At 35.2% G+C, this 139,534-nt stretch overlaps 14 protein-coding genes across 19 annotated transcripts in view; 7 read left to right on the top strand and 7 right to left on the bottom strand.

The window, feature by feature from the left end:
• Nucleotides 1-4,021: 4,021 nt before the first annotated feature.
• Nucleotides 4,022-14,835, top strand: yata (N-terminal kinase-like protein yata). Its single transcript, XM_065358146.1, has 16 exons — nt 4,022-4,329; nt 4,444-4,584; nt 4,663-4,785; nt 4,875-5,098; nt 5,257-5,347; nt 5,434-5,748; nt 5,862-5,985; nt 6,128-6,225; nt 9,381-9,473; nt 9,603-9,738; nt 9,876-10,067; nt 10,256-10,420; nt 10,539-10,687; nt 10,793-10,945; nt 14,032-14,107; nt 14,240-14,835. The coding sequence occupies exons 1-16, from the start codon at nt 4,216-4,218 to the stop codon at nt 14,383-14,385; spliced, it is 2,340 nt and encodes a 779-aa protein (XP_065214218.1). The 5' UTR covers nt 4,022-4,215; the 3' UTR covers nt 14,386-14,835.
• Nucleotides 14,836-15,227: 392 nt separating this feature from the next.
• Nucleotides 15,228-16,590, bottom strand: LOC135841272 (succinate dehydrogenase [ubiquinone] cytochrome b small subunit, mitochondrial-like). Its single transcript, XM_065358155.1, has 5 exons — nt 16,477-16,590; nt 16,255-16,396; nt 16,009-16,145; nt 15,647-15,852; nt 15,228-15,561 (listed from the first exon to the last, which is right to left on the bottom strand). Exons 2-5 carry the CDS (start codon nt 16,301-16,303, stop codon nt 15,348-15,350), a joined length of 606 nt encoding a protein of 201 aa, XP_065214227.1. The 5' UTR covers nt 16,304-16,396; nt 16,477-16,590; the 3' UTR covers nt 15,228-15,347.
• A 4,646-nt stretch (nt 16,591-21,236) lies between these two features.
• Nucleotides 21,237-43,936, top strand: LOC135840896 (probable serine/threonine-protein kinase nek3). Of its 3 annotated transcripts, XM_065357642.1 has the most exons (21): nt 21,237-21,471; nt 21,555-21,686; nt 21,887-22,299; nt 22,617-22,828; nt 22,908-22,986; nt 23,066-23,186; nt 26,819-26,970; nt 27,214-27,279; nt 27,363-27,615; nt 27,684-27,904; nt 27,983-28,112; nt 28,186-28,391; nt 28,461-28,883; nt 28,980-29,077; nt 29,149-29,256; nt 29,352-29,504; nt 30,762-30,914; nt 31,006-31,198; nt 31,597-31,703; nt 35,093-35,178; nt 40,986-43,936. In XM_065357642.1, exons 4-21 carry the CDS (start codon nt 22,713-22,715, stop codon nt 42,743-42,745), a joined length of 4,425 nt encoding a protein of 1,474 aa, XP_065213714.1. In that variant the 5' UTR covers nt 21,237-21,471; nt 21,555-21,686; nt 21,887-22,299; nt 22,617-22,712; the 3' UTR covers nt 42,746-43,936. The 3 variants fall into 3 exon arrangements, with proteins under 3 accessions (XP_065213714.1, XP_065213716.1, XP_065213715.1); XM_065357644.1 differs by lacking the exon at nt 21,887-22,299; XM_065357643.1 differs by lacking the exons at nt 21,555-21,686; nt 21,887-22,299.
• A 3,920-nt stretch (nt 43,937-47,856) lies between these two features.
• LOC135840897 (poly(rC)-binding protein 3-like) lies at nt 47,857-55,442 on the top strand. Of its 2 annotated transcripts, none has more exons than XM_065357646.1 (10): nt 47,857-48,049; nt 48,343-48,465; nt 48,551-48,607; nt 48,676-48,792; nt 48,861-49,118; nt 49,193-49,297; nt 49,374-49,485; nt 49,561-49,699; nt 49,782-49,916; nt 53,667-55,442. In XM_065357646.1, exons 2-10 carry the CDS (start codon nt 48,352-48,354, stop codon nt 53,983-53,985), a joined length of 1,356 nt encoding a protein of 451 aa, XP_065213718.1. In that variant the 5' UTR covers nt 47,857-48,049; nt 48,343-48,351; the 3' UTR covers nt 53,986-55,442. The 2 variants fall into 2 exon arrangements, with proteins under 2 accessions (XP_065213718.1, XP_065213717.1); XM_065357645.1 differs by having other exon boundaries at nt 47,858-48,049; nt 49,555-49,699.
• A 10,268-nt stretch (nt 55,443-65,710) lies between these two features.
• Nucleotides 65,711-72,861, bottom strand: LOC135840514 (uncharacterized). The gene is made up of 4 exons (XM_065357110.1): nt 72,555-72,861; nt 72,215-72,381; nt 71,878-72,103; nt 65,711-67,097 (listed from the first exon to the last, which is right to left on the bottom strand). The coding sequence occupies exons 1-4, from the start codon at nt 72,601-72,603 to the stop codon at nt 65,797-65,799; spliced, it is 1,743 nt and encodes a 580-aa protein (XP_065213182.1). The 5' UTR covers nt 72,604-72,861; the 3' UTR covers nt 65,711-65,796.
• Nucleotides 72,862-74,318: 1,457 nt separating this feature from the next.
• On the bottom strand, nt 74,319-78,721 carry LOC135841042 (uncharacterized). The gene is made up of 3 exons (XM_065357827.1): nt 78,327-78,721; nt 76,836-77,061; nt 74,319-75,749 (listed from the first exon to the last, which is right to left on the bottom strand). The coding sequence occupies exons 1-3, from the start codon at nt 78,525-78,527 to the stop codon at nt 74,422-74,424; spliced, it is 1,755 nt and encodes a 584-aa protein (XP_065213899.1). The 5' UTR covers nt 78,528-78,721; the 3' UTR covers nt 74,319-74,421.
• A 3,550-nt stretch (nt 78,722-82,271) lies between these two features.
• Nucleotides 82,272-94,512, bottom strand: LOC135840000 (poly(A) RNA polymerase, mitochondrial-like). The gene is made up of 5 exons (XM_065356311.1): nt 94,218-94,512; nt 92,789-92,980; nt 85,171-92,325; nt 84,265-84,490; nt 82,272-83,700 (listed from the first exon to the last, which is right to left on the bottom strand). The coding sequence occupies exons 3-5, from the start codon at nt 85,357-85,359 to the stop codon at nt 82,382-82,384; spliced, it is 1,734 nt and encodes a 577-aa protein (XP_065212383.1). The 5' UTR covers nt 85,360-92,325; nt 92,789-92,980; nt 94,218-94,512; the 3' UTR covers nt 82,272-82,381.
• Nucleotides 94,513-97,951: 3,439 nt separating this feature from the next.
• hyd (E3 ubiquitin-protein ligase hyd) lies at nt 97,952-124,046 on the bottom strand. Of its 2 annotated transcripts, none has more exons than XM_065356077.1 (46): nt 123,650-124,046; nt 123,000-123,206; nt 122,620-122,932; nt 122,319-122,530; nt 122,018-122,241; nt 121,749-121,942; nt 121,335-121,606; nt 121,113-121,264; nt 120,306-120,593; nt 120,083-120,223; nt 119,849-120,009; nt 119,648-119,762; nt 119,408-119,562; nt 119,035-119,317; nt 118,843-118,953; nt 118,407-118,746; nt 117,612-118,327; nt 117,358-117,530; nt 117,045-117,283; nt 116,734-116,969; nt 116,505-116,644; nt 116,265-116,428; nt 116,020-116,194; nt 115,749-115,947; nt 115,529-115,654; nt 115,308-115,460; nt 115,112-115,226; nt 114,281-114,381; nt 113,892-114,175; nt 113,662-113,809; nt 113,100-113,246; nt 112,625-112,857; nt 108,958-109,285; nt 108,705-108,869; nt 108,247-108,611; nt 108,040-108,167; nt 105,155-105,374; nt 104,889-105,074; nt 104,687-104,812; nt 104,443-104,604; nt 104,179-104,353; nt 103,909-104,095; nt 103,615-103,821; nt 99,647-99,794; nt 99,312-99,545; nt 97,952-99,228 (listed from the first exon to the last, which is right to left on the bottom strand). In XM_065356077.1, the coding sequence occupies exons 1-46, from the start codon at nt 123,709-123,711 to the stop codon at nt 99,016-99,018; spliced, it is 9,423 nt and encodes a 3,140-aa protein (XP_065212149.1). In that variant the 5' UTR covers nt 123,712-124,046; the 3' UTR covers nt 97,952-99,015. The 2 variants fall into 2 exon arrangements, with proteins under 2 accessions (XP_065212149.1, XP_065212148.1); XM_065356076.1 differs by having other exon boundaries at nt 120,083-120,226.
• Nucleotides 124,047-124,218: 172 nt separating this feature from the next.
• Nucleotides 124,219-126,342, top strand: LOC135839852 (uncharacterized). Its single transcript, XM_065356081.1, has 8 exons — nt 124,219-124,368; nt 124,443-124,572; nt 124,702-124,778; nt 124,862-125,286; nt 125,495-125,639; nt 125,714-125,840; nt 125,915-126,120; nt 126,202-126,342. Exons 1-8 carry the CDS (start codon nt 124,333-124,335, stop codon nt 126,340-126,342), a joined length of 1,287 nt encoding a protein of 428 aa, XP_065212153.1. The 5' UTR covers nt 124,219-124,332.
• Nucleotides 126,343-126,368: 26 nt separating this feature from the next.
• Nucleotides 126,369-129,894, bottom strand: LOC135839854 (acyl-coenzyme A diphosphatase FITM2-like). The gene is made up of 2 exons (XM_065356083.1): nt 129,428-129,894; nt 126,369-128,087 (listed from the first exon to the last, which is right to left on the bottom strand). The coding sequence occupies exon 2, from the start codon at nt 128,029-128,031 to the stop codon at nt 127,063-127,065; it is 969 nt and encodes a 322-aa protein (XP_065212155.1). The 5' UTR covers nt 128,032-128,087; nt 129,428-129,894; the 3' UTR covers nt 126,369-127,062.
• On the bottom strand, nt 128,255-129,430 carry LOC135839853 (acyl-coenzyme A diphosphatase FITM2-like). The gene has a single exon (XM_065356082.1). It carries the CDS (start codon nt 129,400-129,402, stop codon nt 128,425-128,427), a length of 978 nt encoding a protein of 325 aa, XP_065212154.1. The 5' UTR covers nt 129,403-129,430; the 3' UTR covers nt 128,255-128,424.
• Nucleotides 129,895-130,037: 143 nt separating the features above from the next.
• Nucleotides 130,038-130,927, top strand: LOC135839855 (small ribosomal subunit protein eS26-like). Its single transcript, XM_065356085.1, has 4 exons — nt 130,038-130,187; nt 130,368-130,545; nt 130,621-130,754; nt 130,832-130,927. The coding sequence occupies exons 1-4, from the start codon at nt 130,185-130,187 to the stop codon at nt 130,868-130,870; spliced, it is 354 nt and encodes a 117-aa protein (XP_065212157.1). The 5' UTR covers nt 130,038-130,184; the 3' UTR covers nt 130,871-130,927.
• Nucleotides 130,928-131,505: 578 nt separating this feature from the next.
• The window catches only part of fab1 (fab1 kinase), an 18,917-nt gene continuing 10,888 nt past the window's right edge, over nt 131,506-139,534 (top strand). The window contains exons 1-9 of one of the 2 annotated variants that reach the window (XM_065356078.1): nt 131,506-131,710; nt 134,376-134,560; nt 135,388-135,497; nt 137,951-138,085; nt 138,170-138,359; nt 138,456-138,705; nt 138,781-138,987; nt 139,067-139,218; nt 139,295-139,426. In XM_065356078.1, the coding sequence (XP_065212150.1) occupies nt 134,449-134,560; nt 135,388-135,497; nt 137,951-138,085; nt 138,170-138,359; nt 138,456-138,705; nt 138,781-138,987; nt 139,067-139,218; nt 139,295-139,426 (1,288 nt within the window). In that variant the 5' untranslated portion in view covers nt 131,506-131,710; nt 134,376-134,448. The remainder of the gene's footprint in view (nt 131,711-134,375; nt 134,561-135,387; nt 135,498-137,950; nt 138,086-138,169; nt 138,360-138,455; nt 138,706-138,780; nt 138,988-139,066; nt 139,219-139,294; nt 139,427-139,534) is intronic. The other variant, XM_065356079.1, reaches the window with a different exon arrangement.
• On the top strand, nt 131,710-133,720 carry Ssadh (succinic semialdehyde dehydrogenase). The gene has a single exon (XM_065356080.1). It carries the CDS (start codon nt 131,918-131,920, stop codon nt 133,451-133,453), a length of 1,536 nt encoding a protein of 511 aa, XP_065212152.1. The 5' UTR covers nt 131,710-131,917; the 3' UTR covers nt 133,454-133,720.

The following is a 139,534-nucleotide window of genomic DNA, read 5'->3' on the forward strand; positions in this document are numbered from 1 at the left end:
TCATAAAGTCATGTTTGCAAAAGTGGACAACTTACTTGGTGACTTCTGGTGACTTCTGGTGAATCTGTCACCAGAAGACACCAGGATTCACCAGAACATAGAAAAGTCATACTTTATATACTTATACTGGTGACTTTTTGGTGACACATCCACCAAGCAGTGACCATATTTGAGCAATTTTGCACTTCTGGTGAATCTTGGTGAGTGATTCACCAAAAATCACTAGGAATCACCAAATTCTCAAATATATTTTCAATGGCTCTGATGAGATTTTCATGATTTTTTCATCATAAAGATACGTTTGCAAAAGTGGAAAACTTACTTGGTGACTTCTGGTGAATTCTGGTGAATCTATCACCACCAGAAATTGCCAAGATTCACCAAGGACACACCAGACCCTCGCAAAAATTTTCAATGGCTCGGAGGAGATTCTCATGATTTTTTCATCATTAAGTCACCACTAAAAAAGTCGAAAACTCACTTTGTGAATTCTGGTGAATCTTTCACCACTTCACCAGAAGTCACCAGGATTCACCAGAACATAGAAAAGTCATATTTTATATACTGGTGACTTTTTGGTGACACCTCCACCAAGCAGTGACCATATTTGAGCAATTCTGTTCATCTGGTGACTTCTGGTGAATCAGTCACCAGGAATCACCAGACTCTCAGAAATACTTTCAATGGCTCGGAGGGGATTCTCATGATTTTTTCATCATAAAGTCACGTTTGCAAAAGTGGGCAACTTACTTGGTGACTTCTGGTGAAGTGAATCTGGTACCAGAAGTCACCAGGATTCATCAGAACATAGAAAAGTCATACTTTATATACTGGTGACTTTTTGGTGACACGTCCACCAAGCAGTGGCCATATTTGAGCAATTTTGCACATCTGGTGACTTGTGGTGAATCTTGGTGAGTGATTCACTAAAAATCACTAGGAATCACCAAAGTCTCAAAAATATTTTCATTATTTTCAATGGCTCTGACGAGATTTTCATGATTTTTTCATCATAAAGTTACGTTTGCAAAAGTGGAGAACGTACTTGGTGACTTGGTGACTTCTGGTGAATCTGTCACCAGGATTCACCAGACCATAGAAAAGCAGGGTGTCTAACGGTCCTTCCGGTCCTTCTAGGTCAGTAAAAGTTTGTCTTTTTGCCTATGGGTCCTTCTTTTCGAAAAAGTCAGTATAAAAAGTCCTTCTTTTTTTCAAATTTTCAAATAATTCTGTCATTTAATCAAAATCAGGAATGGCGTTGTTTTACATCTCATTTTGTCAATTTTCCACAGCTTTTTTTTTTTCTCGAACCGAAGTTAAAGGGTAGAAAAATTGATTCCTCAAATCAAAAATAATGCTGATTTACCCCTCAGGAATTGTGAATTTTCAAAATTTTTGCCCTCGCTTCGCTCGGGCGCTTATGTTATTTCTAAAGCCTTTGAAGATTTGAAAGTTTTGAAGCTATGAAAATCAACTTTTCGCATAAAAAATGATGTTTTACGTTTTGAATTATCAATTTTTCACAGTTTTTTCACCCTTGAATCGCTCGATCAGGTTTGAATTCTACTACTTACATCAATTTTCAAACATTTCCTAGAATGGGAAAATCAACTCGAGAAATCCAAAAACATAATCCAATCGATAAAAAAATTCAAAAAAATTTTATTCGACATTTTTGTTTCCAACTTCCCTTTTTTAAGAAATGGTTTGAACCAAATCTGGCCAATTAGTTGGAAAAATCTTGGTGTGAAGGGGGGAGTGTGGAGTAAATAATTGGAAAATTCTAGCGAGAAAAGTTGAGAGAATTTCTCAATATCACCCCCCCCCCCCCCCAATGCGTCTCCCACTACACATCGATTCATCACGCTCCTGAAAATAAAATGTAATGTTTTGTATGGAAAGTTTTATGCTCGTCTCTGTTTTTTACACTAAACATTTTTTAAATCACTTTTTTGATTACTTTTTGGTTACTAAAGTTACTTTTTTCAGAAAAATTTGAGTACAATCCCTGATATTATGAATTTTCATTAAAATAGTTTCCCAATAATTACTCAATTTTTATGTCTGAAAAGAACTTAAAAATATGGCGTGTGAAAAAAATATGAAAAAAATTCGAAAAAGGTACGAAATTTTGTTTTTTGAATTTGGTGGACACCAGACGCTCTGAAAAAGAAACCGATCATGTCTATTTAAATATTATTAATTTTTTCGTTTCTTTTAAAAATTATAAATTTTTGAAGTTTTTTTTTTTGGAAATTTTGTAAAAATGAATGGGGGGGATATCAGTTGGTATTGAAAATGTTCTTCCAAAAGGCCCTTCCAAGGTCCTTCTAAAGTCCTTCTTTTTAGTCTTCAGATTTTGTTAGACACCCTGAAAAGTCATATTTTATACCCTGGTGACTTTTTGGTGACAGATCCACCAAGCAGTGACCATATTCGAGCAATTCTGTTCATCTGGTGACTTTTGGTGAATCAGTCACCAAGATTCACCAGAAGTCACCAGACTCTCAAAAATATTTTCAATGGCTCTGAAGAGATTATCATGATTTTTTTCATCATAAGGTCATGTTTGCAAAAGTGGAAAACTTACTCGGTGACTTCCGGGTAATTCTGGTGAATCTGTCACGACTGTCACCAGAAGTCACCAGATGCTCAAAAAATTTTTCAAAAGCTGATTAGGACATTCTCTTGACTTTTTCATCATGAAGTCACCACTAAAAAAGTTGAAAACTCACTTTGTGACTTCTGGTCAGGGATGGAAACCGTAACCGAAATTTTTAACCAAAATGAATTTTAACCGCTAAAATGAGGCAAAAACTGTAACCGTAACCGTAACCATAACCAATATTATTGATTTGAAATTTTTTAACCATAACCTTAACCAATTCATTTTTTTGTTTTGGTTAAACACATAACGGTTATTTTTTTGAGTAAAAATCTCATTTTTTTTGTGTAAAATATAACATTTATTATGATTTTTGAGAAAAAAAGGGCTCAATTTTTCTAAAATTTTCTTCAAACTCAAAAAACGACTGTAAAATTGCATTTTTTCTCGTTTTTTTGGCCGCAGGCGCACTTTTTTGACATTAAAAGTGCAATTAATTTTTGATAAATGAAAAAAACCGTAACCTTTATTTTTAACCGTAACCTGTATTTTTTTGGGTCATAACCGTAACCCTTAACCGTAACCATAATAAATAATTTTGAAAAAAATAACCGCTAAAAAAATAACCGATATTTTTTTTCATTTCGGTTTCCATCCCTGCTTCTGGTGAATTCTGGTTAATTTCGTAATTTGTCACCAGAAGTCGCCAGGATTCACCAGAAGTACCAGCTAGAACATAGAAAAGTCATATTTTATACCCTGGTGACTTTTTGGTGACAGATCCACCAAGCAGTGACCATATTTGAGCAATTTTGCACATATGGTGATTTTTGGTAGTTCTGGTGAATCTTGGTGAAATGGTGACTGATTCACCAGAATCAGAAAGAAATCACCAAGATTCACCGGAACATAGAAAAGTCATATTTTAATTTTATACAATGGGGTGACATTTTGGTGACAGATCCACCAAGCGGTGACCATATTTGAGCAATTCTGTTCATCTGGTCACTGGTGACTTCTGGTGAATCTTTGGTGACATGGTGACTGATTCACCAGCCAGAAGTCACCAGGACCAGGGACCAGGATTCACCAGAACATAGACAAGTCGTATTTTATACACTGGTGAAGTGGTGACTTTTTGGTGACACATCTACCAGCCAAGCAGTGACCGACGTGACCATGACTTACAAGTCTCAAGATTTTACATTTTTTTAAATTAGTTTATTAATTATTACTGAACTTGGTGAAGTGAACAGGTTGCGACTAGTTGCGACGAATCGGGCTGAATCAGGCGAACGACTGAACGAGTCTCGATTAAAAGAATTGAAATGCACGGTTATTTTAAACGAAGTGTCACATCCCACGTGCTATTTGCGATGTCAAAACACACAGGGAGAACCGGTGAAGGGGGTAAATTGATAAGCTGACGAGTGATAAAAATATGGGTTCGAAGGTTCGATATTTCATATCTCGAAAAAATTCAAATTCTTGCATCTCTAGTGTTTTAAAAATGAAAATTGTCAAGTTGATGTGAAACGTTTGAATGTAATTTGTGCGACGAAAACAAAAATTGGCTACCATCGATCGGCCCGTTGTAAGTACTTGCAAAAATGTGGTCATTTTTCTCGAGAGATGCGTCGAAAGATTTCGCTTACGAAATCGGAGAATCTCTTTTCTCAAATTCCGAAGACAGTGTTTGGAACTTACATAAAGGCAAGAAAAAGGTATATAAAAACTCGTTCGTATTCGTCATCGTCACACAATCGTCGATCATACTCCTATTTACTCTACGTGCTATTCTACGTGGTCATTTAATTCTTCGATATTGCGTGTTTCAGAATGGTGGCGACGATGTTTCCATTTTCCTGTTCAATTGTCACGGTAGTACAGAAAACCAGCTCAGTATGGCCAAGAATTCTGTCAAACGATTGAAGACGCTTCGACATCCGAGTATTTTGCAGTATATTGATAGTCACGAAGTACGTTACTCGTTCAGAGTTACGAGTTTTGCCAGCGAAATGACTGAAATTGATACACGTTGTGGTTTTGTTATGTAGACAGATAAAGCTTTATTGCTGGTAACAGAATTTGTGGAACCACTGAACGCGTATCTAACCAATTCCTGGCGAAGTATTCAAGAGAAGGATATGTACTTGTCGTGGGGTATTTTTCAGATAACAGTTGAGTACTCGATGCAGTTTTCTGTTCTCTTTCACTCTTCGTGAGATGGTAAATTATTATTACCTAATAATCAAACTTTATTTCGCAGAGAGCTTTGAGTTTTCTCAACAACGATGGAAACTTGAAACACAACAACGTTTGCATGGCTTCGATATTCGTGAATTTGGCCGGCGAGTGGAAATTGGGTTGCGTCGAGCATATGACCGGTGCTAGTGACGGCGACGGTGTTCCTATTAAAATATTACCAAGTTTGGAAAAGTACAGTCCGCCTGAGAAAACCGATTCTTTTAATCAGCGACACAGTACCAAGTGGTAAGTTGCTAGACTCAGTTGCAAGAGCGAAATTATGCATTAGCTCGCTTGTAAATGAACATACGATGTACATAGAAGATGATGGCTGAATGTGAAAAAGATTGATGTCGGTGGTTACAGTACGAGTTCTTTAATTTATTTAAATCATTGGCTTTCAGCTCGACCGATATGTGGGGACTTGGTTGTCTAATTTGGGAAGTGTACAACGGATGTTTACCGCACCAATCGGCGCTTCGTAGTTCGCAAAAGGTACCGGTGCATTTTATTTTACATACGACATCGATTTACGAATTTAAGATAATTTTATTTTTTAATTATCATTTGCGAACGAACAGATACCCAAGTCATTTATCGCCGTTTACAACGAATTAATAACCGCGAAAGCCGCTAGCCGACCAAATCCAGCAGATGTGATCACGAGGTGTCGCAAGAACGACGGATTTTTCAAAAACGAGCTTATCGATACGCTGTTATTTCTGGAAGAAATTCATATCAAAGATAAAAACGAGAAAGGCAAATTTTTCGCTTCGTTGACATCTTTATTAGATCACTTTCCGGACCGCGTGTGTCGGTTCAAGATACTGCCGCATCTAATAAACGCCTTCGAGTACGGCGAAGCTGGCGCAGCTGTTCTTACGCCATTACTCAAGGTACGTATACTTACGTATGATCTCCTAAAATTGCCAACGTCGCAGAGTCGTACTCTGTGCAAGTACCTATGCATAAATGCAATTATGCATTTTTTTATTTGTGCGCATTGCAGTTGGGAAATTTATTAGAAGACATCGAGTACCAGAAAAAAATAGTGCCTTGCGTTGTGAAGCTTTTCAATTGCAACGACAGAGCAACTCGTAGTAAATTACTTCAGCAAATGGAAAGCTATATTGGTGAGTAAATGTACAAAGGCTTTCCGATGCCCGTCGTCGGTTGTCCAAATGTCCTTGATACGAGTAATCGCTTTCCGCAATAAGCTGCGAGTACCTATGCGTTCGTGTACGAGTACATTTATATTACATTTTTATTCCGCAGGTCATTTGCAGGCGTCAACTATAAACGATCAGATATTTCCGCAAATTGTTAATGGCTTTCTGGATACGAATCCGATGATTCGAGAACAAACCATCAAAGTGAGTGATATGTAGAAATTTAATAACACCATTACACTCAAGGTGAGTTACTACAAACAGGGTTGGGGAAGAATGAAACAAATTGTTATCGGTACCCGGTATTGGTCTTTAACATGAAGTGGCTAAAACAGTATAAGTATTTCGGTATTTTTCAATTCGCATCTCAAAATTTCGGTTTCCAGTATTTGGTAATCAATATTTTTTCAAAAAACATACTCATTACTGAACACTGTGGCTAAAAATTCAAAAATTGAAAGAGTGAAAAACAATGTACGAGTAAAAATTAGAAAGCACCATCCTAACAAAGTTATTGAAGTATTCAACATTAAATTATAAAATAATATATAATATACACATATTGTTTAAGGTTATATAGCAATAGCATCCGGTTCTGTTTACCATCCACCGACACCACCAAAAGTTTCTAAAAAGACCAATTTCATTTCAAAAATGGCCGTGTTTTTTTTTCAAAATTAAAAAAATTTGCTTCTTCGAAAATTATCTAAAAAAATTCCTGTTTTTACAAAAATTGTCAAAAATTCACCTTTTTTGTCAAGTTGCCCAAAAAATAAATAAATCCTGTTTTTTTGTTAAAAATTGAAATTTTGCTCCTTTTTTTGGGAAAAATTCACCTTTTTTTGCCAAATTTGCCAAAATTTTGGCATTTTGGTAAAAGTAAAAAAATTAAACTAGATACATAATTCCACCCTTTTTTTTTGCCAAAGTTACTGAAAATCTTATTTTGTTTCCAAAATTTTCTCAAAATTCCATTTTTTGCCGAAATTGTAAAGAAATGAGAAACTTTTTGGGTTTTTTGTCAAAATCATGTGAATTTTTTTTGTCGAAACTGTACCATAAATCTTTTTTTTTTGACAGAGTTGCTAAGAAATGAAAATATTCTGTTTTTCTGCTGCAATTGCTAATATTGCAAAATTTTCAAAACATTCTGTTTTTTTATAAACATGGTCAAAAATCCTGGTTTGCTGCTGCCAAAGTTGCAAAAATTGCCAAAAATCCAGCTATGAGGTCTTCGGTAAATGAAAAAATTTCCGCTATTTATTTGAGTTGCCATTGCCAAAAAATTCTACTTTTTTCGCCAAAATTGTCAAAAATCCAGTTTTTTTGGCAAAGGTGCCAAAAAATGAAAAAAAATTTTGAAACATTATTTTTTTTCTTAATCACTTACTTGTAATGGTCGAGGAGCCCGCTTAAGGATCTATTGCACCCCCCGCCCTCGATCCTCCGAGACAACTTGTTTCTTGAAGCGGGAGTCCTAAGGAACATTTCTAGCCCTTGTACTCTAGAAAAAAAGTGGCCATACTTACAAAATGGCGGCCATATTGATTGACAGGTCAGCTGAAATCGCAGATTTTGCGTTCCAACATAGGACTTGCACAAAATTTTTCAAACCGTACAAAGGTAGATCGAAAGATCAGGCAAAAATTCATCACCCGTTGAAATTTCAAGTGCTAAAGTGCCTTTTTCGATTTTTGGTGAATTTTTGAAAGTCAAATTTAGGACAAAAATGAGGGAAAAAATCAAAATTTTTCCAAATTGATCAAGAAAGCTGAAATTTGGGATATACCCTATTTTCGACCTGCCAAATCGATTGGAAACGGTTTCAAACCGTTTTGAGCAGTACTGGAGCCTCCAGCAGATTTTTGAAACTGGAAATGCTCGCAAAATTTCATCAAATAATTGAGTTGGATAGTCAAAATATACTCTGCAAACTAATTTCAATACGCTACAACGTCAACTGTAGGAGGATTTCTAATCATTTTGGAGCCTCCAGCGATTTTTTGAAAATTACTGGAGCCTCCAGCAGTTTTTTGAAACTCGAAATTTCCCCAAAATTTCATCAAACGGAGATGGAAAGTCGAAATTCATTCTGCAAACTAATTTCAATTCCCGACGAAGCCGACATCTGGTGGGTTCAAGTAATTTCAGTGACTTTTTGAAAGGTTTTATGGCGTTTTTTGGAAAATTGAAATTTCCAAAAAGTAGCTGGAAGCTTCCAAACCATTTGAAACCACGACGTAGTCGACTTCATATATCGTATTGAAATTAGTTTGCGTAGTAACTTTCAGCTTGCCAGCTCCATTTGGTAAAATGTTGCGGCTGGAAGCTCCAGTAATTTTCAAAAAGTCGCTGGAGGCTCCAAAATAACTTGAACTAACCTGAAGTTGTCTCCAGAGGGTGTTAAAATTGGAGTGTAGAGTAAATTTCAGCTTTCCATCTCCATTTGATGAAATTTTGTGAAGATTTAAAGTATCAAAAATCTGCTGGCGGCTTCAGGAATTTTCAAAAAGTCGCTAGAGGCTCTAAAACGACTTGAAATTCACCTGCAGTACTTCGTAGCGCATTGAAATTAGTTTGCAAGAATAAATTTCAGCTTTCCAACTCCATTTTGATGAAATTTTGTGGAAATTTCCAGTTTCAATAATCTGCTGGAGGCTCCAGTAATTTTCAAAAAATCGCTGGAGGCTCCAAAACGACTTGAAATTTAACTGCAGTCGACTTCGCAGCGTATTGAAATTAGTTTGCAGAATTAATTTCGGCTTTTCAACTCCATTTGATGAAATTTTGTGAGAATTTCGAATTTCAAAAGTCTGCTGGAGGCTCCAGAACTGCTCAAAACGGTTTGAAACAGTTTCCAATCGACTTGCTAGGTCGAAAATAGGGTATATCCCAAATTTCAGCTGTCTAGGTCAATTTGGTAAAATTTTGATTTTTTTCTCACATTTTGGCCAAAATTTGATTTTTGAAAATTCACCACAAATCGAAAAACGCACTTTAGCACTTGAAATTTTAACAGGTAATTAATTTTTGCCTACTCTTTCGATCTACCTGTGTACGGTTTAAAAAATGTCATGCCAGTCCTATTTTGGAACGCAAAATCTGCGATTTCGGCTGACCTGTCAGTCAAAATGGCCGCCATTTTGTCAGTGAGGCCACTTTTTTTTTGAGGGCAAGGGCTAGAAATGTTCCTCAGGACTCCCCCTTTAAGAAAAAGTTGTCTCGGAAGATCTATCAGGGGGGGGGGTGCAATAGATCATTAAGCGGGCTCCCCAACTATAATGCAATTACGTGTACGTGATATCTAGTTACTTGTTGTTGTTTTATTTTTAAATCTCATTTTTCGTTTTGTTTTACAGTGCATGATTCATCTGAGTCCGAAATTGAATTATAATAATTTGAACGTCGAGATATTGAGACATTTCGCTCGACTGCAATCCAAAGACGATCAAGTGAGTGCTATATGTAATTTTGTACCTACTTACAATTAGCTATAGGTACTTTCTGGTTTCAAGTAGCGCTGGTGCCGAATTAATTAATTTTCACGTATGTTTATTTGTCTGTTTGTGTATGTTTTGTAGGGCGGAATCCGCACCAATACTACCGTTTGTTTAGGCAAAATCTCCGTTCATCTGCATCCTCAAATTCGTCAAAAAGTTCTCATATCGGCTTTTATACGAGCCATGCGGGATCCGTTTCCACCAGCACGAACAGCCGGTAGGTTGTTTTACGTTATTTTACGATTTTACGAATCCGAATTAACGATAACGTTAACGCAGAGTCAGAGAAGAGAAAAACGTATTGTTGGTATTGTTTAATAATCTCATGCTGTAATGCGGAAAATAATGTTGCAGGTGTGTTGGCGTTGGCGGCAACTCAGCAGTATTTTTTAATATCGGAAATATCGTCCAGAATACTTCCAGCATTGTGTCAATTGACCATTGATCCGGATAAGTCGGTTAGAGATCACGTATTTCGTACCGTTAAAGGATTCTTGGGAAAATTAGAAAAATTATCGGAGGATCCCACGTTACGAGAATCAATGGGTACGTTTTACTTTACTCGTATGTTAGATGTTGCTTACGTGTCGATTGGCCTTCATATTCGTCATTTGTGGAAGGGGAAGGGGGAGGCGGTGGGGTGATTCACTTTTATTTCGCAACAATTCGCATGTGTATTCGGTTTCAAGTTGGACTTGCAATTCTTACGGCTTACGAGTATTTTCATTATTTAGAGGCGGATGTACACGCGTCCACGCCGAGTTTATCTAACGCAGCGGCTACCTGGGCTGGTTGGGCAGTAACTGCTGTCACCGCCAAATTCTATCGCAGCCAGTCCGAATCAGCTCGACCGTCCACGCCACGCATTAGCCGAAGTATTCGCAAACCATGCTCTCTCGGTAAGTGTAGTCAGTAGTCCTAGTCTTGTCTCGGAGTATAAATTATCTACGACTTACGTGTATCCCTGGAAAGTGGAATGCTGCCTTCTCTATTTTATCGCATTTTTTCTTTTTTCAGAGCAACCGCCGTCTAGTAGCAGTATATCAACGACAACTACGTCCAGCGAAGTAACTTCGTTAGGTTCTTTCGAACAGGAAGACAGAGCCTTGGATTCGGTTTCGGATTACGAAGAGAACTGGGAATGCGAAAATTGGGGCGAAATACAGGTAAGTGAGCGAATAACCTAGTTTTTCGCATACTCTGGCCGAACCTGTGAATTTACATCGTGGTACACGATTATACCTTGTATACTTATCTTATGTTGATATCAGATGAGCGATGATAATTCACGAATATCTTCGACCATTCTCGATGCCGAATATAACGACGACAGCAGTCAAAAGACTACAGAAACAAATACGCAAGCCGACGGTTGGGATGATGGCGGCGATTGGGATTCTATCCAAGACATGACTCAAAAATTGGTAATTCAACTAATTTTTCTCGTCTACATTGTACCACTAACCTGCTCGAAATGCATGAAAAATGTCGAAACCCTTTCAAGAATAATGCAAAAACACTCGAAAATGCATTAGAATGACTGAAAATAACCAATAAGTAATGAAATGTTGCCAAGAAGAATCTGTTTGTTGTCAGAATTATCAAAATAGCTGATTTTTTCTCATCTAAATCGCCAAAAAAAAACACTTTCCTTTTGGTCAAATTTACAGAAAATCTTGGTTTTTTTTCGTCGCAAAAAAACAGTTTTTCTTTTTGCCAAAATTGCAAACAGCTTTCTTTTCTTTTTTTATTTAGCCACGTGTGTACAGCCTTTTGGCCAGAGACGTGGAGACAGTCCTACTTTTTGTTTTTTGTGAAAACTGTAAACAGTGCCAAACATTTGTCAAAATTGTGAAAAAAGCCAGTTGTTCTTGTTTTTGCTATTTTTTTTTCAGTCAAAATTGCATAAAAAAACATTAATCTGAATTACCAAAAAAATTTCACTTTTTTTGTCAAACTCAATATTGCAAAAAATACTTACCTATTTTTATGAAAGTTTTCAACTTGTTTTTTTTTTAATTGCCAAAAAAAATTTGTTTTTGACCGAAATTTCACAGACAGCCTTTTGTCAAAATTGCAAAAAAAACCTGTGTTCATCAAAGCTACCAAAAAATCGTACCTAATTTTTTGTCGTCAAAAAATATGTCAAAATATTGCAAAAAAAATCAGTGTTTTTTCTGAATTACCAAAAAATTTTACTTTATTGTCAAATTCAAAATTGCAAAAAATACTTATTTTTATGAAAGTTTAGTTTTCAACATGTTTTTTTTTAATTGAAAAAAAAATTTGTTTTTTGTCAGAATTTTACAGACAGCTTTTTGTCAACATTGCAAAAAAAAAACTGTGTTTACCAAAACTACCAAAAAATCTTACCTTATTTTTTGTCGTCAAAAAATATGTCAAGATTGCAAAAAGAATCCGTGTTTTTTTAACTGAATTACAAAAAAATTTTACTTTTTTTGTCTAACTCAAAATTGCAAAAAATACCCAAGTATTTTTTATGAAAATTTTCAACACTTTTTTTTAAATTTCTGAAAAATTTATTTTTGGTCAAAATTTTACAGACAGCTTTTTGTCAAAATTGCAACAAAAAAAATCAGTGTTTGCCAAAACTACCAAAAAATCTTACTTTTTTGTTCGTCGAAAATCGTCAAAAAAAATCAAAATGGCTATTAGTCGGGGGCTCGTATAAGGATCACTTGCACCCCCTGCCGATCCTCCGGGACAACTTTTTCCTTAAAGGGGAATCCTAAGGAACATTTCTAGCCCTTGTCCTCAAAAAAAATGTGGCCCTACTTACAAAATGGCGGCGATTTTGATCAACAGGTCAGCCTTCCAACATAGGACTAATAGCATACAATTTTTTGAACCGTACAAAGGTAGATCGAAAGAGCAGGCAAAAATTCATCACCTGTCAAAATTTCAAGTGCTAAGGTGCCTTTTTCGATTTTTGGTGAATTTTCAAAAATCAAATTTTGGCCAAAATGTGAGAAAAAAATTAAAATTTTACTAAATTGACCTAGAAAGCTAAAATTTGGGATATACCCTATTTTCGACCTGTCAAATCGATTGGAAACTGTTTCAAACCGTTTTGAGTAGTTCTGGAGCCTCCAGCAGATTTTTGAAACTCAAAATTCTTACAAAATTTCATCAAATGGAGTTGGAAAACCGAAATTAGCAAACTAATTTCAACACGCTATGAAGTCGACTGCAGGTAAATTTCAAGTCGTTTTGGAGCCTCCAGCAATTTTTTGAATATTACTGGAGCCTCCAGTAGATTTTTGAAACTTGAAATTCCAACAAAATTTCATCAAATGGAGTTTGGAAAGCCGAAATTAATTCTGCAAACTAATTTCAATGGCTAGAAATGTTCCTTAGGACTCCCCCTTCAAGAAAAAAGTTGTCCCGGAGGATCGGCAGGGGGTGCAAGTGTTCCTTATGCGGGCCCTCCGACTCAAAATTGCTCAGCTCCTTCTTTTTAGTCAAAAATGTTGAAATTTCCAGGAAGTCTTATTTCTTCGTTACAAAAAATTTCTATTCCTCAATAATATAAATTGCCAACAAAAATCAAGTTTAATTAGAATGCCAGCAGCCTACATAAATCTTGTTCAAATTAGAAACCCTACTTTTTTGTAAATTTTCTAAGAAAGATCAGTTTTTGTTAAAATTGCAGTAAACTCCGTATTTTTGGTCAAAATTTCTGCAAAGTTTTGCATTTTTGTTGCAAAAAGTCTGCCTGTATCATTCAAACTGCGAAATAAAATCAGTTTTTTCCCCTCATCAAATTTTCTATGAAATCTCTTTTTTTTGCCTGAATCGTGTGTGAAAAGGACGCACTTTTTGTCAAAATTACTTTAACCTAGATAAAATTGCTAGAAAGTCACGTTTTTTTGCCAAAGTTACGGTGAAAACATTTTTTAGTCTAAATATTTATAAAAAATCTTGTGTGTTTCTCTGTCAAAGATCAGTTTATTTTTTTTAATTTGAAAAAAAAAATAGTTTTAGGTTTATCAAGTTTACCAAAAAATCTATACCTGTTTGGCAAAATTGCAAAAAATCTTACTTTTTTTGTACATACTGAAAAAAGAACTCAATTTTGGTGAAAAGTTGCTTTAAAAAACGTTTTTCCATTCATAAAAAGAGTTAGATACGATTTTTTGTCAAAACTGCTGAAACCGCACTTTTCTTAGTCGAAATTGCAAACAGAATTCTGATTTTATTAAAATATGTATGTAGGTACCAAACTACCAATAAATTTTACTTTTTTCCAAATTTTCAAAAAATCGTTCCTACTTGTTTGTATTTTTGTAAAAATTACAAAGAAAGACCCATTTTTTGTCTAAATTGCCAAAAAAAAAATTGGTTTCGGCCAGATTTATTACGGATTCGATTTTTTTTGGCCAAAAATCTCAATTTACGTGTTGCATACTACATTCTCAAGTTTTCATTTCCACACATAAGTACCTTCCTAATATTTTACCGTTCGCAATTTTTCATTTATTTTTTTTAGCAAGTACGCGATCAGCGTGAGATTTGTTCCGACGCCGACGAATTAACCGACTGGAGCAATGAGATCGAGTGCGTTGGTAAGTCATTTCTACTCTCTTTTTTTTTAATTTTTGACCGAGACTCAAATATCGTAATCATTTTTGTCTCATCGAATATTACTTTACTTATGCATTTACCTGTTATTACGAATGTGTTTAATGTGTTTGTAGCTGAAAGCAGACGAGTTAACGTAAACCCATCGACGACACGTGACGAGCGTAGAATTCGAAACCGAACCAAGGATACTCCCATTTCGGATTCTTTGAAAAAACCTAAACGCGGAGGCATTACCAAGTTGGGAGCTAAGAAATTATAATAGCACTTGGACGACGATAATGGAATGTGCAATTTGATTTTATTACTACATACTCCTGTTACCGTGTATCGATCAACTTTCAGTCTACGCTCTACTCTATTCTAATCTGCCTACCGGATTCTGTTCGTGATTGTGCAACTCGAGTCGAATCGCTGCCCAATTTTCGCGTCTCGATCCTCGAATTACCTGCGTGAAGATTTTGTGACGGTCGACGACTCGCATAAACAGCTTTAATTCGTCCATTTGTACCATTATTGATGGTGAAAAAATTCTAGCTCCGTCGAGTCGAAATGCTGAACGTTCGAATTTGAACCGAATAGTACCAAACGTGATAATCTTACGTTCGGTGTTCAGCTCAGTGTAAGTGTAAGAACGAGAAATGATCGTGTTGAAAAAAATGAAAGATATCGAATGAAAAATAACCTATAAATATATTTTTACCGGATTCTAGTTTACTGATTTCTGTTACGAAATCTCGAAATGGTCGAATCGTCGTATGCGGTGTATGCTCGAGAAAAGTCGTGAAAAACAAGTTTAGGCGTTCGCGAGTCTGAAAAGTAGAATGAGTGGTAAGTGATTCCGTTTCAGTTATTAAAGCTAATAAATGATGGATCGAAATTTTCGTGATCAACAGTCGTCGTCATTCGGCGGAATTATCATTTTGAAAGAATCGATCGTACAATTTAAAAAAAAAAAATGAACTCGTTACTTCTTAGTCCCTTCCTCATTTTCATTTACAAATGCAGAATACTGCCAATACAACTCGCGTACCTACACAAACATTGCTAAATACCGATAAATTCGAACAAAATATCAAACCGATGGAAAATATAAGTCCAAGATTCAAACCACAAGAACGTATATTGATACAATGAGAGTACTTAATAAAAAATAAACAGGAAACAAAAAAGTAATCGACTACGATTTACGCCGCTGAACCGCCGACACCGAATCGAAATTCGCTACTGACCTGCTTCGATTTTCAGTTGCTCGTTGGTTTTCAAATACCAGAACTGTTTAAGTACGTGAGTAATTCCACGTTCGGCCAGAATCGATTCAACGATACCGTAAAGGATGAAAACGAGCGGAGCCAAAACCAAGACAGGGATACATCTTGGTATAAAATTGCCCACTACAGATGGTCTCAAGTAATCTACACAAATCGCTTCCAGGCCCCTGTGTGAATTTATAAGAATTAAAGGATAAAACTAGGATAGTAAAACGTACCGAAGTATAAAGCAGTAATAAACGATCAACTTACCAATGTAAGTGCACAGTTAGAAGAATAGCGGCTACATATTCGATCGCCCTATCCATCGATTTATCGGCTACAAATGGAATAACTCCGAGCAATCCTACAGCCACGAAACGTTCCCACAACCATACGTTACCGTGATCTTTGTTTTTATAAGATGGCACCCGAGAAACCGAATTGTTCGATGCCAGTCGTTTACCGTTAGCTGCAATCTAAACAAACAATACCGAATATATTAATCGCAACGATTGAAGTTTCGAACCGCTGCGAAATGAAAGCTTCTATTTTAACACGTGATTACTGTTGATAGGAACTGTAAGTACTAAGTATTCAAATTAAATTACAACCAGTGCAGCGAATCGCTATACCTGATTCAAGGTGAAACTCTTCAAGTATCCAGGGCGGCATTTGCTGACGTTGTTGGTCAATTGGCTATAACAGGCGTACGGTTTCGATGCAAAAATATAGACGCTTCGGTTGAGGCTGATTCTACCACAGTTGATGGCTACAAATCAAGACAGTCGACAATTTAGGTAGCTTTAGCTCGAAATACTCGTATTAGTAGGTACATGCGAATAATTGTACGCGATATTCGATTGGCATACTTTACTTACCAGCGATCGAAGGCTTGACGGCGCGTGAACATATCGTCAAACAATTCATAATGAAATTGTTCTTTCGCAGAGTTTCTTTTCGAAGATGATAATACAACTATGTAGGGTACTAAAACTAGATCGGCGGTGGCGGTCGCATTCACTGAAACAGAAATTATTCTATAATGTGAGAGTAATTGCAACTTTATAAATTCAACTTCTCAATTTTTAATCAAAAGTTACTTCTAAAAAATGTTATCTGTTCTGCTGTTGTTTTATTTTATCAGTACGCCTCGCGCGATTTTTTTTTTGGACGCGGGATTCGTTCATACCCGATTCATACCGTTCACTAAGCCCGAACACGAAAGGAAATATATTGTTGATTTTCAAATTTTCTTACGATTTTCATTTATTTTCATCGCAAAATTCATCGAACATCAATCATTCATCTTATGAACGATCTTTTTCATGAAAATTTATCAGAAATTTTTAACTTTATAAGCGATAAAAAAAATAGTTCTACTTCTATCTAGGTCTAGGTATCCTTACAACTTTGAACTTACAAGTTACAATTTTCTGACTTCTGAGTTTTCCGCATAGATAACTAAGTATCTATATTACCTATCCGTAATATCAACTGTTTTATAAAGCACATATTTATTTTCATTTGAGGATTTTTCACGGTCAACTTTGAATTATGCTCAAAATTTTCAGTGAGTACCTAGTTAGGTATATGGGTGCTTTAAAATAGCAAACTAAACTGTACGGAATCAGAATTTTATTCTCATTAATTTTTTTTTTCTGAGAGCTGTAGCTTTGATTTGTCAAAAATTTATTTACGAAGTTTTTGATTTTTGAAGTTGAAGAAAGCGTGCAAAATAAAAACTGAAAAGTATGGTTGCCTGTCTTACGTTAGAAGATTATGCTTTATTTCGCGGATCGCCCATTTTTATGGAGGTTTTAGAAAAAAATTCATAAATAATCATCGGCTCATTCAAAATTGATGATTTTATACTTTTTGAAAAACTGAAAGATCAAAGAATTCAAAAATTGAGGTACGGTACATTGAAGAAAAACTGAAGCTATCAACCCTTTTTGGGGTATTGAAAGGGGGGTTGGAAAAAATGGAAATTCTGGTCGAAACTTTCGGGGTGAATAGCAGGTTTTTGAGAACATACGTATTTTTGTTTTTTTACAGATTCCGAATCTCCACTCTCTCCCCTCCCCTGTCTAACAATGCCTCACACTTTATGTCCCGGGGCGTTTGAAGCTCCAAAATATCAATTTTGGAAGATTCAATAGGTAGGTAGCATGCCTATATAATTTCAAAATATTTCCCTTTGGTACTTATTTATGGTAATCTTCACCGCTATGAAACTTGGCTCAAAACTAATTTCACAGTTTGAAAGGGCAACCAAAGCTGATTCAAAAACGTTCATAAAATTTTTCAAAAGTCCAATGTTGAACTTTCATTGAAAGTTCAAATTTCAAAATGGCGCCGTAAGTGCGAGCTATGATTCAAAATTACGCAAAAAATCACCACTGATGTAACTTTTCATGTTGTTTTGGAATATATTATTGTTTTCAAAATGGTCACTTTCACCGGGGGGGGGGGGGGGGGGGGGGGGAATTGCACCCCTGAAATTTGGGTCCAAAATTCTAAAAAAAAAAATGTATGGGCGTGTACTTTATCAACTGTTATGTTTTCGGAGGTGCTAAACACGAATATGACCTCGGTTTTTCGATTGCGCTTCATCTGAAGCCCCCCGCAACCCCTCCCCCTGAAAGGGTCAAATTCCAAAAAAATGGTTTGTGTAATGCGATACATGAAATAGCACGTTTTTGGAGGTGCTGAACACGAATATGATCTTGGTTTTTCGATTGCGCTTCATCTGAAGCCCACAGCACCCCCTCCCCTCGAAAGGGTCAAATTCCAAAAAAAAAAATGGTTTGGGTAACGCGATATATATAATGGCACGTTTTTAGAGGTGCTGAACACGAATATCAGATTTGTTTTTAGATTGGACGTCATCTAATGCCCCCAGTGTCCCATTTTATTTTTATTCAAAATTTGACTCAAGGGGTGGGGAGCATGGGATCTCAAATGAGTCCCAATCAAAAAACGAAGGTCATATTCGTGTTCAGCACTTCCAAAAACGTGCCATTTCATGTGCGTAACACAGCCCATTTTTTTGGAATTTGACCCTTACGAGGGGAGGGGGTACTGGGGGCTTCAAATGAAGCTCAATCGAAAAACCAAGGTCATATTCGTGTTCAACACCTCTGAAAACATGACAGTTGAATTATACTACACGATCATACTTGCTTTGAATTTGGGACCCAAATTTGAGGGGGACAATCCCCCCCCAGTTGAAAGTGCCCATTTTGAAAACAATATATTCCGAAACAACATAAAAAGTTACATCTATGGTGATTTTTTGAGTAACTTTGAATCATAGCTCGCACTTACGGCGCCATTTTGAAATTTGAACTTTTACATGAACGTTTTTGAATCAAATTTGGATGCCATTTTGAACTGTGAAATTATTTTCGAATCAATAAGTTTTCTAGCGGAAAAGTTATGAGCCCTCGAAGTGGAATACTTCAGGAAATTGCTAAAGCAAAATAAAACCTCCTCACTGGGCCCTCGAGAGGGCAGAGGGCTGGTGGGATTATTGGCATTTTTTTTCAAGTAGTTGGGTGGGTAAGTTATGCGAAAAAAATTTGAACAAAATCGAAAGACATGGGGTCAAAATGTGGGTCAAATTGAAATGGAATGACCCCTGGACGAGTATACTCGTCATTGGTACAAAGGGCCATGTACTAGTTGGACGAGTATACTTGTCCGCGGTACCGAATGGGTTAATTTTTATTGAATATTCATGATGATGTTTCAAAAATTTCCGAAAATATAAGTAAAAAATTTTCACCGCAAGCTTCACTCGAACCCATACTTTTTGTGTATAATCACCTAGAAGAGCAGGCAAAAATTCATCACCTGTCAAAATTTCAAGTGGTAAAGTGCCTTTTTTCGATTTTCGGTTAATTTTCAAAAATCAGATTTTGGCCAAAGTGTGATAAAAAAATCAAAATTTTACCAAATTGACCTAGAAAGCTGAAATTTGAGATATACCCTATTTTCGACCTGCTAAATCGATTGGAAACGGTTTCAAACCTTTTTGAGCAGTTCTGGAGCCTCCAGCACGTTTTTAATTTTTGAAACTCGAAATTTCCACAAAACTTCATCAAATGGAGTTGGAAAACCGAAATTAATGCTGCAAACTAATTTCAATAAGCTATGAAGTCGACTGCAGGTGAATTTCAAGTGGTTTTGGAGCCTCCGGCGATTTTTTGAAAATTACTGGAGCCTCCTGTAGATTTTTGAAACACGAAATTCCCACAAAATTTCATCAAATGGAGTTGGAAAGCCGAAATTAATTGTGAAACCTATAATTTCAAGTCGTTTCGGAGCCTCCGGCGATTTTTTTGAAATTGCTGGAGCCTCCATAGTAGATTTTTGAAACTTGAAATTTCCCCAAAATTTTATCAAGTGGGGTTAGCAAGCCGAAATTTACTCTGCAAACTAATTTCAATACAATAATATGAAGTCGACTGCATGATGGTTTCAAGTGGTTTTGAAGCTTCCAGCTACTTCTTGGAAATTTCTATTCTCCTGAAAACGCCATGAAACCTTTCAAGAAGTCATATTGGAGGCTCCAAAATTACCTGAACCCACCTGAAGTCGTCTTCAGAGGGTGTTAAAATTGGAGTGTATAGTTCATTTCAGCTTTCCAACTCCATTTGATGAAATTTTGTGAGAATTTCGAGTTTCAAAAATCTGCTGGAGGCTCCAGAACTACTCAAAACGGTTTGAAACAGTTTCCAATCGATTTGGCAGATCGAAAATAGGGTTTATCTCGAATTTCAGCTTTCTAGGTTAATTTGGTAAAATTTTAATTTTTTCAAGTAGAGTCACTTTTTTTTTTAGGACAATGGCTAGACATGTTCCTTAGGACTCCCCTTTTAAGAAAAAAGTTGTCCAGGAGGATCGGCAGGGGGAGTGCAAGTGATCCTTATGCGGGCCCCCCGACCATTAGGGCCGTAGTCAATTTCATAGGCGTTACGGACGTTCGGACGTAACCACTTAGCTAAGTGATGAATTTTGAAGCAATTTTTCCAGGTGTAATTGAATTTTTTATAAATAAATTGAGAGATTGGACTCCGAAGTATCGATTCATAATTTTCCAGATAGGTATGAAATTTTTATTCGTTTACTAGAAAAGTTGAATCAAAATAGAAAATACCAAAAATCACGAAATTTTAATTTTGATTTTTGACGTTGAAAATGATTAAATGAAAAGTGAAACTTCTGAGTTCTTGTATTATAAATGCTTTTTTTGCACTTCACAAAAAAAATTGTAAATTTTTAATTTTTAAAACTGATGGGGCCGAGGGGGGAATGCGGAAGAAATTGTCTTGGGAAGTCCTCTCGCCTCTCGGTATCTAAATTATGGACTTTTTTAATCATAAATGGAAAGAAATGGTACTTCAAAATAGAAAATACAGTTGGATACTTTGACAGAAAACTGGAAATTTAATTTTATCATCATCATTATCACCTTTAATTAATTAATTTTTAGCATTTTAGGTATATTTTATTCATTCCAAAATTTTACGTAACTTAATAAATCCACATCCACTTCTGATTTTTGACCCTGTTGGCTGTTTTAGTGTTTTTGTTTTTGAAATGAAATTTGATAATTTGAATTTTGAATTTGAATTTTTTGAATACATAATTTTGATAATTTTGATTTTGAATAATTTGATTTTATTTTATTTTTTTAATTTTTTTTAAAAAATCGAAGACCGAAAAGAATCATAATGATTTGTTACGCATCCCGCATTCAAAAAAAAAATCGCCCACAACGCGCGCATTAGCATCGCAATTCGAAACATCGCAACGTTGATAAATTTTTGATAAAAATTTTTTATGAAGTCGAAGATAAAAATAACAAATGATCTAATAAGTGTCGGAGTGAAGGGATTAATTAGTAATCATGTGTTACTAGATTTTTCTAATCTTTCTCGCTAATTTGTAAAGTTATTTCGTACATATTCGCGAGTTGTTGGTTGTTTCTGCACAATAATCATGTAACTTTTTTCATTTTTATATTGATTTTTCTCACCCAGTTGCTCAGACATTGCGCGGAATGTTTCCAAATTGATAATTTTCATGTCGTAAGTTCTCTTTATGTGTTTGAAATAATGAAATATGTGTGTGTTTAGCGGCAACTAACACTCATCTGATTGATCTCGTATAGTGTTTTCTGTAGATAAAACACTGCTTGAAATAATAATCCTATTTGATGCAATTATGGATAGATTTACGTTTGTGGTGGTTCTCTTCGCCGTATCTCATAACCCAAGCTGTATTTAAAATATTTCACCAACAAGTAAGATCATGTTTACTTTCATGTTTTCGACCTGTAAATATATTCTTACGCCGATATAGAGCAGAGATGATTTCATCGATTGAATGAATTATTACACGATGAACGTGCCATTACTGCATTCAATATACAGTTTTTGATTATATACCTGTACCTCTATATAATATCATTGATATATGTACACATTCCTTCTTTACTAATAGTTCGCATCAAGCTTCCAATAACTGTATGAAAATCAATCAGTATCTCCGGAGTTTTCATTCAATTCGCTACTAACAAACTGCAACGTGCAAAATATTCTTGAAAATTTGACAATGAGATAGCGACGACGACGACGAACGAAAGAGATGAATATCTGAATAGAGTGTAAAGTGTGAAGGAAGAAGAGCTCGGTGTGCGTCATTTATAAATAGCTCCCACATATGATTTGCATGTTTATATGCTAATGTATATTTCGTGGAGCGGACGCGTACGAGTACGATGATGTGTGGGTTATTAAGTCACAATGTGTGCTACGTTCGTTGAATTCTTGGTGGATTTTCATTCGATTGTATCGGTTAAAAATGGTGGTGAATTCGAAATCCTTCAAATACAAACTAGTATCGAAAGTATTTCAGTAAGTTGGTGACATATTCGACTAGTACTAATTGTTATTAACACGTTTCGATGTCGATTAATTACGCCGTTATTTTTAGAGAACTTGATACATTCTTTGGCCCTTGACCAAATAATCGCCCGATCTTCATTTTTTTTATGTGTTACATTATCTGTTAAACAGCTGCTAATAATTTTTTTAACCCCTTATACTAATATCGAATAAATAATAACAAAGTGTTCGTACGAGGTTTTTTTTCCAATCCTATATAATCGAATGATGCCAGTTTGCGTAAATTTTCGATCAAGTATAAATTTGTTTACAATCGTGTGTTTCAGGGGTACGAAAACTACGTCTCTTACGTATGACATCGCGCTCATCAAGTTGATACTCTGAGTCTCTGAAGTCTGATACGCCCGTAAATTCCTACATAGATGAAAAATCAACCATCCAAAATGGTTGTTCCGGATGCTATTCATAATATTATGGGTGGTATAGAAAACACCGGCGATGTTAGACTACACAATCATCGTAGAAAATTGAAACAAAGGTAAGGTATTCGAAAGATTCGAATATACGAAACGATGATTGGTTGAAACTGTATGCTAATCTAGTCGATTTTATTGCAGGTTTGATATTGTCAAGAAATTGGGACAAGGTACTTATGGAAAAGTGCAGCTTGGAATAAATAAAGAAACTGGACAAGAGGTGAATGGATATAAATTTGTATGAAAATAAAATGAATTTCGTGTTGCTAATAGAGTATGTATTTCATGTATCGTTCTAGGTTGCGATTAAAACGATTAGAAAATGTAAAATAGAAACAGAGGCAGATTTAATAAGAATCCGAAGAGAAATTCAAATCATGTCTTCGGTCAGGCATCCGAATATCATTCATATTTACGAAGGTGAGTTTTCAATTCATGAATTACTCGACTCTTTCGTTGTTAATTCAACAAGAGAACAAGAGGTTTATCTCTCAAAATCGAAGACTAATTAAGGCGAATGCCTCCAGTACTGCTCATATCAAATTTGAAGTTGAATAATATGCACTAATCGATAGTGCATCGCACAATGCATTTTGTTAAACTTTTATTTTTATTCCAAGATTTGATTACCTTGACCGGAAAATTTTCAATGTAATGCTGGTAACATTTTTTTTTCAAGTTTCGCTCTCGCATAATTTTATTTCCATTTTCTTGTAAAAATTGTTCAGTTTTAGAAAGTTTTTTTTTTTTTTTTTTTAATTTGTCAGGAAATTGCATTTTTTTTTATTAGTGATCATTTTTTCAAGTCAATGGTAAAGGTCAAGGTTACACTTTTTGGTGGTGATTTTTTCCATTTGAAGTTAAAATGTTGATTAATGGTTAAGATTGTAGATGAAAAATTGAAAATTTCTAAAACTTTTCTCTAAGTTTGAAGTTTTACAATTTTTTATCATTCTAAATTGATACCAAATACATAAGTTCAACATACACTCGGAGTTTAAAAATTGAAACACTAGTAAAATTCAAATTCAAAATTTAACAATCTTTTCAAGAAACAATTCTTTATCACCTCTTATATCACTAAAATATTAAATATCATTTAAGATCGAGCATCGAGCTTTAATAGTTTAATGATAATGAGTAGTATCAATAATGCAACCAGTTCCAAATTTTTTAAACTTTCTATTCAATTTTTTTATTTCATCTTTTAATCATTTTTTTTTAAATTAAAATTTCATTTTCATGTCACTACAAATCACATTGAAAAAACCCGCAGATTAAAGAAATGAAACAACAGCACTTTTCAATTTTTTTTGATTTTCAATCGTTTTTTTGTAAAATTTTTCAGTTATGGTTACGGTTAAATATTTCCAAAAAAAAATTTTGGTCAAGGTGAATTTTTTTTGGTAAATTTACTGGTTAATGGTTGAAAATCGGTTAACAAGCCTGGCATCATTGATTGGTGTTGATTGTGTTTTCCTTATCAAAATTAACCACTTAGCCAAGTGATACTTGAGTAACGTTTATGAATACTGCCCTAAAAGAGAAGGTACCTAAGAATAAAAAATCAAAAAAATCATGCTTTGCATAATTTGAAGAGAAAAAAAAAATCATTAAAATTTGAATCAGTGTTGCCACCAGATTTCCAAAAATCCCTACTTATCTGGAAAAAATAGCTTTTACTAAAAATCCCTAATTTTTTTCACGAGTTGTAAAGCCTTAGAATGGTCTTAGGATCGTATTACCCCATAACGCTGAATTTTGAATCTGAGGTTGGCAACACTGGTTGGAATTTTGGAAACCAAAATCTTGAAATTTTCTTGAAAAAAAGTACTTAAAGCCTTAGAATGGCCTTAGGATCGTATTAGGGGTCACTTTTGGCCATAATGCTGAATTTTGAATCTGAGGTTGGCAACACTGGTTGGAATTTTAGAAACCAAAATCTTGAAATTTTCTTGAAAAAAAAGTAAAGCCTTAGAATGGCCTAGAATCGTATTAGGGGTCACTTTTGGCCATAATGCTGAATTTTGAATCTGAGGTTGGCAACACTGTTTTGAATTTTGAAAACCAAAATCTTGAAATTTTCTTGAAAAAAAAGTAAAGCCTGAGAATGGCATTAGGATCGTATTAGGGGTCACTTTTGGCCATAATGCTGAATTTTGAATCTGAGGTTGGCAACACTGGTTGGAATTTTGGAAACCAAAATCTTGAAAGTTTCTTGAAAAAAAAAGTAAAGCCTTAGAATTGTCTTGGGATCGTATTAGGGGTCACTTTTGGCCATAATGCTAAATTTTGAATCTGATGTTGGCAACACTGATTGGAATTTTGGAAACCAAAATCTTGAAATTTTCTTGAAAAAAGTAAAGCCTTAGAATGGCCTTAGGATCGTATTAGGGATCACTACTTTTAGCCATAATGCTGAATTTTGAATCTGAGGTTGGCAACACTGGTTGGAATTTTAGAAACCAAAATCTTGAAATTTTCTCGAAAAAAAAGTAAAGCCTTAGAATGGCCTTAGGATCGTATTAGGGATCACTACTTTTAGCCATAATGCTGAATTTTGAATCTGAGGTTGGCAACACTGGTTGGAATTTTGGAAACCAAAATCTTGAAATTTTCTTGAAAAAAAAAATTGACCGAAAACCTTTACTAATTTTGCAATTTTTACCAAAACCGTGACCAAAATCATCAACATAAAAAAAAAGTGTAACCTTTAACCGCAACCGAAATTTTTTTCATTATGGTTAAGATCCCTCTTTCTAATACCTATTTCTCCAACTTGAGAGAGAAATAGAAAGTAGGTAAGTAATTGATACTTGACTCTTGAGACCACTGCAAATTCCATCAGTACCTGATATCTACTTGGCATGCTGAATATCTTCTGTGATTGCAGATTTTTTGTATATGCAAGTAGCTTGATTTAAAAAGTAGCAATAAAAATTTTGAAAAAAATCAAAATCCATCAATTTGGGATGAAATATCACGAGATAATTAAAATGCTATACGTTTTCCCCCTAATTTAATTGTCCTCGAGACAGTTTTTTTTTGTTTTTTTTTTTCAAAAAAAATTCTCAAAAATCCAAAAATGAACTCTTTGACACCTAAAGTTTTAGATGGAGGGGGGGGATGTCTTGGGATATTGATATCCTAATTCTAACACTTCGTAACCCACAAACACCAAATTTTTCAAGAAACAAAAAAAAACTGATTGAAATAAATTTTTTTTTGCTTGTATAACGATTCTAAATCGTACAAAAACAAATGTGACGGTAACAGAAAAATTTTGACATAAAAATGTTGAAGATTCTCAACTTTATATTTGATAAGGGGAGTGCTGGTGGCATTCACCAGAATAATTACCTACCCTGGGGATTTTCGTAAATCAGGATGTCTAGCAGGTCCCGAAAGTCTCGAAAAAGTCGCGATTTTTTTGAAAATAGGTCGCGAAAGTCGTGAAAAAGGTCGCGATTTTCACCATAAATCATCAAAAAGTCGCTAAAAATCGTCCTATATCCGACTTTAAATTATTCAGTAATTCAATTTTTTTTATTGAAGTACTTTTTATGTCTAACATTTATTTTATGGAACTACAAATGAAGTTTTCAAATTTCTTTAGTACTAGAGTATATTGTATTTTATACATTTTGTTTGTCACATGGGAACAATTGAAAGTTGACCAAAAACTCCCCCCAAAAAAAGTGTAAACTTTATTGAAAACCGTTTTTTTTTTTTTTTTTTTTTCGTTAAAAAATGAGGAGGTACCTACTGAAAAAAGATCGCGAAAATTCGCGATTTTCGAATATCAAATTTTAGTAGACATCTTGTAAATATTTCACCTTTTTTTAAACAAGGACCAATTTTCACCGTCAAGAAATCAATGCTTATGATTTCCTTCAATTTTTCATCCACGTTTGTCTTGTGAGTGATCGTTGTAAACAGTCTGAATAACATTTACATTGGTTCTTATTATTATCGTGTTACTTATTTTATGAAATATTGAAAACTGTAAACATGATTTATAATAAATTAACGTTGTACAATATTATTTTCAGTATTTGAAAATCGAGAGAAAATGGTACTAGTTATGGAATACGCTGCTGGCGGTGAATTGTACGATTATTTAAGCGAGAGGAAAGTACTCGTCGAAGAAGAAGCTCGTCGAATATTTAGACAAATCGCAACAGCAGTTTATTACTGTCATAAAGTACGTAAAGTGATTTTAATTTCGATGAATGAAATTTATCAACTAGAAAGAATAGGTTACGAGGGTCGTACGAAAGAGAGAATAAAGTAGCGATTATTTTTATTGAAATGTTCGGGGACAGACGAACATGAACATAAAAAATGGCAATCTTTCGATAATATAAATCTCATCGTATTCTACATAGATTTTATAGCGCTAATTTGCGTAAGAGATGTATTAACGACGAGATTTTTATCGTTCTAGCATAATATTTGCCACCGAGATCTCAAGTTAGAAAATATATTACTAGATGAAGAAGGAAACGCGAAGGTAAAATATGGAGTAATCAACCAATTATTACGTAAATAGTACGAATCAATACGCAAATAATAAATTCTCGTGTGTTTTGACAGATCGCAGATTTTGGATTATCGAACGTATTCTCGTACTCTTCTTTATTATCTACGTTTTGTGGAAGTCCCCTGTACGCCTCTCCGGAGATTGTTAAAGGAACGCCGTATCATGGACCGGAAGTGGATTGTTGGTCGTTGGGTGTACTTTTGTACACTTTAGTGTATGGAGCTATGCCTTTCGATGGATCTAATTTCAAACGACTGGTTAAACAAATCTCTCAAGGAGATTATTTTGAACCAAAGACTCCATCTCGTAAGGATTCGACGTTTTAAAAAAATTATCGAGTACTGCTCTAGTTTTAATCTCGAATTACGTTTTAGCTGCTTCGCCTTTAATTTCCGAAATGTTGAACGTGAACCCGGCCCGACGAGCTGATATTTCAGTGATTTGTAGTCATTGGTGGATTAACGAAACGTATTCGGAAGTATGTTTGGACGTAGCGGAAGAGCTGGCTAGCTTGACTCCGGTCCGTTTAGATTTGCTGTTGTCTTTGAATGCTCCTCCAGTGAGCAGTGATAAACTCGTAGTTGATAACGATCAGGTGTGTATAGTAGATATTTTCATAATTACACGTGATAATAATTTGGTGTTAATACGAGTGGTTTTTTGAATATTTCAGGCTTCGGCTAACGCTGAATTGAATGGCGCCTTAGATCGTCCTGTCAGATCGCATAGTATGGGTAGTATTCCACCACAAGCTGCCGTTTCAAACATGGCTCCTCTCGTATTACCCGAATCGAAAGAAACAAGTAAGCGTCTTGGTAAATTTTACGATTCGTTTGATGTGGAACTTATAAGTACATGTGTGGAATTCATTTTCAGAACCAGAACGAAAATCCAAGTCGGCTAAAAAAGATCGTACTCAAAGAAGAAAAGAGAGATCTCGAAGCAGATCCAGGAAATCAGATAGCTTCGAAGATGCCGAGAAGCCTAGAAGTAAAGATGAAAAAGAAAGAACGCCCGCTCCTTTGGTTAATTCTGAAACCCAAGTCATCACTAAAACTCCTACCGAAGTCGCTCCTCCAATTGTACGTAATTTAAATTGGAATATCTTGCTCTGCTCCACCGATTCCTTATTAATTAATCTTGTTTTTTAGGAATCTCCCAAGGAATCTGCTGAGCCAGAAAAAGAATCTGCCAAACCCGAAGAACCTAAACCAGTATTAACGGAAAGGAGAAGATCGAAAGTATTCGACGTTGCTGAAAAATTCAACGCCGATAGCAACAAGAACTCGTTTGTTAAATCACCTTCGAAGAAAATCGTTTTACCAGGTATTAACGTGGACGGAGCTAGAAAAGAATTCGAAAGAAGATCGTCTCTGGTTGGCGCTTCTCCGCCCAAAAAACCATCCAGCGCTAGTCCCAGTCCTCCAGATGATGCTTTCCCTCTTGCCTCCACCGTTGCTTTGAATAAACTAGTCGAATCTGCGTTCAAAGATGAACCACCGTTTGAAAATATCGCCTCGTCTGAACCCGAACTGGCCAGAGAAGAACAAAATGATAAAATTAGACCTGTCAAGGTACGACCTTTGTAAAATCATACGGTGAAAAATATGTATTTTCGAAAACTCTTCGAAATGTTTTCGTAATCGAAACCGGTGTGTGTATTTTTCTAGATGGCATCCAATGTGGCCACTGCTGAAACGAATAACAAAGCAGCTACGTTACCAAGACGTAAAACGTCCAGAGCTGAAATTCAATTAATGCCACCTCAGTAAGTTGGTCTTTAATTAATTAGATATTATTGATTCGGTTCAAATATTAATTTTCTCCATTTTGTTGTAGATTTCCACCGGAAAATTTCAAAACTGAAGTTGAACATTTCGTTAATAAACCCGCTGTTAATCATAAAACTGAGGTTGTAATACCAGTTTCTGCTCCATTGCCACCCAAGTGAGTACTTCTTCGCTATAGCAGTTGTAAAAAGACTGAATTTAGAAGCACCGGTGATGGCAAATTTACGAGTAAATGTTTTTATATCGTTGTAGACCTCTCACCAAACAAGACAATCAATCCAAAGAACACGTAATCCCAATTCAAATCGAAGCCGATGTGCCTAGGAAGATATCAAGTCCACAACCTTCTCTGCCTACTTGGTCTTCGAAATCGAGTATTGCTAGAACGATCAGTAGTTCTTCCAGGTAGGAAAATGGAATACTCGAAAACGTTTTTATTCGCCATTCAAGTATATCTTCTCCTCCCCCAAAGTCAAAAAATGAAATGATTTGTGCCATTTTTTTTTTTTTTTTTTTTTTTTTTTTTTTTCGTTCCATTATAATTTCTTGGTAAAGAGCGATGAATTTTGATTTTATAATTTGATTCCCAAAGATTGAAATATTTGAAAAAAATTTTAGGCTCTCCCTTCTGAAAAATTTTGAGGTACCTATTTTTGGGTTTTCATCTTTTGCATCAAATTTTTTTTCAATTATCCAGTTATTATTCTTCACTTATTTTGATTTTTGAAAATTTCAATTTCTAAAAATTTTCTTTCAAATTATGATAAATTTGAGTCAAATGATTTAAACATCATTGAAAAAAAACAGAGAATTTTTAAACACACTTTTGGGCAGTTTTAACAAAAATTAAGATTTTTTGACATTTATTTTGGCAAGATTTTTTGATAGTTTCGATGAAAAGCAAGATCTTTTTGGTGGTTTTGATTAAAAAAAAACTTGTTCACAATTTTAGCAAAAAGAAAAACAGTAGAATTTTCTATCAATTTTTAGAAATTTGTTTTTTTTTAGAATTTTATAAAAAAAAACATGAAAGGAAATTTTTTTAAAAAAAAATAGAAAACTTGCAGCAATTTTTGGAAAAATGCAAGATTTTTGGCAGTTTTGTAAAATGTAAAATTGGTACGTAATTCTGAAAAAACGAAAGACTTTTTGACAATTTTTAAAAATTTCAATCAAAATAACAGACCTTTTTCACAATTTTAACAACTAAAAAAAATTACAACTTTTTCACAATTTTTAGCAATTTCTGCAAAAAATCAATTTTTTTTGAAAGCAAAACTTTTTCGAATTCGACTTGAAAAAGGAGTTTTTTCAAAAAATAAAGGACTTCCTATTTGCAAAATTTATATGTTTATTTTTAAAATTTTTTTAATTACAAAATGAGTTATTTTTCTGGAAATTTTTTGGCGGAAAATCGTTTATTTTTCTGGGCAATAATTTTTTTGCGATCAAAATTTCATTTGAACGTGGATTACATTTCTTTTGTCTTTATATGAAATCGTTCATTTTCTGAAATTTTCCCCTCGAGTAATGATGAATTTTTTTTTTTGGGGGGGGGGATCTGAACATCTGAATTTTTTCAATTGAAAAAAAAAAAGCAAAATATTTTCTCAATCCAAATACATCGAATAATGAGAATTTCGTTAACTCTGTCAATTTTAGTCTTTCACGTCAAAGTACAGTGGATTCGGACAGCGGTAGCACCATCAGCACCGGCGAACCTATTAGAAAATCTCCCAGAGAAGTGATTATTCCGATCGCGGTCGAAGGAGGTGGTTTTGTAACGCCCAGCGAAGACACGTTAACTAGAATGAGGTACCTACCGGATCGGTCGATCGAAAACCATACATATCCCAGACTCCTGCGACTATTTTTAAATAACTGTCGATTATTGTTCTATTCGCAGCTCGGTGAACGTAGACGAAGACGTTAACCGAAGCGGCAGCAGGTGTTTCACATTACGTAGTACAAAACGTCGCCAACCAGAACAAAGCAGCCAAGGATCGCAGCTAGACACAGCCGATAGCTTGAGCTCGGACGAAGACGATAATTTCCAATTATTGACAGCGGAAAATCTCTTTTCCACGTTACTCTCCAGGGTGAGTTGAGTTTGAGGTTTCGAAATAGGTATAGCTAATTGGCGCAGTGAGCGGCGCTACAATCGGCGTTTTTTAATGGCACCGTGTACCGGTGACATTTATCGAGTTGGCGCTGATAATTAAAAATACGTTCGGGTGCCAATTCTTCTTCTTGTGTTACTCTTCTCAATGGCAGCGTATTCGACTAGTAGAAATGATGTAAGCTAATTACAAACGACGTTACTTTTCGTTTCAACTTCCTTTTTGTACGAGGAAAAAAAAGTAAATTATGGCAGACAGACTCCGGAAGAAATTTGCTAACGGTTAATTTTTGAAAAATTATCGTCGTTGGCCAAGCGTAAATATTATGCCGAGATGTAGCGAAGCTTGTTTGCAAATTGGTGTTTTTTTTTGTCTAGGTTCGTAGCTTGACTCAAAGACTAAATAAAGACGAAATGAGAAGATCGTCGGCGTTTCCTCGTTCATTGTTCACGCAGCACAGTTCACTGTTCGATAATCTTCCCAGGTACGTGGTGATGTTGTTCTCTGTCAGCAGGAGATTGACTTTTACAGGGTGTCTGACAAAATCTGAAAACTAAAAAGAAGGATCTTGGAACTTTGGGAAAGGACAATTTCAAAATTGAAAATGCACTGACCACCCCCCCCCCCCCCCATTAAGTTTTACAAAATTGTCAACAAAAGCTTCAAAAATTTATAATTTTTTAAAAGAAACAGAAAAATAAACAAAAAAATGCATTACAATGGAAATATCCAAGCCAAATTTTTGTAAAAAAAATGACGGTCATTGTAGTAGGCCTGTCACACATAGAGGGGTTCCATAAAAAAGGGACCTTAGTCATTTTTTTTAAAATTTTCATAATTCTGAATGTATTAAAAAAAAATGTTCTTCCATGGAAAAAAAAACGAATTGGAAAATATTTCCTTGTAGAAAAAAATTTCAAGTCTATTTGAACATGTAAAAATTGGTTTAAAAAAAATGACTAAGGCCCCTTTTTCATGTAACCCCTGATATATTTACAACATTTTATGACTTGGAACCTGTTCTAATTGATCAAATATAGTCAAACTTGCGGAATAGGGTTTTCTCAAAAATCATATTTGACCCCTGAAGTAGGGAGGGTCAAAGTTGAAAATTATAGAAAGATCATTTTTTTGAAGGGCCATATTTTAGCTTCTAACGGTTGAAAAAGGTCCAAAATCTTGCAATTGGTCACTACCGCCCCTGCGATCAACATATCAAAATTTCAGCTTCCTAGGTCATCCCCACTCCATTTAAGGTGGAATTAAGGTTGATAAAAATCGTATTTTACCCCTATTATTACCCCCCTTCCCCTAAAATTCACCTGGAGGGCCCAAATTTCCATCATATGATGAGAGGGTGCCACTTGAGTGCTTCTTGCAGGTTTAAACCTTCCAACCTCATTTGATCGGTTTCCAGGGTCAACAATGTTGATTTTTGGATTATTTTACATGTTTTTTGATGTTCAGAAAAGCCTGCAACCTTTTCAAATTGACCCAGAGGGTCCAAATGTTTACAGTATAATGGGAGGATATGCCTGAAGTGCCTTTCGCTGGTTTCTGCCTTCCAACCCCATTTGACTCCTTTTCAGAGCCAAATAAGTGGATTTTTGGACTATTTCACGTGTTTTTCAATGTTTAGGAAACCCAACAGCCTCTCAAAATTGACCTAGAGGGTCCAAATTTTTACAGTACAATGAGGGGATGTGCCTGAAATCTCTCTTGCCAGTTTCGACCTTCCAACCTCATTTGATCCCTTTCCAGGGTTAAAAGAATGAATTTTTGGGCTATTTTACGTGTTTTTTGATGTCGAGGAAAGCCTGCAGCCTCTCCAAATTGACCTAGAGGGTCCAAATTTTTACAGTACAATGAGGGGATGTGCCTGAAATCCCTTTTGCCGGTTTCGACCTTCCAACCTCATTTGACCCTTTTCCAGGGTCAAAAGAATGGATTTTTGGGCTATTTTACGTGTTTTTTGATGTCGAGGAAAGTCTGCAGCCTCTCCAAATTGACCTAGAGGGTCCAAATTTTTACAGTACAATGAGGGGATGTGCCTGAAATCTCTCTTGCCGGTTTCGACCTTCCAGCCTCATTTGACCCCATTCCAGGGTTAAAAGAATGAATTTTTGGGCTATTTTACGTGTTTTTTGATGTCGAGGAAAGTCTGCAGCCTCTCCAAATTGACCTAGAGGGTCCAAATTTTTACAGTACAATGAGGAGATGTGCCTGAAATCTCTCTTGCCGGTTTCGACCTTCCAGCCTCATTTGACCCCATTCCAGGGTTAAAAGAATGAATTTTTGGGCTATTTTACGTGTTTTTTGATGTCGAGGAAAGTCTGCAGCCTCTCCAAATTGACCTAGAGGGTCCAAATTTTTACAGTACAATGAGAGGATGTGTCTCAAGTGCCTTTTGCTGGTTTCAACCTTCCAACCCCATTTGACCACAGTCCAGGGTCAAAGAAGTGGATTTTTGTACTGTTTATTATAGCCTGCAATCCCTCCAAATTGACGTAGAGGGTCCAAAATTTTTACAATACAATGAAAGGAGGTACCTGTAGTGCCTTTTGTAGGTTTCAAGCGTGTGATCTTATTTGACCTCTCACCAGGGTCGATAGAAGTGCATTTTCAGGTACAATTTTACCAATTTTATGTGTTACACGACCTTTAGGACATCCTGTAGCTCCTCCAAACTGACCTGGGCCGTCCAAGTTTTCACAGTACATGCAACGGGAGGGTGTCGCTGAAGTGCCTTTTGAAGGTTTCAATCTTCCTAATATAATTTTAATTTTTTAATTAATAAGTTGAACACCGCCATCGTTTTTAAAAAGTCCACAACGTTTTCCGTTGAAAAAAATGAAAAATACTGAAAACCTGACTTTTCATTTTTCGCTTGATTTTGATTAAATGGCAGAATTATTTGAAAAATCGTAAAAAAGGACCTTTGAGCAAAAAGAAGCACTTTTTTCTGACTTTTTTGAAAAGAAGGACCCATTCATTTGCAAAAAAAAACAAAACTTTTCTCGACCTTCTGGATCTGAAAGACTGTTAGACGCCCTGTTTTATGTCGATTTTGATGGATGAGTTTGTTCGCAAGTAAAGGTGAATATTTTTTATTCTATAAAAATACAAAGATGAGATGAATTAGAGAAACTGTAAAACATAATATTTTTTGTATTCTGAAAAAAATTCTACCAATGAGGACAAATTAAAGCCAAGCCACGATTATCGTTCTGAATAACGCTTTTGAAATAGTTCCAAGAACGAGAAATTGAATTTTTATGCATAAAAAATTATTATACGAATCAACTTTTCTCAGAAATCGAGCTATCATTAAAGTACACGCGATTTGACATTACGCTAGCAGTGAGCTAGCACTCTATATAAAAATACAAAAAATTGAACGAAAAATGACCGTCTGTTTTGGCGGCTTGGTTAATCAAAATGCTAAATGTGGGCAACAATTTAATGATTTATTTTCAATGTGCGCGTTGTCTGCTGACGCAGATGGTTGGCTAAAAATATAGGTAGTCGAATTTATTTTTAGGTTTTTTTTTCTTCTCTTGTACTACCGATACTCGTGGCTACGTACACACGAATACGTCACGAAAAAATTCGTATTCATTGTCGATGCACATTGCACGCGTATATTACTATACTAAAGAGTTGGAATCCGAATGTGGGAATCTCCTCCGATTAAATATGATTCACATGTTGACAAAGATGCGCGGAGAGGAGAGAGGAGAATGAGAGATACATTTCAAAAATACGCCAAATTCCGAAAGGATTTGTCGTCTAATTAAAATAGCTACCTACCTAATTCGCCATTAACTAAGTAAGCCAGATAAGGGTATAATTTATCGGTTATTTCTGTTTCAGTCGTCGATTAACGGAGACGAGATCGTTTAGTCGGCCGGAGAGCGCACCTTGGAGGCATGGATATTCAAACGATCAACCTCGAAGAGGTAATCGGTGTTTTGTGTAACCCGAAGCTTACTTTATTCACTTTGTAGTATTAACAAAATTCATTTATAATTTTTCTTTTCGTAATTACTCCGTTACCGAGTGCTTTATGTTTTTACAACATTCACGTTTTGGTTGCACATTTCTTTCTTTTTTTTCCCCCTACCTACATAAATATCGACACTGTACTCGATTCTGATTGCACGAATTCGCCGCAAAATCCAAATTCGGGATACGAAATTGAAGAGAAAAAAATCTATTTACGAATTGCATGTCGATTTTTTTTTTTTTTTTTTTTGTCATACGTAACAGAGTGAAACGTGTTTGCATTGTTGCAGAAAACATTGTGACGGTGCATGTTCCTACAGTATTAGAAGACAGACAAGTAGAATAAATGCATAGTTTGTACATAATTACCTCCTTCCTTAACTGCTGCCATAGGTAATTGTAAACGAATACGGTTACAAATTGACGTACTATTTTACGTAATTTTTTTTTCTCTAATATGTATTTTGTCGTATTGGAGAAATCGTGCCGTTCAAGTATAGATGGCATAACACTGCAATGATAAGATTTGGTCTTCTTCTCGTTCTCAAACGATAGGACTTACTTACCAACGTCTAGGATGTAGATATGCGACCGCGTTGCCAGACGTGTTTATTATAATCATTATTGTTATGCATATTTATCGAAATTAAAAATGAAAAAAATGCGTCGAGCGGAGGCGTCGTCCCATGACCCAGTTCATTGATAACGTATAAAATAGTACATAAGTAGTCGTCTAACAGTCGCGTGTAGGTTTCATCAATCAATTAAGTTTTCGTGTTTTTCTGTTTCCCTTGACTTATAAAACAGAGATGATAAAAAAATGTTATAATCTCGCTGATCATGGACGCGAATGAAGATTTACGTCAGTAGTGCTGTGCGCCGCGCCACCGTCTAAATGCAGTCGCTGAGAATAATTTTTTTCAAGAAAAGGGTATTCCTTGATAAAATTGTTGAAATGCCCTTGTCCTCGGATTTTGGAAATTTTGTCTTTTGATGAAACATTGTTGAGTACATTTAAAAAAAATATTGGAGCCAAAAAACTTCCCCTCCCTCCCCTTTGCCCACAATGGCGAAAAAACGATTTTGGGGGGGGGGAATTCATACTTCTACGAGTTTTGAATGAAAACGTTTGAATTCACCCAAAATATATGGAGGAGTCATAAGTAAAGCAACGTAAAGTTTATCCAGATTTTTGGACCCCCCCCCCCCCCCCCGGGTGGAGAGGAGGAGATATTGACAGAAGAAAATTTGAAACCGTCGTATCTCCGAGCCCAACTCGAGCACACGAATTTTTTTTATTTCAAAAATATATCTGCATGAGTACTATAATTAGTATTTTCAAATTTTTCCTCCAGGTGAGCCATCTTCAAAAACTCAAAAATCACTCAAAATTGTGTTTTTCTGTCACGACTTCGCCAAAAAAAAAGCGATACCGCCGGTGATATAACTGCAATTTTGCATTCGGGTCTCCAAAATCAATATAGACCCAATCAACTTCTTGAAACCAGAATTTTGGGGTCATAGGCACCCCCTCCCCCCAATTTTGGGGCGAAATAAGATTGGCAATATGGGTATCGTTTTCATATGATTCGAACTCGCTGAACACGAATATGAAGTTATATTTACAGCTGAACCCTTCTGAAAGCCTCATTCGAGGCGTTAGGTTCCCCAAAAATTGATTTTTGAGCACCCTCTCCCCCAATTCGACCCTTGAAGGGCCCAACTGCAAATCTAACTTCATATTCATGTTCAGCGAGTTCGATTCATATGATAACGATACCCATATTGTCGATCTTCTTTCGTCCCAAAATTGGGGGAGGGGGTGCCTATGGCCCCAAAATTGGAGTTTCAAGAAGTTGGTTGGATTTCTATTGTTTTTGGAGGCCGAATGCAAAATAGCAGAAGATAAATTTCATATGCTTGAATAAAGTTTGGAAAACGGTGGTTTCAAATTTTTTTGTCAATATCTCCCCCGCCGTTCTGGGGGGGGGGGGTGGCGGCAAAAAATCTGGAAAAAAATTCACTTTGCTAGATTCATGTCTCCTCCACATATTTTGGGAAAATTCAGAATTTTTTATTCAAAATTCGTTGAAGTATGATTTTTCCCCCGAAAAAAAGTTTTTTTCGCAATTGTTGGCAGGAGGAGGGGGGGTGGAAATGGGGAAAATTTTGTTGGTTCCATTATTTTCCTTAAAGGTATCCAACAATGTTTCATCAATTCATCATATTTTCAAGAATCCGAGGACAGGGGCATTTCACCTATTTTACTCGGGAATACCCTATCAAAAGCTTCCGCCCTCTTTCGTGCCTGTTCTTTTTTCTTTTTCAAAGCCAATGGTATAAAAAAGTCTTTCAAATTCTAAAATTTTAAAAGTCAAAAAATGCACTTCTTGAAAATTTTTTTTTTTTTCAAAATCAACTTTCTAAAAAAAAAAAATTTTTAAGCCTCCTCTTGAAATTAAATTTTAACTTTTGCTCGCTTCAAGAGCATTTTTGATGGCGCACAGCACTATTTACGTGTAATTATAACACCGTTTATATTGGCTTTGTTTTTATTACATACTGATACTGACCGATGAGGAGCCGAGGGAGATCTTTCAGCCAGAATAGCTTAGCTTTGTGTTTTAAATACGTATTGATGAAAAAAATGTCGCTGTAAATAAACAACGCTCGTTTTCAAATATCTAGCCTATTGTTTAGCTTCAAAATTCATTTAATAGGACGCTTTTACTAATTACTGTTACAGTACTGAAGATTTTTTTTTTTTGTAAAATAATTTTTCGCAGTGTTATGCCAACTAAGATCTTACTATAAAAGAAAATTATTCGAGTTGGAAAAAAAAATAATATTAAAATATCCCGAAAATTTCAATTGAAAATATTCTTCTTGTCAGTACTATACTCGTACTACAATGCATAATAGGCTCATCTCTGCACTAACGACGTTCCAAGATGTGATTTAAATTAACTAAAATGATTTTTGTTATTTTTTTTGTCTTTGTTTTAATTAACGATGTGATTTACATGTATAGGTATAAATCATTTCACGACATTCGCCGAGTGATACGTACGATTTTGGTCTAACGAAGGGATTAGAACTGTTTCCCAATGCCTTATTTGTAAGTAAATACCTAGTAAATAAAGAGAAAAAACGATGCTAACAAATTTGGATTCAAGTATTCAACATTTTCCCCCTCTCTCTCATCCCATAGTATTTTCAATTATAACTTGAGGGTTTCCATGATGAAGTTGAATATTTTTTTCTCTTTGGTGTTTTGTTTCCAAAAATTTCAAAATATTAAATTGAATAAAAAGTGAGTCACCTTTTTTATTTGAGAGTTAACATTCGTCCAATTCAAATATTTTGATCGAGTCGATTTTGAGGAGAAAAGAAAACCTTTTTTTGAATATTGATATCCAAAGTTCCTTTCCAGACGTGGACTGGGTCGGCCGGAGGTCCTTGGAGGATGTATCGAATGGGCCCCTCAAAATCACCTTCTCCCCTCACCCATTTTTTCTCAGGTTCGAATACTTGAATACGAGTTGCACATTTTTAAAAAAATTTTTGCTCATTTTTGCGAAAATACCCAAGTCAATCTGACAAAAGAAAAAGAAACTGGATTTTTTGGGTGTGGGAGTGAAGTGGGAGGGGGTGTTGTCTGAAAATTTGCTGACTGGTACGAGACACAAAATACCAATTTTGTCGAATAAAATGACGAGTTTTTATCAAAAATGACAATTTTGCCAATTGATGTAAGATGGGTTCATCAAAAAAATTGTTATTTTCATTTTTGAATTTATGGAAGTTTCAAACTGGAATTTTTTTTATTGTACCGAGCGAAGCAAGGGCAAAAACTTTCAAAAATTCGGGTTTCGAGAAGTAAAAACAATGTTTGAAAAAATTTGTTCATTTCTTTTGATCCAAAACTTTAGAATTTAAATGATGAGTTTTTAAAGATTTTAATTTTGAAAATGGAAAGTAACGAGGGCAGAGGTAGTACTCAATTTTCCACTCAAAAAAGTAATTTTGTAACTGGAAAATCTCGAAAAAGTGACCAAAAAGTGGTCGAAAAGTACCTAAAAAAGTGACCAAATGCATACAAAGCATTTGAATACAGAAAAGAAATTGAATTTATAAAAAACAATATTATACAAATTGAAATGTTGAATGTATTTTCATTTTGAAAAGTTGAACTACAAACTTTTTGTCAATCTTTTGGCAGCAAAGTGAGGATTTTGGCAATTTTTGAAAAAATAAAACAAAATTAACAATTTTAACAAAAGAAAATGGTTTTCTGACAGTTTTTTGGCAAAAAAGCGAGACATTTGGTCAATTTTTTTAAAAAATGTAAAAATTTGAAATTTTTTAATAAAACTACTATTTTTAGAAGAATTTTTATGAAAAGCGATGATTTTTTCACAATTTTTGGCAAACAGCTGGGTTTTGACAACTTTTGAAAAAATAAGAAATTTGTGAAAATTATTGGCAAAAAGAGATACTTTGACAATTTCTGGCAATTATGTACCTAAGCTGAGATTTTTGATAATTTCGAACGAAAAAAAAGTTTTAAAAAAGCAAAAATTTGATAACTTTGCAATTTATGGAAATTTTCTGTAAAAAATTGGTTACTTGAAAAGTGACCCAAGTAACGAACCCTGAGCGAGGGCAAAAGCTTCTTTCGAGAAGTAAAGTTTTTTCAGGTGAAAAGTACGTTTTTTGGCTCAACATTTCTTTAAAAATTTGAAGAAAAATTCAATTTGAAAAAAAAACAGGCGTCAAAACGAAGCGAGGGTAAAAGCTTTCAAAAATTCGTATTTTGAGAGATGAAAAATAATGGTTTTTTTTATAACGAGCCTGAGTCTACCTATTTTTTGACTCCGTAATTTTAAAATTTGAATATTGGGTAATTAAAAATTTTAATTATGAAATTAAAAAAAAGCAAACAGGCCTGGGCGAAGTCAGGACAAAAGTTTGCAAAAAGTCATGTTTAGAGAGAGTGAAAATAGTATATTTTTGGTTTCAACATGGGCTCCTTGATGTTTTTTGAGGCCTCTGGTGATCATCGGTCAACATCATAGGCCAGTCCGTCACTGTTCCTTTCTCATCTTGTGAAAAGATTTCATTTGTAGAAGAAATTTTTCCAGCATATTAATCTCGGTGAATTGGCGTGAAATGAGCCTTATACAATATGAAGTTGGCAAAAATGCTTTGCACTGACAAAATACATTAGCGCTGTTGAAAATATGTAATTATTGTGTTGTCATGTGTAAGTTCGTTTGTGGTTTCTAGTTTGAATGCTAGATAATTGTGCTGTAAACGGTGAAAATTAATGCAATCCTGCGTTGTTTTTTTTTTTTATTGTTGGAAATATGCAAAATCTTGTTATCGAACATTTAATGTAGGAGCAGTTCCAATTCTTTAAAGAAAGGTTCTAATAAGAAAATTACAACATGTATTGCTTTCTAATTTTCAATAATTTTGTAATTTTTAGAAAAAAAGGGAAAAAGATAACCCAACTGTTAAAATGTGTTGGCGTATTTCTTTCTGAGAGAATACTCGATTTTCAAAATATGTAATAGGCTGTCTTCAGCGAGAAACTATTATAAAATTACGTTTTCGATTTCTACAAGCAGTGTTAATACGACTAGTACTCGTCGATTCGAAGCCAATCATACTTGGACGGCATTTTGATACTCTTTACTCGTAATTTTTACCTTCTAATTAAATAGATTTTTAATCCCACGTATTTGACGAATTTCAGAAAACTCGATAAAGAAACGATACTCGAGTATCGGCGAAGAAATCCAACCTCGAGAAATGAATTCGCAAACAACCTCGGATAAAAATCCCACCACTCGTTCGGAATCCACATCGACGACGACGACGACGACGACTAAATCAAACTTTGAAACCCCCATCGTCAACAACAATGCAACATCGAGTACTAACGAATCTAGTAAATCAAACGACGACGACGACAACACCAAAGTAGAACGAAAATACAGACGAGATTTTTCCAAACCAGTCGATCTTCCCAGGCCTGCTGCGGAAACATCTACGAGAAAACTAAGCATCGAGGAAGAATTCGATAAATTTTTCTCCAAATACCGAAGACCAACGACGTTAGACCGGTATAAAAGTCCTTCGGCGGAAAAAACCCGAAGCAGTATCGATTTGAAATCATATTCTAGCGAATTAAATGGCAGCGGCGGCGGCGTGGGCGTTACGAAGAAAGCCGACGATAGCGATGTGAGCGAAAAAGACGATTCGTTGAGGGGTAAACCTCCTCGAAGATCGAGATTTTTAAGACCGGATTTCTACGATACTCCGCCAGAAGAAAGTAAATACGTTATAAAAAACGAGAAAGTTCGAGCTTTCAGAGAGCGTAGTTTATCTCGTCAGAGAGAATTGTCGCGTAACATGTCGACCGAATCGTTCGCTTTGAGAACGTCACCTTTACACGATTACGTTCGTAGTAAAACGTGCTCTTTGTCTGATAAATTAGAAAACGCCAAGAAATTGGATTCTTATCGACGTACGATTAGCGAAGATAACAGTAATAGTAAATTCCAACTGAGCCGATCTAGCAGTAGAAGCGATATGGAGACCGAGTTCAAAATGTATCCTAGTTCGTCTTCCAAAAGGAAGAGTTTAATATTACAAAACGAGCTGGAAAACGAGATGAGAAAAACCAAGAACATGAACTCGAAACTGAGCGGATTAATGATCGCGTTAAACGATAACGAGAATCACTACGAAAAGAAACTAGAAAGACTGTACGGACTGAAATCGAAATCAGATTTGGCTGAAAACGTTACCGATCAATCAACCGTAGAAGAAGTTGCCACCATCAAGGCAGACCATAGCGAAAGTAACGGTGTATCGGAAACCCAAACCAATGGTGATAAAAATTCTTCTCTAATCGATAATAAAAAACATAATTTCGAAAACAAATACACTTCGAAGCCAGATCGATTGCGAGAATTTAGTAATATATCGAATTCTACCCTAGACAAAGTCAATTTAGCCGAATCCAGCGGTAGTAAAATCCAAACAGGAAACGTCACCAAACCGAACAACGTCGATAACCTGGCTGAAAAACTTTCCCTACTGGAGAAAAAAGTCGCTTATTTTAAGAAATTACAAAGTTATTCTACCGAAGAAAAAGAAAAGACTGAGAAAGATGCTGTTATTACTCGAGGTACGAATTCCGATTTGAAAGCGTCTACTTCCGGCACATCGACTGCTAGTTTTGATAACGATACTACGTCTTCTTTGAATACACCTCCTGATGACGGAGATAGCGACGGATGTTCGGTATTTTCCGACGGTGGTAACGATTTGCAGTATTTAGAAAGCATGAACGATCGAATTCGAAGGAGAAGCTTTTACTCTAGATTTAATATATATAAACAGAAATCAACACCGAATACGCAGAAAACCAAACCGGTCGCGTATTCTCGATCATTATCCGCTGATTACAGACAAAAACCAGCCAGTTCTTCCAAGCCTGCTCAGTAATGAAGATCGATTGTTTCAATATACAATATACTCAAATCAGTATTAGGATTACGTAGATTGTTTTTTTTCCTATTATTTTTTTTTTTAGTCTCGATGATGATTTTTTTTTGAATGAAGTTTTGTTTCGCTGTGATGCTTCGTCAAATAAGTATAACTGAAATTTTATCGAATGTATTTTTGTATTGGCTGTCGACATTTTCGATACCTCGTTTGTTACCGTTGAATTCATCGTTGTTGAAAAAAAGTACAAAAATAATAATTTACAAACCTAATAATACTCATATTATCAAAATGGCCCCGTTTCATGTTGGTAAGGACGTATACTTCCTGTTTGTTCGGATTGAAAAGTTACCTTTATATTAAATTATTTTCTATATTTTGTTACTATCTATATGCGTACGATTGCTGCAATAATATTCATTTTTTACACATCACAAATCACCAAAAATAATTCAATCATTTAACGGTAAATCATTCGTATTTATATGTTCTGATCATTTGACCAATCCCAAACATAATATTATTAGGTACCTACCTACATCGAGTTACCATTAAACATCAGTTTACTAATAAATCTACTTCATCTTCGCTCGATTTTTGATTGTGATGGACAATATGTGCATTATTTTGTTACATTTTTACCTACCATCCGGCAATAATACAAACATGCAATATATTTAGAGAAATTAAGGTTGATGATTTTTTTATTTATTAGAAACGTACAAACGTACCCACCGGTGTAATTATTTATTTCGAATTATTTTGTAATTTTCGTATTGAAAATGTTTTATATAACTTTATTACGTAGATGGCAGTTAATTCACTTTATGTACCTAAACGCGTATACCTACCTTATTTATTTTTATTTCTTCTCTCTTTCTTTCATTGGTCTTGTTTTGTTTTGCACGTTATGCGTACATATACGTTTTATTTTGTTTCGTGAGTATGTGTGTTGTATACGATTACGATATTTATATACAATAAGTACATTATATTATAGTTGATAGTTATTATGGAAAAAACATACACGTATTTTCCTCGATATAGTTAAACATCTGTTACTAACTTTTAATTCAGAGCTAAATCATGTAAAATTAGCATTAACCATGTGATTTTATTATTCTAGTCTTTAATGACATTTTTTTTATTAATTAATTTTCGTTACAATAAACCTTTTGTTTATGCTGTGGAGTGTGGTGGATTTTATTCAAATTTCGATGATATATTTTTTTTTTTTTTCGTAATTGGCGTAAGTTTCCTATTTTGAAAATTGAAGAGGCAAAATACGTTTTCAGGATCCAAGAACCGAAATCCAATTTTGACCAATGTCAAAATCCAAAAGTCCAAAATCTGAAATAGAAAATCTGAATTTGGAAAACATGAAATCTCAAATTCTGAAATCTTATTTAAAACCTAATCCAAAATCTCAAAATGTGAAATCTCAAATCTTCTCTCAAATCTCAAAATCTCAAATCGGAAATCACATCATAGGAAATGGCCAAATCCAAAAGTTCAAAATCTGAAATCTGATTATCCAAGATCTCAAAATTTAAAAGCTCAAAATACGAAATATGAAAATATGAAATCTCAAAATCCAAAAGTTCAAAATCTTAAATCTCAAAGACTGAAATGTCAAAATCCAAATGTTCAAAATCTGAAATCTCAAATTCTGAAACCTCAATATCTGAAATTTCAAAATCTAAAATCTCATGACCCTAAATCTCAAAATCTGAAATCTCATTATCCGAAATGTCAAAATCCAAAGGTTGAAAATCTGAAATCTGAAGATTTCAAAAACCGAAATCTCAAAATCTGAAACTTCAATATCTGAAATTTCAAAATCCAAAAGCTCAAAATCTAAAACCAGTAAAACCTCAAAATATGAAATCTTAAAATCTGAAATCTCATCATTATCCGAAATTTCAAAATCGATATGTTCCAATTCAAAATCTGAAATCTAAAAATCTGAATTTGGAAAATCTGAAATCTGAAATTCAATTAATTCATGGGTACCTACTTACTTATAATCCAAAATTTCAAAATCTGAATCTGAAATCACAAAAACCAAATCTCAAAATCTGAAATCTGAATAACTCATAATTTAAAATCTCTATATCTCAAATTTCAAAATCTCAAATCTTATAAGGTCCAAAATGTCAAAATCCAAAAATTCAAAATCTGAAATCTGAAGACCTCACATCTCATAATTTAAAATTTCAATATCTCAAATCTTCTCTCAAATCTCAAAATCTCAAATCTGAAATCTTATAAGGTACAAAATGTCAAAATCCAAAAGTTCAAAATCTGAAATCTGAAGATCTCAAATCTCATAAATCTGAAATCTCAAAATCTGAAATGTCAAAATCCAAAAGTTCAAAATCTGAACTCGGAAAATCTGAAATCTGAAATTCTGAAACCTTATTTGATAATTCAAAATCTCAAAATATTAAATCTCATAATCTGAAATCTCAATACCTATCTCAAATCTTCTCTCAAAGCTCAAAATCTAAAATCTCATAATAGAAAATGTCAAAATCCAAAAGTTCAAAATCTGAAATATGATAATCCGAAATCTCAAAATCTCAACTCTCATGATCTCAAATCTCAGAATCCAAAAGTTCAAAATCCGAAATCTCAAAGTCTGAAATCTCAAAATCTGAAACCTCAATATCTGAAATCTCAAAATCTAAAAGCTCAAAATATGAACTTTCTAAATCTCAAATATCATAATCTCAAATTTCAAAATCCAAAAGTTCAAAATCTGAAATCTCACAGTCTGAAATCTCAAAATCTGAAATGTCAAAATCCAAAAGTTCAAAATCTGAATTCGGAAAATCTGAAATTCTGAATTCTAAAACCTTATTTGATAATTCAAAATCTCAAAATGTTAAATCTCATAATCTGGAATCTCAATACCTATCTCAAATCTTCTCTCAAATCTCAAAAGCTGAAATCTCATATTAGGAAATGTCAAAATCCAAAAATTCAAAATCTGAAATCTGATGATCCGAAATCTAAAAATCTAAAAGCTCAAAATATGAAATCTGAAAATCTCGAATCTCAAATTTTGAAATCATAATTATCATGTAAGTAAATAGTAATCCGAAATCTCAAAATCTCAAAATTGGAAATCTCGTAATGCGAAAGGGCTCGGTAATAGGTACCTACTTTGAAAAATGAACAAAATGACCTATTATGAGGATGACTTTTTACCTATATAACTTGCTAATTGAAGGGGCTACAAATGATTTTCAATTCCAAAAGCGTGATGAAAAAAGAGATGAGAGGAAATTTTCAATGGAAACGTTCTTGAAATTTTTCTGGAAATTTTCCGGAAACTTTCAAATTTTTAAATTTTCATTTTCATGGAAATTTATGAAATTTATAAATTTTCACCAAAACACTCACCAGAGTTCAGCATTTTCATTCATAATAAAGAAATGCTTGTAAACAGTGAACAAACAACTAGATTATGACATTTAAAATAGGTTTTTCTTGGTTTTTTAAACATTTTTTTGAATAAAATTTTCGAAATGTCCTTATACATGTAAGCCTACACAACTTGGTATGGTATCATTTTTTCAACAGGTGTACCTAACAATAACGAGCCTGCGGATGAACCATTGAGACAATTTCTTGAAACTTAAAAAAATACTGCACATTTTTTCAAAAATAAATAAAATTATTAGTTGTCTCCTTCCACGGAGTTCAAGGACTCTTCAGAACCATCCAGACGAAGTTCATAATGTGAAAAATGAGAAATCCATCAATACTTTTGTTTTTTCCGCATGCATAGGTATTTATGCAATATGCATTGTCAATGATTCAAGAATCAATTTTTTAAAATACCCATAATTAAGCAAATTTATTCAAAGGTTACAAGTACAGTACCTATACAGTTCATGTTTAGAGAAATAAAAATTTTAAATTTTGGTTCCAATTCCAATTTTTTTCAATTTCAGTAATGAGTAAAGGCTAATAGCCTAATTGGGCAAAAAATTAAAAATCATTACTCTGAAAATTTTCTGGTTGATTCCAGTTACAGTTGAAAATTTTGGTTCGCATCCCCGCATTTTTCTCCCTTCATATTCAGAAAGAATTTTTTCTGGTGCAGTTTTTTTTCTTTGTGAATCAATCGTTGAATTCTTGAACTTGGTCACATTTTTTAATTCATAAAACACCACACAAATGACTACATTTTATTTTATTGCAGAAATGAGAATAAATGAAAAAGTGAAAAAGACGGAATTATTGGAAATAAAATATTCATCAGTTTGTAGTTGATCAATAGCATTTTAAATTAAAACTGGTATTTGACGTATTTGTTAACTTAAAAACAGGTACCTATGGGGTACCTCATTCATTGAAGAAAAATAAATTTCCGGAAAGTTTCCAAAAGTTTCTGAAAGTTTCCATTTCCAAAAAATAAATTTCCTGAAATTTAATTTAAATTTTAAATGAGGAGCTCATGCTCATTGCAAAAGTAGCCCTTGTCACATGAACCTATGCAATCTCCAAAGCTCTCCCTTGAGCGTACCCACTTACCCAGTATCATGAATGTAAACTCTATAAAGCAATTCCTCTGAGGGCTACTCAGGGTAGATCAATTATCAACTGATCAACTTGACGGTCATTTCATCATTACAACATGATCTCCGCAGTTGGCAACAGGTGCAATCGAGTGAAAAGGGTCTAAAAGTTCATGTGACAACTTGACAAGGGCTACTTTTACTTTTGCAATATTAATATTGCAAAAGTAAAAGTAGGCTCCTCAAATTTATCATCTGTCATCTCTAAATAAATTGATGTTGATGATGACATTGAATATTGATAACTCTTGAATCTTGATTAATAATGGTCAAACTCAAAACTTCAAAAGCGCCTCTTAGCTTTAAAAAAATAAAATAAAATTAATAAATTAAATAATAAATTAATGAATTTCAAAATTTAATTTTCAAAATATTCAAAAATCAAAAATGATTATTTAATTTACCTAAAAATTACCGTAAAATACGCGAAATCTTGCACCTGCATTTTGAAATCACGGAGGCACTTCACCTTCAACTTTTTCTGTGAAATGCGGAAAGTTTTGTTTTTACTTCGCAAAAAAAAAATACCGTATTCCATTTCCATTTCAATTTCTTGTTGTTGAGTGTTTCAATTTTAAAAATTTTCCGAAGAAAAATTATCGTTAATGTACTTATTTGAACAAATTATTGTAAATTTACTCTTTTTTTCACCGATTGACAGCTTCTAGAATTGACTGGATCAATATCTTCATAACATTTAACGTATAACAAGAACGTAAGTCGTTTAGCCGCTTGTTTTTATTCATCTACTACTCAGCACGCGATTACCCCGAAATCGTGTTTATTCAATTATTTTATATTTGGTTCAGATTTCATACGCTTTGATAATCTCCGATAATCGTTTAGTAATCTTATTCGAGTCTATTTTCCGTTGAATTATTCTTTCGTCATTGTTTGCCGATGCTTAGAAACGTTCCCACGTGAAGAGCAGCACATTGTTTACAAGTTGATTATTATTGTTTGGTTGAAAAATGTGGTTTTGATTTCATTTTTTATTTTCATTTTTAGTGATTAACAATGAGTACAATGTCAAATGGTAGCGAACGATACGATCGTGACAGCCGCAGTAGTCGCGAAAGAGACGACAATAATGATCTCATACTGACTGTTCGAGTGTTGATGCATGGAAAAGTGAGTTGAAGTTTTAATCGTTGATATTATATCATACTCATACTGTAACTATTGAATCTTAACGGTGAACTGTTTCTATTCGTAGGAAGTAGGAAGTATAATTGGCAAAAAAGGCGAACTCGTCAGACAACTCAGGGAACAAGTAAGAATTGATATCTTCAAAAACACCTCTATGGAGGTAGATATTTTAATGTGTTTTTCTTTTCGTAGTCTGGATCAAGAATACACATTTCAGACGGCTCTTCAGCTGACCGAATCGTCACAGTGACTGGAAACCTTAATTCTATTTATAAAGCATTTACACTCATCACAGCTAAAGTTCAAGAGGTAAAACACATGTGCTATTTGTTACGTATATTTGTCCAGATGTGTTTCTAAACATGTATTTTTTTCAGTTCTTCGAACGTCAGAATGGTAGTTGGGGTGGTATGGTGGCGCCTTTAGTATTTAAATTAATCGTACCAGCTACGCAATGCGGATCTATAATCGGTAAAGGCGGTTCTAAGATAAAAGAAATCAGAGAATCGAGCGGCGCTTCGATACAAGTAGCTTCAGATATGTTACCCAATTCAACCGAACGTACGGTTACCATTACCGGTAATCCTGAAACAATTACCCAGTGTATTTACCAAGTGTGTTTGATCTTAATGGAGGTAAGATATAGATTTCTTTTTTTTTCTACGATGAATCCTTTGGCTGTGTCTAATGAGCTGTTTTTGTTCTACAGTCTCCTCCTCGTGGCACAGTTGTACCTTATCGTCCGAAGTCAGCTAATAATCAAGGATTTTTAGCCGGTGGTTTACAAGGTGGCCTGGGGCTATCCGGATTAGATGTGAGCCATTTCAATGCATGTTTTTCTCGTATTACTCAAAATTCTTACTAACATCGAGAGTGTTTTTTTTTGTTAGCAACTGAGTAAATTAGGAGCTGCGAATCCTCTTGCATCTTTAGCCAGTCTAAGTAGTTTAGCAGGTCTCGGAGGCTTATCAGGACTAGCTGGAGGCGGATTAAATGCTGCTGGTAAAATACTTCATATTACGAGTGAAATGTGACCGTCTTCATTTTTAATTTGATATTATAATCTCGTAGCTTTAGCTGCCATTGCAAGTAGTCAGTTACGTGGTTCTGGTAACAAGAAAGTTCAAAGTACTCCTCAAACACAAGAAATCACAGTTCCTAACGAATATATTGGTTGCATTATTGGTAAAGGTGGAAGTAAAATCGCAGAAATCAGGTACATACTTTGAATGTTCGTAACGTAACGTTTTACGTCTCAATGCACCGGTTTACTAATGTGGTATTTTCTCATCGTTTAGACAAATCAGCGGAGCTGTAATTAGAATTTCTAGTAATGAAGAAACCAGAGAAGGACCTGATGGTATTGAACGACCAATTACAATTCAAGGAACCCCCGATGCCATAACCGTTGCGAAATATTTAATTAATATGAGGTCAGTTGCGTGTTAAGTTGAACTTAACGATTTTTTAAATTTGCTTTACAGCGGTTCGAGTTACGTTCGAAAAAATATTAGACAATTCGTAGCGAAATTCGAATTTTATATTTTGCAGCACTTCGGTGATAGTTTAGTCGGTGCTTGGGTTAATTCGTCCAATCTTTCGACGTTGGTAATTAGATTTCAACTTGTCGAATTCACGAAATTCTCAATCCAGTGGTAACACTTTGAGAACCTCAAATTGGCTATGTGCGTTTGAAAAAAAATCAACTTCGGTCTTGAACCCTTTTCGAATCGATTCTGGACCCGAAACGAAAGTGCTGCAGAATATTGACTAATATTAAACGAGTGGTGGTGCGCAGCTTGTGTACTCGATCGGTGACGCTTTATTTAATAACGGAGGCGCGATGGTGGCGAAATGGATGGAAAGCTTGGCTTTTGATTGATAGCTTAATAATATTCGGGTACCTGGTTCTTATGATTTATAAGGTTTCGAATAGTTTTTTTTTCATCGTCGTTTGTCGGTAATTGTTAAGATCATACTTTATTTTTCAAGATGTTAGAATTTGTTTCCTTTTTTCTTCTGGTGAAAAAAGCCGAAGTGCCAGCTTGTGTATGCGTTTTAACGATTGCGAAAGTACTGCATGTTAGAAATGAGAGGAAGCAATGAATTGGTCTCTAATGAAGGCATCGTTATGAAGTTATTTTTTTTTTTTTTTTTCAACTGGAACCTTCTTAGGTCATTCTATATCAACTCGATCAGGAAAATGTTTAAAGTCTTGTATGTCTTTAAATTTCGTTCAATTTTGTTTTCGATATGGTTTTTGAATTTTTTGAAATTTTTTTAAAAAATCAAGATAGCTGGATTTTTTAATTTTTATTGAAAATTGCAATTTTTCAGAGCCAAGTTAACCAATGAGGATAATTCCTTCTATCAAATTTCACACATAAACGAAACAACCGCAAGTTTTGAGCCATTCTGGAGCCTCCAGCGATTTTTAAATTTTCTCCAGAAATTTCAAATCGTGCTAGAAGGGTCAGAAATGAACTTGAGCACTTCCTGGAATTTCTCAATCGGGTGCCCAATGAGCATCGACCATAATTATATATGCTCGAGTTTATTTTTAGCTCTTCCAGAGCGATTTGAAATTTTTGGAGATGGTTTTAAAATTGCTGGAGGCTCCAGCATGGCCCAAAATTAATAATTGCCAATGAGTGAAAGTTGAATTGAAGGAATTATTCGCATTGGTTTACTTTTCAAAAAATTTATTTTTACTTCGTGGCCCATGGCCCTCTCCTCTTTTTGAAAAAAATTGCTCAAGTCATCTCTGATTTTTTTTAAAAATTGTTCTACTAAATTGTCTTATAAAAAAATCATTTTTCAAGATTAACTTGACTTCGTGAACATTAGCCCTATTGGAGCCCGCATAAGGATCACTTGCACCCCCTGCCGATCCTCCGGGACAACAACTTTTTTCTTGAAGGGGGAGGCCTAAGGAACATTTCTAGCCCTTGTACTCAGAAAAAAAGGGATCCTACTTACAAAATGGCAGACATTTTGAATGACAGATCAGCCAAAATCGCAGATTTTGCGTTCCAACGTAGGACTACCATAAAAAATTTTGATTTTCGACCTGCCAAATCGATTGGAAACTGTTTCAAATCGTTTTGAGCAGTTCTGGAGCCTCCAGCAGATTTTTGAAACTCAAAATTCCCACAAAATTTTATCAAATGAAGTTGGAATGCCGAAATTAATTCTGAAAACTATTTTCAATACTCTATGAAGTCGACTGCAGGTGAATTTCAAGTCGTTTTGGAGCCTCCAGTAGATTTTTGAAGCTCGAAATTCCCACAAAATTTCATTAAATGGAGTTGGAAAGCCGAAATTAATTCTGAAAAATAATTTCAGTACGCGATGAAGTCAACTCGTAAATTTAAAGTCGTTTTGGAGCCCTCAGCGATTTTTTGAAAATTTCTGGAAGCTCCAGTAGATTTTTGAAACTCGAAGTCCCCACTGAATATCATCAAATGAAGTAGGAAAGCCAAAATTAATTCTGCAAACTTATTTCAATACGCTATGAAGTCGACTGCAGGCGAATTTAAAGTCGTTTTGGAGCCTTCAGCCATTTTTGGAAAATTACTGGAGCCTCCAGTAGATTTTTGAAACTCGAAATTCTCATAAAATTTCATCAAATGGAGTTGGAAAGCCGAAATTAATTCTGAAAACTAATTTCAATACGCTATGAAGTCGACTGCAAGTGAATTTCAAGTCGTTCTGGAGCCTCCAGCAGATTTTTGAAACTCGAAATTCTCATAAAATTTCATCAAATGGAGTTGGAAAGCCGAAATTAATTCTGAAAACTAATTTCAATGAAATCGACTTCATGGTGGTTTCAAGTGGTTTTGAAGCTTCTGCTACTTTTTCGAAATTTCGACTTTCCTAAAAACGTCATGAAACCTCTATGAAAGTCACTGGAGGTTACAAAATTACTCGAACCCACCAGAAGTCGTCTTCAGAGGGTGTTTCCATCTTCATTTCAATGAAATTTTAGGGAATCTTCTGGTTTCAAAAATTTACTGGAGGCTCCAGTAATTTTCAAAAAATTGCCGGAGGCTCCAAAACGACTTGAAATTTACCTGTAGTCGACTTCACAGCGTATTGAAATTAGTTTTCAGAATTAATTTCGGCTTTCCAACTCCATTTGATGAAATTTTATGTGAATTTCGAGTTTCAAAAATCTGCTGGAGGCTCCAGAACTGCTCAAAACGGGTTGAAACAGTTTCCAATTGATTTGGCAGGTCGAAAATAGGGTATATCCCAAATTTCAGCTTTGTGGGTCAAGTTGGTAAAATTTTGATTTTTCCCCTCATTTTTGGCCAAAATTTGATTTTCAAAAATTCACCAAAAATCGAAAAACGCTTTTTAGCGCTTGAAATTTTGACAGGTGATGAATTTTTGCTTGATCTTTCGATCTGCCTTTGTACAGTTTAAAAATTTTTGTGCAAGTTGACGTGTCAATCAAAATGTCCGCCATTTTGTAAGTAGGGTCAATTTTTTTGTTGAGGACTAGGGCTAGAAATGTTCCTTAGAACTCCCCCTTCAAAAAAAGTTGTCCCGAAGGATCGACAGGTGGAGGGGGGTACAATAGTCAATATTTTGGTCACTAAAAAAAATTGAATAGTGGATTTCATGTCTGGGAATAATTTTTAAGAATAACTTGACTTCGTGAAAAATTAGCCCTATTTTGAAATACGAGGAGTAGAATACCAATTAAATTTTTGAAAATGGAAGGAGATAGGCGAAGGTGATTAAATTCAATTTCATCTTGAATGGTGCCGAAGAGGTCAAAGATTTAGCTTCATAACAGTGCCTGAAAATCTCTCGCTCTCTATTTCTTTATCCTTCTGTGAGAATCTTTCCAAATTGCGCATGTTTGTCAATTTCTTTCGTCTTTGAAATAGAACGTTTCCTTTTTTTTTTTTTTTTTTGAACTTGGTAACATAATAGATCGTACGACTTACTTGATTACCCTGTTATTTCGTTACGTACCTATATTTTTACGTACTATGGTTAGCATAGAAAAAAAAATATAGTATATGGACGAACGAAAAACTTGCGAATCAATATATACCTCTTAAGAAAATCATTGAATGCGAAAACCTTTTTTTGGTAGAGTTGTAATGTTGTGTTGTATGATCATCAGAGCTTTTCTCCTATTTTCTTGTTTTATTTATTTTTTCCTGCAGCGTCGATCTTCAGAAAGCTAATCTCGAAGCCCAAAATCAATCTAATTCCGGTGGATCCTCATCTTCGTCGGGTAATCCTTCTCCTCTCGCGTCAGCGCTCCCGTTGGCCCAGTTACTCTCGAAACCGGGAGCCTTGAACGCATTGTCTAGCTTATCCGCATTAGGCGGCTTGACCGATCTGTTAGGCAATGTGAACAACGCCGCTTCCCGTCCAGTACAAACTACCGGAGTCCATCGTTCCAAATCTTATTCTTCACGTGTCCGAAGTCCATCCGGAGATAAATCGAAAATGGATCGTAATAAGTTCGCTCCGTATTGAGTAACGTTATCCTCACTTAAAAAAATATGTGTGTGTATCTTTGTATGACCGTAAAAAACCGCCTAATACGATGACTCGATTGTATGTTTTTAATTTTTTTTTCTTTTTTTCTTTCTTTTTATCATTTTTTTTTAATTAAGCGATTTTTTTGAGAAAAAAATTAAGCGTTTTTTTCTACATAAGTTTGATTATATGTATTTTCTCTTTCCATCTTTTATCTCTGTCGTATTTCTCATTGACGCCCTTAATATCCCGCTGCTTTTCTCTAGCTGTTCTCTTAAGACTCTATTTATTTTCATCCAGATTCCTCGATGTATATGAGAGAACTTCTTATTCCTGTTACCTTCGAGTTGTTCTCAGCGTATCCGGGACCGATGACCTAAAATATTCGAGTTCGGATCTGGATTCCGTCGATTACGATTTTACGTTTATTTTATTATTTTTCCTAATTCTCTCTCTTTGGTAGTATTTATTTCAGTCTTCTTTTTTTTTTTTTTTTTTTTTTTCGTTGCCATAAATGCGAAAATAGTTCCTTTCTTATTTCGCATTTTTTTTTTTTTCAATAATACATAAGCGTCATCATGTGTAGGTGTTATTCCTCTCTCCTCTTTTTCTTTCCCTTTTATCAGTGTTTTAATTTATGATTTTTTTAAACGATGTGAACGAACGAATGGATGAGTACATGTGATGATTATTTTGGAGGTGTAGTAATCAAGATAGAAACCTGCCTTAATTTTTTTTCTTTTTTCAACGTTGATTTGTACTGTCAAGCCGATAAGAAAGGGTGACTTTTTTTTAGAAAAAAAAAGAACGATTTTAAAGCATGTAATTGATTTTTTCTTTCTTTTTACTTTTTCCAAGATGATAATTTATTTTATATAGAGAGAGAAACCGCGTACAATTCTAGGTTTAAAGTACTGTATAATTTAAGTTGAGATTTTTATTTACGTATGACTTGGTATCTCAGTGCTAACTTAAGAGTTTTGTTTGTTGATGTTATCGTGATCCTTCAATTATTTTACTACCCCCTATAGCTCGGTCCTCGACGACGACGCAGTAACCATTGGTTTTTTTTCCAAAACGTAGATATTTTTTTATTCTTGATTTGGACTAGATTATCAACGATCGTTTGTCTGAATAGATGTAGGATGCTTTTTTTTTTTTACTTATTTATGGTTTTCTATTATCGAAGGCAATGATGAAAAATATTATTTAACGAATGGTTACGTACGTTTTTTCGAGCGCATTTTTATTCTCAGAGTTTTTTTTCTCTTTATTATTTTATTTCTTTTCTTAATTTATAGTTTTTCTTTTTAATACGATTGATTATGTTCTAATTTACGTATTTTTAAAAACGAGAAACAAACACTATTCCCCTTCTGTTTTTTTTTTATATGTTGTGCGATCATTGAGATTTTGTGTGTATTTAAATGGCAATAAATATTTGCATCGAGTGATTCTTAGAGTTTTATGTGTTAACGACCGACGAATGATACGATCATTATGATTAATTGATGAGTAGATAGGTATACGTCTCGCTTGAATCCTCTTATTCCTGTATCCGGCTCATGTCGAGGGTAATACTTGTTGCTTTATGTTGAAATCAGGTAAATTTTTTCGTAGAGATGTGCAGGGAAAGCAGCTGGATGTGTTTTGTGTGTTTCGTGTTTTATTATTTTATTACGATTCTTTTCGATAATCTGCTGCTACATAGTGGTAGATAAATCATTGAAAGGGTGGTATAATTATGGTGGCGAAATGATGAAAGATGGAGAATCGTAGCATCGTACGATTTTATAATAACTTATATTTTAGTATAATGCACCCACAATTAGTTCTGTGGTACGTTATGGGTTATTAAGCTTTGGGTATCGTATAAATTGAAAGACTGCATATTGGGGAAATACTAACGGGAAAATTGAGTTATTTTCAAATTGGAATTTTTGAATTATTTAGGTAATTAGCTCTTGATTAAGTAGATCGTAATGATATTAAGGCGTGTTTGAATGAGTACAATGAAACTTTATCCAAGTCTTGCATCCTTCATTTGAATAGGTATTTTAGAAATCGATCTGCGAGCCTCTTCCTCCCCCCCCCCCCAATCATATAGAGAATAATTCGATTAGGATTTAAAAAAAAAAAAAAAAAAAAACTGGATGAACACAGTTTCAAGTTTTTTAGCATGATAAATTCATTTCAGAATGGTGGTTTTTATTTCGAAAATCGTTGGTGAGAAGGCTCTTAATTTTCTTCTTTCAATTTTGTAATATTTTTTGCTCTCCTCCCCTCCCCCCTTGTTGGGTTTTCAGGGATAAAACCGAGAATTTTACCCTCAATTGTAAATTAAATCATGTCGAAAGCCCTATAAAGTGGTATAAAAATTTAAATTTTTATTTAATACCTAAAGAAATTTTACTTCTTGAAAATTCTTGAATTTTTACTGCAAAATTTTCGAAATAATTCAATTTTCTATAAAAACTCACTACTGGTCCTCACATTAATCCCCTCCCCCTTTACAGTTCAAATTTTTTTAAATTTCAGTGTTTACCTTGTAATTCCTCTTTGATGTTTTATTAGGAAGTTTCTTAAATTATGTTAAATCCTCCGTGTAAAGCTCCAAAAAATGGAAATAGCAGAATTTTTCAAGATTCTTTACATATTTCATAAAATTACTCTGCATTATTTCCCAGATGAAAAATTTAAAACAAAAACCTTACAAGGGAACCTCTTGAGGTGTCCGCCTCCGATTTGAACGGGACCGCGATTTTTTGAAAGAGCATGGTCTAAATCCCCAAAAACCGAATTTTCAGCTGCCCAACTTCATATCTCGATTTTTGGCGAACGTTTGAAAATTCAAAATTGTCTGTTTTTGGTGATTTATACTTTTTTCAAAAAAGTACATACATGGTCAGTAAAAATGATCAAAATAAGTCCCAAAACTGATATTAATTCCCCAAATCCAATTTCCGTCATTTCCAGCCATTCTGGAGCCTCCAGCGCCATCTTTCAATTTCTCCAGAATTTTTAATTTGCTCCAGAAGGCGTGAATATGAAGTTGGGCAGCTAAAAATAGAGTTGTGTGTTATACTCGACCTGTTTATCGAATTTATCCACATTTGAGCCGATTCTGGAGGGGACACCTCAAGAGTGGTTTTTTGACCAGCTTTTTTACAAAATAAAAATATCCAAAAATCAAAAATTTCCCGTGTGCGAGAAAATGTTTGAAATTTACGCGAATCGCAGTATTTCGCCATGAACTAACCCCACGAGGGCTAATTTCGCCATTTCCAGCCATTCTGGAGCCTCCAGCGCGGTTTTTCAATTTCTCCAGAATTTTTAATTTGCTCCAGAAGGCGTGGATATGAACTTGAGCAGCTAAAAATCAAGTTGAGTGTTATACTCGACCTGTTTATCGGATTTATCCACATTTGAGCAGAGTTCTGGAGGGGACACCTCAAGTAGTGGTTTTTTGACCAGCTTTTTTACAAAACAAAAATATCCAAAAATCAAAAATTTCTCGTTTGCCAGAAAATGTTAAAAAATTGCGCGATTCGCCGTATTTTGTCATTAATTAACCCCACGAGAGCGAATTTCGCCATTTCCAGCCTTTCTGGAGCCTTCCTTTAATTTTTGGATATTTTTATTACGAAAAAAGCTGGTCAAAAAACCACTCTTGAGGTGTCCCCTCCAGAATCGGCTCAAATGTGGTTAAACTCGTTAAACAAGTCGAGCATAACACACATGACTTGATTTTTAGCTGCCCAAATTCATATTCACGTCTCCTGGAGCAAATTTAAAATTCTGGAGAAATTGAAAAATCGCGCTGGAGGCTCCAGAATGGCTGGAAATGGCAAAATTTGGATTTGGGGAATTAATAAGTATCAGTTTTAGGATTTATTTTGATCATTTTTACTGATCATGCACGTATTTTTTTTTTAAAAGTATAGATCACCAAAAATAGTCAATTTTGAATTTTGAAACATTCGCCAAAAATCGAGCTATGAAGTTGGGCAGTTGAACATTGAGTTTTGTGGGTTTTAGACCATGATCTTTCAAAAAATCGCGGTCCCGTTCAAATTGGGGGCGAACATCTCAAGAGGATCCCTTGTTAGCCCTCAAACAATGTTAGATTTCTTGTAAGAAACTCTTCAGAATTGAGAAAAATTGTTATTTCTTTCTTGAAACATGGATTATTTAGAACAGTTTTGACGCAGAAGTGATATATGTTTTTTATAAAATGTTTGTGGTTTTATTATTATTTTTTTCCCTACTTTTTGGGGCTTTATAGAGGGAGACCAATAATGCTTAATGGACCTGCAAAGGTTTTTCTAGGAAGTGCATCTATTTAAAAAAATTCCGACGCAAAAACTGGAGAATTTGTTATGGAAAATTTTTCATGTCATCTTTTATTTTTTTGGAATGCTTCCATGCATCACTTTTTTCAGACTTTGAGGAAAATCAATGAATAGGGAATTATTTTCTCATGAAATCCAACAACTTCATGAGGTGTAAGCAGACGCTAAATTGAAGTTGCATTTGTGTTTTGAGAAAAAATCGATGTAGGTACCTAAATTAGTTTTTTATTGTTTAAAAAACCTTTTTGAAATGAAAAATTTCGATTACTTTTTTTTGTTTTTCAAGTAATAATGTTCCATACTTAATTCAAAAATTTCAATGTAGTAACCTTGATAGATTTTGTACTTAAATAATTTTGACCTAAAAAAATTCCATTTTTTTCAAATTCTTTTATTTTTATTTTTTTTGTTGTCAATTTTTCGATATTTTTGAACTTTTCTTTGAGGGGAGGGGGGATGATAAGGTTTTTTCCTGCTCTGAAATTGAGAGCCTGAAAGAATATTTTTGACCTCAGATGAAGGAAGTAAGGAAGGAGAGAGAAGGGCCCAAAATCTTTGAGAATGCAAAAAAATGTCAAATTTGAAAATGAAATACATACCTACTTATTTGAAAAAGTACTTTAATCATTATTTGGGGCATGAATTATGCTAAATGAAGCAGAGGAAAAGAAGTTCGATAAATGCCTCGAAAATTTTCTCTCCCCCCTCCCCCAACCATCCTCCCACCAACCATCCAATCATAATACATATTATAGGTATCTTATCGAGATGAGCTAATTTTTGTGCTTTGATTGTCTCTATTAGATCATCAATAAAATTATCGATTTTTTTATCTTTTATCGTCTATTGAATTCATAATTGAAAATTACCTCAATTTTAATATGAAAATATTCGTCGAGTTCAAAACTTACAATATTCGTGTATTATTAAGTATTTACTTACTTACTTACATTATTTTAGTTTACCTTATTTTTTAAATCTAACCATAAGATAGTTTTGAAAAACGACCAGAACCATGTTGTTGTCAAGCTCGTATTTTGGTCTTTTATTCTGTACTTATTCTCATTACCTACCTTACCTATCTCTACTTGACTGTTTTTTTCTTTCCATATTGTACCTAAACCTATATTATGTACTTATCGTACAAGTGTCAAATTCCTTCGAAATATACACGTTTGTATTCTTACTTGATTCTTTTAAAATTTTTCTATTTCTTACATCGAATAATACTTACTCGTCTTGAAAATATAATTTTGTTTTGTGTATCTTAGCGCTTTTAAGTCCACGGATTCCTACTCGTATGTTCCTCTTTTCTTGAAAATTACACACTATATTCCATCAAGTAAGTAGTACTTATTCCTTTTTTGCGATTTCGATTTCCAAGCCTTACCTGTTGATATTGGATGGTCGTGTGTTGTGTTTTTTTTTAAAATTATTATTATTTTCATTTTTGTGTTTTTTTTTTGTACTGTATATACCTGATTATTTATACTTATGTAATTTATTATCGAGCTATATAAAGTTTGATCGTACAGTTCACCAGTGTTGTGAAGTAACGCACAGATTTACTAATTGAAATATGTTTGGTGACAGATGAAATGGGTTTTTGGTCGTGGAAAATGGTCGAGTTGAATTTGAATCAACTATCTACGTGTACATGTTGTAGAATGTTGTAGAATCCAGTTCTTCGATAGCGTTATTATGATGCGAAATTTGCGGAAATGAAATAGCTGGAAGATGTGGAATAATGAAAAAGATTTGAGTTGAAGGTTGGTAGTGATTGATTTTTTCTTCATCAAAATATTAATTCAACGTGATGTATGGCTACGTAATTTTGAAAAAATAAACTAGTAATTTTGTTTATACATAGGATATCGACCAAGTCGAGAATTGGAGATATTATCGAAAAGTATGTCCGTGTGCCCGTACTCCTTGCAAGTCTGGAGAACTTTTTCATATTATTTTATGAGAAAGAATTAATTTAGCAAGATTGTCCGGTGATTTTACTCGTATAAAAATGGACTTTCATGGATGTACTGATGTATGTTTTTATTCGTGTTTTATTGTCTGTGATACTGAAGAACCATATCGAATGGAATAATATTTTTTGAAATACATATAATAAAATCCTTACTCGTTCGTATTTAACTGCTAATATAATCTTTTGTTTACCTATGAGGTACCCTACCGACGACGAACGTTTAAGCACATGATTTACGATACTGACAGAAAATCATTTCACAAAAAGCACGTACGAACACAAAATGATTTAGCAAAATGAGCAATTATGTAATGTAACGTTAGTGCTATAAAAATTCTCGACGGTGGTTTTTAATTTTCAACGACTACTAGAACCTTTTTTTCAACAACGTTAATCGCAATCGCATATTTGTGTGACTCATGGAAGTCGTATCTGCTCTACGAACGTCGAACTCTCAATATTGCTGTATTGCAGTTTTGTATCAGTCGAAATATTTTTCTATTTCCATTCAACGATAGATAAGGATGTCGGTGTGTTTGTGAAGAATACTGATAAGTTAATGAGTATTTAATTGTGCCTCGATTCGAATAAAGCTATAACGATTAGAAATTACAGCATAGTGCCAGAATGCCAGTGATGGAAGAGGAATGTTGAATTGGTGAAGGGAAAACCTACGAGAACTGAGAAGTTCTAGAATATTCTTCGTTATTTTCGTCGCTTCAAAGAAGATATTTATTACAATCTTACTAGTCTTTAAGGAGGAAAATGGCTTGAAAAATGGGAGTGCAAATGTTCTCAATTCTTCAACAGATTTTTCGACCTTTGTAATAAATATTTAATTCTTCGTAACTTTTTTTTTTTGTTTAAAAAAGAATGTTTTGTGATTATTTTGGTGGATTTTTCCATTTTTTGCATCCCCGATCAATTTCTCCGGTGAGGAGGGAGAAATGTAAGTTCGAAAATTGGTCAAGAAAATTCAAAATCTCACTTTCAAGTTTCAATTTACCTTCAAATGGTAAACTTTGCTTTTGACCTTTTTTCAAATTTATCTATGTATGACGTATGTGTTTTCAAAGATTGAGAACTGAAACATTGGACAGCTAAATTTTGGTTTTGAGCGAGGGTAGGTAAGCGATGTTTTTTAGTTCGGGGAAGAAACTTTTACAAAAGGCTAACTGACAACTATGAATTTTTTAGCGATAGCTCAAATAGGCACCGGAAGAGCCCAGAGGGGCCGCAATGATAATTCAAAGATCAAGCAATTTTTTTGGACATAATAGGGTTATTGTTTATAAAAATGTCTGGCAAATAAATTTTTACCTCAAATTATCTCATTCTGGAAAAAAAACTTGAAAAATGAATACAAATAATTCATTAAATATACTTATGTACGAACGAAGCGAGGTAGTCGAGGGGCCCGCATAAGCATAAGGATCACTTACACCCTCCTGCCGATCCTCCGGTACAACTTTTTTCTTAAAGGGCGAGTTCTAAGGAACATTTCATGCCTTTTGTCCTCAAAAAAAAAAAAAAGTGGCCCTACTTACGAAATGGCGGCCATAAAGAGCAGGCAAAAATTCATCACACTGTCAAAATTTCAAGTGCTAAAGCGCCTTTTTCGATTTTTGACGAATTTTCAAAATCAAATTTTGGGCAAAATGTGAGAAAAAATCAAAATTTTACCAAATTTACATAGAAAGCTGAAATTTGGGATGTACCCTATTTTCGACTTGCCAAATCGATTGGAAACTGTTTCAAACCGTTTTAGGCAGTTCTGGAGCCTCCAGCAGATTTTTGAAACTCGAAATTCTCACAAAATTTCATCAAATGAAATTGGAAAGCCGAAATTAATTCTGCAAACTAATTTCAATACGCTGTGAAGTCGACGCAGATAAATTTCAAGTCATTTTGGAGCATCCAGCGATTTTTTTTAAATTACTGGAGTCTCCAGAAAATTTTCGAAACTTGAAATTTCTCCAAAACGTCATCAAAATGGAGATGGAAAGCAGAAATTAACTATGCACTCAAATTTTAACACCCTCTGAAGAAGACTTCAGGTGGATTCAAGTACTCGTAATATTGGAGCCTCCAGTGACTTTTTGGAAGGTTTCATGGCGTTTTTAGGAGAATTGAAGTTTCCAAAAAGTAGCTGGAAGCTTCAAAACCACTTGAAACCACCATGCAGTTGACTTCATATTATTGTAATGAAATCAGTTTGCAGAGTAAATTTCGACTTGCTAACCACATTTGGTTTCAAAAATTTACTGGAGGCTCCAGTAATTTTCAAAAAATCGCTGGATGCTCCAAAATGACTTGAAATTTACCTGCAGTCGACTTCACAGCGTATTGAAATTAGTTTGCAGAATTAATTTCGGCTTTCCAACTCCATTTTGATAAATTTTGTGAGAATTTCGAGTTTCAAAAATCTGCTGGAGCCAAAACTGTTTGAAACAGTTTCCAATCGATTTGGCAGGTCGAAAATATGGTATATCCCAAATTCCAACGTTCTAGGTCAATTTGGTAAAATTTTGATTTTTTTCTCGCATTTTGCCCAAAATTCGATTTTTGAAAGCTGGTCCTATGTTGGAACGCAAAATCTGCGATTTCGGCTGACCTGTCAATCAAATGCCCGCCATTTTGTAGGTAGGGCCAATTTTTTTTTTTGAGGACAAGAGCTAGAAATGTTCCTTGGGACTCGCCCTTTAAGAAAAAAGTTGTCCCAGAGGATCGGCAGTGGGGTGCAAGTGATCCTTATGCGGGCTCCCGGGCCAAGGATGAAATTTTGAAAAAAAAAATGAAATCATTCAAAATTTGGCGACATTTTAGCTTTCAAGTTCGAAAAAAAATTGAAAATAATCCTTAAAATTAAAAATATATCACATTCTTTAGTCCATAGTTGATTTTGAAAATACATTTCTCAGTAACTGAGGCCACTTTCGTTTCGAAATCATTTTACCTAAAAACCAACAGTGGAAGTAGGTATCTCAATACTGTCACGAAAATTTTTTAAAAAGCTTCCAGCCAATTTCGGATTTCCAAGGATGAGACAAAAAAAAACTGTAAGTAGGGTGGAAATGAAATTCAGCACTTGGTAATTCGTATCTACCATCTTTGTGGCCCATTCGATCGATTTAGCCACATATTGTCGAAATTTCCTCGTGTCAGTTCAAATCAAAAATTTTCTCTAGTGATTCTGATTATTTTTGGAAAAATTGAAAACAATTATCGTTCGCGAACGATTGAACGAAAAAAATTGAAATTTCGCTTCCCCTTCATCACCGACGACCACCAGAGTTGATTGGAAATTGTTTCGAACTGTCTGGAGCTTGAAACGGAGTTTTTCCTTCTTTTTTTTCAAAAATTTTGAATTTGAAATGGAACCAAACAATTTTTAAAATGTGTCTCTAAATCGATCGAATGAGTCACAAAGATGGTAAATCCGAGTTTATAAATGCTGAATTTTTATTTTCACCCATAGTCGGGGAGCGAGCTTAAAAATCTATTGCACCCCCCCCCCCGGGGGTCGATCCTCCGGGACAACTTTTTTCTTAAAGGGGGGAGTCCTAAGGAACATTTCTAGCCCTTGTACTCAAAATAAAGTGACCCTACTTACAAAATGGCGGCCATTTTGATTGACAGGTCAGCCGAAATCGCAGATTTTGCGTTCCAACAACATAGAACTTGCACAAAATTTTTCAAACTTTGTAAAGGTAGATCGAAGGATTAAGCAAAAATTCATAACCTGTCAGAATTTCAAGAACTGAAGTGCCTTTTTCGATTTTTGGTGAATTTTTGAAAATCAAATTTAGGCCAAAAATGAGGGAAAAAATCAAAATTTTACCAAATTGACCTAGAAAGCTGAAATTTGGGATATACCCTATTTTCGACATGGCAAATCGGTTGGAAACTATTTCAACCCGTTTTGATGAGCTCTGGAGCTTCCAGCAGATTTTTGAAACTGGAAATTCCCACAAAATTTCACCAAAATGGAGTAGGAAAGCTAAAATTTACTCTGGAAACTAATTTCAAAGCGCTACGAAGTACTGCAGGTGAATTTCAAGTCGTTTTGGAGCCTCCAGCGACTTTTTGAAAATTACTGGAGCCTCCAGCAGATTTCTGAAACTTTAAATTTTCACAAAATTTTACCAAAATGGAGTTGGCAAGCTGAAATTTACTTCGCAAACTAATTTCAATACGATAAGAAGTCGACTACATGGTGGTTTTAAATGATTTTAAATGATTTTGAAGCTTCCAGCAACTTTTTGGAAATTTCGATTCTCCAAAAAACACCATACGACCTCTCAAAAAGTCAATGGAGGCTCCAAAACGACTTGAAATCCACCAGCAGACGACTTCGTAGCGTATTGAAATTAGTTAGCAATATAAATTTTGACTTTCCATCTCCGTCTGATGAAATTTTCAGGAAATTCAAAGTTTCAAAAATCTACTGGAGGCTCCAGTAATTTTCAAAAAATCGCTGGATGCTCCGAAATGACTTGAAACCCCCCTGCAGTTGACTTCGTAGCGTATTGAAATTTGTTTGCAGAGTAAATTTCGGCTATCCAACTACATTTGATGAAATTTTGTGGGAATTTCGAGTTTAAAAAATCTGCTGGAGGCTCCAGAACTGCTGAAAACGGTTTGAAACAGTTTCCAATCGATTTGGCATGTCGAAAATAGGGTGTATCCCAAATTTCAGCTTTCTTGATCAATTTGGTAAAATGTTGATTTTTTCCCTCAATTTTGGCCTAAATTTGATTTTCAAAAATTCACCAAAAATCGAAAAACGCACTTTAGCACTTGAAATTTTGACAGGTGATAAATTTTGGTCTGATCTTTCGATCTACCTTTGTACAGTTTGAAAAATTTTGTGCAAGTCCTATGTTGGAACGCAAAATCTGCGATTTCGGCTGACCTGTCAATCAAAATGGCCGCCATTTTGTAAGTAGGGCCACTTTTTTTTGACTACAAGGGCTAGACATGTTCCTTAGGACTCCCCCTTTAAGAAAAAAAGTTGTCCCGGAGGATCTACGGAGAAGGGGGGGTGCAATAGATTTTTAAGCGGGCTCCCCGACTACCAATTTACAGCATTTTTTTTTTTTTGGAAAACATGGCAGAGTTCAAATATTGGCTGGAGGCTTCAGAACGGTTTGAAATCGTCACCAATCGACTTGAGAGGTCGAAAATAAGGTACAAACTAAATTTCAGCTTTTTAGCTCAATTTGATAAAATTTTTATTTTTTCCCCCTATTTTTAGCCCGAATTTAAATGTTTAAAAAACGAATTTCAGAACCTGAAATTCAGCTGGTAGTGTAATTTGAGGTCTTTTATCGATCCCTATAAAATGGTCGCAAAAAAAAAAGAAAGCATACAAATAAAAAAATAAAAATTATCAAAAATCATTTTTAATAAGCTGCAAAGAAGTAGGCAATAATAAAACTGTACCTACTTACGTAGGTAGCCTAAATGAAAAATCTAAAATTCAAACATTTCTTCTCGATGTTTATGCAAAAATCTAGACAAATACATATCAGTTTGTATCAAGAGTCTGGCTTTTCCCTTGGACGGGTTAATTTCACAAACCAAGTACACTTCAACTGATTTATTTAATCCTGTATTCGACGATTTTCCAGATTGGCTTCGGTACAGCAATATATCACGAACATCGGCATTACTCCAAGTTTCCTTAGTCGATACGTAATTCAGATAAATTACAGGCATGGTAACCTGTTCGTAATGTTTTCGCTCGGCTCTTTTAATTTGAAAAACGTCCTCCTCCTTGAAAGTCTTCAATTTGAAATCCAAAGCGGTGCCCAAAGCTCGATGTATTTTTCGCCTTATGATTTTTTTCAACTTCTGCGGATTTTTTTCCTCCAGATGATCGAATTGTAACGGAATGAACGTATATTTCTTCATATCTCGAGGTTGGCCCTTTTCGCTGGGAAATTTACACGGTAGACTACTCAAATTCATTAAATCTTTCGACGGCAAGAATTTTTGACTTGATAACAACTCGTTGCATAAAATCACGAAATAATTCACGATTTTACATTCCACGTTCTTGGATAAATTTGAGCATAAAATCGAAGGCTCTTGAATATTTATCACGTGTCGGTAAAAGGAATTTTCGCCATCGTTATTGTTGCATAGTAAATCAGAGGGAAAGACTTCATCAGGAATTTTCCATTTACCAATTTTATCAATTGGTATGAAGCTACCGAGATAAGGAGAAATTACATTTTTAAGGAAATCAAAATCCATATAAAATTTCGCAAATCCGAACAACAACGCTGATAAACCATTCGATGCTGGATTATAAGGATAACGAATTTTTTTGTTCACAGAACAATTCCAGTCCTCAAATAAATCCTTATCTTTGCAATCGGAATATTTTTTACGAACACTTTTCACAGACGGTAGTAAATTCTTCTGTTGGAGATAAAATACTACCAACCAGAATGTTACATGAGAGGTCATACGATTGGTTCCGTACATGTTGCACTTTTTCAGCACCAGTTTTAAATACAAGGTTAAAAATCTCAGATTCGGGTTCAGCTTTACGTAGAATTTCGTTAGCCTGGAACTTTTCACACCGCTTTCGCAGAAAGATATGTCGCAATCTTTTTTGGTGCTTTTATGCTTCAATTTAATGATCGGTATTCGAGCATTTGCGATGAACTCTACGTCGGAAAATTTGTTCGTTTCTTTCTCCAAACATAAGAAAACTGTTTTTGGAATTTTGTTGGATGCAATACCAGGACCACGTTTGATGTTTTCTAAAAAATAAACAAAATAAAAGAATAATAATATACTTACATAAATGATAATAACTACGCGAAATTATAAATAGGTAGGTTGGCGAATAAGAATGCATGTAATTGTAATTTGAAATTTGGAATAGGTATTCCCATAAGTAGAAAGAATGGATTATTTCAGGAGGGGGATCATCACAACTTTTTGAGTGACCAATTTGCAAACTCACCGAATGCTTCAAAATATTTCAAGAACAGGGTAGGGGTTTTTAGCAACTTACCAAAGTTATTGATTTTTTTTTACCAAAGCACGATAGTCGAGGAGTCCGCTTTAGGATCTATTGCACCCCCCCCCCCCGGTCGATCCTCTCGGAACAAGTTTTTTATTAAAGGGGGAGTCCTAAGGAACATTTTTAGCCCTTGTACTCAAGAAAAAGTGGCCCTACTTACAAAATAGCAGCCATTTTGAATGACAGGTCAGCCGAAATCGCAGATTTTGCGTTCCAACAAAGGACTTGCACAACATTTTTCAAACTCTACAAAGGTAGATCGAAAGATTAAGCAAAAATTCATCACCTGTCAAAATTTCAAGTGCTAAAGTGCATTTTTCGATTTTTGGTGAATTTTTGAAAATCAAATTCAGGCCAAAAATGAGAGAAAAAAATCAAAATTTTACCAAATTGGCCAAGAAAGCTGAAATTTGGGATATACCCTATTTTCGACATGCCAAATCGATTGGAAACTGTTTCAAACAATTTTGAGCAGTTCTGGACCCTCCAACAGATTTTTGAAACTCGAAATTCCCACCAAAATTTAATCAAAATGGAGTTGGAAAGCTAAAATTTACTCTGCAAACTAATTTCAAGGCGCTACGAAGTACTGCAGGTGAATTTCAAGTCGTTTTGGAGCCTCCAGCGACTTTTTGAAAATTTCTGGAGCCTCCAGCAGATTTTTGAAACTTTAAATTTTCACAAAATGTCATCAAATGGAGATGTAAAGCTGAAATTTACTCTACACTCCAATTTTAACACTCTCTGAAGACGAATTCAGGTGGGTTCAAGTCATTTTGGAGCCTCCAGCAGATTTTTGAAACTTGTTAAATGGAGTTGGATAACCGAAATTTACTCTTAAAACTAATTTCAATACGTTACGAAGTCAACTGCAGGAGGATTTCAAGTCGTTTTGGAGCCTGCAGCAACTTTTTGAAAGGTCGTATGGCGTTTTTTGGAAAATTGAAATTTCCGAAAAGTAGTTGAAAGCTTCAAAACCATTTGAAACCACCATGTAGTCGACTTCATATCGTATTGAAATTAGTTTGCGAAGTAAATTTCAGCTTGCCAACTCCATTTAGTAAAATGTTGCGAGAATTTCAATTTTCAAAAATCTACTGGAGGCTCCAGTAATTTTTCAAAAAGTCGTTGGAGGCTCCAAAATGACTTGAACCCACCTAAATTTGTCTTCAGTGAGCGTTAAAATTGGAGTGTAGAGTAAATTTCAGCTTTCCAATTCCATTAGTCAAGTTTCAAAAATCTACTGAATTCTCCAGTAATTTTCAAAAAACCACTGGACGCGGGACGCTCCAAAACAACTGGAAATCACCCTGTAGTTGACTTCGTAGCGTATTGAAATCAGTTTGCAGAGTAAATTTCGACTTGCTAATCACATTTTGATGAAATTTTGAGGAAATTTCAAGTTTCAAAAATCGCTGGAGACTCCAAAACGACTTGAAATTCACCTGCAGTCGACTTCATAGCGTATTGAAATTAGTTTGCAGAATTAATTTCGGCTTTCCAATTCCATTTGATGAAATTTTGTGAGAATTTCGAGTTTCAAAAATCTGCTGGAGGCTCCAGAACTGCTCAAAATGGTTTGAAATAGTTTCCAATCGATTTCGCAGGTCGAAATTAGGGTATATCCCAAATTTCAGCTTTCTAGGTCAATTTGGTAAAATTTTGATTTTTTTCTCGCATTTTGCCCAAAATTTGATTTTTGAAAATTCACCAAAAATCGAAGGAAATTTTGACAGGTGATGAATTTTTGCCTGATCTTTCGATCTACCGTTGTACGGTTTCAAAAATTTCGTGCAAGTCCTATGGAACGCAAAATCTGCGATTTCGGCTGACCTGTCAATCAAAATGGCCGCCATTTTGTAAGTAGGCCACTTTTTTTTGAGGACAAGGACTAGAAATGTTCTTTAGGACTCCCTCCTTAAGAAAAAAGTTGTCCCAGAGATGCGGGCCCCCCGACTACATGTGTATTTTTTAGTCGGAATATGACCTTGAAAGAAGATTCACAGAGTTGTACTTTTTTAATCACACATTTCGAGGTTTAACAATAAGAACTTTTTTTTTCAAATTTTGATCCTAAAAAAACACTTTTTTTCCACTCATGTAGTAAATGGTTCTTGAAATGCTTTGACAGCAGACCTATGATCTAGTAAGAGACGAGTAGTAGTATTTCAATCCTTTATTTTACGAATTCAGCAGATGATTTTTTTTGACAAAAATTTTGGCCCATTTTAAATGATGTTTAAAAAGGCTCTTAAAATGCATTGGTGATTTTAAGTGTGATCTAGATGGAAGATTTCCAGAATTAGCCCCTCGATCTCCAAATTTAAGCTAAGATCTTGGGGAATATTTTCAAAGTAATTTTGGGCTCCAAAAATACATTTTTTTTTTACTTATTCGTGTAGAAAATAGCATTTAAAAAAAAACATTGGTAGTTCGAATATTGATCTAGAGAGAAGATTTCTACAGTTGTGGCTGCTCAAATTGTTAATTTTAAATGTTAAGGCCTTTTTTTGAATGTAATTTGGGCCAAAAATGTATATTTTTTCTTACGAGTGCTTACGTTAGGAAATGGCTCTTGAAACGCGTTGGCAGTTGAAATACGTAGGTATGATCTGGAGGGAAAATTTCCAGAATTGTAGCTGGTCAATCGTTAATTTCAAGATCTTGCGGCATTTTTTACGTGATTTAGGGCCCAAAAAATTCACTTTCAATAACTCTTATGGAAATCGTCCCTAAAACTGCGTTAGTGGTTAAAATATGAGCCAGAGAGAGAAGTTGTGGCTGTTCAATTTCCAATTTAGAAATTTTTGGGACATTTTTTCACGAAAATTTCCACCCTAAAAATTCACTTTTCCTCACTCATATCAGAAGTGACTTAAAAGTCCAAATGCGGTGGAATGATCGAAATATGACATAGAAAAATTATGTAGGTACCAGAATTGAATGTAGTACGTATAGTTCCCCAATTGCCAAACTTCATCAAAATTTTAGGATATTTTTTCGTAAAAACTCGAGCTCTCATGTCAAAAGGGGCCCTCAGAACGCGTGGTAGTCAAAATGTGATCTAGAGATAAGGTTGTTGAAGCTGTTCAACCGCTCGTTTCAAGATTTTAGGACATTTTTGAAAAAAATTTTGGACCAAAAAATTTAATTTTTCTCACACCGATCGAAAGTGGTCCTTAAAATGTGTCGATTAGTTGGAATACGACTCGGAAAAAAGATTCCCAAAGTTTTAGATGTCTCATCGTGCATTTCAAGATTTTCGGGCATTTTTTGAAAGAAAAACACTCAAAATGAAGCCTCAAATATGATTTTAGTCTGAATGCTACCAGAAATGTGCTTTCAGGAAAACATGGCCATTTGAGTTTTTCATCATCTAATTGTAAGTATACCATTCTTGGAAAATTCTAAACCCTCTTTCTAGGTTCTTCAGTTTTCTAATTGGGTGTCTAAATTTTTTTTGAGAACTGCCAATTTGAAATTGTTTATTTGAAAAGTGAAAAGTTGTTTAAAAGAATGTGGGGGGGGGGAGAATAGGAATGAGGCGCGTTTATCTGACTCTGCAATCGTACAAATTTCTCTCTGCATTACTGGTAAATAAGTATTTTAAAAAACCTTTCTAACCTATCAACTCAGATTGAGGTAAAATTGGGCTTTTGAAGAAAAATAATATCATCCAAAAAACTTAACAATAAATTTTGGGCAACTAAAATTGATTTTTATTCGATTTTTTTTGCGAATTTTTGAGAGTGTTGGAAATGAGTCACCATCGTATTATAACTAAAGTAGGCATTCTTGAAAGAGTAAATCTTGAGACGAAAATCTAAAAATTGGTTTAACTATATGAGCTCAAGTCAATCCTCGAAACCGATTTTGACCACTTTCAAGTCAATCTACAGCCTCCTATATCTAGTAGGTAATGAATAAGGTCGACTTTTCTCCAGCATCGAATTTTAAAATAATTTTACACCTGTAAAAAAAAGAGTAATTTCTAGCCCCTCATTGACCCCACGATTTCTCGATTCATCAGACTTAATTAATTTTATGAGTACATTGAAAATGAAGCCTTTAATATTATTTTGAGAGGACGCTTCAGATCGATTACTTAAAAATTAATCGAAACCGACTCCAGAAATGAACTACCTACCTAAATCAATTTTCTCTTCATTTCGAAATTTGAGTTTACGTATAGATAGGAAGGTACTTGAATATTTTTTAGCTTTTAAAAAAATAGGTTATAAGAACCTACTCGTATTTCTGTCATTTGAAGAAATTTGCTAAAAATTTGAAATTCAAGTTGAGCTAGCTCAAAATTTGATCCCGACATATGTAATTAGCGTTCTCTTTCAATAAACCAAGACTTCGGCTTAATCGAAGTACATAATACATATTATGTATATGAATATTTCCTCGTACGCGTAGTAAACGACTTCGAGTCTTATTATTTGTATTTTAGTAGATAACTATACCACGAAAATAAAATAAATAATCTACTCGTACTTTGATTCACTCACCATAATAAAAGTCAACATCGCTGTCAACGCTACACAGGCCAGTATCGTAAGACCCATAAGCCCGCCATCTGTTTTCTGTAAATCCGTATTTTTTCAATACGTTGTCCAGATCAGTTTTGATTTCATCAACAATCTCCGCTGCCTTGGTAGAAGATATCGACATAGATTCGACCACTTCTTGAATTTCATAATCGGATATTTCGTTAGCACGATTAGGGGCATCCGTCTACAAAAAGAAAACCCATTAGTTAGGCAAACTCCTATCTTGCCTTTATTCCAAAATGTATAAATTAGGTAGGTAGGTAGGCCAAAAAAATGTTTATTTTGCAATTCTCACCAGTTGAAGTCTGCTGATCATGAACGTTATGTCATCGGGATCAGAATAATCATCGTTTTCAAGCAGTTCATCAAAATCATTGGGAAAACTTTTCACGTAATTGATCGCGTGATCAAATACTCTTCGTAACGGTTTCGGGCATCTTTTATATTTTTGCAAAGTGGATTCTAAATAAATGAGAAAATTATCATCAATATCTTCAAGGTTGGACAAAAGCATTTTTTGAAAACGAAATATCCAAATGATTCTTGGAAAGCTCATCTCATGTTTTCAACTTTTGAATCGTCAATGAAATTATAACACAGAATGCCTATTTCAAATAAACACAGTTCACACGTACCTTCTCGCAATAAAATTGCATGTATGGAATTCACTTTTGAGAGAGCCATCGTACATTTAAATTCCGGAATCTCTACCAGCCTACCAGGAACGTTCAACTGTGAACCGATCACCACAAAATATCGCGAACAAACAACAGTCCAAAAGGCAAGAGCAATTACACTAATTACAGATTTACCAGAACTCCGATAATTCCGAAGGCGAAGTTAACACATTCAATTATTGTGAAATCACATTAAGTGCGCATACGCATTTAAACAATTCTGCTGACAGATCTATTTCAGCACTCTACATATACGACTGAAAGATCGCAATCCCAGTGCTTGATTGGTATTGGAGGATAAAAATGGCAACGTTGTTTCGAACTGGTCCTTCCTTTTCATAATGAAATGAAATGTTACATTTATGTATGTTACATTACATCGTTGCCAGAGCAAACCTTTATGACTGTAGTGGAATTGGAGAGCCTTTCAGACTTCAGGATAAGATAGTGAAATCGGCACTTTATCCCATTTTTACGAAACTCACCCAACTTTTGATGTAAAACTTTTCCAAAAAATGTTTTGAGTCCACCCACCCCAACTCGAGAAATTTGCCCGTACGTGCTCAACATTCAAAACTCTCGTTCTCCGGAGGACGATGTCCAAAAATTCTGAAACTTTCATAAAAAATAGTCACTAGGTAGGTACGAAATTTTTTCTAAAAAAAAACTTTTATATTTTGAGGGTTTTTGAGCGAGTTGAAAATTTCAAAAATTTGTAGGAAAAAATGGCGAGGGTACCATCTGCGAAACTGGTCAAAATTTTTGGAAAAAATGAAATTTCAAGCAACGTACATTTAGTAGGTACCGACATTTGAAGCTCAAACATGGAAAATTGTCATTTTCGTGTCTTGAAATTTCATTTTTTTCCCCAGAAATCTTGACCTTATAAAAGTCCGATCATATAGCAAATAATGACGAAAAAACACGTTTTTGCGAGGTTTTTATTTTTTGAGCATGTTGCACCGATTTTTGAGTTCCACAAAAATATATGTTATGCCTGAGGGTGTAACTAAATTTCTGAAAAATTTCACAGAGGGTACCTATCCTCGCCGTTTTTTCTACTAATTTTTGAAATTTTCAACTCTCCAAAAAACCCTTAAAAATATGAAAATTTAAAAAAAAATTATGCTTGCACGACGCACCTACCCAGTGGCTAGGCTATTTTTTTTTATAAGTTTCACGTCCTCCGGAGAACGAGAATTTTTAATTTTGTGCACGTATGAGCACATTTCTCGGGTTCGGGTGGATCGTCTCAAAAAAATGTTTGGAAAAGTTTAAAACCAAAACTAACATTTTGAGTGAGTTTTGTCAAAATTGGAGAACATGTCGATTTCACTATATCTTATCCTGAAAGGCTCTTTGGACAATGTGATGAAGATTTCGAGCTCATCAAAGATGTAATTTTGTTTCCAAAAAATTCGACAGAATAAGTAATTCAAAAATTGAAAAAAAATTCTTGGTCGTCGATTTTGGTCAATTTTACGAACATGTAATTTTGATTAACAATTTATGGCTGGATGTTTACCTGACGAATTGAAATTTGTCTCTTTATGTATAATTTCTTCGATACGATTCAATTTTTTAAGCACCTGTTCACGTACCTATACTTCGTAATGTACACCCTTAGGCAGGTTCGAAAATAATAAGTTTTCAATTCCTCAGCCTTCTGCCTTCTTTATTTATTGCTCCGGTGTCTACACTCAACAGTGAAAAAATTAAAAATTATCGATAATGTTCTTTAATAGGTAAGTAAAAATGGAATAAGTATAGGTACAATGAATAGCCAATAGGTATCTAATTAAATCATAGGCATTAAATAAGATATTTAAGCCCTAAATATTTGTGTTCCATATTTTTGCAAAAACGTCGACAAATTCTTGTTTGTAGTTTGTATCAAAATTCTTGCTCTTCGCTTCAGCCGGTAAAATTCACAAATGAAATATGCTTCAATCAATTTATCTGATAGTTCAGCTGGTGGGTTTTGATATGACAACGCTTTACAGACATCAACATTATTCCAGGTTTTTTCAGTCGACAGGTATTTCATGTAGATCACCGGTACTGTAACAGCATTTTCATAACATCCTTGCTGATTGACTTCAACTTGGATAACCTCTTCTACAGTTATGGTCTGTAACTGGAAATTTAGAGCTCCGTCCATTACCCTGTGTATAAGTCGACTTAGCAGTACCGTAAATATCTTAGGGTTTGTTTTTACATTATTAGAAGTTACATATTTTAGACTTAATGTGATTGATGCGAATCTCTTTAAATCTCGAGGTAGTCTCGTGGCATTTGCATGATCTCTACAAGGTAACCTTTTCAAATTCATCAAATATTTTGGTGACAAGAATTTATCATTTAATAATAACTTGTGACATAAAGCCACAAATGAATTCAAAACTTCACAGTTTACGTTCTTTGCTAAATTCGAGCTTAAAATTGTAGGCTCTTGAATATTTATCACGTGCCGATAAAACGTATTTTTCCCATCGTTATTGTTCCGTAGTAATTCAGAGGGGAAAATTTCACCTGGAATTTTCCATTTATCGAATTCATCTATCGGTATCACGCAAGCAAGATAAGGCGAAATTACATTTTTAGTAAAGTCAAAATTTCGATAAAATTTCGCAAAACCGAACAACAACGTCGATAAACAATTCCATCCGAAGTTGTACGAGTACGAAGAATAATCGATTTTTTCGTTCAAAGAACAATTCCAGTTTTCAAATAAATCGTTCTTTTTGCAATCGGAATATTTTTTACGAACACTTTTCACAGACGGTAGTAAATTCTTCTGTTGGAGATAAAAGACCACCAACCAAAATATGACATGAGAGGTTATACCATTAGTTCCGTAAATCTCGCTTTTTTTTAACACAACTTTTAAATACAAGATTAAAAATCTCAGACTCGGGTTCAGCTTCACGTAGAACTTGGTTAGCCTGGAACTTTTTAAGCCGCTTTCGCAAAATGAAATATCGCAATTTTTTTTGGTGCTTTTATGCATCAATTTAATAATCGGTATTCGAGCACTTCCAATGTACTTGACTTCAGAAAATAAGTCGGGTTGTGTTTTTAAGCACGTGGACATACATCCTGGAGTTTGTATGTAGTATTTGGCTGTAGTGGTCCAACCAGATTTGATCTTCTCTGCAAACAAAAAAAAAAAAAAAAAAAAATGAATAATACCCGTTAATAATGATTTTGTAGGTAGCTAGGTACATAATTAAGATTTGATATGAAAAAATAACTATTTATGTAGGTCTAGGTACCTAATACCTATCATTAAATCATAGATTTGTTGGTACTTTATGCGAGAAAAGGAGCAGGGAAGTGACAATGACAAACAAAATATTACGTCGAGAATTATATTATTGTTTGTCCTTTCAGTGTTTCCATGACCTCCGAATTAAAAAATTTCAAATTCCTACGTTTATAAAAAAATATGTTTAAACCAAAAGAATAATTAATTTTTATAGGTAATAATACATTTTTTCAAACGCGTTTTCCCTTGAAATGTCTAAAAAAAGTATTAAACATTTCAAAAGCTTTTTCTTTTGAAATGTCTAAAAAAATTACATCTTCAAATTCTAAAATTTCAAAGCCACAAAAAAAATAAAATCGTCGCATAAAAAACCTGGCTTTTTTAACCCTCGAAATACGAATTTTCAAAATATTTGGACATCGCTTCGCTTATTAGGCCTGATTATGCTTTCTTTTTAAGAATTAAAATACGTGGCAGGGGTAGGTATAAATAAAAAACCATCATTCAAATTTCTAAAATTTTAAAGCAATAGAAAAACAAATCAACAAACAAACTTCTCGCATGTAAAAACAATGATTTTTTACTCCTTTAAATACAAATTTTCAAAAATGTTGGCTTTTTTGCCCATTAAGATTTCTAAAAGTTGTAAATAAAACATTAATGAAAGCTTCCAATATTTTGCAATGGCACTGCAGTAATTCTAAATCATACACGGTGTCCAAGAATAAGTGGTTTTTATATGTTTTGATAAGCCAAAATGGAAAGTTTCCCCCGAGTTCAGTGCAAAATGAAAACTTCTCTCGTTTTTCATTCACTCAAGCACTCACTTTTCCAATGTCTGATTATTCAATTTTCCAATTTTTAAGCAGGGAATTTTCTTACTTTTTGATAAAATAAAAATCCTTTATTCTTGAACACCCTGTAAATGCAATATGATATGATAATTACAAATAAAAATGCATTTTCGTTACCATAAAAGAAATCGACATCACTATCAATGCTACACAATCCGGTTTCATAGGACCCATAAACGTGAAATTCGTATCCTGTAGAACCCCAACCTTTTACGCAGGAATTCAAATCAGTCATAATTTTTTCCACAATCCTGTTCGCTTCATCTTCGGTTATCGTCACAGCATCAACTACATTTACAATTTCTTCGATAGATATTTTTTTGGCACTGATAAGGAAATTGGCCTAAAAAACAATACATTGATAAGCACATTTAACATAGGTTACTTTATAGGTACTTTCAAACTTTCATGACACATTGATTCTAAGCATTTACATATATCGTCTGGCATATGACAATATAGTCATGATATAATTATCACCCCCCCCCCCCCCGCCCCGGCCCTTGAGGACAATTTTTTTATTCTTAAAGGTGACAAAATGAAATCGATGAACAAAAACATGTTTCGTACTGGAATACACCGATTTTGAAAAAAATAACGAGTACATATCTTATTGGCCATGAGATGCACAAAGTAGCTGCAAACTTCAAAACGACTTGAAACCAGCCGCAGTCGACTTAGAAATCTGCTAGAGGCTGTAGGAATTTTCAAAAAGTACTTGAACCCACCTGGAGTCAACTTGATAGCGAGTTGAAATTGGAGTGCAGATTGAATTTTGAATTTCTAACTCACTTAAGTAAAATTTAACGGAAAAGCATTGAAAAATCTGATGGAGGTTCCAATATTTTCTAAAAATCACTGGAGGCTCCAAAACGACTTGAAATCTACCGACAGTCGACTCCATGAGTTCATGACGTATTAAAATTAGTTTACAGAATGAATATCAGCTTTCCAACTGCATTCGATGAAATTTTGCGAAAATATCAAGTTTGAAAAATCTACCGAAGGTTCCAAGAATTTTCAAAAAGTTGCTTGGAGACTCTAAAATGACTTATACTCACCAGCAGTCGACTTAATAGCGTGTTCAAGTTGGAATGCAGTGTGAATTTCGAATCTTCAACTTCTTTGATGAAATTTTGTGGAAATTTCAAGTTTCAAAAACCTGCTGGAAGCTCTAGAACTGCTCTAATCGGTTTGAAACGGTTTCCAATCGATTTGGCAGGTCAAAATTAGGGTACATTCCAAATTTCAGATTTCTAGGTTAATTAGGTACAATTTTGATTTTTTTTTCTCATTATTGGTTTTTTGATTTTCAAAAATCCACCAAAAATGAAAAACTTGAAAAATGGATATTATTACCTGAAATTTTTGCGTGAAATCTGCGATTTTGGCTGAAGTGTTAATCGAAATGGCCGCCATTTCATTAGTAGGTAAGGCCAACTTTTTTTGGCAACTTTGCTTTGAAATGCTATTTAGGATGTCTATTTTGTGAGAAAAGTTGTCCCGTGGTATTTTCGGGGAGAGGCGGGAGAGTTCAATTATTCTTAGGTATTGTCATTATGATTTATGCCGGGCTGATAGGTATTTAATTTATTTTTAAAATCTCACCTCATCGTCATAAAATTCACCGGAAATGAATGAATTGTTATTAGGTTTCGGATAATCTTTCTTCTCATGTTGCAGTTCATCGTATGCAAACACAATATCATAGAGATAATTTTCTGGTAGGCGAATCTTATTCGTAATTTCTTTGAAAAGTGCTTTCCGTAATTGTCGCCATAGAACTGGCTGGACTTCTGGAAGGGCCATTTCTCTAGAATCCGAAATCTGAATTCCGATCACAATAACTTCGTACTTCGCAGTTCGTACACGTATAACCGATACTCGCAAAAATAATTAAAGATAACTCGACAATCGATGACACATCCACATCCAACTAAGAACTTACTGACTGACGTAAGAAACCAGACAGTGGCAGACACTACACACTTTGCACTGCACTCTTTGTAAGTGCCTCTGGAACTGCACGAGCCATACAATAATTTCGAAGTGGGCCGGGTTTGGGTAGGGTGTTGATGAATGGAATCACTTTTGATGATTCACATTGGTGTATTCTTGATTAATTTTGTTTGAAAAAATATTATTCAATTAGGGAGCGAAACCGATTTTTGAAGAATTGTGAGGTTTACCTATATTGCTCGAGCAACGAACGCGAGGCAAATAATTCAAAATCGTCGAAAATCACTTTTACTCCAGAGTTGGATAAAATATTCTTTGTTATGACTTATGAGAGAGGAAAATGCCAGTATTCACTTCCACGGGCAAAAGTAGCACTTTTCCCCTCTTACAACGAAAACATTTTTTTTTTTGAAATTTCAAAAATTAGCCGAAGATTTAAAAATAAACTTATAAGCACCTAAAATTTTAAATAAGTAGGTATAGGGTTTTAGGACATGCTTTTCCAAGCTTGTTTAGTTCAAAACAGCTAGATTGTCCATTGCAAAAACAAAAGGTTCCCTTATTACAATGTCCTAAGGTTCAGTTCAATGGGTAAGTAGTACCTATACGAGTTTTTGGGAGAATATTCTGAGAAAAAAGAACATTAGTTTGCCCGAGGTTCGGAGATTTTCCACTATTTTGGTTCAATATCTCTAAAGAAATCCTATTAGCCCTTAAATGCCAACATGTGGTGAATTTCACCACACCAGTTTTTCGTGCGTCACGCTGGAAGGAATGAGTGCTCAGGTGGTAATGACGTAATGACTATTGGTTCGTACATGTGTGTGTAGTATGTATGTCTTGCGCTTCAATTCCGCTGTTGAGCATATTGCATACTTTTTTATTTTAAGGGGCAGAATTTTTTTAAGATGAGTGAAACAAAAATTACTTTTGAAGTTTTGAATGTTTGCATTTTTTTTTGCCCCTTAAAAGTGAGAAGGATAGGCAAGTTGTTGTATATAAATTGGTAGAGCATGGATACATAAATATTTACCAGGCGGTAGTTTTATTCCAGCCGCTTTCGATTGGCTACAAAGAATTATGTCACTTCATTTTTACACACATGTATCAGTGAGCTATAATATCATGCCATTCGTCAGTACAGCGCAGGAAAATTTTGAAAAAATATCAATTTTTTATAGTGGCATTATAGAGCAGGCAAATAGCGGTTTTAAAAAGGAAAAAATTGGCACATAAATTTTTTCTTCGGGAATGTGTTCAGATGAACCCCCTGAACTACCGAAAAAAAACCGAACCTCCTAACCATGGAGCTTATTTTTTTAGGGGGCTAAAACCGGTTCCGATTTACGTTTTTTGCGATTTACTCCGAAAATATTAGGTTTACGAGAAAAACTACCATGACTAAAAATGTTCCCCTTCAAATTCTCGACAATTTGATACTAGGATCGATACCCATCCCTCAAGAGGGGTGTCTGAAAAAAGGGATGGAAAGAGTAGGTGTTTGTTTGAAAAAAAGTCAGTCCAATAAATTGATCAAAGTTACCACTTAATATCATTCGTTTTCGCTCAAATTTTTTTTACAAAATCTAGTCACCCAACTATTAATCACACCACCATTGATTGGTCTTCAGCCCTCCCAAGGGGTTGGTGGGGGGGATGCTTGGTTTTTCAAGTAACACACAACAGAATCATATATTTGAAAAACGAATCTGGACATGAAATATATCGAATGGTATGTTTTCGAGGTCGCTGAGTACGAATATGTACTTATTTTTTGTGTCCCACCCCCCAATGTCCCTCTGGGCCCCAACAAGGGGGCCAAAATTTCAAAAAAATCATCAAAAAGTCGAGTGATATATCAAATGGAATGTTTTTGAGATCGCCAAACACAAATATGAACTTACTTTTGAGTCCCACCCCACAATGTCCCTCTTCGCTCCAAAAAAGGGGCCAAATTTCTAAAAATCGTGGAAAGTCGAGTGATATATCGAATAGTATGTTTTCAAGATCGCTGAACACATATTTTTAGAATCCAAAGCACAACGGTTCTCAGCCCCAAAAAAGTTAACGAAAAAACATGGTGTGATCTTTTTCTTTAAAGGAGGGGCTATACTGAATTTAACCGTAAACTTAAACTTAACCCTAGAAGTTAAACAAAGGCAAATTTTAGGTTAACGGACGTTAAATTCAGTATAAACCAAGCTAAAGTATAAGTTAAGGGAATAAGTATCCCCTTAAATTCAGTATAGCCCATCCTTAAAGATTCACACCGTCATTTTAGAAAAAATTCTGAAAATTCATTTATTTATCACTCGACTTTTCATGATTTTTCAAAATTTGGCCCCTTTTTTGGAGCGAAGAGGGACATTGTGGGGTGGGACCCACAAGTAAGTTCACATTTGTGCTTGGCGATCTCAAAAACATTCCATTTGATATATCACTCGACTTTTTGATGATTTTTTTTTGAAATTTTGGCCCCCTTGTTGCGGCCCAGAGGGACATTGGAGGGTGGGACACAAAAAATAAGTACATATTCGTACTCAGCGACCTCGAAAACATACCATTCGATATATCATTCGACTTTTCACGATTTTTCAAAATTTTAACCCACTTTTTGGGGCACAGAGGGGCTTTGAGGAGTTGTACCCAGAAAATAAGTTGGTATTCGTATTCAGCGACCTCGAAAACATACCATTCGATATATTGCATGTCCAGATTCGTTTTTCAAATATATGATTCTGTTTTGTGTTACTTGAAAAACCAAGCATCTCCCCACCAACCCCTTGGGAGGGCTGAAGACCAATCAATGGTGGTGTGATTAATAGTTGGGTGACTAGATTTTGCAAAAAAAATTTGAGCGAAAACGAATGATATTAAGTGGTAACTTTGATCAATTTATTGGACTGACTTTTTTTCAAACAAACACCTACTCTTTCCATCCCTTTTTTCAGACACCCCTCTTGAGGGATGGGTATCGATCCTAGTATCAAATTGTCGAGAATTTGAAGGGGAACATTTTTAGTCATGGTAGTTTTTCTCGTAAACCTAATATTTTCGGAGTAAATCGCAAAAAACGTAAATCGGAACCGGTTTTAGCCCCCTAAAAAAATAAGCTCCAGGGTTAGGAGGTTCGGGGTTTTTTTGGTAGTTCAGGGGGTTCATCTGAACACATTCCCGAAGAAAAAATTTATGTGCCAATTTTTCCCTTTTTGCCCTCGCTTTTTTACGTTATTTTCCTGCTCTATTAAAGGGTTTAAAAATGTTATGCTAGTCCTATGTTGGAGCGCAAAATCTGCGATTTCGGCTGACCTGTCCATCAAGATGGACGCCATTTTGTAAGTAGGGCCACTTTTTTTTTTGAGGACAAGGGCTTGAAATGTTCCTTAGGACTCCCCCTTTAAGAAAAAAGTTGTCCCGGAGGATCAACAGGAGGGTGCAAGTGATCCTAATGCGCCCCCCGACTAATTGGCATATGCCGGACTATTAAGTACCTAATTTTTTACCTTTTCGCATCCCTATCTACTTAGTTACCTACCTAGGTAAGTACCTAAATAGATAAGTTCTTGTTAGCAACGAAAATATTAGAAATTATCGATAGTAATCTTTAATAGATACGTAAAAATGAGTAGGTAGGTTGGTACAAATGAATAATAGATATAACAAGTATATACGATCAAAGGTAATAATACTTATAAATAAGAAATCTAAGGTCTAAACATACATGGTCCATATTTTCGCAAAAACTCTAACAAATTCTTGTCAGTTTCTATCAAAATTCTGACTTCTCGCTCAAGTCGGTAAATTTCACAAATCAAATGTACTTTAACCAATCTGTCTGATCGTTTATCTGGTGGGCTTTGAAATGACAACACTTTACTGACATTTTCATTACTCCAGGTTTTCTCGGTCGACAGGTAATCCATATAAATCACCGGCACAGTAACATCGTGGTATTTTTTTGTCAGCGTATAATTGAATTCAACTTGGATAAGCTGTTCTACAGCTATGGTCTGCAGTTGGAAATGTAGAGCTCCGTCCATAACCCTGTGTATATGTAGACTTAGCATTTCCGCCAATTTCTCATCAGAGTTTGTTTTTTTGAAGTATTTCTTTCCGAGACGATATGTCCTTGATGCGAATCTCTTCAAATCTTCAGGCAGACTCTCCTCAGTTGGTAATCTACAAGGTGAACTGTTCAGGTTGATTAAATCTTTCAATGGCAAGAATGTCCGATTCGATAATAACTCGTGACATACAGTCACAAACGAATTCAAAACTTTACATTGTACGTTCTTCGTTAAATTCGAGCTTAAAATTGTAGGCTCTTGAATATTCATCACGTGCCGATAAAACGTATTTTTCCCATCGTTATTGTTCCGTAGTAATTCAGAGGGGAAAATTTCACCAGGAATTTCCCATTTATCGAATTCATCGATGGGTATCGCGCAAGCGAGATAAGGTGAAATAACATTTTTAGTGAAGTCAAAATCTTTGTAAAATTTCGCAAAACCGAACAACAACGTAGATATTGAACAATTCGATTCGGAGTTGTACGAATGATGGATTTTTTCGTTCGTCAGAGAACAATTCCAGTTTTCAAATAAATCGTTCTCTTCGCAATCGGAATATTTTTTACGGACACTTTTAACAGGTGGTAGTAAATTTTTCTGCTGGAGAAAAAAGACTACCAACCAAAATATAACGTGAGAGGTTAAACAATTCGTTCCGTAAATGTTGCACTTTTGCAGCACGAGTTTTAAATACATGGTTAAAAATTTCACATTCGGGTTTAGCTTTAAGTAGAACTTGGTTAGCAGAGAACTTTTTATACCGCTTTCACAAAATGATATGTCACATTGTTTTACATCTCCTTTGTGTTTCAATTTGATAATCGGCACTCGAGCTTTCTGGAAGTACTGGACTTCAGAAAATTCAATTCGTCTTTTCAAGACCCAGACAATAATGCTTGGAAAGTTTGGAATGTTAAAGATGGGTGTATAGCCCGGACCATATTTGATATTTTCTGAAAAAAATAAATAAATAAATAAATAAAACAATCCGCGTTTATAATGATTGTGTAAGTGTAATACTACTCGACATGAAAAAATAACTACATAGGTACCTAAACCTATCATTTAAAAAAAACAATGATTTTTTACCCCTTGAAATACGAGTACAATTTTCTAAAAAAAATATTATTGAAAGCTTCCGAAAATTCAAAAGGAAAAAATGAGATTTTTTCAAAACTGAAGAATTGAAATTTTTTCTCTCGAGTATTTCACTATAAAAACTTGACGTTCTATTCGACAAAATCAGTATTTTCGGAAATTCATGATATTCAGTTAGAAACTTCTTCTTTACCTCCCTCCAAAATAAGGTACCATTCGTAACGGCACCCACTGCAGTACTTCTAGACATGTACAAGTTGTCCAAGAATAAGGGGTTTTGATATGTTCTAATAAGTTAGAATTTTAAAATCGAAAAAAATTTCCCCCAGTCAAAATTGAAAATCAAAATCCCTTATTCTTGGACACCTTGTGAATGCAATATGAAATAATGATACTTATAAAAATGCATTTTCATTTACCATAATACAAGTCTATATCACTGTCAATGCTACATAATCCAGTATCATAGGACCCATAAACGCGAAATTCGTTTCCTGTAAAACCCGAATCTTTCAAGGCGGAATTCAAATCAGTCATAATTTTTTCCACAATCCTGTTCGCTTCATCTTCGGATATCGTCACAGATTCAACTAAATTTTCAATTTCTTTGTTAGATATTTCTTTTGCACGGAGAAGGACATCTGCCTAAAGAAACAAAACATCGAAATATGTACTTTTATAAGATAGGTCAGCAGTTATTATCTACTTTCATTCTGATTTTGAAAGACACATTGATCCGTTGATCCTTATAGTCCGGCATATAACAATAGGAATAGCGCCGTCCCCCCTCCCCATTCTAAGGAAAATTTTAAAGTAAACTTGTCAAAAAGAAAAATTTAGCCTTACTAACAGAAGGCTGCGATTTTGAATGACTAATGAGCCGAATCACAGAATTTGTTTTCCAACATAAGACTCGCGCACGAAATTTTTTGAACTGAACAAAGCTAGAGATCGAAACAGCATGCAAAAATTTATAATCAGCCAAAATTTCAAATAATAAAGTGCATTTTTCGATTTTTGGTGAATTTTTGAAAATCAAATTTAGACCAAAAATGAGCAAAAAAAATCAAAATATTACTAAATTAACCCAAAAAGCTGAAATTTGGGATATACCCTATTTTTGACCTGATAAATCGATTAGCAACGGTTTCAAACCGTTTTGAGCACTTCTAGAGCCTCCAGCAGATATTTGATACTTGAAATTTCCACAAAATATTTCATCAATGATCAAATGAAGTTGAAAATCCGAAATTCGTGCTTCATTCCATCTTAACCTTGCTATTAACTATTAAGATGTTATGTATTTATTTTTTTTTAAATCTCACCTCATCGTCAAGTCCGCCGAGAACGAATGAATTGTCATCAGGTTTCGAATAATCTTTCTTCTTATGCTGCAGTTCATCCTTCACATTATCGGAAGCATTTGTCAGATGAATCATAACTTCTTTGTGAACTGCTGTCAGTAATCTTCGCAATGCAATTGGTTTGACTTTTGTCGGTTTTGTGCGAGCCATTTCTCTAGAATCCGAAATCTCAATTCTTAATTAGACGCGTTCAACCGATCACATCAACTTTGTACTTCGCAGTTTGCGCACGAATAACTGATACTCGGAAATAAAATAATTATAGAGACATTCGACAGTCGATGTCACATCCACCAACCAAGAAGAACTAAAAAACCACTGTAATGTAGTAACAATGCGTCCGGATGTCTGGAACTGGCGAACTGCTCGAGCTCGAGGTATGATGAAGATCCAGAATGGTCTAGAAAAGGCATGTTTTCGATGTGGGCGGGGCAGGGTGTTGAAAAGTGATTATTCCGCAATTCCGCATTGGTCCGAAACACAAACAGCATGAAAAATTACTTCAACTAAGCAGTAAGCACCTAAAATTTTAATTAACGGTGTTTCAGGACATGCTTTTTCTATCTATGTAGTTACAGTTATAGGTTTACCTAGTTCAAAAGTCAAAACACACAGAGATTGCCCTTTCGAAACGAACGGTTCCCTTATTAGAATGTCGTATAATGAGTAAATATACGATACGAGTTCTTGGGAGAATAGTGTTGAGAAAAAAGAACATTGGCTTTCCTGAGGTTCGGAGATTTTCCAACATTTTGATTCAATATCTCTAACGAAATTCTATTAGAGTCCATCTTCTTACGATCTGAGGAGATTTTCTGATTTCCTGCATTCTGAATGAATTTCAAATTCCTAACCACCAATTCCAGGACACCATTTAAGTCAGTGGAAGTTCTCAAACCTAATAAAAAACTAGTGGTAGTGACAGACACTGTTCAAAACCAGTGGTAGTGACAGACACTGTTTAAAACCAGTGGTAGTGACAGACACTGTTCAAATCCAGTGGTAGTGACAGACACTGTTTAAAACCAGTGGTAGTGACAGACACTGTTTAAAACCAGTGGTAGTGACAGACACCATATAAGTCAGTGGAAGTTCTCAAACCTATTAAAAAACCAGTGGTAGTGACAGACACTGATTAAAACCAGTGGTAGTCACAGACACTGTTTAAAACCAGTGGTAGTGACAGACACTGTTTAAAACCAGTGGTAGTGACAGACACCATTTAAATCAATGGAAGTTCTCAAACCTATTAAAAAACCAGTGGTAGTGACAGACACTGTTCAAAACCAGTGGTAGTGTCAGTTTGACAGACATTGTTTGAAACCAGTGGAAGTGACAGACACCATTTAAATTAGTAGAATTCTCAAACCTATTAAACACCCAGTGGTAGTGACAGACACTGTCTCAATCCAGTGGTAGTGACAGACACTGTTTCAAACCCGTGGCAGTGACAGATACGATGACAGACACTGTTTGAAACCAGTGAAAGTGACAGACACCATTTAAATTGGTAGAATTCTCAAACCTATTAAAAAACCAGTGGTAGTGACAAACACTGTTTCAAACCAGTGGTAGTGACAGATACTGTTCAAAACTAGTGGTAGTGACAGACACTGTTTAAAACCAGTGGTAGTGACAGACACTGTTTAAAACCAGTGGTAGTGACAGACACTGTTCAAAACCAGTAGTAGTGACAGACACTGTTTAAAACCAGTGGTAGTGACAGACACCGTTTAAAACCAGTGGTAGTGACAGACACTGTTTGAAACCAGTGGTAGTGACAGACACCATATAAGTCAGTGGAAGTTCTCAAACCTATTAAAAAACCAGTGGTAGTGACAGACACTGATTAAAACCAGTGGTAGTCACAGACACTGTTCAAAACCAGTGGTAGTGACAGTTTGACAGACACTGTTTGAAACCAGTGGAAGTGACAGACACCTTTTAAATCAGTGGAAGTTCGCAAACCTATTAAAAAACCAGTGGTAGTGACAGACACTCAAAAAAGGGGGGTTTCCTGAGAAATACATAAGGGCTATAGGCGCCTAAGAGGGAAGACAGAGTGGATAGACTTGTAAAAATTTGTATTTTCAAAGAACTAATGTTTTTTTATGCAAGGAATTGACTTTTTGGCCTAACTGTAAGTATAAAGTTTTAGAATTATTTAAATGATTTTTTCAGGGTATTAATTTTATTTTGAAAAAGAAAAGCGAACAGTGAACAGACTAAACGGTGCGCGAACGTGAAATTTTCTCATCTAAATAGGTAACTAAATTTCCCTCCGCTTTCTTTTTTGTTCGGCACTTCTAGAATCCTGAAAACAATTTCCTTTTCTTGGAGACGATGTACCTATTAAAATATATAGGAAATCAAAAACAACAGACCAATTTTTCCAAAGATTATCACGTGAAGCTTTCATTGAGAGTTTTACGCTCAAATATAGGTACCTACTTTTCATTTCATCAACTTTTTCTTCCAACTTCAACGAAATTTTCACCTCACCACCACACCACTACCCAACTTCTTTTCACATCTTTACTCAAAACATTCTATGAAAAAAAAATGAACCGAATATAAAGTGAACAAAAACAAAATCAAAGCGTACAATTAGGTATAGGTACATATATTTAAAAAGAATAAAATAATAAAAGGCAAAAAGGTGGACGAAAAATAAGCTAGATATAGGTACTTAATTATTAACAATAAAGCAGCACTGAGCTTTCCTTACACCAGAAAAAAAAAGTTCTTGAAATGTATTACAAAATGGATAATAAAAGGGGAAAAAAACAATTCGTGTACAAAACATTTAAAAAAGAATACAATGAACAGAGAGTGAGTCCCCAGCTCTCAAACCAGCTTGTAATGGTCCTCAAATCCTCATTAAGCAGACAAACTAGTTCATCTACAGTCTCGGCGGAGATAACTAAAGCTATGTCATCAGCAAAAGCACTAAGGGTACCCCTCCATGGCAGTTTAAGCAAACCATTGATGTAAATTAGCAAAAGAAGAGGTCCCAAAAGGCTCCCCTGAGGCAAACCTTGTAAAACCTGGGCCACTGCACTCAAAACATCCTTAATTCGAACACGTTGCATCCTTGCACTAAGATAAGAGTAAAACCATTTAACAATACTGAATACATTCATCAAAACCACAATCATGCAAATCATCCAAGAGTAAATGATGATCAACTGTATCAAATGCTTTCGCCACATCTATCATCTATACATAATTACATATTATACACAGCGTCAGCTGCCACTATTTTATTAGCTTCCATTTCTTGCACAACTAGGGTAACATGGTGAATAAGTGCTTTCTCAGTGCTCCTGCCAGGGAGGAATCCTGTGGATCAGAGAAGAAACAACAGTCCAAAAGAAAATCAAGCATACGTTCTTTTACCACGGATTCAAAAACCTTTCCAATTGAGGGCAGTAATGACACTAGATGGTAGGAAGAAACCTGCCTATTATCACCTCCCTTGAAAATAGGAACAACCATAGCCTCTTTCAAGAGCATAGAGTAAACCCCCTCCTCAAATGACTTATTGAGCAGTTCTACCAGGGGCCCAACTAGACAATGGAGCAAGTTTCTTCAAGACTTTATGAGAGACACCATCTCCCTTAATGAGCCTCCCCTGCTGAAATTTTTGAAATGGCCCTCACAATCTCATCAGCTGTCACTCTAGTAAATGACAACCTTGTAGAGGGAGGACATGAGTGCCTTTCAGAAAGCAGTTCTAATTCACTGTGTCCAACAACATTACAAAAGAAATCTGCTGAGAAAGCACTGGTAATCTCCGATGAGTCACTAACATCCTGTACATTCAAAGATAATGATGTAATGGTTTCCCTCTTTTTTCTTCCAGCAATTTCATTGAGAATTTTCCAGTATTTTCCATAGTCTTTACCACAAATACCACAATTTTCAAACATTCTGTCATATAAAAACGAATTTTATCTCTCTTTGAGAGGAAAGAGACTTTCCTTGACACCTCTCTAAAGAAAGCATCAAAGCCTTCTCTCAGAAGAAAGTTTTGAATCATGGAAATGGTTTTTGGGTTTTCAAAAGACAAACACAATGTCAGCAATTGATTGCAAGAACTTTCAAAAAAATTGAAAAAAATGACTAACTTTCGAAATTTTTACTTGCGCATGGAAATGGAATTTAAGATGCTCAATCTGTGTGACTTATAAAACTTGCAGTCATATATGTAGGAACTACATATGTACTACAATTGCATAATGAGCGCAAACGAGTTGAAATAGGTTGGGGCTACCTACTTTTCATTTCATCAACTTTTTCTTCCAACTTGAACGAAATTTTCACCTCACCACCTCCCAACTTCTTTCCACATCTTAACTCACAACATCGGACGAAAAAAAAACCAAACAAAACAAAGTCACAGCGTACAGTTAGGTAAGTACCTATATTTAAAAAGAAAAAAATATTAAGAGGCAATAAAAAGGTGTACGGAAAATAAGCTACATACATAATTATTATTAATAGGTAACGAAACAGAGGGAAACTAGACAGCTAAGCAAAGCTTAGCTGCAAAGTGTGCGTAGCTAGCTGCCTTTTCTACAGCTATAACCGCTATTACATAGCTAAGTAGTGCATGCCTCTAATTTTTCAGAATTCTCATTATCTTCATATATATTACATACAATAATTGAAGAGCTCTATTCCAAAGTGGGATGGATTTTTCAAAGTAAATTTTTCTACAAGTGATTGTTCTATGTCCAAAGAAAGGAAAGGTGCACCAACCTTTGGAAACAGAACAAATTTCAGTATCAAAAACTTTAAACGCATTTTTTGGAGGAAAAAATGACTTAACCCACTTTGGAATAGAGCTCTTCAATTATTCATATCATTTTCAAGTTCACATTATCTACAACTTATAGAACTTTTAATATTTTTTTTAGAATTTCCATTGTCTTCAAATTTATAAAATTTCAAACCAATTTTCAGAATTTGCCTTTGATTCTAAAATTATTAAATCATATAAAATATGTTAAGAATTCGCATTGCCTCTAAATAACACGAAAAAAATATGGGTAATTTTTACAAAAAATGTTGACTACTTACATATTTAGCACAATAACCAGATCCCATACAAAAATACATAATATAAGTATGATAAAATTTGTTTTGAAAATCAGCAATTTTCAACTGTTCAGTTACAATAATAATTTTTACTGTAATCTTATAATAAAAATCATCATTTTAATAAATTTTGCTGTAACATTAGTAAAAATCATTTTGTTTTAATAATTTTTACTAAAGCATGATAATAAAAATTACATTAACCAAGTTGTGTAAAAATTACTCATTTTAAAGTAATTTTTATATCATAAAAAGTAAAAATTACTCATCTCAAGGTAATTTTTACTGTACTCACGGCGCTATAGGTATAGTAAAAAGTATTTGAATAAATGAAATGAAAATTCATTTAGCAAAAAATCAGTGTTGAAAACCGTTTGGAACCACCACAACCGCTTTTTTTAGGTCAATTGAAACGGGACCCAGAACCATCAGAACCGTTTCAAAATTTGGAAAAGAGAAGTACCGAAAGAACAACCATATAAAATGATTTTGAAACAATTTAGAACCATTTAGAACCGATTGAGTTTTTTAAGGAAAGAACAACCAGAACAAGAACCAGAACAAGTTTCAAATAAGAAGAACCATCAGAACCCTTTTCAGGAATCGGTTCTTTTTGGTCCTCTCATCATTCAAACTTCGTTTTTTTTACCAAAGTGAAATAAGAATTCATGTTTTTCATGCAAAATAAGCGAGGTAAAGGGGAATTTTCACAAATTTTCAATTTTTTGCATCTGGAACCATTTGGAACCATTTTTTAATTGGTGGAACAACCAGTACCACCAGCAAAATATCAAAGGAGGAGTAAAGGAACCACCAGAACCGTTTGAGTTTGAGAAGAACTGAGAACCATTTTGGAAGAACAATGTGAAAGGTATCTTTTGGAACAAAAACAAAACCGTTTCAAAGCCACAACTGGGAACCATTTGAGAACCGAAACCAGAACCACTTATTTTCAAAGGTTCTGAAAACCACAACCATCACAACCAATTCAAATCCAAACGGTTCTCAACACTGAGCAAAATGATATCATCATATTTCATAACTTTGTTTTTATAAATCAAAATGAGGGGCTACAGGGTTCAAAATTCGTTTTTTTTTGCACCAGCATCATGTACTCACTCCACAGCATTTACCTATCCAATATTTCCAACGAAAAATCCGTCACCTATACCTAGTCACCTACCTACCTGATGGGGATTCGAACCTGGGACCCTACAATTCCTATTCCTACCTACATGCCCTAACCATTCGACTACGAGTTCACATGGTGGGTTAGGGCATTAAAAGAATATATTTGTTGGGTAAACGCCCCACCAAACCACTCCCACTTGGAACATACAGCTAACAGATGAGGGGTGTAACAGGGTACAATGAGACAGCTGATTTGAAAAGCGGAGATGGAATAGACTGGGGGTATAGCAGGGTACAATGAGCGGCAGGTGTTTTGCAAGTCCCCTTTTCCCTTTTTTAGGATTTAATGCATTAAAATAACGAACTAAAATTGCAATTACTCAGCAATTACCCATCCGAATTGAATGAAAAATAATCTATTCCCTCCGCCTTAATGATTCTCAAATGGTGTCCAATAGGTACAAAAAAAAGTTGGATAGTTTAAGAGAACATTCATGTATAATGAAATTTCATTTCTCAAAGCGAAACACGCACACTAAAAATGGCAAAATCAAACACTTAAAGCTTATTTGTACCTAATTCCTTATACACGCACACCTAAGTATATTCGCAGCACTATGCTTTCCTTATACCAGAAAAAAAATGTCCCGAAGTATATTACGAGTACAAAACAGATTAAAAGGGAGAAGAAAAATAATTCGTGTAAGTACAAAATATTAAAAAAAAATAATAAAAAAATAAATAAAAAAATGGCCAGGGAGTAGGTATAAAGTACAAGTTTCATCAAATTGGCTGTGGTCGCGGCTGCCGCCACTGCAGCGATTGAACTGCTCCAGACTTGAATACCGAATCTTGTTCGATGACTGACGTATTCAGCATTTACTGCGAAAAGACAACAGTAAATCAGTAAAAATCAAGATGATCATCAATTACGTATTCGCCCAAACACAAAAAAAATTGCTGATTTGAATAGATCACTCAAAATATCCAAATCAAAATCAAAACACAGTACACTCCAGATTATCTGACACCATTATCCGACCAATAAGATGCATCCAAAATTTTCTAATTGACCGATAACAGACCAAAAAAGTCACTGCTACGTAGGTATCTTATTAATTTTTATTGAAAATTGATCGATTTAATTTTAAATGATTTAAGGTGCAATAGGGTAAGTCCGAATTGGTTTTTCACAATTTCAACTTTTTCCAGCTGTTTACCAATGGATAAAATGCATTATGTAGGTTTCCATATAGGAATATTCGTTATGAGTTTTTTAGTAGTAGTATTACTAAGAAAACGGTTACGAAATTGTATGTATGTTTGTATGTATGTATGTACTTACATAATTCGTATTTCTTCATCTCTTTTTGTTTTTTCCCCAAATCTTGAATTAATTCTTTTTGTTTCATTCTAAGTTCCGCTATTTCTTCACATTGTGCCAGGACTTGTTTAGCTTTAGCCTTTTTTATCTTTTTAAGGCTGTCAAGTCTACTTTGAAGGTCTTGTTGCTCATCCATTTTGGGAAGGTACCTACCTACACAACAAAACGTAAAAATTTAAATTATAGTGACAAAGAAATCTCATCTACCTTCATTAATAAACAACGATTGCTGATTGGTGCCTCTATATCGCACCTTCGGGGTAATAAGGTTGCATCTCAAAAAAGTAAAATTTCACAGGAGAACGATTTAAAAAAAAAAATTGTTTCATTATTTTCATTGCTCGACCACACTTTTCAAAAAATGTCGCGGTATATTTATGTACGTATTTTTAAATAATAAAATCACGCCGTAGACCGGACATACAGAACTTTTTCAAGTACCTATCCAATAAAATTTTAAAAAATTCTAACTTTGTAAAAGTAATTTTACCCAAGTTCGATGAATACCTACGTTATTACAATAAAGTGGTCATTCTGACCAGATGATTTTCAAGTAAAAAACGGACGACTAAACAAGTTCATTGATTATTAGATATTATAGACGACAATCTTAACCCTCGCAGATCGGTATCTTTCACACCACCAGACTAGGAAAGGCAGGGAAAACGGGGTAAAAGGGATCGTAGGAGGAAATGTGATTTAATTGGTTAAAGGAAAAAAGAGAAAAGGGAAATCTGACAAGGAACTGAATGTAGGATACAGGGATATTGCGAGTGAAACTGCTCCACCTCCATTAAAAGATCCCATTTCGAAAAAGCATCAAAAGATGGAAAATTTTTCAGAATTTTAAATGGTAGCTCCCACTTACTGCGCCATTTTGAAATTTCAACTTTCAATTTGTAAGTTCTATTTTCAACTTTTGAAAATTTCAAAATATCTACTTACCAAGTTGAAAATTCAATGCCCTTTCGATCAGTGAAATCAGTTTCGATCAAAGATGTGAAAATAATTGTAATTGAAGCCCTCCCCCCACCACCCACCCCCTCAGGGAGCTGCGACCACGGACCAAACTGATTGCGGGTTTCTAACTATATGGGGTGGATATAGACATTGTAAAAAAATTTGAGCGAAAACGAAGTACATGACTCAGAAACGTTGGTCGAATTGAAGTGGAACAGGTGGAATGACCCGAATGTGAAAATCGTTCAAATGACGAATTGTGACGTGTCATTATGGCGTATTATTAAAAAATTAAAGGGGAAAAGGGGGTTCCTTCTTTTTTTTCACATTTTTACTTACCCCCAATCCCAAATGTAGCTGTACAATTTATATGCAAGACAGGCAGATTGCGTTAAATTTTTTCTTAAAAATAATCTCAGCTTGAGCTTACCTAATAATATTAAGATCTAAAGTTGAAAACACTATAAATAAACAGCGCTACTCCGTCTTTGGTTTCGGCGTCGCTTGCCTTTAACTTTCACACAGGTCACAGACTGGTGCGGGTAAATTTGAACACGAACGAAAATTTTGTAAAAATTTTATGAAGCGAAAGTTCTAGAAAATCACCAATATTAGATACGATAAGACAAAATGAAACATTCCTCAATCTGCCATTAATAGGTTCAATTATAAAATATTCACAACCAAGAATCGACAACGGTAGGTACCTATACCTACCTATTACGACATTGCGAGTTATTCGACAGAATGCCGATGTATTTCAAATCAAAACGTTCAAACCAATGATGAAACGGAATTTTTTCCGTTACAAATGACGAAACTATAACGAAAAATCGAAAACGAAATTTTCTACAGAACAAAACAAACGATAACGAAATAATAACGTTATGAAAAAATATCTTCATGCTACACTCGTAAGTAAAGTAATGAATAACGAAAAATTTTCGTTATTTTTTTTTCGTTTTTTATTGGTGTTTAAACCTCCAATCAATGAATCAAAATGAGTGAAAATTTCATAATGAATTAATTAAATATGTTGCTAAAAATTTTAAAAAATTTCAAGCCCAAAATTTGGTTATGATTTTTGGTTTTTTACTTCTTTTTATTTTTAAAAGTGCTAACTCTATGTGACATATCAAAATGAGTTGAAATTTTACGATAAATTCAAATAGGTACCTATCGCGACAAAAATATTTTTTGAGAATTTTTGAAAATTTTGAGTCCAAAATTTTTTTATGATTTGTGTTTTTTTTTGAAGAAGTGCTATACCTATAGTCGATGAGCCCACATAATGATCTATTGCACCCCCCAGCCCGTCGATCCCCCGGGATAACTTTTTTCTTAAAGGGAGAGTCCTAAGGAATATTTCTAGCCCTTGTATTCTAGAAAAACAGTGGCCCTACTAACAAAATGGTGGCCATTTTGATTGACAGGTCAGCCGAAATCGTAGATTTTGCGTTCCAACATAGGACTTGCACGAATTTTTTTAAACCATACAAAGGTAGATCGAAAGATCAGGCAAAAATTCACCACCTGTCAAAATGTCAAGTGCTAAAGTGCATTTTTCGATTTTTGGTGAATTTTTGAAAATCAAATTTAGGCCAAAAATGAGGGAAAAATCAAAATTTTACGAAATTGACCGAGAAAACTGAAATTTGGGATATACCCTATTTTCGACATGCCGAATCGATTGGAAACTGTTTCAAACCGTTTTAAGCAGTTCTGGAGCCTCCAGCAGATGTTTGAAACTTGAAATTCCGACAAAATTTCATCAATGGAGTTGGAAAGCCGAAATTTACTCCGCAAACTAATTTCATTACGTTAAGAAGTCGACTACAGGTGAATTTGAAGTCGTTTTGGAGCCTCCAGCGACTTTTTGAAAATTACTGGAGCCTCCAATAGATTTTTGAAACTTGAAATTTCTCTAAATTTCATCAAATGAAGATGGAAAGCCGAAATTCATTCTGCAAACTAATTTCCAAAAGCTACGAAGCCGACTGCTGGTGGATTTCAAGTCGTTTTGTAGCCTCCAGCAACTTTTTGAACGGTTTTATGGCGCTTTTGGAAAATTGGAATTTCCAAAAAGTAGCTGGAAACTTCAAAACCATTTGAAATCACTATGCAGTCTACTTCATATAGTATTGAAATTAGTTTGTGAAGTAGATTTCCGCTTGATAACTCCATTTGATAAAATGTAGTGGAAATTTCAAGTTTAAAAAATCTGGTGGAGACTCCAGTCATTTTCGAAAGGTCGTTCGAGGCTCCAAAATGACTTGAAATCCACCTGCAGTTGACTTCGTAGCGTTTGGAAATTAGTTAGCAGAATGAATTTCGGCTTTCCATCTCCATTTTTGATGAAATTTTGGGAAAGTTTCAAAAATCTACTGGAGGCTCCAAAACGACTTGAAATTCACCAGCAGTTGACTTGGTAGCGTATTGAAATTAGTTTGCAGAATAAATTTCGGCTATCCAATCCAATTTGATGAAATTTAGGGAAATTTCAAGTTTCAAGAATCTACTGGAGGCTCCAGTAATTTTCAAAAAATCGCTGGATGCTCCAACACGACTTGAAATCAACCTGCAGTTGACTTCGTAGCGTATTGAAATTTGTTTGCAGAATAAATTTTGGCTTTCCAATCCCATTTGATGAAATTTTGTGGGAATTTCAAGTTTCAAAAATCTGCTGGAGGCTCCAGAACTGCTCAAAACGGTTTGAAACAGTTTCCAATCGATTCGGCATGTCGAAAATAGGGTGTATCCCAAATTGCAGCTTTCTCGGTCAGTTTCGTAAAATTTTGATTTTTTCCCTCATTTTTGGCCTAAATTTAATTTTCAAAAATTCACCAAAAATCGAAAAACGCACTTTGGCACTTGAAATGAAATTTTTACAGGTCATGAATTTTTGCCTGATCTTTCGATCTACCTTTGTACGGTTTGAAAAATTTCGTGCAAGTCCTATGTTGGAACGCAAAATCTGCAATTTCGACTGACCTGTCAATCAAAATGGCCGCCATTTTGTAAGTAGGGCCACTTTTTTTTTTAGTACAAGGGCTAGAAATGTTCCTTAGGACCCCTTCTTTAAGAAAAAAATCGCCCCGAAGGATCGACGGGGGGGGGTGCAATAGATCCTCATGCAGACTCCCCGACTATATAGCACTTCTTCAAAAAAAAAAAAAAACATAAATCATGGCCAAATTTTGGACTCAATTTTCAAAAATTCTCAAAAAATATTTTTGTCGCGATAGGTACCTATTTGAATTTATCGTAAAATTCCAACTCATTTTGATATGTCACATAGCACTTTTTTTCTAAAAAGAAGTAAAAAACCAAAAATCATAACCAAATTTTGGGCTCGAAATTTTTAAAAATTCATGAAAAATATTTTTAGCAAAATATTTAATTAGGTATTCCATTATGAAATTTTCACTATCATTGTCGAGAATAGGCGTATTTTCAAAGTGGGGGAAGGGGGGGTAGGGTGTTGAAAAATGATTAGCCACGTTGGTCTATTTCACTTGAAAAAACAGAATGAAAAATTATTTACCATAAAAACAGATTTTTGAAAATTTCAAAAATTCGTCCAAGGTTTAAAAATAAACTCTAAGCACCAAAAATTTTAATTATGGGGGTCTTTAGGACATGGTTTTCCTATCTATTTTGGTTCAGTTCAAAAAAAGAACCTTAGTTTTGCTGCAAGGTTCGCAGATTTCCCAATATTTTGATTCAATAGTATCTCTGAAGAAATTCTATCAGAGTGGATCTTCTTACAATCCGAAATTTCCTGTAAGTATTCCGAATGAATTTCAAATTCCCAACCAACTCCAGGGGATTTCTTAACCACATCCGTGTAAATTTTCTTCCTACTCGTATGCTTGTTTTTCCAAGTATTAAATGGTTTTCCGAAGCACAGTACACTTTCACTCGTACGATTAATTTCATCAGAGCGTTAATATCAGTCGAGATCACGAATTAATATCCAGCTTTCATCGTAAAAACACATTCATATTCTCCTTCTCTTTGTGTTTTCATTTCACCAACTTCTTCCATTTCGACGAAATTTTCACCTCACCACCTTCCCAACATCTCTCAACATCTGCACTCAAAACATCCTACGAAAAAAAAAACAACAACCAACCGAATAAAAAGCGAACAAAAACAAAAAAATCAAAGCGTACAGTTATATTTAAAAAGGAAAAAAAAAATAATAAGAGGCAAAAAGGTGTACGAAAAAATAAGCTACATAATTATTAACAACGAAACAGAGAAAAAAAAATGGCAAAATCAAACACTTAAAGCTTCGTAACTCCAAATTACTCGTATATACGCACACATACAATACACACGTATTCGCAGCAATATGCTTTCTTTATACCAGAAAAAAAGGTCCCGAAATATATTACAAAACAGATTAAAAATGGGGGGAGGGGGGAAAATAATCATAATTCGTGTACAAAATATAAAAAAAAACAATCGCCAGGGAGTGAATTATCGAGTTTCATCGAGCGACACTCGACTCTCCCAGTTTCTCGTTTGTTCACATTACATACTAAATGAACGCAAAGCAAACTTCAACAATATAATTTCTTTATATTGATTACATGAATATATACTCCAAGCTTATTAAATAATAATGTATTTACGTTTATTATTTATATACGAATAGCGACGACGACGGCGATAACGATGACGATGACAATCTCCTCCACGTTTCGACAGAGAGAAAAATAAATCAAAATTCAAATAAACGGCGAGAAGGTGGGGGGAAGAACCTCGAACGAAAAAAAATAATAATAAATAAAATATAGTACAGGGAAAAATTCGAGTTAAACACACGCGTCGTAAATACATTTTCACATCGAAAAGAGAAGAGGGGGGAGGGGGAAACGCCACGAGTAAATTTTTACTTGGGTAATGTAATTATTAATAATGAATAAATACGCGTACTTTTCGACGACGATGGCTTAAAAAATCTGACATTCTCTCTTTCATTTTTTTACATACGTAGAATCTCGCAATCTCTCCGCAGAATTTGCTCTGCTCTTGATAATTTCGTCCTGTATAGTTTTTCTCGAGATTAATTTTTTTTTCTTCAAATATTGTATCGTTTTAAATAACACGCACACGCGCATGCGCACACCACATACTAGACGAAATTACAAAATATATAGAAATATTGCGTGAGAAAAATTCCAGCCTATAGAACGCGACGACGATAGCCATGATTTTCTTCATACGAAGCCGAAACTTTTCGTTTTAATTGCTAAGAGTAGTTTCTGTTTTAATATATTTCTGGAACTGTAGATCGGTATATATAATCTGGAAATACACGTGTTCGCCGTAGGTAGATGCGAATCATCGGGTGGCCGGATCGTTACACTGGGCATGGGTTGGAAACCATCTTCGGAAGCTGGCAACGCCGGCGATCCCGTCCAAAAGTAAACCTTTTGAAAGGAAAAAACGTACAGGTTATTAATTTACTGCATTTCCAAAGCGATTGCAGCTTGAAAGGGAGAAGGCAACTTACCAAATCCATTCTTTCCATCTGCGTCATTTTTTCGACGATCGACCACAGCCAGCGTTTAATTTTGGTGACCTTGTCTCCATTTCCGGGGCCCGATTCGTCGCTAAAGCTGGTATACGATATTAGCAGATTGACGTTTATATCTCCTACTCCGTTCAGCAATAATCTGAGATCTTCCGGAGTCAATCCGTCCATCGATGTTTCTGGTAACACGTCGAATACACCTATTCTTATGCACTGCGAGCAGAAAAAAAAGTGAAAAAATTAATACAACGATGCAAAATGAGCATCTAGCAAGTAGATACGTTGGTAGATATTTGTATTTTTTGGTTACTCACTTCTAAAGCTTTACGTTGACATTTGAACATTCTACATTCGCTGTATTTTCTAACGTAATCGTAAACGTTGGCGGCGGTAACGTCGACGTCGCGACCGTTCGGTATCAATTCGACGCTACAACCTCCTTCTTCTTGGCACAAATCGATACTGTAAAAATAAAACGTGATTTTAGTACCAGAAAATTTACTCGAATCATAATAATATTAGGTATAGGTTATAAGATAAACGTTATCAATCGATGAGAGACAAAATTGAAATCAAATTTTTCCAAATTTAATCCCAACTTCGCAGTTTAAAGAATTTTTTAAAAAATTTTTGGAACTCACTGCAGATGAGAATGAATATTTTATTCCAAAAATAACAAGGCAACTTTTCACAAAGATAAATCGAAAGATTAGGCAAAAATTTATCACCTGTCAAAATTTCAAGTTCTAAGTACGTTTTTCGATTTTTGGTGAATTTTTGAAAATCAAATTTAGGCCAAAAATGAAGGAAAAAATCAAAATTTTACCAAATTGACCAAGAAAGCTGAAATTTGGGATATACCCTATTTTCGACATCGCAAATCGATTGGAAACTGTTTCAAACCGTATTGAGCAGTTCTGGAGCCTCCAGCAGATTATTGGAACTAATGGAGTTGGATAGCCGAAATTTACTCTGCAAACTATTTAATTTCAATAAGCTACGAAGTCAACTGCAGGAGGATTTCAAGTCGTTTTGGAGCCTCCAGCGATTTTTTGAAAATTGCTGGAGCCTCCAGTACATTTTTGAAACTTAACGGAAATCGAAAGTCGAAATTCATTCTGCAAACTGATTTCAAAACGCTTCGAAGTCGACTGCTGGTGGATTTCAAGTCGTTTTAGAGCCTCCAGCAACTTTTTGAAAGGTCGTATGGCGTTTTTTGGAAAATTGAAATTTCCAAAAAGTAGCTGGAAGCTTCAAAACCATTTGAAACCACCATGTAGTCGACTTCATATCTTATTGAAATTAGTTTGCGAAGTAAATTTCAGCTTTCCAACTCCATTTGGTAAAATGTTGCGGGAATTTCAAGTTTCCAATCTCCACTGGAGGCTCCAGTAATTTTCAAAAAGTCGCCGGAGGCTCCAAAATGACTTGAACCCACCTGAAGTCGTCTTCAGAGGGTGATAAAATTGGAGTGTAGAGTAAAAATAAAAGGCTTTCCATCGCCATTTGATGAAATTTTGTGAAAATTTAAGGTTTCAGAAATCTGCTGGAGGCTCCAGTAATTTTCACAAAGTCGCTGGAGGCTCGAAAATGGCTTGAAATTTACCTGCAGTACTTCGTAACGCATTGAAATTAGTTAGCAGAATAAATTTCAGCTTTCCAACTCTATTTTGATGAAATTTTGTGTAAATTTCGAGTTCCAAAAAGCTGCTGGAGGCTCCAGAAGTGCTCAAAACGGTTAGAAACAGTTTCTAATCGATTTGCCATGTCGAAAATAGGGTATATCCCAAACTTCAGCTTTCTTGGTCAATTTGGTAACATTTTGATTCTTCCCCTCATTTTTGGCCTAAATTTGATTTTCAAAAATTCACCAAAAATCGAAAAACGCACTTTAGCACTTGAAATTTTGACAGGTGATAATTTTTTGCCTGATCTTTCGATCTACCTTTGTACGGTTTAAAAAATTTTGTGCAAGTCTTATGTTGGAACGCAAAATCTGCAATTTCGGCTGACATGTCAATCAAAATGGCCGCCATTTTGTAAGTAGGGCCACTTTTTTTTTGAGTACAAGGGCTAGAAATGTTCCTTAAGACTCCCCCTTTAAGAAAAAAGTTGTTCCGGAGGATCGACGGTGGGGGGGGGGGGATGAAATAGGTCCTTAAGCGAGCTCCTCGACTAATAACCAAGATTTCAAGTTTTGAAGTTCACTTTTTGATTTTAGGACAAATTTTTGAAAATTAAAAAACTTTATGAAAATTATTTTAAGAATTTTTTTTGAACTTCTTTTGTATTTTAGGTCTTTTTTTCGTTCAAACAAAATGAACCAGTGAAAATGATAAGTAAGGAAAAAGTTGAAAAGTTGCAATAAAAATAAAGTTCTCATATTTTTTATTAATTTTCAAAAACTTTTTAAAAAATCCAAAAATGAATTTCAACACTTGAAATTTTGATTATAGGTTACAGAGCATATTCTTTCGATCTCGCATGGTTTTATTTAAATCAGAATAGCAAATTTTTAAAATTTTCAAAAGTTATCCAAAAGTCCAAAAGTTAACTTAACTGCTCAAAATGTAGGTTATTGGGATTTAGAGCATGGTTTTCCGATCTGGCTAAATCTAGCCTGAGTTTCGTTCAAATTGGAGTGTCTCAATTCAAAAAGTTTCCCCCTTAAGCATCAAAAATTCAAACTTTTTCCAAAATTTCTTCCAAAATTTGGACTATTTCAAATTTTTGTGCTTTTTATACCGAATGGGCACGCTGAAGTCAGGTAAAAATAAAGGGCTTCTGGTAATCAAAAAAATGAGCAAAACATTCAAAAATGTAGAAAAAAATCAAAAACCAAAAAAACAAAACATTACAAATTATTGAAATATTTCTAGTTTTTCATTTTAAAAAATCGAACTAGGGTATAAAGAAACTTTTTGGTAAAAAAGTGAAAATTTTTGCAATTTTTGGCAAAAAGCGAAACTTTAAATACTTTAACAAAAAAAAGGGGGGTTTGAAAATTTCAGGCAGAAAAGCGAGACTTTTGGATCATTTCTGGAAAAAAAATGAGACTTGACGGAATTTTTTGCAACAAAATGACAATTTTTAACAATTTTGCTACAAAGCGAGAATTTTGATTGATTTGAGCGAAAAAAATAATTATCCATGATTTGAAATTCTTCTTAAAGAGGAGACTTACGCCCATTTTTTTTCAAAATTTTGGCAACTTATGAAAATACAGGGTTTGAACCTTTTTCTCATGGGATCTTTTTCCACAACTTTTTCGACGAAAATTTGAAAAATGATTCAAATATTAAAACTCAGCGGTTTTTTACTACATTTTTAGTCTTCAATTTCAATTTTTGCTAATCCTTTCACTTTCAGTTTTTGATATCATTTTTTCATTTCAATTTCGGAAACCCCTCTTCGCTATCAGAATTCTACATTATTTTTTCACTTTCAAATTTAATTATTTTTCTCTCGGTTTTTTGTTTTGGCTTCAAAATTTTCACTTTTATTTTCAGTTTTTTATTCGATTTTCAGAATTTTAAATTCAATCCCACGTTTTTAACTTCGTTTACAGAGAATACAATTTCAATTTTCCGATTTGATTATGTACTTTTTTCTAGGGTTTCATCTTTCGATTATATTTTCAGTTGTCGATTCAGTTTTTTGTTTCTACCTATTCATTTTCTTTTTAAAAATAGAGTTTTCAATTTACTCTGTTTTAGATTTGGAGATTTGAATTTTAAGTTGATTCCAATTTCTAGTTCTGAATTTTTTATCGTCAAATTTTTTTCACGATTTTCAACTTTATTAGGTAATTTTTAGTTTTTAAATCGATCATTGCGGAGTATTCAGTTTTCTTTTCTTTTCAAGATTGTATGTATATTTTTGAGTTTTCATATTTTGTTTTTCAGATTCAATGTTCTGACTATGAAATTCCATTTTTAGTTCTCAACTTTCTGTCATTACCTTATCCATCGGTTTTGGAGATGATTGTTTTAGTTTTCACCCCCCCCCCTAATTTTTAGATTTGATTTACAAATTTTGTTCTATGTTTTCGATTGAATATTATAAATTTAAAATTTTGTTTTAGTTTTATATTTTATTTTAAAAATTTCAATTACTGATAACACAATCAAGAAACAGTTTTCAAAATCGTCGTAAGAGCCGACCGATAAATTTTGGGTCCCAAAATGAGCCATTTCAGCCACCACCAGCTTCCCTCACCCTAATTAACCTCCTATTACCTTTTGTCATACAAAAAAATCCAATTAACATAATCTCAGCTCACCTAAAATTAAGATCTAAAGCTGAAAACAGCGCTGCTCCGTCTTTGGATTCGGCGTCGCAAATCAATTGCCTCAAACTTTCGTACATGACGGGATCGAAGAATGCTAAATCGTGGAATCTAATTGGCCTGCCAAGTATCACCTTCAGTACATGACGATTCAGGAATATAGGACATAATTCATTTTGAAGCAAACACAGACCGATAATTCTGTCGAACAAAAAATACAACAACGTATATTAAATTCATTTTTATCGTTCTTCTGTCTCAAAAAAAAATCTGCACTCATTAGCTCACCTTCCAACATTACGGAATGCGTTAAGTCTTTCGAAAGTTGCTTTTCCTTGACGCGGAGAATAGAATCCGGCTTTGCCTGGGCAATAGAATAACGGACCGCAGTCGTCTGCGGTGTCTTCCATCATCGATTCTTCGTTTTCTTTCAAATGTATGCTCGGTTTAGACGTCGATGTATTATTACGATCAGCTGTGAAACAATAAAACCAAACAATAATCAACCATTGTCACAAGAATGTACTTTCTGAGAGACTTCGAAGATCGTCAACTCACCAGTAGGTTCTTCGTTGGTTTCCATTTCGGTCGAATTGGTTATCAAGCTGACTGCTTCTTCGACTCGTTGTCTGAGAGCTTCCTCCGAAGCCAATAACATGAGTAATTGAGCCGCAGACAATTCTAATAACATACCGGTGATCTTGCCAGCCAAATTAGGTTTCAATGCGTGAACCTTGAGAGGGGAGGAAAAAAACCAAAACCATAAGTTATCGATTTAAGGAACGATTCATCGATTTGTTTTCACCACATGAGTCAACTCACCTTAGGATATAAACGTTCGCCGAGCTGTTGTTGATGATGATTTAGATGCTCGTTCGGATTAGCCGATCCGTCCGAATTGATGGCCGTCACGAATGGACGGGCGTCTACCGACAACAGTCGACGATGATCACGATTACGACTTCCAGTACTCATTCGAGCAGTCTGTAAGCAAAAATAATTTTAAAAAGTTGCAACTTCGAACCATTTTCAGATCTCTGCGGTATCCACATCCAAGGTTACGTACCGATCGAAGTCTCGTCACGTCGTTTCTTTCTCTATTCATTTTACGGAAACAACTATAGGGAGCGTGACGATATCCGCCGACTTGTACGTTCTCTAAATTGGGTAATTTTTCGTTGACCAAAAGAGCCTGCGAACATTCAATAATTCGAGATTATTCTTCTATGCCAAACATACTCAAACACCTCTTGGTAATCGCAAATTACCTCAGCGATGGCCGTATAGAACGATCTAGCGACTCCGGATCCTTCGCCTGGCTCATCTTTGAATGTAACCTTTACCCTGTTTACCGCCAACGGTGGCTGAGTCGAGGCGCGTTTACAAAACGTACTATATTGATTATTCAATTCCTTGATCGTCTGCAATATTAACTGCGTTCGATCGCGTTCCAGCTGCAGAAAAAAAACACCAAGTCAGACTCAAAATTCTGAATTTATCGTAAAACCAATTCAGATCATTTTTCCAATCTCACCTTTGTAAAAGATAAATCACGATTTTGTTGATTACGAAGTTTTTCTATTTCTCTACGGAATTTCGCTTCCTTGACGGGAAAACCTCCGAGTTCCGATACAACCGAACCCGGTTCCAAGCCAACGTCTTCCATGAAAACTCTGCCGAATAAATCTAAAGACAGTCTCCATCGACCGAGCAGTAACTCGTGAGATATTTCTTGACCTATGATCGATAATGGTCTGCAAAAAAAAAACACAAAACAAACGAGTCGATAAGTTGACGATACACATTATTAGGTGCCATTTCACTGCAGAGATTGTACTCGAATTTTTTTCAAAAAAAAGGAACTTTAGTAAACAAAAGAGCTGGAAAAAGAACCCAAAAAGTAATCAAAAAAAATGTTGAATGTAAAAAAAAGCTGACCAAAAAACTTCAATTTAAACAAAAGTACATTTGATTTTAGATTAACAAAAAACAACAAAACGTTTCGATGGCAGTTTTTTCAAAAAACACAGAAAAAAATCATCAAAATTCGAATAAAAGCTATCTAACAAAAAAAAGCTAGCGAAAGCTCAGAACAGAAAGAAGGTAGTCCACCGAAATAGGGAGAAACAAAATTTAATCTTTTATCCACAATAAAAAAAATAAAAAATAAATAAAAAATGAATACAAAAATACCAATTGTAAAATTGCATAGCGAGCATTTGATGAAAAAAATTCCATAAATACGAAGAATCATTTTAGATTAGAACAGGAAACTCATTAAAATGAAATGTAAATAAGAGAGGAGGGAGATTGTAATCCTTTCAAAAAATAGTGATACGTGAAATAATTTTAAAAATTCGAAAAAAAAATTGTACCGTGTTTCAAAATAGAAAAAAAAACCCTCAAATTCACGAGAAAAATACTCACCTCAAAATTTAACAAAAATTGACACATTACGAAAAAAAAAAATACAACAAAATTATTGAAATTGAGATAAAAATGACCAAAACAGGAAGTAAAAGAAAAACCAAAATCTGGAGAGAAAAAAATAGTGAAAGAATAATGTTGAAAAACACCTCCCTGCAATCTCTTTTTTTTGAAAATCGCAAAATTCAAAACAAAAAAAAAATCAGCTCCAAAAATTGGAAAATTTTTTCTAAAATTGAAAAAATTAAAAAAAATATTACGACGATTCCAGAATAAAAATTTAATTAAAAGTAGAAAAAGTACTCCGAAAAAATTAAGAGTAAAAAGCAATAAAATTTAAGAAAAACATCATAAAAATTGGAAAAAAAAACTCAAGAAAATTCACAATAAAATTGCAGAAACTTCATAAAAATTCAAGCTCAAAATAAAAATGAAAATTCGGCGAAAATCGTCGAAGAATCTAAAAGAATTAAAAAGTGAAAAAAATCAAGAAAGTTCCCAAAAAAATTCGAAAAAAAACCACCAAGTCTCAAAATCCAAAACAAATTCTCAAAAATTAAAAAAAATCTCTAAAAAGAGAAAATTTCACAAAAATCCGAGCAGAAAAAATTACCAAAATTTGGGTCAAAATCAGAATTAAAAAAAAAAAATCACAAAAATTCAAGAAGAATGGTTTCGCCAAAATTAAGAACAAAGTTTTAAGCAGAAAACCGAATCAATAAAATTCAAAACAAAATCGTGGAAATTGTGAAAATGGAAAAATCTTGGAAATTCAGTTCAGGAAAAATCACTGAAAATTCAGAACAGAAAACTGACAAAAAATTAAAAGTACTTAGATACGTATGAATTCGGAAAAAACTCAACAAAATTTTCAGAAAAATCACCGAAAAATTTCAAGCAAAACTCGAGACGATTCCAGAGAGAAAAATATTTCCAACTTGAAAAAAAAATTGTTCAAAGAGAGAGGAAATCCGAAGGACCTTCCCTCATTCTTCAATAACTGGAAAGGAAGGAGAAAGGAAAGAGGGATCAACGAATGAAAGATATCAAGATGCAGGAAAAAAATCCACCACAAAAGGCGAATCAAATCTTGAAAAAGCTCCACTTCCCTCCTTAAAAAAAATTGTCAAAATTTAAAGGAAATCGTAACTTTTGGAGGAAGAAAAATTACAATTCCACAAAACAAAAAAATCACTAGTTTTTTTCAAGCACGAGACTCAAAAAACTAAAATAAAAAAAATTCAGGCAAAAAAGACAATAATTTAGAAAAAAAAAAATAAATAAAATCGCGAAAACTCAAAGTTGAAAAGTCTGTCAAAACTGGAGAAACTTTGCCAAAATTCGAAGAGAAAAAAAAAGGTAGAAATTCTGGAAAAATCATCGAAAAACTAAAAAAAAAGAGAATTCGCGAAAATTCAAAAGAATAATACCCGTCAAAATTGGGAACAATCCACAAAAATTCAAATGAAAAATCGCCGAATCGAGGAAAAAGAAAACTCAACAAGTCATCGAATAAAAATAAGGAGAAATCTTCACTAAAATTTGAGCAATAAAATTCCAGAAAAATTTAGAACTAAATCATTGAAAAATTTTGGAAAAAAATCACCAACATTCAAAATGTAAAAATCAATTAAAACAGGAAAAAATCCACTAAAAACCATCGAGAAATTTAAAAATAATAAGCAATATTTTTTGTTAAAATTAGGAAAAATCTAAGAAAATTTCAATAGAAAAATGAAAATAATCATCAAATCTGGAAAAATAAAATTCGTAAGGCTGAAAAAGCAGTGAGGCTATTTAAATAAGAGCACGTTTTTTTCAGGAATTTTGATTATAATTTTGAAAAAAAAAAGAAATTTGAGAAATAACTTGGTAAAAGTAACTTTTAGTAACCAAAATTTTTAAAAAGTAACCGACGATTACCGTTAGTAATTTTAATAACAATAACCGAGTACAATCCCTGCTTCAGCGATCTGACTTCGATTTACATACCTTTGAATAGGCGGTTTAGTAGTTTCGATGGTAACGTTAGCGGAAACTTCGTCGTTAAGCGCCATCAGAGCATCATCGACATTCGACCGAGTCAAAGTAGACGGTGTTTTACCAGATGCCGAAGTTGTCTGTGAACATAGAACGATCTCCGTTATTACATCTAGTACCTATGTAAAATCATAAATTACTCGTCACCGGACATCTTACTTGAGTGGCAATCGATGTGGAACTCGAAGATCCTCCAGCAACGGCCGGCGACGCACGTACGATGACGCTTTTCGCTATACTGGCCGCAGTACCGGCGCTTCCACTGCCTCCGTCGATCGGCTGCTGAGCCACGTTTCCAGCCGAGACGATTATCGGAGCCCTTCTGGCAGTCGCTGGCGATACGGAAGCTGGGTCGTCGGTTTCCATGTGTATCGTGGCCGTTGTCGTAGTATCTTGGTTTTCTTCCGTCGCTGTTGCCGTCGCAGAGGTGGCCTGGGGCTGGCCGGTCGAGGGCACGTTATCGAACTGCATTCTCATTCGGCCGACGGTCATATCGCAAGGAACGTCTTCGCTTCTGGGCGAGCCTGCATTGAAAAGAGAAAAAAAAATCAAAATCAATCAGTCATTTGATAAATCAACTTTATATGAGGATACATTTGGTCAAAAATCCAACTCACTCGATGGTTTCACAGGCTCGACAGTGGAACTACTTGTTGCAGATCCACCGCTGGCACCTTCTATCTGCGTAGAAGCGTCGCGTTTTCCGTGCAAATCTTCGATATCTTGTTCGCGCCGAGTCGACAAACCCAACCGAGTAGGTAAACTGGGCAATGATGACTCACCTTCGTAATCAAAAAGAAAACAAATCAGCACCATTTCTAAGTACCTTACCTACTCCATCGAATGATATAATTTTCACTTTTCGCTTACCTGCAACCGAGCTATGCTTAGGGAATCCGAATAAATCTTCTTTACGCGAATTAGGCTGCAACAAGTGCGGCTGATCGGCCAATGGTAGGGCTTGTATCATGGGTGTTTCAAACGGATCGGGTGGACTGCATCCCAGACACAATGTAGAATCGGATCTTTGGAAGAATATATTCTTACGTCCTTTACCGCCGCTATTGGCCGTGGTCGCGGCTGCCGCCGCTGCAGCTATCGAACTACTACAGAATACCGAATCTTGTTCGATGACTGAGTCGTTATCCAGGGCCGATTGGCTCATTTCTTCGTCGTTTTCGTCGTTCTCGTTTTCATCCTGCGAAAAGACAATGATGAATTAGTACAAATCAAGATAATCATCAATATTACTCGGCCAAACACAAAAAAAACTGGCTGGAGTTTGTGAAACTAGACCTCAGTAGTGATTTTCGAAAGGTTTTGAATTACGTATGTTGGATTTATCAAGAGTTCCAATCGAAAAATTCTCAGATACATATTTGAAAAGAGCACGCAAAATATCAAAACGATACAAAAATTGGCGAAAAAAGATTAAATTTTCGAAATTCTTCCATAATCGAGTTGAAAAAATTGGAATTTCGGTTACCAACTGAACCTTTCAAATCAATTTTTTTCTCGCGAATTCCAGATCTTCAGGAGCCTTCAACACAAAATCACTTTTCTTTTCAGAAATATCAAATACCTCAAACTGGGTTAAAATTGCATGAAAATAATTAAATCTTTTCCTCCACACAAATCAAGCCGAGCAAGTCAGGTTTAAAGCCAAATTCCGGTAAAAAATTGAACTCGCAATTCTTCATCCAAAATGGAATCAATACAAAAATGAATTTCATTTAATCGGCGAGTACTTTAGAATTCAATTTTTTCAAACTCTTCGGCCAATTTTGATGAAAATTTCACGGCTTGAATTGAGAGTGAGGGGAGAAAAGGAGCTCAAACAATGAAAATTCTTCAGAATTTGAACGGCCTATTGAGATTCTCAGTGGTTCCAAAATTGTCAACGTAAACAAAAGATAGTTATCAAAATTTGGCGACAAACTGCTTGAGAACAAAGCCTCTCTTGGGGAACAGCTGCGATGAAAATTCAATTTTCTCACAATTCCCTTCGTGAAGTTTTTCGCCAGCGGTTTCAAACCGCTTAAAAAATCAAATAAAGACAACCAAATTGAATCAAAGTTTGAAAATTTAAACTGCAAGTCAATCTTTCTCAGCCCGAGGATCAATTCAGAGTCTAGGATGAGATTCGACATTGAAAATGGATTCAGGAGCCTCAAAAAAACCCCAACTCCATCACTCGTATAGAAAATTTCAAAAGTAAGAATAATATAAAGCTCACCCCCTCCATCCTCATAGACTTAATTTAAAGTCTAGCGAAGTGTCCACAGGTATGAAATCCACTACATATTTAATTTTTTTTGGTGACTTTGGAGCCTACAGCGACTTTTTGAAAATTACTGGAGGCTCCAGTAGATTTTTGAAACTCAAAATTTCCCAAAATGTCATCAAAAATGGAGACAGGAAGCCAAAATGCATTCCGCAAACTACTTTCTATACGCCACGAAGTCGACTGCAGGTGGATTTCAAGTCGTTTTGAAGCCTCCAGCAACTTTTTGAAAATTACTGGAGCCTCAAGTAGATTTTTGAAACTTGAAATTTCCCAAAACTTCATCAAATGGAGATGGAAAGCCGAAATTCATTCTGTAAACTAATTTCAGTACGTAACGAAGTCGACTGCTGTTAGGTTTAAAGTCGTTTTGGAGCCTCCAGCGACTTATTGAAAGGTTGTATGGCGTTTTTTGGAAAATTGAAATTTCCAAAAAGTAGCTGGAAGCTTCAAAACCATGGAAGCTTCAAAACCATTTGAAACCACCATGTAGTCGACTTCACCTCGTATTGAAATTAGTTTGCGATGTAAATTTCACTGGAGGCTCCAAAACGACTTGAAATCTACCTGCAGTCGACTTCGTAGCGTATTGAAATTAGTTCGCAGAATGAATTTCGGCTTTCCATCTCCATTTGATGACATTTTGGGGAATTTCGAGTTTCAAAAATCTGCTGGAGGCTCCAGAACTGCTCAAAACGGGTTGAAACAGTTTCCAATCGATTTCGCGTGTCGAAAATAGGGAATATCCCAAATTTCAGCTTTCTTGATCGATTTAGTGAAATTTTGATTTTCCCCTCATTTTTGGCCTAAATTTGATTTTAAAAATTCACGAAAAATCGAAAAAAGCACTTCAGCACTTGAAATTCTGACAAGTGATAAATTTTTGCCTGATCTTTCGACCTACCTTTATACGGTTTAGAAAATATTGGCTCTATCCAATCACATCGTCTTATATTTTAAATGTTGAGCAGTTGATTTTTAATTTTTTTTCAAAGTGATGATTCTGAAGGATTTTCATGAAAAATATATTGATCATTTCCCAAAATTTCGTACTTTTTTTTACACGACAAATCTTTTTAAAAAAATTATCTAAATCACTTTTTTTGGCCCTTTTTTCCGAAATAGTGACAAAAAGTGACTTGCAAGTGAAATAGTGACTAAGTAACTTTTCAAGTGACCGAATTTCATGCCTGTGTCTCACAAAATTTCAAAATGAAAAAAAAGAACTTTTAGCAGGACATCTTTCAAACACTTTACGACTATTTATTTATGGAGGGCAGGGGATGGTGGGTTGATATCAAAATTTTACAAGTCGATTGTTCGCTTTTCCAAAGTCTTTGGACATTCCACGACTTTTTTAAAGAGAGGGAGAGGTCAACATTTTACACATCAATATTTTGTTTTTCCAACGTCTTCGGACACTCCAACATTGTTTCCAGGAGGTGGGGAGGGATTTTTCATTTTTCAAATTTTTGAATCTCGATTTCGAGCGTTTTTGGTAAAATTTTCATCATTTTTTTCAACCAATATTTATTCTAAAAAAAAAATAAATAAATTCTATGGAAATCGCAACATTTTTGGATCATTCGATTTAAACAGATCTGCAACAGAGGAAAGAAAATTTCCCATTTTGCCAAACAGGAAGTTTTGAAAAATTGGAAAATTTTGAATTTAGAATTATTGTGAGTAGATAAATGGAGAATTCGGCGAAGAAATTCTGGTGAATGCTGATTTTTCGCTAAGGGCCTTAGAATGTCTAGAATTCATGATAAATAGATCCAGGAGGATTGTATTGGCTGAAAAATCGAATTTTTAGCTTTTCAACCGAATCATGCAATGATTTCGAATTTTTTCCTACAATTTTTTGGGTTATTTTCACATTATAAAAAATTTCCAAAAATCGAGAAATGAACTTGGGCTGCTAAAATTTCAAATATTCCCCCCTCTCCCGCCAGAACAATTGTCAAAATACGAAAAAAAAATTGCGAAAGGTTTTCATTTTTTTTATTTAATGAAATTCGCACATTTCAACACAAATCAGTCATGGTTTCAAAATTTCTCCAGACAACGATCACAAATTCAGCCTCCTACCCCCCTCCCCACTCCAAAATAGCCCCAGCCACAAAATTCGCGTTCTTTCCTCAGAAAATTTCGAATTTTTACAGTCCGGACTCGTTTTTTTACAAATGCATTTTGAAAACCCTGATGTTGTACCGTCATTTCCACACAGTTTAAAATTACTTGATCGCTTACCTGATCAGCTACCCAGGATTCGCTATCAATATCGTTAAAAGCGTTCACTGAACTCGATTGTATAGGGGTATTGATCGTATCCGATCGCATATAGTAAATCAACGCGTCCAAAACGTAAGCGACATGTTTCAATGCTGAAATATCCAATACCGGTAACGAATCTGCATGCTCGTTGCTGTGGGATCTCATCAGAGATAAGCAGTAAGATAGAAATTCGCGTCTGGGTTCGCTGGCTGCAAATACAAAATGCAAAAATAGTTAGAAAAATCACAAATTGACGATTTTTGTACGTATAGTGTACATCGTATCACCTAATCATGCAATTTTCTACAATACTTAAGTACATAATGTAAGCTTAAACGTAAACATTAACTCCAAAAAATCGTTAAAACTGCTTGAAAATTGATTAAAAATCGTTAAAATATTATTCAGTTAGACTCGAAAAAAAGAAAATTGCATTAAATATCGTAATTACCAGGAATGTTATTAATAGTGATTGGGTTTCGAGTCACGGTAGTGGTCGACGACGGTTGCTGAGCGTTAGTTTGTGGTCGCGAAGACGAAAATCTACTAGAAGTAACGATGAACTGTGCGTTATTGCTGGTCGTCGGAGTCGTCGAACCTTGGCAAATAAAAAATTCTCGTATTACACTTCGATGCGCCCAACAACATCCAGCATCAATATTAATAATTAAAAAGTCGCATGCAATATATAATTTGCCTCAGAAGCAAATACGAATCCATCGTTTCGAATGAAGCGAAAATGATAAACCTTTTGTTAGAAGTGTCCCTTCTCTCCATCTTCATATTCAGTCAAAACAAACGCAAGAGAAGTCCAATAGTGGACGAATGACGTCATAAAAAAAAATTCACCACATTGTTTCTCTCGATTTTTTCCTTCAGAAATTAGCAAACAATCATTTTCAGCCCACATGAATTCTCGATGGGAGAGAAAATCGAATCCCAACACCCCCCCCCTCATTACGAACTTCCTACCTACTTCAGATACGAATAAAATATTCAAAAAACCATCTTACTCGTAGCTGGCGTATGGAAAGGATGATTAGGATGTTGCGGATCGCTGGAATGTGTCAACGATGCACCAAACCTCAACTGAGCTTCAGTCGAATCCATCACCTTCATCAACCATTTCCACGTTCTCGATAAATGCGATTCTAAATACATCTGTAACGAAACGAAACCGGGTAAAAAAATCACCATCAATTTCCACTCTCACTCATCGACATCTCATCTCATCAACACCCACCTGCAAATTATTAACATCTTGTTGAGTGACACTCAACACGGTTGCCAGAGGAGGAGCCATCGTATTGTAATCTTGCAGGGTACGGAATAAGTCGGCGATTTGTCTAATTACGATGGCGAATGCGCGAGCCAAGCAGGCAGCAGTCGTTGACATCGTCACCGGTGGCTCAACAGTAGCGGCGACCGCGGTCGTGGTTCCGGTGCCGGAGCCTCCGGTACCTGTTCGGCGCAACGATGACGGATCAATGAATACTAACGAATTGCCGCCGGACGTGAAACGAAAACCTGAAACAAGAGGGTCACGAGTGAATATTTTTTGCGAAGGTAGCTTCGTCGTTAGCGCTAACACCATCACCGCCGGGTCTTTATCGAAGAGTGATATTTACTAACCTCCGGATGATCTGGAAATATTGTCACGGCTTCGAATGGCCCATTGCATCGATTGCGGAGCTAAATTCGTCCGGTGACCGCTGTAACCAAAGGAATTCGTTCTAAAAGTAAAGCGTTTTCATTAATTCGGCTTAAACTTAACAAAAAAGACGATTCTATTCAATTCGATACGATTTTTATCGGATTTTTGCCCCCATTTCCCTTCATCTTCGCCATTTCACGTCCAAAAACTTCCAACTTAAGTTTTCTTCAATTCAGTGAATCAATCGGTAATCATTCTTTTAGCTATTTACTATCAAGCTCAAGATTTTTTTACTTCTTTCAACCATCGTATGTTTTTAATCCATCAAAAATATTATCCAAGCTTACTTTTTGAGTCATTCTGGTCAGTCCCATTACAGAAAATACCACTTCTTGACTTCATGTCACCAGGTACTTCAAAGATGAGTTGAAGAACGGAAATTTATTTATCTCAATGATGTTTTGTGACATCATTTCAAAAAAAAAAAAAAAAAAAAAAAAAAAAAAAAAAGGCTGCAGGTAAAACAATTTTTAGAATTTGAAAAATTGTGTAATTCTGAAGAACCGAAGCGACAAATTAAACATCTAGATGATTGACAATATTTGATCAGTTGTTCAATTCGGTCCAACAAAATAGGTTCAAAACAAAACTGAAATATACTTATCAAATAGTCTAAATATTTTTGAAACTCGAAAAAAAAACTCAATGAAAAGTAATATCAAACCAACCAACCCTTCCATTCGACTACCCCAACGATTACCAGATCGAATATCAAAAATCGCCTGCGTAAATAAAAAATCCACACTTACGGTCTTCTTTCTAGTTGCTCGTCGTTCAAAATAACTTCTTCCGCTTCCAGATCGTCTGTTTCAGCCGTTTCTGACTCTTCATCTTCTTGCTGAGTCGATTCGCCAGATTCGTCGTCTGAAAAAGAAGGAAAAAAATTACTTCAACGTCGATCACTCGCAATAATCTCTTTTAATCTCGACTGAACTTCATCCTTACCGGAATCAGAGCCAGCAGTGGCTCCAGTTTGTACACTCCTTTGACCTCCGTCTTGATTACTCTGATCAGAATCAGATTCGGATTCGACGATCAAATCTTCGGCGTCGGATTCGGCTTCGGCAGCACTTCTGGCCGCTTCTATCATACCTACAACTGTCGTCGATACTGGTTCTCAAACACATTTCTCTTTCTCTTTATAATACTCTGTTTTAAACACTCACCGGAATTACGAGCATCCATCAAGTTCTCCGCTTCGCCTCCGTTCCTTACATCCAGAGCAACACCGCTGGCGGCATCTTGTTCTTCGTTATCACTTCCTTCGACATCGTTTGTAAGCGCTACTAAATCTGGAAAAAAACATAAGTCAAAAAGTACCATAGGCGATTCGCACGAAACAGGTGGCCATCTAGAAAACGAGGGTATTTCAGAGGAGACATTTACTTTCAACGATATCGTCTTCTAATTCCATATCGGGCAATCTGTTCTGCGAGTTGCGTATCACTTCTCCTACTTCGCCTAGTTCGGGCGACATTGCACCGCCTTCGCCGCCGGCTTGTTCTTCTTGTACGAGAAGGGATTCGCGTTGACGAGACGACGACGCCGAAGACATCGGTTCGACGCAGAATAAGTCTTCGCATCCCTAGAAAAAAAAACACAATACATCAGTCAAGTATTGGTCGGGTCATAAATACCGCTTTTTTTGACTACTAACCGAGACCACATCCATTGTATTGTTAGAAAGGGAGAAATTAGCCGTTGGTCTGGCAACTCCGAGACGAACGGGAGCGATTAAACTATCCGCAGCTTCGCAAAGCTCTTCAATTCCGAGTTTAATTAGCGATTGGAATACGCGTTTCGCTTTTGTGACCGAGGCGATCGTCATTACTCTGCGAAATACACGAAAGTCGTAAATAATCGTCAACTATACTCGAAAATATTCTACCATTTTCAACCTACCCTCTTCGTTTTCCGGTCTGCGGAGTCATAATGCTGAATATGACAAAAATACGAGTAACAGAACGAACAAATCGTCTAGCGACTATGGTGGCTTCTTCGCTGCGTCCTCGAGTAGTTGTATCTTGAATTTCTCTAATCAAAGTCGTAAGTAACGTATCCAACATCTGTTTGGGAGAAACGAAAAACAAATTATTTCGCGTTAATTTCGCTCGATTGAAAAATCTGCCCAAAAATACTCACTTCCGAGCTGCATTTCACCAGCAAACAATGAGTAAATTTATCCAAAAGAGCCGTGCCCGTTTGACTTTTCAAGTACGCTTGATCTTCGTATAATGTATTCGTATTCATCGGGATAACTTTTTCGTCTTCTTCTTTGACACCTTTGGAAAAAAACACACACGTTCGAATCATCGAATAAATACCAATTTTCTCACATTTCAACTCCACGTTCTCTTTATCTCATTCTTACCCGACATAATCATACTCTTGACGGCTTGCCAATCGTTCAGCAACCTTTCCAACGCCCTTCTGGCGAATCTGGGTGGTTCCAAGTCATGATCCGGCATATCTGGTTCGGATGCTGCGCCAATTTCCGAAGATGGCGTTTTCCTGGTGGCTGATCTAGGTCTGGTAGTTCTGTATTGACGCTGTTCGACCGATTGACGGCCGACTGTTTGCACCAAGAATAGCAGGATGCTTTCGTCTCTGAAAAATTAACGAAAATTATCATCACAGCGCCGGTTTTACGATGAACTTTTGGCGTATTTTGATCGTGCTTACCTGCTATTGAATTTAGTCACGAGATTGGTCTCCTTAACCATACATCCCAGTAATTCGTATCTGGCTTGTTGATTGCCCTGGATTAACGCCTTGCACTTACACTTCTCCCAACAATCGCAGTAGGCCGTTGGCGAGGTCTGCTTCACTTTGCAATCGTGACCACGATGGCATACTTTGGCACATTCCGTACAACAGCACAACGATCCGGTCAAACCGCAAGTTCGACATTCGAAAATATCCTGGAAAAAATAGACAATAATGAGAAAAAATGTTGACGAATCTAAGTTGACGTATTTTGCAATCGAGGACCAACCTGATTAATATGTTCGGCTCCGGTCCACGTAAAACTGCACGTATCATTGCAACAGATCACGTATAACGGTGAATTATCCGGATTCGAGCCTTCGGGGAACACCATCGAGTAAAACGTTTCCCATCGTTTCTTCACACATTCCGGCGGACTGACGCATTTCTTGTTCGATGCAGCTGAAACAATACTCCCTTTATAAATACCTTTCTCCTCAAAATTCATCAAGTACCAACCACCAAATCGTCGTAGAAACTTACATCGCGACGCATCGAAAGGCTGTTGTTGGGAAGTCGTAGTAGACGCATAGTGAGCACCACCAGTACCGCCAGCGGGCTGCTGAGTGGCGTACGGATACAACCATTCGACATCGCCGCCACTTTTTTTCGAAGTGGCGAACGACGTCGACGTAGTCGATTGACCGGGGACGTTAGAGTGTATAGGAGTTATCACCGGAGCTGAGGGTGCCGTCGATAGACCGGCAGACGGAGTCGACCCGAGGGTTTCTTTGGAAAACCACGCGCTCATAACGTTCTTGAGTTTCTCTTCGGCCGTCGTATTCTGAGTCATGGCAGCCGCCACTTCTGTGATAGCCGGAGCTACGGCGAATCCGGTCACCGGAGACGTTGTTCCGCTGAACGATGCAGCAGCAGCAGTACCAGCCGCAGCGGTAGAAGGTGTTTCCAAGTTATCGAAATACGGTACGTTGGTAGTAGTTGAAGCTGATCCGGCACTTCCACTCGCTACAGCAGCGGTAGGAGTACTGCTGGCACCAGCGGCCGATGTTGTCGTAGCCGCAGTGGCAGCTGCAGGGGTAGTCAAAACAGAAGCAGTGGGAGCTGTTGTGGTGCTGCTGGAAGGTCCCGTCGAACATTCTCGGTTCGCGACGCGTTTAATCGTATCGAATAAGATTAGGGCTGCTTGATAGGCTCGGCAATTCACCGCCAACATGAATGGTGTCTGGCCTTCGGCGTCTCTGCGAAAGTTGAAAAATGATAACAGGTATTAAATATAGCCAAATGAAAAACGAACTGATTTTTTCGACAGATACTCACTTTCCAGTTAATAATTCTTTAATGTGAGGTTGCAAAACGGTACTTTCGCATAAAAGCTTCAATATTAGCAAAGCGTTATTCCTTCGTTCGGTCGGATCTGTAATGTAGGGTCCTCCGGTGCTCGGATTCAGCGCAGCAGGGCCTGACGTGGTGGACAAATTAGGCATCGATTTGGCGGAAGACGCAGTACCTGGCATCGGTATCAAACCGATGCTATCTTCGTCTCCGGAAGCCGAATCGAATGCTTCGTTAGGCCATCCGTAATTATGAGCCAACGGTTCTTCGGTGTGGCTGGTCTCCATGTGGGTAGTTGTCTGATCGAAATCCATTTCGCGGACGGCTGCGTTCACAATAACAAACAGATTAGTACGATTCGTAAAAATGTTAGGGCTATGCCATTCAGTGGATCGAAATCAGTGTAACGAACACAACTCACCGGCTTCGTGATCTTTATTCGAAACAGGAGCACACATCGATACGCAAGCATGCAGAAGATTACGATTACCGTCACATCTTTCTCTCAATATTGCCGTAATTAAATCATTATCTGCGCAAAAAAAAAGCAAAAAATTTATCATAATCGTCAAAAATGTTGTACAACGAATGGCAAAGTCATCTATCAACTCACTCGACTCGTTTTGTAACTGATTGAGCAACATTTTAATCGATTCCAGATGACCTCTCAGAACACGATTCATCAAAACTTGATGTTCGACGTCGAATACGATAATTGCCACTGTATTTTTCAAATGATTCGAATGAACCGATGTTAACGTATGTGTTCCCAAACCGAGGCATCGGATCGGTCCCAAATCTAACCATTGTGGTTCGCGGATCGAGTCACAGCTGTCTTTAGCCAACGGATAAATCGTGCGGTTGCCGTCACGTAAAATAACTACACCGTCGTTGCACTGAAATCAACAGAATATAAATTAAATCAACGAATATTACTTTAATATTGAATCAAAACCACTCGAAGGAATATTTTCAAAGACACTCACGTCTCCGGTACTTGAAAGTAAGATATTTTGGGAACTACTGCCCAAAAATGCGTTAATATCGATAGGGAACTGACTATCTTGCTCGCATCGTCCGGTAGTAACGTTATACACCACGTAACTCAAACGTGATCCCGATTTGACAATCGCATGAATACCTATTCAAGCAACAAAAACATCATTCATTAAATAACCAATTCTTTTATTAACTCGATCGATAAAAAACCAGTCAAAATACTCCACCTTGGCCATCGACCGCTATAGAAAGAATCTGCGAGCCATTTTCTGGTATATTAACACGTCTAGGGAGTTTTTGGAAACAATCCGGCACTCTAGAGGTGGCATTTGCTTTCATAACCTGCGAAAAACAAATCAGTTCAGATTTAGAACAAAAAATTCCGTACCTTTCCAGTCATTCGACACCGAATACTCGAACACGCTCACCTGTAAATCATCTTTCCTCATCAGTCTACAATCCTGCAATAAACTGATGATATCTTCGCTGTTGGCTCCGGCAGCTGCGGCCGCTGCATCTTTATCTTTGCTACCGTCTTTATTCGGGAATCGAACAGCAGCGAAAGCACCGTCAACTTTCAAAACACGTCCTACACACAAAAATATCTCCATTATTAAAAAAAAACCACTATTGATCTACACTTTGATCAACGATTTACTCACCAACTGGGAAATTTTTCACATCTTCGACGAATATGACATCTTTCAAAGGCCAATCTTCTTCATCTTTCTTTTCGTTTTCTTCGCCTTTCAACGTAACACGTTTGGTACGTTCTGTAACCACAAATACTCGCTCAGTTCCATCTCCTCAAATAAAACAAGTGCGCGAATGAAGCACATAAATTGGCGACAGGAAGAACGACAACTGTAGGGATACAATACTTACTATGCGAGGTGCTTCCGGTATCACTGCATGTGCTCGAAGCAGGCGATGGTGGAGGAGGCATATCCAAACGGTCGGCGTTTTCTTTATTCTTGTTAGTCGACGATCCGGGTAGAACGACGCTGGTCGAAGCAGTCGCTGTGTTCGTTGAACGATAATTTTCCGACGATAGATTCGTATTTGTTACCGGCGTCGGAGCTGCCAGTATCTTGAATCTGCATACGTCAGTCAAATTCCAAGCAGAATTCTGCAGCATTCCGACTTTCGGCGTGACACCAGAAATGTTAAAACCTGGAAAAAATAATCGGAATAATTTTTAATCAAAACGAAGACTTCAAATTGAACTTTTAATGAACAAATCTGACTTCTTAAAACTTGATGATATTTGATTAATTTAAATCCTACCACGTTCCAAGCTACATATATAAATTGATCGGTTCAAAATAACTTTTTTTTTGGAAATTCAATGCTCGTCACTAAATTTGAAAAGCATTTTTTGAGGGGAGGAGAGGGGGGGGGGGGTTCAAAAAGTGAAAAACCGACCAGTAAGCTCTGTTCGAATTTCGTAATTTTTATCAAGAAGCTCGATTAGCAATTTTTAAAATCATTTACATTATAATTTGAGAAAAAAAAATTGGGAACGCCCATTTTAAAAAAATGAAGGTTCGAAAAAACCATATTTACATTACTGCAGGAACCCATTAATTAGACGAGATTTCGAAGCTCGAAAATTATCTACTTCTTCGTTCTCAGATCGGAAAAAAAATCAAGTTTTATCAGGCAGATTTTTACGTCACAATTTCAGCATACCTATAGCTCCGTGTTGATACATTGGGCTGTTCTTCATACAAACTTGACATCCGGTTATAATTTCAGTGCTGCTGGAAGGAGGTCTTTGTTTACGAGACTTGGCACGATATTTTTCCCATACTTTCTTTCTTTGAGCGAATGGAAGAACACCCCTACAAAAACATATTCTTCGTTATCTTACTCGTAGATAAACCCAGATTGTTAAATTTTTGTTCTACGTACCACCAATACAATGATCCGCTTTCCAGTCTAGCAACTGTATAGAGAGGGCAGGTGTACAATGAAACAATATGATCGAGAGCGAATTCGGAGAAATACGTAGCCGGGTGTTCGAGCTTGGTCGAGGTTGCACTGTGGTACAATGTTTCATCTAAGAAAGTAGCAACTTTGCCACTTTCTGTCAGCAACGAACAACGTACACCAGAAGCCGACAGCATTGCGATCTTTTCGTTGAGTAATCCGAGAGGGATGGTTTTGGGATGATGAACTGTAGCCTGAAATACAAAAGAAAGGTGTTCAGTACAGTGTTTCAAGAAAAGGGCGTAGGAAGTAAGCCATTATTCGAGAGCAGAATCGAAGTTGGCTCTTCAATCTCAAAATAGAATATACGTATGTATAACAAGACTATCTATTCACCTCGATAGGATGCTTATAAGGTTCAGGCTCGTTCCATTTCCATTGATAAATCTGCCCGGTCGATGACAAAGCCACTAATTCGCTGTACATTTGAGCAATATGGGTGAATTTGACATGCGGCTCAGGCCAGAATTCTACATCATCAGACATCCACAATGGAGTTTGTTGCGATAATATTTCTTTCTTCTTGGTTTCTAAACGTGGAAAAATAAAGGATTAAAATCACCCTAGTAAAATGGGAGATTTTGAACACAGAATTTCCTCGTTACCAGGATCTTTATCCCATCCAGACTCTCTTAGAGCTGTTTCCAACCAACGCTTAGGACCATAATACTGTCGTTCTCGCCATCTCGAGAAACTTTCCCGGTGATCGCGAGGATCTCGTTCTCTATCAGTAGGAGGATCACTACTAGTTGATGTATTGGCACGATCACGTTCGGTTACCGATCTTCGATTAACCATGCTACCACCACTTGTACCTCCACTACTCCGGCTAAAAAATTAAACCAATATTTAGCATACGATAGGGGGGGGGGGGAAGCACGGTATAAAAATCCGAAATTAGCGTACTTCCGCAATGCTGAAGAATAACCGAACATATCTTCGGTGAAAATAGTATCGGTATCGATAATAACACTATGGTCGGGATGAAATCCGCTATCGAGGAGAGAAATTAAATCGTCAGGTCCGTACGAATCTCCGCCATCGTCGCCGTCGTCACCGTCTTCATCGTCCCGCGATAATAAATTATTAACGGCTAAATTCACGTCGAGATTTGTACGCTACAAAGAACATCGAACAAAAAAACCATTCTTTAAGTAATCCAAAATACGACAATTACCAAGCTAAAATTCAGCGACTGAAAGTTTACCTGTAATTCTCGAACAATCATACTTCTGCTTTTGCCTTGTAATACGACTTGAGCTTGCGAGATTAACTCTTCGGGTACGTAAGATGCCGGCACAACCGGTCTAGAACTTGGATGACCTCCGGCTGCAGATCCCATTATAACTCGAGTAGAACCAGATCCGCCTCTATACGATGTACCGCTCGATCTCATGATCCTAGCACGTGTTCGTGTCATTTGCCTAGAAGTATTGGAGTTTCCACCGCCAGAACCGCTATCTTGGCCGCCACCACCGCCGCCATTTCCGCCAGCGCCACCGCTACCGCTGCTTTTGTTGCTAAAATCCGAACGCCGGTGATTAGATAAGAAATGAAAGATGATTTTGAACGTGAAAAAGGGCTCACTTTTTATTCGGATCCGGTTTGGTCAAATCTAATCGGTCAACTATGACAGAGTATGCGACTCTACAAACGTGTCCATCTTCTAGTAAAAATGCAAAATGGTTCTGTCCAACGACGATTTGTTTCACTAACGCTTTCAAGCTGTTTAGAGCCGAAGGGGCGTGAGAAGATTGTCCAAATCGATTCAGACGATCAGATATATCTTTCAATCTGAAAAGTAATCATAATGAATCATCAGCTAAGTATTTATCACTAATTCGTAAGTGGAATATGTTGCGCATTCGTGTGCAAAAATTAATCATTTCACTTTGAAAGAAAGAAAACCTCAATTTTAAAGCCTTCGAAACACAATTCGAATTAAATATTTGTTAATCATTCATGAAGTTATGCTTCACTGAAAAAAAAGACAATTCAGAAGGGTATCAAATCACACCAGATGATAAATTTATTACACGTATGTCGAAATGGCCGGGTACGAATTGGGTGAATTCGAGACACAGAAATATCCAAAAACCGACATATGGTTCAGTAAGATGATAATTCGAGATAGATCAGATTAAAATACCGATTAATACAGAGCCTAAAATCGAATCTTCTTTCGAGCCTGCATTCCAGGACACGGCGAATCATCCGATAATGGAGGACACACTTACCTGTCATTTAATTGATCGTCTGTTCCGGGAGTCGGATGCACAACGAATTGCAAAGATGACATGATGATTAAGCTTGATTCTCGATCGAAGAAAACGTTACGAAAGTAAAAAGTGTGGTTTCATCTTGAATTCATTCTACGACTCCACACCACACATTCGCCATTTTGTAAAAGTAACCATAAAAAGCATTTAAAAGCTAGAGATAATGACCGAAAAGCAAACGACTGCGAGAATGCGACAAGCACGTTTCGACTGATACTAAAATTTATCTAAAAACGGGTTCAAATTTTCAAAATTTACAGTTTTTTTACAAATATATTCCAATAAAATAATCAAATACCAATTTCAGTACCAAAAACTGCTCGTCTCGACGTTCGAGCCACTGGAGGAAGGGTTGAGAAATGACCACCCTCTTTTCCTCTCGCGAACAATGTACATGGTACACTTTGGAACGGTGTACCTTTCAAGTCAAGGTTATCGAAAACTTTTTGGAAAATTTGCAACTTTATATAGCGATCCTAGCGACAGTTTTTGTAACTACAGCCATTTTGGGTTTGACAAAATATCGTTTTGTTGTTTTATCGTCACAACAAACATAAATTTTTAGATAACAACGAAAGTGAAAGTGAACCGGAAAATTTTATTTTGAAGAAGTTTTTCCTTTAAAATTTTCCCTTTAAAGCATGAAAATTGAAAATAAAATGACTATGAAGATGAAAGTAAGATTCTCGCACATCTTTTTCTCGTTTCTATGGTGAAAATTCGTCCTAGTAACTTGAAATTCATGTTTTAGTTGAACCCTGAACTCAGCTGTCTCGAAGCTCAGGAAAAATTTTGGAGAGGTAAATTCAAAGAAATTAACGAAAAATTTGCCGAAGAAAGAAGAAAAATGGAAACCCTATTTATTCAAATTACTGCAGAAAGTATGATCTTGTTTTTATTTACTTTTTTTCGACAGAAAGTAAACCTTTCTATGTCTTTCTACATTTATGGTACATACATTGTCATTCAACTGAAAGCTTTATCACGTATTGAAAAAATGTTTATTGCAGATGAACGATTGAAAAATGACTTGAATGAACTCTCGTTGCAGTCCTCTAAATGCTCAGTTTCAGTTCAAACCTCTCCGGTAAGAATATACTACGTTTTTCTCATCTATCACTTTTAATGTACCCATACTTATATTTAAAAATGATTATTGAAAAATTGTAGATCGATAACGAAACCGACGTAATATGCAAGTATTGTCAAAGACCTCTGGTCAAAACGCGGACAGTATTTCCTAAACAAAAAGATTTTCGTGAAAAGCTCAAAGAGGATAAAAGCAAAAGTGAATTTTTCATAGACAATGATTTAATCTTACGTGAAAATACTACATTCTCGAGAGAAAAAGATCATTGCGACGATGAATATAATAATAAAATCAATGTAGAAAGAACAATTACGAAATTATTTTCAACAAATGATCACTCAGAATCTCAAAAAATTGCTAATAAACTCGTGGAACTGTACGAGAAACGTAGCAAATCAGTTCCTGATTTAGTATACGAGGAAACTGAAACTGACTACGAAAATTCGCTCGAAGCAGGGAATAGAATAGTTGTACAGGATGACAGTGATTGCAGTCGAAGTGAAATGTGCGTTTATTTTTCATGTATTTAGAGTTGGATTTTTTCACCGATTATTTTGATCACCTTATCGAGTTTTGCACTTGTTTCCGAATTTTGGGTAGTTCACATTCGCACGAAATCAACTTCGAATTGACTATATTAATATAAATTGCTCTAAATCAATTTTTTTTTAAACAATTTAATTAACATTTTTTCAATAATAATTTGTGTACAGACTAGAAACAAACGACCTGATTTCTTCAGACGACTCGGAGAAAATTTCCATTTTGAATGAACCAACTTATCAACCTGTTGAGACGTCAAAATATTCGAAGAGAAAAAACGGATTCCTTCCAACAGTTCGAAACATTCGAAAGAAAGTAAGTACCTAATTAGAATAAAAAACTCATCTATGATTTCTCTGGAAAGTAAATAATGTTTTTCGATATTTCAGATGTTCAGAAATTTATCCAAAATCAAGAGAACCTGTACTGATATCAAATTGACTGATACTCATATGAAATCTGATGTGAAAATTCCCAATGGAGTCACTTCATCTTCGAACGTTTCAAATAAATTAGGTTCGTAGTTCATTTAGAAGCAAAAAAGGAAAATTGAAGTGTAATTATTACCTACAATTTGTTTGGTTTTTCAGAAAAAGATATTTCCAATTCAAAATTACAATCCCCTCACAAAACCAGAAACGAAGAAGCTCGACTCGAAGAGTTACAGACTTCTACAAAATGTCAACTAATTAGTGCGATGAAAAAATCCAAATCGACGGGAAATATTGTGAAAAAAGTTGCTTTTTCAGACGATCTTCCTTCAATGAAAACTGTTTCTGAATCCAATCTGTTCCAGGTATGTCTCTTCCTATACTTATCATTTTTTTTTCAAACTGATTTTGCTGAAATATTCAACGATTCTGGTTTCATTTAATAGGTGGATGATTATCGATTCAAACGTCAGTCAGATGCAAAACCTTTGTTGGTAGGTTCGGTTCAAGTACATCGTGATAAATTTAATAGACCGATACCAGCTCCCAGATTCAGAAAAAATATCGTCGACATGAATTCTTCGTAAATAAAATAAAATAAAATTTTGTACTGTACTTTAAAAAAAAAAAAATTTAATAAAAATATTGTCATGGTATAAAATATTTCAATCTAGGTAAAATACAACAATTGCTTTGTTACTGGACTTGTTCAGTATTTAAAAAATGCTGACAAAGGAACCTTCACAAATCGTCAACTCCGATGGAGGTGATAATTTGGCTCACTGAAAGAGCAACTCACTCGGACTTCGGAATTGAGTAAATACGAAATTTTTTGCAGCCGAACTTGGTTTTTCGATTCTTGACGAAATTTTGAAAATGCTGGAAATAGCCTATTTATTGGGATACTAATTTTCTACGAAACAAAAAGAATAAATATGGAAATAAAAATCTGAAACATGTTTAAAACACTAAAGTGAACCTCGTGAATAGATTGCTACCATTTTCCAGCCGATCTGGAGCCTCCAGCCAAATTAGGATTTTTCTTCAGAAATTTCAAATTGCTCTAGAAGGCGTTGTAATCAATTATAAGGCAGCTGAAAATTTGTTTCTGAGATCTGGATGTCTATATACGTTCAGGAGCCAAATTTCAGCTCTATCAGAGTAATGAATTGTGAAGGTTTCCCTTTGTAATAAGTGAACGACAACGATGAGAGCTCCTGATCGACTCATTAAGAATAAATTCTACCACTGGGCAAATTACATAAATAAATAGGTAACGAAACAATAACAATTTGTGCCACACGTCATCAAATATCAAAATTAGGTTGCAGAAAAGGAGACGAACAATTGATTTTCTTGAAGTAATACGTCTTTCTTGCCTCAAGCACATACCAATCTCTCAGATATTTTTCTTGCAAGGATCTCGTATCGTAATTACAACTGAGTTTGATCTGCTCAAGTATGAATTCAGAGAATAGGAACTTATACAAAATATACCACAATCCAATAGCTAACAGACTCCCTATCACCTTCTCTTCAATTTGATGAAAATAAACCATCGTAGTCAACGTACAAAAATCCAGTAAAATAATATAAATTCCAGCGATCACCATCCAAAATCTAACAACGTTATTCCACGATGAAACCATTCCCTTTATTTTTGAATATTCTGCTTCGGTAAAATAACGAAAAACAGTCACACTTGCCAGTGGTTTTTTCAATCGTTCTACTTGATGGATCCCATCTACGTACATTTGCCATATCCTGTACAATCTCATCTCCTCCATCGTAGCCAACGAGTAATAAAACATATAAAAAGTGTGTCCAGATAACTGGAAGGTTATCCATTCGTATCCTCGAGACGTACAAATCTGTTCGGTTTTATAAACCGAGCCATATCGACTACAGTGATCGTAATTATCTTCCAAATCGTATAAAAGTTGTACTCTTCGAATCACTTGACATGCCAGAATCACCAACGTAGTCCTAGTTACATTTTTAAAAACACTCATCACGTTCCCTTTGCTGTAAGTGTAAGAAATGATGACCGCAAAAGGTAGCAATACCAACGAACTATAGATGTAATTTGGTTTCATGAATCCACGATTTAAAACATTATCTTTGTAGTTTAAATACGAGTCTGGTAAAGGGTAAAATTCGCAGAGGAGAGAGAGAACTATCGTAACTGGCACGTATACCGTTGCTTTTCCATTTATGTTTCCATATATCACATATTTCAATAGAAAGGAGTGTAATTTTTCCAACATCCAGTTCATAGTGATTTATTTTCAAGTAGGTATTTTACTTCGTGAGCATAATATCACCAGATTATCTGAAATGCCAACACAAAAAAACGTTCGGAATTAGTTTCTAGACTGTCTGCGTCAATTGTTTTACTTAGATTAATTTAAAGTAAACATGACCTAAAATTTACTCTGTAGAAAAATTGCGTAATATTCGTATAAAAAGGAATCAACACTGGGGAAATAATACAACAAATTGCGATACCATCTACTCCAAAATTTATTAAACCATTCGATTGATATTTTTTAGAAAACAATACTAAAATTAAATAAAAATTCAGCAACAACAAAAATATAAAAAAACTAAGTAACAAATTAAAAAAAAAAAGTTGACCAAAAAACGATATTTTTTAAAGGGGAAGACGATTACAATATTTCATAAGTTTTACTCCTCGGATTACGAGCGAACAAATTAAAAATATTATTCCTATCTGGATATCGACCATCGACGGTACTATTAGCATAAATTAGACTAAATTCTCCACTTTTCTCCATCAGACTTTCGTATTCGGCAGTTTCGATACTATAAGGTCCGGTTCTAAATCCCCCTAATGGATATATGATATGATAGGAAAAAAACCAGAACACTAACGCGATTATCATAGCGACAATTTTCTCAAAAGCGGTATGAAAATAGACCAAGGTAATAAATACCGACAAATGGAGTAAAATAACCAATACTGATAGAAAAACCATACAGGTTTTAAGAAAATACTGATTTTGTACATAGATCTTCTTGAAAATATTGAATCTTTCTCTGCTGATTACGGTGATTGGATTTTCATCGCTGGAGTCATCGTCGTCGTCGATAATTAGCTCGTTTACTTTAGACTCGATACTTCGCCAGTTACGTAAAAAAGATAATTCTTCGTAGATGACTAGGATGCTGTACAAAATATGGAAAACGTGACCCGATATATCCAACTTGGTCCATTGATATCCGTTTTTAATACATTGTACTTTATCGTTAATGTAATAAGAATACATATCACAAGCGCCGAAAAAGAATCCCAAGATGTTGAATTCTTCTCCTATACAATAGTTTATAAAAGCGAATATAAATACGCGCAGGAATGCGAACATAGATTTCTTACAGCTGGCGTAATTTAAAACATAATGTAGAACACATACGAATGGTAACAATAAACCCGTTGCATAGATATATGAGTATTTCATAAAGTATACATTCAAATGGTTATCATTCTGATTGAAATAAGAATCGGGAAGATGAACGTAGGTAAATACTATGGATAATGTGGACGCATAGAACATGTAGAAAATAGCCACATATGAAGCATTTAGGAAAGAGATAGGGGTGAGTATAGGTAACAATATTCCGAACATATTAAAAAATGTATAAAAAACTTACCGATATAATATGTTATACAGAAGGAAGACTATTCGGTGCCAAACAAACTAGCAAACATACATGTAGATTGATTATACTATATTATACAATAATAATTAGCAAATAAGATTTGAGCATAAATTAGTACGTAAGTAGTTATGAGATCATTACAGAAGTTTTTTAATGTTTACCAGCCGATCAATTTAATGACGTTAGAGAATAATTCGATGCATTAAACGGCATATTTCATAACACCATATGCTAACAACATATGCTTGCTTGACGTATCGTATTCAATTCATTACACTAATCTGGTTCCTTAGTTTCAATGAAGTTCTATCAAGAGTGAATTATCATTAGAAGAAGAATACAAGTAACGTTAAACAAATGGATACAAAGTTCAGTAGCACGTGAAACAATTAATTAATCAGATACATTTCCAATTTTGAGAAAATTTTCATTCATTTCTCGCGTGATAAGGTTTTGAACTTTTGAATCGGTGATAAGAACTTTTGTTTTTATTTTTTTTTGGACGATCCGCGATCTGGCGATTTGGTCAGGTTTTTTGGGTGCGGCTGCGTGTTTTAGTTTGAAATTTCACCGCTAGGAGTGCTAATGTTACATTTGAAACACGTCAAATATCCTGGCCAAAGTAAATTATCTAGAAGCCACGTGTAATCAGTACATGAAAAGACAACAAAATCCTCATGGATCTTTTTGCTGTAAAGTAGAAAATAATTCGTTGATTTCAATAATATAATCCTTGATAAATTCAATTATGGTAAGTATTCTACATCAATATGTCATAATGTTCGATAATTCACCCCACGCAGCTTTCATAACAATGTATTCCTCGTGATTTTGTGTACAATATATTCACCTATTCAACATGTGACTATATCTACGTGGTTACTCTACTCTGCGAGGTACAGCGAATAATATTTTTTTTACAATATTTCAGACTTGCAAACGCAGAAATGGAGGCCGCTCCAAACACGGCAGAGGTCACGTTCAACCGGTCAGATGTACCAACTGTGCTCGTTGCGTACCCAAGGATAAAGCCATCAAGAAATTCGTCATCCGTAATATCGTAGAAGCTGCCGCTGTCAGAGATATCACCGATGCCAGCGTATACGAATGTGAGTAAATTAAATTTCAGATGAAACTTTGATAGTTCATAAGCTCATTAGTGATTCTGGGATGTTATTTTTCAGCTTACACCTTACCGAAATTGTACGCTAAGCTTCACTATTGTGTATCCTGCGCTATTCACTCTAAAGTAGTTCGTAATCGTTCGAAGAAGGATCGCAGAATTCGTACTCCTCCGATGAGGAATTTCCCTCGTAACGTAAGTATTCGAAATAATAAGTTGAGATATATTCGGAGAAGTGTTTTAAAATCTCATATTTTTGCGTGATTTTTCAGGATGCCGCTCGTCAAGGTGGACAACAGCAGAGAAAATAAAATAAAATCGCCGTTACTTTTTATGCTAAGGGTTAATATTAAAATTTTGAAATTTTATATGTTGCAGTTTCTTATTTTTTTCTGTTCGAAGATTAGTTTTTGGGTCGAGTCAGTCGAGTGCTCGAGTTTTTGCTGTTTGGTGTTTGACTCATCGACCTCGATGGTTTGACTTCGAAATTTGAAATTGAATTCGCTAGTCTGTTATTCGTAATAGTTCTTCGTCGTTAGTTTTCATCTAGTTTTGGGGGAAAGAAAAATTGATCTTGATTGTAGTGTTCAATATTCTGAATTGAGAAATCTTCCTCCGGCTCTACTCCAAACTTGTTCGTCATTATAGAATGACAAGTTTTCCATTAGCTGTTGAGAAAATGAACAGAACTGCGCTTTAGTAATTTAATAACTTTGATTATTCTAGATTTCCAATTAATTTTCTAAAAAAAATTCATTTCATCCTTTCCTCACATGGTGACGTGAAATTTTCTATTTTTCTTCGACGAACCGACGATAGTTTCAGTTTTTTTTGCCAACGTGCCAAGTTTTCGTTTATGAAACTGCATATTTTAGTTTGAAAAATCACCACTAGGAGCGCTAAATAGATACTCCGCGTTTGTAAGATGAACAATCACCTGGCTAAAGTAATTATCTAGAAATCACGTGCAGTAATCAGTTGAAAACAAAACGTAAAAATTATTTTTCAAAAACGAAAAGTTACGAAAATAAAATTTTTATCGAATTAAATTGATGTGAGAACGAATTTAAATTACAAATAATTTGATGGGTTAAGTGAAGTGTTGGTGAATCTCGAGCATGCGTTACGATCGAATGTAAAGCACCTAAGAAGTAAGTACTCGGGTGTTATCTATTCGAGCTTAAGCTTGTTTATCTTTGAGTTTAAATTGGGTCGGAATACCTTACCATACTGATAATTATTGATCGTCCGCGACGGGCACTATCTTGCGTTAAGAGTTTAAAAAAACGTTGTACGCGATAATTTATCTAATTTTCTAACATATTTTCGCTATCGCAAAGTAAACTACGCCTATTCCAATGCATAGAACGAGGTATTTTCTATCCACGTATAGTCGTAGCAAGGTGTTGGTACTAAAATTCGAGAAAATGTACTCGCAAGATTGCAAACTGATCGATAAAGCTTACATCAACGGAAGCTGGGTTTCGGCTAAATCCAAGAAAACATTCCAAGTCGTCGATCCAGCTACATGCAAACCGATCGCATCCGTACCCGATATGAACGTCGAAGACTGCGAACTGGCCGTGAAAAGTGCCGAGGAAGCGTTCCAACAGTGGAAAAATACTACAGCGAAAGAACGCAGTATCCTGCTACGAAAATGGTACGATTTATTGGTGCAGAACCAAAACGAACTAGCCAAAGTATTGACCCTAGAAGCTGGCAAACCACTGAAGGAATCTCTGGGCGAAGTATTCTACGGTAACTCGTTCGTCGAGTGGTTCGCCGAAGAAGCTAAACGCTGCTACGGTGAAGTGATCCCAGCACCGGTCAAAGGCAGAGAAATGGTAGTGATCAAACAACCCATCGGTGTCGTTGGTCTCATCACACCGTGGAATTTTCCTCACGCTATGATCACTCGTAAAGCTGGAGCTGCGTTGGCTGCAGGCTGCACCTGTGTAATCAAACCAGCCGAAGATACCCCGTTCACCGCTCTAGCTCTGGCCGAACTAGCTGAACAAGCCGGTATACCGAAAGGTGTCATTAATGTGGTCACAAGCTCACGCAGCAACGCTCCTGAAATTGGTAAATATTTATGCGAAAGTCCCGCCATCGCTGGTATCTCGTTCACCGGATCTACAGCTGTGGGAAAACTCCTATACCAACAATGTGCCCAAGGAGTGAAACGAGTCAGTCTGGAATTAGGTGGCAATGCTCCATTCATCGTGTTCTCCAACGCCAATATCGATAAAGCTGTCGAAGGAGCCATCGCGTCGAAATTCCGTAACTGCGGACAAACCTGCATCAGTGCTAATCGATTCCTTATCCACGAAGACGTCTACGACGAATTCGTTCAAAAACTAGCCGATAACGTTAAACTTCAGCTAGTCGTCGGTGATGGTAAAAACCCATCTTGCAACGTCGGACCTCTAATCAACAACGAACAAGTCAAGAAAGTCGAAGGCATTTTGAACGATGCTGTCAGCAAAGGAGCTACAGTCGTGACCGGAGGCAACAGAGCTACGAATATCGGTGAACGATTCTTCGAGCCTACTGTTCTCACCAATATTAAACCAAACATGGTTTGTTACAAGGAGGAAATTTTCGGCCCATTGGCGATCTGCATCAAATTCAAATCCGAAGAAGATTGTATCAAAATCGCCAACAGCACCGAACGAGGATTAGCCGGTTATTTCTACTCCAACGACGTTGCTCAAGTTTGGAGAGTGGCCAGAGGCTTGGAAGTTGGTATGATCGGTATCAACGAAGGTCTCATTTCCAGCGCCGAAGCTCCATTTGGTGGTGTTAAAGAATCTGGTATCGGTAGAGAAGGATCTCGTCACGGTTTAGAAGAATATACCTACATGAAATACCTATGTTTTGGTAATTTATCGTGAAATTTTTCCATCTCGCAGAGTTTTAAATTACCTCCAAATTTATATTTTACTGATATGTAATCCCAACGTTTACGTTTTAAGAAAACGCAGTCTTCCATTCTGTTTCGTCTTCCTAAATTATTATCTATTTTGATGTGTTACTTTTAAACTCGAAGAGTAATTTTTAAGAAAATATATTACCAGAGCGATGCTAAGTCAACGTGAAATGTGACTGTTTATGAATACATTATGTTAATTTATAAATATAATTGAATTTTTATAAATTGATTTTGCGTTCGTTACGTGACTTATTGGTTTTACGAGGTCTTCGGTATTTTAATCTATTCGTTGAATTTTTTTGAAGGTAAATTTTTCTTAGGAATGGAAATGAACTTGGCGTGGTCCATTATTATTTTTTTTTCAATCTTGAGAACGACCGATGATATCAGAATTTAATTCTCTTGACGTTGTACGTGGTATGATGCAGTTTTGGGCAAAATATGGGTGTTTAACTGAAAGAGAAAAAAGCACGAAGGTGGAGCTGAATGAGTAAAATTCGTAGAGTTCGTTTAGAGGAGACTTAATGATTATTAGAGTCGTAAAAAATCTCGGTGGTGGGATTTTATTGGGTAATTTTTGTACTCGTAAAATTTACAGATTGTGAAATATGAACCAATGTATTGAATTTTGCATCATTCGGAATGCTACGAATAATGTAACAGATGATGTTTTGCATTTTGTGAATTTTGATCAAAATTTTGAAGAATACGAGGAAAAGACATTGGATAAAAAATTATGGACTGAAAAAATGGATCAATAATTCATTTTTCGGAGAGATTATTCCTCTTTTTGAAAATTCATTTTTCATTTTTTTTCATTGTTTTTTTTTTTTTACTTGAAAAACATCATATTCTAAACACATTCTGTAATTTTTTTGTTTCAGCTACTCGATGATCAATTCGAACAAATTTCCACGTCAATAAATCAATAATAACCAGATCCAGACTCTAATCAAAATGACGAATTTGGACTCGAAAACTCAATTAACAGAATTCGCTCCACTGAGTCCAGAAATCAAGCAATCCGGCGTATCGACGATATTCTCAAAATTCTTCAAGTTTTCTCAAGGTATATCTCGTGTTTCGATTCTTTTTAAGCCTCGAGGCACAAAACGCTCCTTGAATTGCCTCTAATAATGTTTAATTGACCGCAATAAACATTTCCTTTATCGTCGAACGGAATAATATGAAAAAATCCGGGTATATTTTAAACGAGGATCCGGCTTCGGCGCATTATGACGTGAATGAAAAATGGAAATGAATCGAGAATGTAGGTTTTTAGGTGTTAGAAGGTTCCCTTACGAGTATATAGGTGATGTAAGGGCATCGAGCGATCTCATGTTATTGGCGTGTTTCAACTTGAGACAAATTAATGGTAAAAGGATGTGCGAAGAGTTGAAATTTCCGAATGATTTTTAAACGAAGCGTGTTTCTGATACGAGTGTCGTCGTGTCATTTAATAATTCGTTTCGATAGTAGTTTTAATTAGTATAGATAAACCCTTGGTATCTGATTAATTTGTACTACCGAGTGCTTAGTGCATTTTCGAAGTTGTCTCATGTCTCCATGAGATTATGAAATCACAAAATATGTAGGAAGTTGAAGAGGTTATTTTATTACATTACGCGAATGAAAATGCAAATACACATTTTAGAGCAGTTCGCTTACGTAATAATTATCTATGTTTTTTCAACCTATTTGGAGAATATTACACTCGAAAAGTTTTGATATAAGGTTACGTACAGGTGAAAGATACCTTATCGTTTATTTTTTGAAGGGAAAGTGGTCTTATGATATGTATTATTAGTTTTATAATTTTTATTTGAATAATCTTCGTTAAAAACGAGTAACTTTATTACTTTATTAATTTACCTATCCAATATTAATATTTTTCAGATACTTCGTCACAGTCAGAAGATCGCAGCAAATCTAATTCGCCGTCATTTTACGTTTCGATAGAAAAAGATAACAGTTCCGGAGACTCCGAGTGGACTAATTTGAGTCCGGTAGGGATTAATTCTATTGACGTATCGTGATTTGTTGAAGGACGCTTGTTTTGAAGTGTTGTATTTTATTGAGAAAATTGATCGATTTTCAAACAATTCCCAAAAAAGTTGTTCCTGGATATCTGCCAGTCTGTCACTCCTCGAGTTGAAAAAATAACGAAATTTGATCAAAAATTTTCAATTTATTCTGTGATAGAATATAAATAATTTTTTTTCTAGAGAAAATTCTCCTGTGGTCTTCCAAGCAATATTGATCTCTTTTTGTAGAATTTTTGCTTCATATTTACGAAAATTTAGGAGGAAAAATGGTAAAATTGTCCAGAAATTCTCAATTTTTGGATCAAAATTCTTTCAAAGATAGTTGGGGGCCCCGCATAAGGTTCAATTGCACCACCTGATGATCCTCCGTGACAGATTTTTTCTTAAAGGGGGAGTCCTAAGGAACATTTCTAGCCCTTGTCCTCAAAAAAAAGTGACCCTACTTACAAAATGGCGGCCATTCTGATTGACAGGTCAGCCGAAATCGCAGATTTTGCGTTCCAACATAGGACTAGCATAAAAATGTTTAACCCGTATAAAGGTAGATCGAAAGAGCAGGCAAAAATTCATCACCTGTCAAAACTTAAAGTGCTAAAGTGCCTTTTTCGATTTTTGGTGAATTTTCAAAAATCAAATTTTCGCCAAAATGTGAGAAAAAATCAAAATTTTATCAAATTGACCTAGAAAGCTGCAATTTGGGATATACCCTATTTTCGACCTGCCAAATCGATTGGAAACTGTTTAAAACCGTATTGAGCAGTTCTGGAGCCTCCAGCAGATTTTTGAAACTCGAAATTTGTAATTTCATCAAACGCTATGAAGTCGACTGCAGGTGAATTTCAAGTCGTTTTGGAGCCTCCTAGAAATGTTCCTTAGGACTCCCCCCCCTAATAAAAAAGTTGTCCTGGAGGATCGGCAGGGGGTGCAATTGATCCTTAAGGGGGCCCCTACTAAGAATATCCATTCCCATAAAAACCCTTCTCTTGAGCTCCCAAATAATGTCGATCTGCCTGCACAAAACCTTATAAGTATGAAAAAAATCAAAAAAATCTATGAACATTTTCCCCCTGAAATCTTTAATTTCTGCGTTAGAATTCTTCTACGAGTAAATAACTTTCCATTTTCAGACGAAAAAATCCCCCACTCCTTCAACAATTTTTTGAAACATCTTATTTGAATTCTGTTTTTGATTTCGTTTCAGAAAAATTCTGCTGCATAAATTGAGAATTTTTGAAACATTTTTTTTTAAAAATCGAATTTTGATTTTTTGTCACCTTGATGGTGAGGGGGGAGGGGTTTGGATTCAAATCTGATGACAAATCAGATTTTTTTGGAAATTCCAGAAATTCGTTGAAAAAAAACATTCCTGAAAATTAAAGAACTGATCAGACCGTAAAAAAATTTTCATCAAGAGGATGCAAAAATACATCATTTTCCAAAATTTCAGTCGTTAAATTGTATTTTTCGATTTTTGGTGAATTTTTAAATAAATGAAAAAGTCGAGCAAAAAATCAAAATTTCACCGAAATTCATCTTGAAAGTTTTCGACACCTCGAATCGATTAGAAACAGTTTCGAACGGTTTCGAGCAGTTCTGGAGCCTCCAGCATATTTTAGAACATTGAAATTTCCTCAAACTTCTACATAATGACGTTAGAAAATTAAAATTTTCCTTTTATCTGCGTTTTGAACATACTGAGTTTTCTCGAAATATTTTTTAGATGTTTTGGAAGTCTACGGAATTTTTTTTTGGAAATTTTAGATCCCTAAAAATTTTTATAAAATTTATCAAAATGCGACTTTTTTTTAGAGAAATTGAAGAGCTAAAATTGATGCTATACCTACCCTAATTTGACATCATAAGTCCATTGGAAATGTCTCCAGGCCTTTCTGAAGCCTCCAGCCATATTTTGGTAATAACAGGTTCACAAAAAAGTGCCCTAAAAATCGCCTAAATTAACTTTAGCTCATATAAACGATTAGGGTTCTTCGTAGATTTAGATTCAAATCCTGAAAGTAGTAAATTCGAGGGTATTTGGAATCCAATCCAATTTTATGATTGACAAAAAGCTCAAAACTGCTTAAATGTAGGTAAGGATTTTTGCCTTCGAGAAATCAACATTTTTTCGTGAAAAATACTCTTATTTTTTTCGAAAAATTTGTATTTTTACTTCAAAATTACAAATTCTTATACCAAAAAATAACGATTTTTCATCATGAAAGTTGAAAAAAATATCTTCTTACCCCCCTCTTTTCTCCCCTCATAGTAGAGTAACCAGAGACCATTCGTTGATGCTTTTTTCAACTTTGAGTTAGTTAGACTTATTTTGAGAATTAATCTGAAATTAATTTAATTTCGCAAAATGCCTTCAATAAAAACCAGAATTAAAATTATGTACTTTTTTTTGGTCACAGAATGAAGCTGAAAATATTCCTTTACCGTCATCGATGCCCGGAGATCGATTCAGGCCCCAAGACAGTGCCTACGAAGCTCGTAACCTACCAAATGTCTTACGACGAGTCAGCAATCTCTTAGCTTTGAAAAATAAGGTAGGTATTTAATAATCATTCACATTTATTAAAACGTTTTAAAAAAATATATTCCGATTCATGTGGCTTGAAAAAAAATTGCAGAATTCTCCAGCCTATAAAGATACGAACCTGAAACAATATTGGATGCCGGATTCGGTCAGTAAAGAATGTTACGATTGTGGCGAAAAATTCACCACGTTCAGAAGACGTCATCATTGTCGAGTCTGCGGACAAATATTTTGCTCGCAATGTTGTAATCAAGAAGTACCCGGAAAAATAATAAGATGTTCTGGTAATTTACATAAATATTTTCCGAAATGGATATCGCCATAAAACTCATAGGTAATTGATATCTTCGAGTAATAATACGTTTTTTATAATTACACAGGTAACCTCCGCGTATGTACTTATTGCTGCAAAGTTGTATTATCCTACTTGCAATCGGCCGATATCGAAGCTGACTTATCAATTGACTTGAAAGCTCTTCAAGATGATCTACAATCTAAATTCGGTTTAGATCATTCTGTCTCGTGCGACGATGATCATTCCCTCGATACTCTCAGTGTCACTAGTAATTCATCCGATGTCCGTAGAAAAATCTCGGTCGTTTATCAAGAAGAGAAATTCGCCTCCGGAGGGTACTTATCGAAATAATCAATATTTTTCCAAAAAGCCCTACGACAAAATTAACGAAATTTTTTCTTTTCTTTCAGAATATCCGGCAATTCTAACCGTAATGATCCGGAATCGTCGAGGAAATCGGAACTTTCCACTTTAAATACGTTATTACAAGAGTTGGTTCTAGGAGACAGTGCCCTGATCACGAGGAATTACACCGTCGAAGGAGGCATATGCGAAGGCTGTTTTTGGGGATCTCAATTAATCGACTGGCTCATTAATCAAAGAAAAACATCCTCAAGGTGAATTATAAATTTAAAAATCCTCTGAAACAAAATGTTTCCAGTATTTCTAAAAGTGTTGATTTTTTTTGTTTCGTAGAACTCACAGTTTGGCCATTTGTCAAGTTTTATTGGATGCCAATTATATTGAAAATGTTGGTCAAAAATCGGCCGATTTCATCGACGGTGGAGCTTTGTACAAGTTCTCAGAAAGTGCAGCTGCTCTTATGGAGAAACCCAGAGAAGATCTGGGTAATTAAATCAATTGATTTGAACAACCGAACGTGAAATGTGTTTTATTCGGGTTATCACGTGTGTTATTTTGCAGGTCACGAGCAGTCTTCCAGTATTCCTAAAAGTACGAGTACGTTTTCTCAGTCAGGGTTTCATTTAGATTTAAATATACACGAGAATACTGTCCATATGTCAAGACAGACTACAAAATCATCAAATGGAAAAGGTCAGAGACTCGAAATATCGATTAAATATTCGTCAGAAGAATTTTAGATGGATTTGGAGTCATTTTTGGCATAAAACATGAAATCGTGTAATATTTGTAGGAAAATTT

This window comes from Planococcus citri, chromosome 3 (genome assembly GCF_950023065.1).
Source record: "Planococcus citri chromosome 3, ihPlaCitr1.1, whole genome shotgun sequence".
NCBI lineage: Eukaryota > Metazoa > Arthropoda > Insecta > Hemiptera > Pseudococcidae > Planococcus > Planococcus citri.

Excerpts from the sequence above, each read along its gene's own strand:
- yata (XM_065358146.1), top strand. The coding sequence starts at position 4,216 with ATGTGGTCATTTTTCTCGAGAGATGCGTCGAAAGATTTCGCTTACGAA. Across the intron at positions 4,786-4,874 it reads GGGGTATTTTTCAGATAACA|AGAGCTTTGAGTTTTCTCAA; the intron begins GTTGAGTACTCG and ends TTTATTTCGCAG. Across the intron at positions 6,226-9,380 it reads TTCGAGAACAAACCATCAAA|TGCATGATTCATCTGAGTCC; the intron begins GTGAGTGATATG and ends TTTGTTTTACAG.
- LOC135841272 (XM_065358155.1), bottom strand. The coding sequence starts at position 16,303 with ATGAATTGTTTGACGATATGTTCACGCGCCGTCAAGCCTTCGATCGCT. Across the intron at positions 16,146-16,254 it reads CGTCAAGCCTTCGATCGCTG|CCATCAACTGTGGTAGAATC; the intron begins GTAAGTAAAGTA and ends CTTGATTTGTAG. Across the intron at positions 15,853-16,008 it reads AGAGTTTCACCTTGAATCAG|ATTGCAGCTAACGGTAAACG; the intron begins GTATAGCGATTC and ends TTGTTTGTTTAG.
- LOC135840896 (XM_065357642.1), top strand. The coding sequence starts at position 22,713 with ATGAAAAATCAACCATCCAAAATGGTTGTTCCGGATGCTATTCATAAT. Across the intron at positions 28,113-28,185 it reads ACCCGAATCGAAAGAAACAA|AACCAGAACGAAAATCCAAG; the intron begins GTAAGCGTCTTG and ends ATTCATTTTCAG. Across the intron at positions 29,257-29,351 it reads TCTGCTCCATTGCCACCCAA|ACCTCTCACCAAACAAGACA; the intron begins GTGAGTACTTCT and ends ATATCGTTGTAG.
- LOC135840897 (XM_065357645.1), top strand. The coding sequence starts at position 48,352 with ATGAGTACAATGTCAAATGGTAGCGAACGATACGATCGTGACAGCCGC. Across the intron at positions 48,466-48,550 it reads GAGTGTTGATGCATGGAAAA|GAAGTAGGAAGTATAATTGG; the intron begins GTGAGTTGAAGT and ends TTCTATTCGTAG. Across the intron at positions 48,793-48,860 it reads TCACAGCTAAAGTTCAAGAG|TTCTTCGAACGTCAGAATGG; the intron begins GTAAAACACATG and ends TATTTTTTTCAG.
- LOC135840514 (XM_065357110.1), bottom strand. The coding sequence starts at position 72,603 with ATGGCTCTCTCAAAAGTGAATTCCATACATGCAATTTTATTGCGAGAA. Across the intron at positions 72,382-72,554 it reads TGCAATTTTATTGCGAGAAG|AATCCACTTTGCAAAAATAT; the intron begins GTACGTGTGAAC and ends TCATTTATTTAG. Across the intron at positions 67,098-71,877 it reads CGATGTTGACTTTTATTATG|AAAACATCAAACGTGGTCCT; the intron begins GTGAGTGAATCA and ends TTTATTTTTTAG.
- LOC135841042 (XM_065357827.1), bottom strand. The coding sequence starts at position 78,527 with ATGGCCCTTCCAGAAGTCCAGCCAGTTCTATGGCGACAATTACGGAAA. Across the intron at positions 77,062-78,326 it reads GTGAATTTTATGACGATGAG|GCCAATTTCCTTATCAGTGC; the intron begins GTGAGATTTTAA and ends ATTGTTTTTTAG. Across the intron at positions 75,750-76,835 it reads TGATGTCGATTTCTTTTATG|AGAAGATCAAATCTGGTTGG; the intron begins GTAACGAAAATG and ends TTTTGTTTGCAG.
- LOC135840000 (XM_065356311.1), bottom strand. The coding sequence starts at position 85,359 with ATGGCTCGCACAAAACCGACAAAAGTCAAACCAATTGCATTGCGAAGA. Across the intron at positions 84,491-85,170 it reads TCGGCGGACTTGACGATGAG|GCAGATGTCCTTCTCCGTGC; the intron begins GTGAGATTTAAA and ends TTGTTTCTTTAG. Across the intron at positions 83,701-84,264 it reads TGATATAGACTTGTATTATG|AAAATATCAAATATGGTCCG; the intron begins GTAAATGAAAAT and ends TATTTTTTTCAG.
- hyd (XM_065356076.1), bottom strand. The coding sequence starts at position 123,711 with ATGTCATCTTTGCAATTCGTTGTGCATCCGACTCCCGGAACAGACGAT. Across the intron at positions 120,594-121,112 it reads GTATCAACACGGAGCTATAG|GTTTTAACATTTCTGGTGTC; the intron begins GTATGCTGAAAT and ends TATTTTTTCCAG. Across the intron at positions 104,096-104,178 it reads AACCAACGAAGAACCTACTG|CTGATCGTAATAATACATCG; the intron begins GTGAGTTGACGA and ends ATTGTTTCACAG.
- LOC135839852 (XM_065356081.1), top strand. The coding sequence starts at position 124,333 with ATGAAAATTGAAAATAAAATGACTATGAAGATGAAA. Across the intron at positions 124,779-124,861 it reads TTTCAGTTCAAACCTCTCCG|ATCGATAACGAAACCGACGT; the intron begins GTAAGAATATAC and ends GAAAAATTGTAG. Across the intron at positions 126,121-126,201 it reads CTGAATCCAATCTGTTCCAG|GTGGATGATTATCGATTCAA; the intron begins GTATGTCTCTTC and ends TTCATTTAATAG.
- LOC135839854 (XM_065356083.1), bottom strand. The coding sequence starts at position 128,031 with ATGAACTGGATGTTGGAAAAATTACACTCCTTTCTATTGAAATATGTG.
- LOC135839853 (XM_065356082.1), bottom strand. The coding sequence starts at position 129,402 with ATGTTCGGAATATTGTTACCTATACTCACCCCTATCTCTTTCCTAAAT.
- LOC135839855 (XM_065356085.1), top strand. Across the intron at positions 130,546-130,620 it reads CGATGCCAGCGTATACGAAT|CTTACACCTTACCGAAATTG; the intron begins GTGAGTAAATTA and ends GTTATTTTTCAG. Across the intron at positions 130,755-130,831 it reads TGAGGAATTTCCCTCGTAAC|GATGCCGCTCGTCAAGGTGG; the intron begins GTAAGTATTCGA and ends GTGATTTTTCAG.
- Ssadh (XM_065356080.1), top strand. The coding sequence starts at position 131,918 with ATGCATAGAACGAGGTATTTTCTATCCACGTATAGTCGTAGCAAGGTG.